Here is a 128,897-nt window from a genome sequence, read left to right on the forward strand (position 1 = left end):
AACCATGTGTAGTTAACTAGTGATTATGATTGATTGTTTTTTATGAAGTTTACCAATGAACATCTGAATGATTCAGAGGACAACTGGGTGAAAGTGTTGTGGTCAGATGAGACCAAAATGGAGCTCTTTGGCATCAACTCAACTCGCTGTGTTTGGAGGAGGAGGAATGCTGCCTATGACCCCAAGAAAAACATCCCCACCGTCAATCATGGAGGTGGAAACATTATGCTTTGGGGGTGTTTTTCTGCTAAGGGGACAGGACAACTTCACCGCATCAAAGGGACGATGGACAGGGCCATGTACCGTCAAATCTTGGGTGAGAACCTCCTTCCCTCAGCCAGGGCATTGAAAATGGGTCGTGGATGGGTATTCCAGCATGACAATGACCCAAAACACACGGCCAAAGCAACAAAGGAGTGGCTCAAGAAGAAGCACATTAAGGTCCTGGAGTGGCCTAGCCAGTCTCCAGACCTTAATCCCATAGAAAATCTGTGGAGGGAGCTGAAGGTTCGAGTTGGCAAACGTCAGCCTCGAAACATTAATGACTTGGAGAAGATCTGCAAAGAGGAGTGGGACAAAATTCCTCCTGAGATGTGTGCAAACCTGGTGGCCAACTACAAGAACCGTCTGACCTCTGTGATTGCCAACAAGGGTTTTGCCACCAAGTACTAAGTCATGTTTTGCAGAGGGGTCAAATACTTATTTCCCTCATTAAAATGCTAATCAATTTATAACATTTTTGACATGCGGTTTTCTGGATTTTTGTTGTTGTTTTTCTCTCTCACTGTTCAAATAAACCTACCATTAAAATTATAGACTGATCATTTCTTTGTCAGTGGGCAAACGTACAAAATCAGCAGGGGATCAAATACTTTTTTCCCTCACTGTATGTATGTATGTACGTATGTATGTATGTATGTGTAACGGTTGTCCAAAGGAGTAGACCAAGGTGCAGCGTGGTATGTGTTCATCTTGATATTTATTTTAACTCTGAACACCTAAACAAAATAATAAACAATGGAAAAACGACTGTCACATTTTGCAGGCTTTACAAAGCATTACAAAAATAAGATCCCACAACTCAAAGGGGGAAAAAAGGGCTGCCTAAGTATGGTTCCCAATCAGAGACAATGAACGGCAGCTGCCTCTGATTGGAAACCATACCTGGCCAAAACACAGAAATATAACACACAGACTGCCCACCCCACACCCTGACCTAACAAAATAGAGAAATAAACCGTCTCTCTCAGGTCAGGGCGTGACAGTATGTGTGTGTGTGTGTGTGTGCGTGCGTGCGTGCGTGTATGTATTTATGTATGTAATATAGTAGAATGTTATGAACCGACACTGAAACGTAGGAGCTAACTACTAGCTATGTAGAAGTTGTACGGAAGAACCCCCAGTGCTGCTTACCTGAGATGCCATCATGACACAGTCCTTGGTAGGTGTTCGAGTTGGTAGGTGTCCGCTATGACTTCCTTTATGTCGGAAAGAAAGGCTGAACAGTAGTTGGTTGTAGCCAAACTGACACTCAAAAAATGGCCAAAATGGAGGGTGGTTGATAGCGAAATTTATTTTTTGTTTTCAAATACATTTTTTGTTTTTAGATAATTTTGGGGAACAAAATGCATAAAGTTTTGAGCTCTATTACAAAATATTTGATTGCCTCGTTTTTGCTTTCGGAACAATTATTTTTGATTAAAAATAAAAAAGTTTTGCTCTCGACAAAAAGACACAAATGTACCTGCATAGTATATAACAATTTGCCTGTGAATAACCAGACCTTCATATAAATTTGCTATGCAGAATTCTTGACGTACAACCGAAGGTGCTGCCATATCCTGCCAGAACGCCCACAAGCGAGCCACTCAGGCGGAGAATGGCGTGTGGAAGAGGGCGAGGAAAGAGATGGGAGTAACAACAATTTGTTGCAAGTTGGGGAGGGGAGCTAATAGCTGAACAATAGACTATTCAACCTTTACTAAAGAATAGTCTAATAGCCAAGCTAGGTGTGAAAACTCCCCCTCCTATCACAGACCAGATTTGCCCTAATGACTGAGGGGGAGTTAGAGCACTGATTATGCTTTTGGTCCCAATGCACTACTGTATCTCTAACTGACAATGAATGGGAAATATAAACCAAATAATAAACTGATAATTGTGCACGACTTCCAATGAAACAAGCAGGGAGCAGGTTTCGAACCCTAAACATTCTTGCCCGAAGTTCAGCGCACTATCGACTGTGCACCAAAAGCATGCTCAAGCCGCAGAGTTGATAGAGCGCGTCCTCGTGGTAGCTTGCTACTCCAATTAATAAAGTAATGACTTTTCAAATAAGTTACCTTACACGTTATGTTGGCTGACATTTTGTTAGCTACGCTGTCCTTACGAACCACATAGCATATCATTACAGCAGTGTGTACCGGTATGTTAGCTATCTACCTAACGTTAGTAGTTATTCATCAAACTTGCCAGTATATTAACTATAGGCTATCTAACTACCCAACGTTTATTGACTTGATAATTCCCATCATTCTTAGCTTAGCTAAATGATATAGTCGTTGTGCATTCTCAATGGACATTCGTGTACTTTCGTAAATTCGCTCTGGCTATCTACTCCGATTTCAGAGCACTCTCGTCTGAGTGTACCAGAGCGCAGAATAATGAATTTACGAGCGCTCAACACCTGTTGAATATGGTCGATGTCAGTAAACGTCTGTAAAAAAACATAATTAAGTTGTTTCCAGCTGCACAGTTACAGTAACCAACGTTTTGGTTAACATGAAAACTGCCTAACCAGCTCTGCTAGGGTGAGTAAAATGGTCAGAGTGGTCTCATTTGTGTCTGGAAGTAGCTAACAAGCTAGCCAACGTTAGCTTGGGTGCTTGAGAATTTAAGAACACACCCAAAGTCGAAAAATGTCTAACTAATAATTTGTTATGATAACTAGCGAGCAAGAGGTTGCATAGCAACAGCATCAACTTCCGGTAGAGAATTAGAGAAGGCAAAGAGCAAGTATGCTCAACTGAAAGTTCGGTTACACTACAATTAGGGTGTGGAAATGTTATGCCCCTTAGATATTAATTTAGAGTTCTCCAATCCTCTTATGCTGTAGCCTACTCCCGACTGTAACGTTGTACAGCGCCAAATTTTCCATTCCATCCTAACGGAAACCCTGAGAGTTTCAATTTTTCTTGGAATAGAAACACCATAATATTAATCAAATTAATTAAGACAATTTTTTTTAAATCAATCCCATATACCATGTTATTTCAAAATAAAATAAAACATCTCTGGTAATGCCAATACAGAATACTATCAAATGCTTCTCAAAGATGCCTTCTGGTGGTCAAACTAGCACTAACAGAAAAAATGGCTGACAAATATATAAAGTGCCACAGAATGCTGCAGCAGCCCGCAAGGTGTGCTGCAGTATGACGCAACTTTTAAAGGAGGAACCACTGTAATTTCCCAGTACTTGGCAGAGAGAAAGTGGAGAGAGTACTCAGGGCAGTAATTGACATTGTACACTAACGTCTCCACCCTGTTTCACCCTCATTGTTCCATCGATGATTGGCAGCGACATGTAGCAATCATAACGTTTTAAACCAAAAAATGTACAGACCAAAAATGAGAACACCAGCAATTATGAAGAAAGATAATAATTCCCAGAATAAAAGCACATATGGGAAAGGAAAGTGAGAGGATGCATTGAGTTGAAGAACCATTCTAAAGCTTCCGGCCTGGAAATGTGAGTTTATTCTAATGTGATTTATGTTTGCATTTTGCTAAATGGGGTGTGAAGCCAGTCTTTCCTTTTCAATTTTAATCATTTGATGATCTCTCACTGGGGATGGCGGTGGTGGAGCGGCACTCTACTGTTAATGGGGCCCATGTGTTGGAGTGTATGGAGTATTGAGGGACAAAGGTGGGCGAGGCTTTCTGCTCTAATTGATATCCCCATTGTTCCTACTCTGTCATCCATGGCCCACTGCCTATACCGCAATAGCAACTCCATCGGATGAATGTGTTACAATTCACAAAGTATATCAGCGCAGAGCTGTATGTCTTAGTAAAATAAAATGTGACAGCGGGAACTATTGAGGAACCTGAATCAGTAAAATCATCCTCTCAAAGTCTGCCTACATTATGCTTTGTCCATTTCCCACTCTGCCCCTTGGTCAGTATGTGTCACATTGTGATGATGGGAACAATTTGCATAGTGAAGAGGAATGCAAAAAGTTGATTAACCTCAGCCAGACAGAATGTAAATCTACTGTATGTTAGGAACAGTGGGTAAGCTAAATGGTTCAGAAGATTTCCTCAGAGACGCATATGATTTATTGATTATACATTTACATACATCTTGTAAATGTATGTATATCTTTTTGACCTTGCTTTGGTTTAGTCATGGAAGCCCAGATCCCCTTTGGTCTCCCATCCAAGGTCCTAACCAAGCCCAGCCTGCTTAGTTTTGATATTTGTCAACAGTAGTGTAAAGCACTTAAGTAAAAATACTTTAAAATACTACTTAAGTCGTTTTTTGGGGTATCTGTACTTTACTTTACTATTTATATTTTTGACAACTTTTACTTCACTACATTCCTAAAGTAAATGATGTAGTTTTTACTCCATACATTTCTCTGACACCGAAAAGTACTTGTTACATTTTGAATGCTTAGCAGACCAGGAATATTGTGAAATTCACACACTTATCAAGATAACAAGTGGTCATCCCTACTGCCTATGTTCTGGCGTACTCACTAAACACAAATGCATCTTTTGTAAATAATATCTGAGTGTTGGAGTGTGACCCTGGCTATCCATACATTTTAAAAACAAGAAAATGGTGCATTCTGGTTTGCTTAATATAAGGAATTTGAAGTGATTTATACTTTTTACTTTTGATACTTAAGTATATTTTATCAAATATATGTAGTTTTGATACTTAAGTATATTTAAAACCAAATACTTTAAAACTTTTACTCAAGTAGTATTTTATTGGGTGACTTTACTTTTACTTGAGTAATTTTCTATTAAGGTATCTGTACTTTTACTCAAATATGACAATTGGGTACTTTTTCCATTACTGTTTGTCAGTGACTATTACCAATGTGCTATCGTGAGAATGATTGTTGAAAGATCTCCACTTAAGAACTACTTACTATTGCTGTCGAAGTCATTCCAAAGAGTAGGTTTAACAGAGCAAATGAACTGTGACCATACTTTATTACTCATATCAGGGGCGTCATTTCAGCTAAATGTAGGGTATGGCAAAGTGACAATTGTCACGTCCTGACCAGTATAGGGGTTATTTGTTATGGTAGTTTGGTCAGGACGTGGCAGGGGGTGTTTGTTTTATGTGGGTCAGGGTGTGTTTTGTGTATGTGTTTAGGTAGAGGGGTATTTGATTTATTCGTCCGGGGTTTGTTAGTCATTGTTCTATGTTAGTATATTTCTATGTTCTATCTAGTCTTTTGTATTTCTATGTTTAGTTTATTGGGGTTGGACCTTCAATTGGAGGCAGCTGGTTATTGTTGCCTCTGATTGAGTGTCTTATAATTAGGAGTTTGTTTTTCATGGGTTTTGTGGGAGATTGTTCTTGTTTAGCTGTTTGCAGGACAAGACTGTCCTGTGCGTTTGTGGTTTTGTATACGTTATATGTGTTTTCCTTCTTCACCATAATAAAAGAAGATGAGTATACATTTTCCCGCTGCGTCTTGGTCTCTACCCTACGACACCTGTGACAACAATCTTCCAAGGATTTATTTTTAAATTGAAGCTCATTTACTGCATTTCTACACAGTTTAAAACTATTAAATGCAATTTGGAGAACAGCAAAAACAAGCAAAATTGACCCAAGTCATTATCACCTTGTAACTGTAGCTTCATTCACCTCAATTAATAGGTGACTTAAAGTGAAACTGACAGCATTATAACAACATGAAATGTTATAAAAAATCTGTTCATATACACCACCAAGAAGAATATGACACCATTTTCTGACAAGCCAGCATTTTGATATGGTCATTTTCATGTTTTCATAAATTCATAGAATACTTGTGAATGATGTATAGTAAGGAATTTGTGAAAATTCTACAGCAATACAGATTGGGAAAGCGACCCTGCGTTTGGACAAGTAGTAGACACTGCAATAAATAAAACCTAATAAAAACATCTGTCTTGTCCAGGACCGGATTTTACGCAGACCAGTAGTCAATCAGAGCTACAGCAGGCCTTTATGCAAATAAGCCATTTGCCACATGGGCCTACCATCATACACTTTGAACTGGACTGTGTGTTTACAGGCAGTAGCAACAGCACGACTTTAGATAATTAGAATGCATTCACAAAAAGCCACAAAATACACCAGAATGGATTTAGGCAAATATGTAAATACCAGAGGTGTGGACTCGAGTCACATGACTTGGACTCGAGTCAGACTTGAGTCACAAATATGATGACTTGCAACTCGACTTTGACTTTAACACCAATGACTCGTGACTTAACTTGGACTTGAGCCTTTTGACTCAAACTGACTTGATACCCTCCCCGAGCCCAATATTAAAAATGATGCTATTAAAAAAAGTATGAACTCTTCATTTAACGAATTACAGTTTGAATCGGACAGCACCCAATCAAATTGTGCCAGCTGGGAAAAAGTTGTGCATGGTAGTGCAGAGGAACGTCAGGGGGTGAATTCAGATGGAGCTCTTGGAAAGATGATACCCCAAATTATTATTTTTGGTTATAAAGACTACGGTTGTATCAACAAAAAACGGATTAGAACTTGCAAAACATGTGGGAAGAAAATTACAGATGGAGGCGCAACAACTTCCAACTTTGTTCGACATTTGAAGCTGCACAAAGAACGGTAAGTCGTTGCTAATATAGCCGACAACTAACGTTATGTCATTTATAACTTTGCTATTGTAGCATGTAGGTTAACTTAACGTTAAATCAATGAGCCTCCACACAGTCAGTCAGTGCGGGAAAGTGATCATTGCACCCAAGATTGAGCTACAACTGGCTAGGCAGTTGGTAGCCTAAATCCTGCCTGATGTTACTGCTGTTCCTTAAACCATTGACATACGTTAGCCTGCTGTAACCACACACAGAGAGGGTGTGTGTGTGTGTGTGTTAAGGTTGGGCGATTGTGTACAAGCCTACATTGCCCAATTGGCCCCATAGTGATCCTTGATAGTTGATCGCTAAGGGGGGGTCTTTTATTTGGTAATAAATATATATATATATTTTTAAAACATTCATGATTTGCATGAATGTAATATACTAACTACTGTATTACTCTTGTTAAAAATATAAAATGGTATTACATTTGGTGAAGAGCACATTATGACTTGTTTAGAACTCAAAACTCAAAGTTTAGGACTTGAGACTTGACTTGAGACTTGTCGGTCTTGACTTGACACTTGACTCGGACTTGCCTGTCTTGACTTGGGACTTGAGTACTAAGACTTGAGACTTGTGACTTGTAAAATTATAACTTGGTCCCACCGCTGGTAGAATACCACAGGAGTCCTCTTACACTTGGGAACTTCACGGTCCTATTGATAAAAAAACATGAAAAGGTAGGCTCTCTCTCCCTCAGTTATCCTCATCAACAACAAGATCGACAACTAATGCTAGCCAGAACGAAATGAGCAAAGAAACGAACGAGGGAACATTAGATAAACCCTTTCAAATTTGTTCAGCTAGTTGGCTGTCAAAAGTGGCACTGAAAGCGTGATGGGGAATAATAACCTGCTCGTCCTTCTACAGCTTACCAGCCAGTGCATGCTTGTCCCAACCCACGTTTTGACAACTGAATGGGAACTTCCCTGCCTGCCCTCCCATTTGATCGATGCCAAAATACATTTGATTAACAACTAAGGGTGCGGTTGTAAATTGCTTCCAGTGTGTCAGAGTGCACTCTGGGTCATTCCTAAATTCAGAGCATTGTCAGACAATCTGTTCGTAAATTCAGAGCGCACACTGCACTATTGACACTGGACACTCTGGCCGAGGAGTAGGGTTGATCCAAGAATTCCTCACAACTGCAGTCAAGCACCCAAGTGGCTAAAGTTGGCAAGATTGCTAGCTACTTCCAGACACAAATGAGAGAACACCTCACTGGCCATTTTACTCACGCTAGCAGAGCAAGTTAGGCTGTTTACATGTTAACTAGAGCATTAGTTACTAACTGTGCTTCTGACTACAAGTTACAGTGCCTTCGGAAAGTATTCAGACACCTTGACCTTTTTCACATTTTGTTAAATTACAGCCTTATTCTAAAATGGATTAAATACATAAAAATACTCACCGATCTACACACAATACCCCATAATGACAAAGCTAAAAATGTTTTAGGGAAATTTTTGCAAATATAACAGAAATACCTTATTTAAATACAGTATTCAGACCTTTTGAAATGAGACTCGAAATTGAGCTCAGGTGTATCCTGTTTCCATTGATCATACTTGAGATGTTTTTACAACATTTCTACAACTTGATTGGAGTCCACCTGTGGTAAATTCACTTGATTGGACATGATTTGGAAAGGCACACCTGTCTACAGTATATAAGGTTCCACAGTTGACAGTGCATGTCACAGAAAAAAACCAAGCCATGAGGTCGAAGGAATTTTCCGTAGAGCTTCAAAACAGGACTTTGTCAAGGCACAGATCTGGGGAAGGGTACCAAAAAATGTCTGCAGCATTGAAGATCCCCAAAAACACAGTGGCCTCCATCATTCTTAAATGGAAGAAGTTTGGAACCACCAAGACTCTTCCTAGAGATTGCTGCCAATCCAAACTGAGCAATCGGGGGAAAAGGGCCTTGGTCAGGGAGGTGACTTTGCCAAAAGGCACCTAAAGAGGACCATGAGAAACAAGATTCTTTGGTCTGGTGAAACCAAGGTTGAAATATTTAGCCTGAATGCTAAGCACCACGACTGGAGGAAACCTGGCACCATCACTACGGTGAAGCATGGTGGTGGCAGCATCATGCTGTGGGGATGTATTTCAGCGGCAGAGACTGGGAGACTAGTCAGTATTGAGGCAAAGATGAACAGAGCAAAGTACAGGGAGATCCATGATGAAAACCTGCTCCAGAGCGCTCAGGACCTCAGACTGGGGCGAAGGTTCCCCTTCCAACAGGACAATGACCCTAAGCACACAGCCAAGACAACGCAGGAGTGGCTTCGGGACAAGTCTCTGAATATCCATGAGTGGCCCAGCCAGAGCCCGGACTTGAACTGGAGAGACCCAGCCAGTGGCCCAGCCAGAGCCCGGACTTGAATTTTCAAGTCTCTCTGGAGAGACTTGAAAATAACTCTGCATCAACGCTCCCTATCTAACCTTGAGAGGATCTGCAGAGAAGAATGGGACAAACTCCCCAAATACAGGTGTGCCAAGTTGGTAGTGTCATACCCAAGAAGACTCGAGGCTGCAATCGCTGCCAAAGGTGCTTCAACAAAGTACTGAGTAAATGGTCTGAATACTTATGTAAATGTGATATTTCCATTTTTTATTTTTAATACATTTGCTAAAATAAAAAAAACTGTTTTTGCTTTGTCATTATGGGGTATTGTGTGTAGATTGATGAGGGGGGAAAAAACTATTTAATCCATTTCAGAATAAGGTTGTAACGTAACAAAATGTGGAAAAAGTCACGGGGTCTGAATACTTTCTGAATGCACAGTAATCACTTTTTGCATACGTTTCCTGACACCAGTCATATTCAGTGGTTGTTGTGCGTTTGTAAATTCATCAGGTATTCTGCGCTCTGGCACACTCACACAAGAGTGCTCTGACATTGGATAGACAGAATGAATTTACAAACGCATCCTGGATAACATTTCTTCAAGTTAAGCATAGCTAGCTAACTAGCTAGCAAAGCAATTCCTATTTCTTACTAGATAACCAAATGTCATTGAGACTAAAACAGTGAATTACATGAATCATGCATTGAACTGGCCTCCCGAGTGGCGCAGTGCTCTAAGGCACTGCAGTGCTTGAGGCGTCACTACAGATCTGGGTTTGATCCCGGGCTGTGTTGCAGCTGGCTGAACCGGGAGACCCATGAGGTGATGCACAATTGGCCCAGAGTTGTCTGGGATAGGGGAGGGTTTGGCCGGTCGGGATGTCTTTTTCCCATCGTGATCTAGCGACTCTTGTGGCGGGCCGTGCACATGCATGCTGACACGGTCACCAATTATATGGTGTTTCCTCAGACAATTTGGTGGGGCTGGCTTCCGGGTTAAGTGAGCAGTGTGGCTTGGCAGGGTTGTGTTTTGGAGGACGCATGGCTCTCGACCTTCGCCTCTCCCATGTCCGTATGGGAGTTGCAGCAATGGGACAAGACTGTAATTACCAATTGGGGAGAAAAAGGGCTAAAAAAAATGTTTAAATCATGCAATGAACTGCATCCATCTATTCTGCCTTAATGTACATCATGGAATTTTTAGTCAAATATCATCTATTTTTGAAACTTCTTATGAAGTTGGTTTTGTATTATAAACTGTGAGTTTGACATTTTTTACTGATATTATGATTGTCTGTTTCATATCTGCAAAGTAGTTAAAACACTGTCAGATACACTTTAACGTTCTACAAACATGTCATACAAGAATTACCTGCCCGCTACACACTAGCTCAGAACCGGGATCAAAACTCTAGCTTAGTTTCATGTTGAGTCAAACAGCAGTTACCATCTACTACAGACATCTTTACTTCTGCAATGTGTTGAGAAAAAGTCCCGCTGTTCCCTGCAGCTGCATCCATGCACTCTCCACAGAGAGGAAAAAGCAAAGCGAGAAGTTTCACTCTCGACAACATCTGTCTAAAATAAGCGCAATGATTTTTGGGGGTTTATTTTGGACCTTAAACTTGCCTCCTGCTTCCCGCCTTTAGAACAACGACTCTCATAGGTCGTCTCAGGTTTGTGGAGATCTTTACAATTGCTGTAATAATCTCGAACTTGCACCATGTAATCTCAACTGCAATCCAGGTCATTTGGTTATGCTATTGGATGAAGCACAGTGATAACATTAATCTGTTGTATAAACAAAAACAAAATATCTGACATTGTTTTCCTGTTTGATTTTTGCTTTACATTTAAATGGTTGAAAGCATAGACATTTGCGTGACTAAACCAAAAATCAGAAATTGTTTTTCCTTTGGAATATTGTTTTGCTATTAGGTGGTTGAATGTTTAGTGATAACACATTGTAAATTCAAATAATTTTGGGCAGTTTTTTTGAGTGGGTGAATATAAATTGTAATCTCATTTATCAATGTCTCAACCAAATATTACCCAGTTATCCACGTTGAAATGACGTGGTGTGCCCAGTGGGCTAATTCTTCTGAGCCTATCAGAATGCATCTCTGAAAGCTACTTTGCTGCTTAGGGCCGATACAAACTAAACATACATAGTTGTACGCACGTGCGTGCGCTTAGGTAGAGTCAGTGCATACTACAAGGACGAAAAACGACACTCACGTGCTACTGCATTTAGATTTGTTGCTTGAAGCTTGTATCGGCTTTTGGGCCACCCTACTGAAGAGCTATAGAGCATTTACCCTGAATCACCTGTCAGCCCACAAATTATTCAGTCTGTATGTTGCCGAGCACATTCACACATTGGTGTTATGGAGAGTTCATAACCCAAGTGCTCTGCACAGGTGGACTCCCAACCCCCACGGGTTGGCTAGAGAAGCAGTTGGCACCTCATTTGAATACTAGTGTGTGGGTGTTGCATGTGGAAAAACTGACTGTGAACACTGTTTGGTAAAGCATGTGCTCTTCTGATGAGCCTCTGAAAGGTTTGGATAAATCAAATCAAATTGTATTGGTCACATGCACATGGTTAGCAGATGTTATTGCGAGTGTATCGGAATGCTTGTGCTTCTAGTTCTGACAGTGCAGCAAAATCTAACAGGTAATCTAACAATTCCCCAACAACTACCTAATACACACAAATCTAAGTGTATGTAGGAAACAGCCTCTCTGTGTTAGTGATGGCTGTTTAACAGTCTGATGGCCTTGAGAAGATATTTTTCAGTCTCTCAGTCCCAGCTTTGATGCACCTGTACTGACCTCGTCTTCTGGATGGTAGCGGGGTGAACAGGGAGTGGCTCGGGTGGTTGTTGTCCTTGATGATCTTTTTGGCCTTCCTGTGACATCGGGTGCTGTAGGTGTCCTGGAGGGCAGGTAGTTTGCATGGATGGTTTGCATTGTGTTTATGTGTATCGGGGAATTGGGCACATATGCATACATGTTGTTTGCTATTGTACTTTGTTACATTTCCATTAACCATATGGGGATGCAGAGATTGTGGTTTATCATGGTTGATCATGTTAAATTACCTTCTAAAACAGTGAAAAGAAGCCATCTTTAATCACACCAGCGCTCTCCTTTGTCTTGTTGCATATTGTGCACTGGGATGAACCCAGTTTCTGTCAATATTCTGATTCAGCTCATTTCTTAAAATTGCATTGGAACACTAACAAAGATCTGGCCTTGTTGAATCCATTAGAGTTTAGATGCCGTAGGAAAGAGCTATATAAAAGCAGAGTTCCCTTTGTATCAATCAATGACATACAACCACTTTTGATTACAGAGGTCAGATGTCAATTTATTGTGTTGATGCAGGCTAACTGCCATACATCAGGGTCTTTACAGGCATGGCTCACTTAAAGCAGAGCAGAGATAGTTTCCAAGAAAGTACAAACATCCTCAGAAAAAGATCTACTATATACCAGCGATCACTAACTTCGATTTGGATGAAGTTTTCTACTTTAACGAGTCGGCAGCTGTGGATGTACTGCTCATCCCGGACAAGGACCTAATCCCCCTGACTCGAAAGAGGAAGAGACAGAGCAAGAGAGGCAGATGAGTGGGCTCCATGATGAGACTATGTTGATGAGTAAATAAACCACGTACACAATCCGTTCTATTGGGGAACGTACACTCACTAGAGAACAAGCTGGAAGAGCTCTGTTCGAGACTTTCCTATCAACGGGACCTGAAGAACTGTAATATCCTATGTTTCTTGGTGTCGTGGCTAAACAAGGACATGGATAATATACATCTAGCTGGTTTTCCTATGCATCGTCAAGATCGAATGGAAGCTTTGGGTAAGGTTAAAGGGGATGTGTGTCTTTGTTAACAACAGCTGGTGCGAGATCTCTAAGGAAGTCTCATGGTTTTGCTTGCCTAAGTTAGAATACCTCATGATAAACTGCAGACCATACTATTTACCAAAACAGTTTATTCCTATATTTTTCATAGCTGTCTATTTACCAACTGACGCTGGAACTAACACCACACTCATAAGCAAACAAGTAAATGCACATCCAGAGGCGGCACTCCTAGTGGCCAGTGATTTTAATGCAGGAAAACTGTGCAACGAGAGGTAAAAAAACTCTAGGTCAACTTAACTCCACACATATAAAGTTATCTCTCACCCTCCATTTGGAAAATCTGACCATAACTCCATCCTCCTGATTCCTGCTAACAAGCAAAACCTCAAACAGGAAGTACGAGTGACAAGATCAATCTGGAAGTGGTCCGATGAAGTGGATGCTAAGCTACAGGACTGTTTCGCTAGCACAAACTGGAATATGTTCTGGGATTCATCTGATAACATCAGTCACCGGCTTCATTAATAACTACATCGACAATGTTGTCCCCACAGTGACCATAAGCACATATCCCAACCAGAAGCGGGACACTAATAACAAATCCTGCTATGACCTCCAATGAGCCATCAAACATTTAAAACGTCAATACAGGACGAAGATTGAATCATGCTATGCCGGCTCTGACGCATGTTGGATGTGGCAGGGCTTGCAAACTATCACAGATTACGAAGGGAAACCCAGCTATGAGCTGCCCAGCAACGCAAGCCTATCAGATGAGTTAAATTCATTCTTTGCTCGCTTAGAGGCAAGCAAAACTGAACCATGCATGACAGCACCAGCTGTTCTAGATAACTGTGTGATCTCGCTCTCTGTTACCGATTTAAGACCTTTAAGCTACAGGGCCAGAAGGATTACCAGGACACGTACTCAGAGCATGTGCTGACCATCTGGCAAGTGTATTCACTGACATTTTCAACCTCTCCAAGACCCAGTCTGTAATACCTACATGTTTCAAGCAGACCACCAAGGTAACCTGTCTAAATGACTATCGCCCCGTAGCAATCACATCTGTAGACATGAAATACTTTGAAAGGCTGGTCATGGCTCACATCAACACCATCACCCCAGACACCCTGGCCCCACTCCACTTCGCATACCGTTCGGATTAGTCATGCGCGGCACGCACCCTGTGTTGAGGGTCAGCATGGCGGATGTGTTGTTGCCTACTCTCGTCATCTGGGGGCAGCCCATCAGGAAGTCCAGGATCCAGCTGCAGAGGGAGATGTAAAGTCCCGGGAGTTCTGAGCTTAGTGATGAGTTTGGAGGGAACTATGCTGTTGAATGTTGAGTTATAGTCAATGAACAGCATTCTCATGTAGGTGTTTCTCTTGTCCAAGTGGGAGATGGCAGTGTGGAGTGCAAAATTATTATACCTTTATTTCAACAAGGAACACAGACTGAGATCAAGGTCTCTTTTACAGGTGGGCCCTGCGTATACATGTTTACACATACAGTTTAGGTACAATGTGTCACGGATATGTAGGGCAGGAGGAAGGAGCAGAGTCAAATGCAGGATGTGATAGTTCAGTAGGCCGAAGTTTAATGGCACTCAACACGCTACGTGTATCAACAACACAGAGATCGCCGAAAACCCCAAAAGGGAAACAGGTAATCCAGATGAAGAGGCGAAAATACGCACGGGGCGCAGCCCGGCTTGAATCAATACTCCAAATAATAATAAACGCTGGAGCAAAATACAAAGTACAACCACACTGCCCGCTGACAATCAAAATAATCCCGCACAACACACAACCCCCACAGGAACAAACTAAATACCCCCCCCCCCAGTAATGACAGAAACGAAAACAGGTGCGGACTTAGACAGACAAAACACAACGAACACAGAAACATAGATCGGTGGCAGCTAGTAGACCGGTGACGACGACCGCCGAGCACCGCCCGGCCGAGGAGGGGCACCATTTTCTGTGGATACTGTGACACAATGATTAAGAAACTACACAAGACAAACAAAACAATCACAGATAACACAAAAAATACAGCAGCAGATTGTTACATTTACACACAGGTTATTACAAGCAATACACAAATAAAAATCCTCCAATAAATGTTTAAAATGGGCAAGGGGGACAAGAGCCTCAAGTTTAAGTTTAGTCTGCAGGCTATTCCATAAGCAAGGAGCGTAACAGGAAAAGGCAGCCATATCCAACTCTGTACAGATCGCATGGGCCTCAAGTGTAATCCATGCTTGAGACCTGGTTTCAGGAATTATAATTATAATATTGATGAGTCATAATAAATATGAAGGTAGTTTTTCAGAAGTGCTTTATAGACAAACACGAGAGCATGTTGTTCTCGTCTCATGGGCAGCGAAGTTCAACCAAATGTTGATATAAAACACAGTGGTGAGTTCTGTAGCTAGCACCCATAATAAACCTAAGTGTGCAATGATAAGTAGCATCCAGCAATTTAAGTGTGGATGCCGTAGCATGCATGTAGATTATATCCCCATAATCTATAACAGACATAAAAGTAGCTTGCACAATTTGTCTTCTATTTGTAGAGGACAAACATGTCCTGTTTCTATAGAGGAAGCCTAGATTGATTTTTTTGCCATTTACAAAGTTCGTCAACATACATATTAAAAGACAGTTTATCATCCAACCATATCCCTAAGTATTTATATGCAGAGAACTGATTAATTCGAGAGCCATCTAAGCTCATAAGTGCAAGTGTATTTTCAACGAACTTTTTGAACCTATTAAAAATCATAAAATGTATTTTCTTTGCATTTAAAACAAGTTTCAGTTGAATAAAAGACCCTTGTAATATCTTAGAATCTGTCTCCAATTGTGATAATGCTTGGTCAGCCATTGAAGCAATAGAGTACATGACAGTGTCATCAGCGTATAGATGAATATTACACTTTCTTATCTCATCACCGATATTGTTTATGTAGAGAGTGAACAGTAACGGACCAAGTGTAGAACCTTGTGGGACCCCTTTAACCAATTCCAATGGCTCCGACTGGATGCCGTCGACTCTAACAGCCTGACTTCTATCCTTTAGATAGTCATGAAACCAACGACAGGCATCCGATCCCAGTCCTATTAACGACAGCTTACCCAAAAGTATCGCATGGTCTACAGTGTCAAAAGCTTTAGACAAATCTATGAACAAGGCGGCACAGTACTTTCTATATTATCTAGGGCATTAGTAATATAATTTACAACACGTACAGTGGCCGTAGGGGTACTGTGTTTAGGTCTGAAGACAGATTGATTGCTAGAAAGAGTATTGTTAACAGTTAAAAATGATTGAAGTTGCCTATTCACCAATGACTCTAGAATTTTAGCCAAACAAGAGAGCTTAGAGATGGGCCGATAATTATCCAATTCACTACCATCACCTCCCTTGAGGAGTGGTAAAACAAAAGCTGTTTTACGACTAATGTTTTTCTACGACTAATGTTTGATTAAAGATATGCGTCACTGCACTAGCAATAATAGGTGCCGCACACTTGAGTAAATGTGGATCCAGATTGCCAGCACCTAACGATTTCTTAGAATCTTTAGCATAGTGCAGATAAGACCTCATCTTCTGTGACTTTTTGAAAATTAAAAACCGGCTTACTGTTTTCCACATCAGCTGAAGGCCGAGGGGCTGAAACAATAGACCAGATCATGTTGGCCATTATTTCTTTCAAAAAGAAAACCAGCAGAAATAAAATGCTTATTAATAAAAACATCACAAATTTAAGTTCGGTCACTGATGATCCCAGATTCTGATGTAATTTGCTTCAGCAGGGAAGTCGGAGTTTCCTCGTTTAAGTGAGTTAACAGTTTTCCAGAATTTAGAGAGATCACCAGCAGACTTTGTCATAGCATCAATAAAATACCTAGACTTTGCCTTTTTTATTCCTCCGGTCCATTTATTTCTAAATTGCCTAAAAGCAGCCAATAGGGCAGTGGTCACTAGCTATGTATTTGTAAGGAATATTTGTTAAGATAAGGTCTATTATTGTAGATTTTTTCGGGTCTTTTGGATTAGGACAGGTAAGTATTGTTATTAGATGAGTAAGATTTAGCTCGTTACAAATGTATTTTAATTTAAACAACGCTGGCATCAGCCAATTCAGATTGAGATCTCCGATAATCAATAATTCAGAGTTTGAATAATTAGACATTTACTTAAACAATTTGCATAGAGCAGATACCGGAGCTGAGAGAGGGTGATAAACTCCCGCTAGCGTTAATAGTACATTATGGCCAAGGACCACATTTAGAACTAAGCATTCATACTGTTCCGGAACAGAAGTGGAAATGGACACAGTGACATCTAGGTTGCATTTAACATATATGGCAATACCTCCACCTCTACCCACTCTGTCTGCTCTGTAGATATTATACCCAGCTAACAGAACATCTGAGCCTGGAACAGACACAGAGCCAGGATTTAGATGTAATCAATATGTCAGCATGTGATTGTGAGACCAGTATTTCAATAAAATCAAACTTTTGGATCAAGTTTCTAGCATTCAAATGAATAATTCCAAGGCCACTGTTTCGAGAGCTCATATCAGATGGAACATTCAAGGTAATATTAGATGAGCGACGCTTCCTTGTGTAGCTACTGACAGGCCTGAGTTGAATGGAGATGAGATTACTTCTAACAATACCCTCTGCCTGTGCAAGGAAGTGGCAACATGGTACCTTGACAATTGTGTACCAATAACATTAAGTCCATCAAAAGTTTCATCCATGTTAGCTGCACCTGTTGAGCTATATAAAGTGGGGGAGCAATGAGTATAGTCTGATGGGGAATCGACCAATTCCGAGTATCAACCCCCATGGCTATATATTGTCAATTCTCACATGCTCTGTATGAGGCTATAGTGAGAGCCAGGTTTGAGGAGAGAATGCTTGTACCATACCTATTCACTAATCCATCAATTCGGTCGATGTAGAAAAGCTGTAAAATTGTCCACATATTGTATGCTTATTGAACAACAATAACCTTTAAGCCAGATGTGTAGCTGGCGTATACGACTGCAATTATTATCTGTAGAGCGTGGAAACGGGAGTGGACCTGAAATAATGCATTGTTTACCTGATTTAAGTAGAGTATGAATCAGTGATTTAAAGTCCTTTAGAAGTTGCTCAGATTGCTGTAGGTTAATATCATTTGACCCTACATGGACAGTGATAGCTGAAGCAGTCGGGTGTTCACTAATGAGTAGCGGAATCATACAGTCAGTGTTCTGGATCCAGGCACCCGTGTAACAGATGGTCTCTGCTTTTCTAATAGAAACATTTTGGATCATGGATGAGCCCACAATAAGGACAATGGGACTGCTGCTTGGTAAATTTTTTAAGTTGCGTCTCTTTTGAGTTATCTTCCTCCTAGAAAGTTGTTTGGGGCTAGTTGTAGGGCTGTTTCGTTGTAAATTGTTTAGATGGCAGGGGTCCACTTGCTTCTGGGCAGAGTTGTTTGTTCCTTTGGGGCCAGCAGCAGAAACCTCCGACTCTTCCAATACCCTGTATCTGTTTCCCAGTTCCAAGGCATCACTTTGCCTTGGCGTTTTCCTGCCAAGATTTTTTGGTTTTCGTACAGTAATCCATGGCTCCTGAGGCGGAGCAGTAATCCATGGCTTTGTTCACCACGTTTTTGGTGGAATCAAGCAAAGAGTCAATCAGCTGTTCATCTTCTTTAATCTGATGAAGAATAGACACTCTACCCTCCAATTCAGTGATTTTCTGTGTCAGTTGTTGGCAAATGGCACATCCAGGGGTGAGTATGGTCATTATTCTGAGTCGTTAGCTAGCAACGCTAACTAGTTTGGTGTGGGGGTAGGCCCAAATCGAGCTAATACGCTAGCCAGCGTTACGGGGCTACCGAGAGTCCAATACGATTTTCTTTGCAGATAGTCTGTTTGTAACTCCACTCACTACTTGTATAGTCTGTGTGTAACTCCACAATAGGGGCTTAGTGTTTTGAGATTACCTCTGTAAGGCAGGGCTGAATAAGGCTTGAACACTATTATTGCAGACAGTGAGCCCGTGCAATTTATGTGACTTGTTAAGTAAATCTTTACTCCTGAACTGTATATTGCATCAAATCATCATCTGTTGATTTGTTGGGGCGGTAGAGGAATTGGAGTGGGTTCAATATGTCTGGGGTGATGGTGTTGATGTGAGCCATGACCAGCCTTTCAAAGCATTCCATGGCTATAGTCATTTAGACAGGTTACATTGGCGTTCTTGGGCACAGGGATTAGGTTGGCTGTAGTGGAACGGGTTAAGAGCTTCAAGTTCCTCAGTGTTAATCAAACTCTATGTTAAATATGCAACCAGAGGGAAAAAACTCTGGACCACCTTTACTCCACACACAGAGATGCGCACAAAGCTCTCCAAATCTGACCATAACTCTATCCTCCTGATTCCTTTTTACAAGCAAAAACTAAAGCAGGAAGCACAAGTGACTCAGTTAACCTGTTGGGGCTAGGGGGCAGTATTTGCACGGCTGGATAAAAAACGTAACCAATTTAATCTGGTTACTACTTCTGCCCAGAAACTAGAATATGCATATAATTAGTAGATTTGGATAGAAAACACTCTAAAGTTTCTAAAACTGTTTGAATGGTGTCTGTGATTATAACAGAACTCATATGGCAGGCCAAAACCTGAGAAGATTCCATACAGGAAGTGCCCTGTCTGACAATTTGTTGTCCTTCTGTTGCATCTCTATCGAAAATACAGCATCTGTGCTGTAACGTGACATTTTCTAATGCTCCCATTGGCTCTTTAAAGCCGCCAGAAAGTGGAATGGGGTGTCTGCTGTCTCTGGGCAAAGTACAACAGCTCTGTTTATGAGTGGTCAGCCTGGGGACAGTGAGACTGAGATGCGCTTTCATGAGAATTCTCAATTTTTTTCTTTCAGCTTTTGAATGAATACAACGTTGCCCGGTTGGAATATTATCACTATTTTACGAGAAAAATAGCACAAAATTGATTTTAAACAGCGTTTGACATGCTTCTAAGTACGGTAATGGAATATTTTGAAATTTTTTGTCACGAAATGCGCTCGCGCGTCACCCTTCGGATAGTGACCTGAACACACGAACAAAACGGAGCTATTTGAATATAACTATGGATTATTTGGAACCAAAACAACATTTGTTGTTGAAGTAGAAGTCCTGGGAGTGCATTCTGACGAAGAACAGCAAAGGTAATCCAATTTTTCTAATAGTAATTCTGAGTTTAGTGAGTCCCAAACTTGGTGGGTGTCTAAATAGCTAGCCGTGATGGCCGAGCTATGTACTCAGAATATTGCAAAATGTGCTTTCGCCGAAAAGCTATTTTAAAATCTGACACCGCGATTGCATAAAGGAGTTCTGTATCTATAATTCTTAAAATAATTTATGTATTTTGTGAACGTTTATCATGAGTAATTTAGTAAATTCACCGGAAGTTTTTGGTGGGTATGCTAGTTCTGAACATCACATGCTAATGTAAAAAGCTGGATTTTGATATAAATATGAACTTGATTGAACAAAACATGCATGTATTGTATAACATAATGTCCTAGGAGTGTCATCTGATGAAGATCATCAAAGGTTAGTGCTGCATTTAGCTGTGGTTTTGGTTTTTGTGATATATGCTTGCTTTGAAAATGGCTGTGTGATTATTTTTGTCAGGGTACTCTCCTGACATAATCTAATGTTTTGCTTTCGCTGTAAAGCCTTTTTGAAATCGGACAATGTGGTTAGATTAACGAGAGTCTTGTCTTTAAAATGGTGTAAAATAGACATATGTTTGAGAAATTGAAGTTATAGCATTTTTGAGGTATTTGTATTTCACGCAACGCGATTCCACTGGCTGTCGACTAGGGTGGGACGCTAGCCCATAGAAGTTAATAAAATAGTGGTCAGATATGGCAGATGCTAAGCTATAGGACTGTTTTGCTAGCACAGACTGGAATATGTTCCGGGATTCTTCGGATGGCATTGAGGAGTACCCCACATCAGTTACTGGCTTCATCAATAAGTGCATCGATGACGTTGTCCCCACAGTGACTGTACGTACATACCCCAACCAGAAGCCATGGATTACATGCAACATCCGCACTGAGCAAAAGCTGCCGCTTTCAAGGAGCGGGAATCTAACCTACGTTAGAGTCTAAGTTTATAAGAAATCCCACTATGCCCTCCGACGAACCATCAAACAGGCAAAGTGTCAATACAGGACTAAGATTGAATTGTACTACATTGGCTCCGATGCTCGTCGGATGTGGCAGGGCTTGCAAACTATTAAAGACTGCAAAGGGAAGCACAGCCGAGAGCTGCCCAGTGACACAAGCCTACAAGACGAGCTGAATTACTTCTTTGCTCACTTCGATGCAAGTCACACTGAAACATTCATGAGAGCATCAGCTGTTCCGGACGACTGTGTGATCACACTCTCTGTAGCCAATGTGATTAAGACCTTTAAACAAGTCAAAATTCACAAGAACGCAGGGCCAGACGGATTACCAGGACATGTACTCTGAGTGTACTCTTCGCTGACATTTTCAACCTGTCCCTGACTGATTCTGTAATACCAACATGTTTCAAGCAGACCACCATAGTCCCTGTGCCCAAGAACACCAAGGTAACCTGCCTAAATGACTACCGACCTGTAGCACTCACGTCTGTAGCCATGAAGGGCTTTGAAAGGCTGGTCATGGCTCACATCAACATCATTATCCCAGAAACCCTAGAACCACTCCAATTTGCATACCACCCCAACAGATCCACAGATGATGCAATCTCTGTTGCACTCCACACTGCCCTTATCCCCCTGGGCAAAAGGAACACCTATGTGAGAATGCTATTCATTGACCACAGCTCAGCATTCAACACCATAGTGCCCTCAAAGCTCTTCAATAAGCTAAGGACCGTGGGACTAAACACCTCCCTCTGCAACTGGATCGTGGACTTTCTGACCGGCCACCCCCAGGTGGTAAGGGTAGGTAACAACACATCCGCCACGCTGATCCTCAACACAGAGGCCCCTCAGGGGTGTGTGCTCAGTCCCCTCCTGTACTCCCTGTTCACGCATGACCACACGGCCATGCACGACTTCAACACCATCATTATGGTTGCCAATGACACAACAGTGGTAGGCCTGATCACCAATAACAATGAGACAGCCTATAGGGAGGAGGTTAGAGACCTGGCCATGTGGTGCCAGGACAACAACCTCTCCCTCAACGTGATCAAGACAAAGGAGATGATTGTGGACTACAGGAAAAGGAGGACCGAGCACGCCCCCATTCTCATCGATGAGGCTGTAGTGGAGCAGGTTGAAAGCTTCAAGTTCCTTGGTGTCCACATCACCAGCAAACTAACATGGTCCAAGCACACCAAGACAGTCGTGAAGAGGGCACGACAAAACGCATTCCCTCTCAGGAGACTGAAAAGATTTGGCATGGGTCCTCTGATCCTCAAAAGGTTCTACAGCTGCACCATCGAGAGCATCCTGACTGGTTGCATCACTGCCTGGTATGGCAACTGCTCGGCCTCCGACCGCAAGGCACTACAGAGGGTAGTGCGTACGGCCCAGTACATCACTTGGGCCAAGCTTCCTGCCATCCAGGACCTCTATGCCAGGCGATGTCAGAGGAACGCCCTAAAAATTGTCAAAGACTCCAGCCACCCTAGTCATAGACTGTTCTCTATGCCACCACATGGCAAGCGGTACCGGTGCGCCAAGTCTAGGTCCAAGAGGCTTTTGAACAGCTTCTACCCCCAAGCCATAAGACTCCTGATCATCTAATCAAATGGCTATCCAGACTATTTGCATTGCCCCCCCCCCCCCCCCCCTCCTTTACGTTGCTGCTACTCTCTGTTATTATCTATGCATAGTCACTTTAATAACTCTACCTACATGTACAAATTACCTTAATTACCTCGACTAACCGGTGCCCCCACACATTGACTCTGTACCGGTACCCCCTGTATATAATCTCGCTATTGTTATTTTACTGCTGCTTTTTAATGACTTGTTCCTTTTATTTCTTATTCTTTTCATATTTTTTTAACTGCATTGTTGGTTAGAGGCTTGTAAGTAAGCATTTAACTGTACATACCTGTTGTATTCGGCGCATGTGACTAATACAATTTGATATGGCTATTTCTCCAAAACTCAGTTTTCCTGTTTCTGCAAATAACTGCCAGTATCTCTCGAATTTTCACAAAAATAGTAATGGCCTCTAAAACCTCCAGCTGTCTACTGGAATCTTTTCCAACTAAACGACTGAATGTGCTACTTCCTGTGCTTGGTCCTCCTATGTTGAACATAAAAACGTCTCCTTATCCTCCGGATGTGTACCAAACTCACTAAAAGTCACCCCCTGATCTGTTTAACCTGTCCTTGTGACTGTCTCCACCCCCTCAAGGTGTCGCTGATTTGCCCCAGTGTATTTATCCCTTGTTTCCTGTCTCTCTGCCAGTTCGTCTTGTATGTTTTTCAAGTCAACCAGCGGTTATCCTGTTTTCCCGCTATTTGCTATTCTCCTTTTTCTAGACCTTCCGGTTTTAACCCTTGCCTGTTTCTGGACTCTGTACCCGCCTGCCTGACCATTCTGCCTGCCTTGACCACGAGCCTGTCTGCCACTCTGTACCTCCTGGATTCGGATCTGGTTTTGACCTTTTGCCTGTCCACGACCATTCTCTTGCCTACTCCTTTTGGATTAATAAACATTGTAAGACTCCAACCATCTGCCTCCTGTGTCTGCATCTGGGTCTTGCCTTGTGTCATGATAAAAAGTGGCAGTAATAAAGCCTCCTGAAAAAGCCAAACCTAGTTCTAGGTTCCAAGAAACAAAGAGATTTGCTGTCAGATCTGAAAATGAATCTCTGTGACTGTACAGTTGTCTCAAATAAAACTGTAAAGGACTTTGGCGTTACTCTGGACCCTGATCTCTCCTTGGACGAACATAAAAAATACTTCAAGAGCAGCTTTTTTCATCTTCGTACCATTGCAAAAAATCTTTAACCTTATGTCCAAATTTGATGAAGAAAAGCTAATCTATGTTTTTTTGTCACTTCAAGATGAGACTACTGCAATGCTCTACTCTCCGGCTACCCAGATAAAGCACTAAATAAACAGCTAGTGCTAAATACGGCTGCTAGAATCTTGACTAGAACCCCCCCAAAATGTATCATATTACCCCAGTGTTACCCTCCCTACACTGGCTTCCTGTGAAGGCTAGGGCTGATTTCAAGGTTTTACTACTAACCTACAAAACATTACATGGACATGCTCCTAACTATCTCGCCGATTTGGTTCTGCCGCACATACGTACATGTACCCTACGGTCACAAGACGCAGGCCTCGTTACTGTTCCTAGAATTTCTAAGGAAACAGGTGGAGGCAGGGCTTTCTCCTGTAGAGCTACATTTTTATGTAATGGTCTGCCGATCCATGTGAGAGACGCAGACTCGTTCTCAACCTTTACTGATGACTCATCTCTTCAGTTGGTCCTTTGACTGAGCGTAGTCTGGCCCAGGGTTGCAAGGCACTTGCTGTCTCTACCTATCCGGCTCCCCTATTGCCACTGGGATTCTCTGTCTCTAACCCTATGACGGGGGTTGAGTCACTGCTTGCTAGCGCTCTTCCATCCTTCCTGTCCTCTGGCTCGTGCAGTGGGGAGATCTTTGTGATCTATACTCGGCCTCATCTCAGCATAGTAACTTAGTGGCCTGTTGATATCCCTTTAGTATGTGGGGGCTCTGCTTTGCCAAAGTAGGTGTGGTTATATCCTGCCTTGTTGTCCCTGTCTCAGTCTCCTATATCAATGCTGCAATAGTCTATGTGCCATGGGGCTATATCTGGTGTACTTCTCCTGCCTTATTTGATGTCCTGTGTGATTTTAGATATGCTTCCTCTAATTCTCCCATCTCTCTCTCTCTCTCTCCTCCCAGAGGACCATGCCACAGGACTACCTGGCCTGATCACTCCTGGCTGTACCTAGACCACTTGTTCGTGCTGCTGACCCAGTTTCTGCTGTTCTGCCTGAGGCCATGGAACCCGGAACTTTTCGAGCTCTAAGTGCTGGGCTATGAAAAGCCAACTGACATTAACTCCTGAGGTGCTGACCTCTTGCACCCTTTACAACCACTGTGATTATTATTTTACCCTGCTGGTCTTCTATGAACATTTGAACATCTTAAAGAACGTTCTGGAATTATCATGGTCCACACACACCAACACAGTCTGGAAAAAGGCACGACAATGCCTCTTCTCCCTCGGGAGTCTGAAAGGATTCGGCATGGGCCCTCAGATCCTCAAGAAGTTCGACAAATGCACCATTGATATCCATCTTGACTGGCTGCATCACAGTTTGGTATGGCAACTGCTTGGCATCTGACCGCAAGGCGCAACAGAGGGTAGTGCGTACAGCCCAGTACATCACTGGGGCCGAGCTTCCTGCCATCCAGAACCTCTATACCAGGCGATGTCAGAGGAAGGCCCTAAAAATTGGAACCAACAGGACCCTGAACAGCTTCTACCCCTAGCAATAAGACTGCTAAATAGTTAGTTAAATTGTTAACCAATAGCTACCCATACTATCCGCATTGACTCTTAACTCAACACATACGCTGCTTCTACTGTTTTTTTGTCTATCTAAAGCTATAGTCTTTAATTACCTACGCAGAGAAATGTTTGCAAGAATTGTTTTGCATACCAGCAGCAATATTTTATTTTGTTAAGACATTTAAAAGCGACCCCTTTTGGGGGCCCTAAGCAAGATTTGGCTGGGGAGCCTACCCACCAAGCGGGCAACAGTTTTAGTAAGGAGTTCCTGACTAATTAGTGACCTTAATTCGTCAATCAATTACAAGGGTGGAGCGAATCGCCGCAGACACTCGGCTCTCCGTGGAATGAGGTTGACACATCCTACAGGATACCCACAGTGTGAAAAGGCCATGTTTTAATGGTAATTGCATTTGCACTGATGCATTTCTGTGTTGGGCGGCAGGTAGCCTAGTGGTTAGAGCATTGGGCCAATAACTGAAAGTTTGCTGGTTTGAATCCCCGAGCCGACAAGGCTCTGTCGATCTGAGCATGAACAAGGCACTTAACCCTAATTGCTCCTGTAAATCGCTCTGGATAAGAATGTATGTAAAAAATGTGTGTGATTGTTTGATGACTGGAGGCTATGAAAGTGCTCTGTTTGAAGGAGGTACTCAAAGAACATCACAACAAAAGTATCCAGCAAGAGAGAGGAGCAAAATGGTTGGGGGATATTCCGGAGGGGGGCTGGGCCCCCCATACATAAATTGGAGAATTTTCCTACTGGGCTCAGACGTCAATTCAACGTCTATGGGTTTAACGTAATTTAATTGAAATGAAGTGGAAAAAGCATTTATTCAACCAAAAACTTTTTCTGGCAATCTAGAGCCATAATCATTATGCTGAATGTCAAAAATATGTTTATTATTCTGCACATCCAAGCATACCTCTTGAGCTGTCTGTATCCTCTTGACTGGTGATTCTTTTTTTTAAAGAAACTAAATAAGTTTCTCTGTATCTCTGCTAAAATCTGGGTAAAATATTGAAAGGAATATTGAAAGGAATGTGAGTCTTAATGGTACATTTTGTAATTGCTTGCTTTTCTCAAGTCTACCAACCTTACCAGCAGGCATGCCAGCTAAGATAGTTAGACAAGCTAGCTACTCTAACTTAATTGATAGCCTAAAATGGCTTTTTGGTAACTAGTTATGAGGTTAGCTAAAGCCAACTTCATAAAATTGCTGGGTGTCTAGTAGTATTACAGACAAACAAAATAACAAAAAATGAACACTTTTTTATTGTATTATTATAATGATTTTTAAACAGGACAAATCTGAGGGGGCACGTGCCCCTGTACCCCTTATGAGCATGACACCTCTGCCCCCCATGATTCTATCATGAAGTGGTATATTATGTGTGTGCGTGTGCATGGGCACATACATGCATGTGTGTGGCTCTGGCTAAAGGGGAGGGATTGTGCACTCTGCAGATGAAGTCACATTAATATGTGAAGCAGGGAAATGGAATGCTATTTTAGAAGTATCCTAAGGGTAAACACAAATGATTCTGTAAGTAACCGTACACCTAGACAATGTCAATGAAACTGATGCTAACTGAAGTCTGATGTCAGAGTGTAATAACAGCTTCACATTGCATCCACGTCAGTTCAAATATAGGAGTATTGACAGCAAGTTTAGGGAAATACAGTTTGAAGGCTTTAAGTTTTGTTCTTATTTGGTTCTGTTTTTATCTCTGAACGTGTTCTCGTGCTGCTTAAATGTCTTCACTTATTGGAGTATTTGCATAAAACTGTACTATAAAACCAAGAGTTGAGACAGGCATCAGCTTACTTTGAACTAATGATCAGATTGTTTGTGATGAATTAATAGATTAACCAGAAAACATGTGTTAATTAATTGGCAGTTATCTTAAAGTGGCAGAGAGGTGAAAACAGAGATAGGAAAAGGTGCTAATTGGCCACGGTAAAATAGAAGGCAAGTAGGGTCATTCTACGAATAGAGTGCCTTTTAGGTAGTGTGATTTTGTAAAAAACAACTATTTATTTCACCTAAATGAAACATTCTGCCATGAAGAGCACATGTTCAACTTCATAACAAGCATGTTTCCCAATCTCAAGGTTAAATTAAGAACAATTACTATAAAAGTGACTCTAAAAGTGAAAGTGTTAACCATAACAGGACTGCAGGAATGTCCACCAGAACTGCTGCCAGAGAATTGAATGTTCATTTAATTTCTCTAAAACGTTGTTTTAGAGAATTTGGCAGTACGTCCAACCGGCCTCACAACCACAGACCACGATTAACCACGTCAGCCCAGGACCTCCACATTCAGCTTCTTCATGTGCGGGATCGTCTGAGACCAGCCACCTGGATAGCTGATGAAACTGTGGGTTTGCACAAAAGAAGACTTTCTGCACAATCTGTCAGAAACCGTCTCATGGATGCTCATCTGCGTGCTTGTCATCCTCACCAGGGTCTTGGCCTGACTACAGTTCGGCGTCATAACTGACTTCAGTGGGCAAATGCTCACCTTCGATGGCAACTGGCATGCTGGAGAAGTGTGCTCTTCACAGATGAATCCCAGTTTAAACTGTACTGGGCAGATGGCAGACAGCGTGTGTGGGTGAGTGGTTTGCTGATGTCAATGTTGTGAATAGACTGCCCCATGGTGGCGGTGGGGTTGTGGTATGGGCAGGCATAAGCTATGGACAACAAACACAATTGCATTTTATCGCTGGCAATTTGAATGCACAGAGACACTGTGATGAGATCCTGAGGCCCATTGTTGTGCCTTTCATTCGCCGCAATCACCTCATGTTTCGGCATGATAATGCACTGCCCCATGTCGCAAGGATCTGTACACAATTCCTGGAAGCTGAAAATGTCCCAGTTCTTTCATGGCTTGCATACTCACTAGTCATGTCACCCATTGGGCATGTTTGGGATGCCCCAGATCGACGTGTACGACAGCGTGTTCCAGTTCCCGCCAATATCCAGCAACTTCGCACAGCCATTGAAGAGTAGTGGGAAAACATTCCACAGGCCATAGTCAACAGCCTGATCAACTCTATGCGAAGGAGAAGTGTCATGCTGCATGAGGCAAATGGTGGTCACAGAAGATACTAACTGGTTTTCTGATCCATTTCCCTACCTTTTTTAAGGTATCTGTGACCAACAGATGCATATCTGTATTCCCAGTCATATGAAATCCATAGATTAGGACCTAATGATTTGATTTGAATTGACTGATTACCTTATAGGAATTGTAACTCAGTAATATTGTTGAAATTGTTGCATGTTGCGTTTATATCTTTGTTCAGTGTATTAGTATAAAATAACATAATTTCCTCTAAAAATGTGGCATACAATATAGCTCAGTATTTTAATTATTTATTTTATGCAATCATTATTGCTCATCTTTATCAAGGGTCTCAATACTTTTGGACCCCACTGTATGTGATCCTACTTTTAAATTTAGTGTTTTATCAAAATGTACACACAGAGAGTGAAAAATGAATGCTAGTGGGCAGAACAATAGAGGAAGTGGGCAGAGCCAAGCACGAGCTAGTGAGATCCTATTGGCGCATTCTAGCATTATTTACATATTTTCGTTAGGGAACGCCTACTCTGTGAAGTGCGCAATATCTACATTCACCACTGCACTCCTTCTAAACAACACAATCTTTTGAAACTTTGTCAAAGGGTAAAGTCTACAAATCACAGTCCACTCTGATAGATGCAGATTCTAGTTTTGGAGAAAGAAAACTGTATGGAGATCAAATATTTCATCAATGAGAAAATTAGCAGAATGTCAGCCAAAATCCATCTCGCTCCATCTTCTCCCACTGCCAGCCACTGGGCTGAAAATTGGGTCCCAGTGTCAAGGTGTGGGTGTAGCTGGTGCGTTGGAAGTCAGGCGAAGGAGAGCAGAGATGAGTGGACAAGGCACTTTACTGAGGCAATATACGAATAGAACGCAACCACGTCACAAAAACAAATGCCCTCAGAACAAGTGAGGTAGCACTAAGTACAAAACAATAAGGTACAAAGTACAAGCTGTCAAAAAGCACGGGTGTAAAATATAACCTGGTGCAAACCAGCCGGAAGAGTGCCAACCTGACAATAAACAATTACACACACAGACATGGGGGGAACAGAGGGTTAAATACACAACATGTAATGAGGGAATGAATACCAGGTGTGTGGGAAAACAAGACAAAACAAATGGAAAATGAAAAGTGGATCGGCGATGGCTAGAAGACCGGCGACGTCGACCACTGAATGCCGCCCGAACAAGGAGAGGGACCGACTTCGGCGGAAGTCATGACACCCAGCCAAAACATGAAGTGTTGTTTTGTTAGTTAAACCTGTTAGGGATAGGGGGCAGTATTTTCACGTTCGGATGAAAAGAGTGCCCAGAGTAAACTGCCTGCTACTCGGGCCCAGAGTCAAATATTTGCATATTATTAGTAGATTTGGATAGAAAACACTCTGAAGTTTCTAAACCTGTTTGAATGATGTCTGTGAGTATAACAGAACTCATATGGCAGGCAAAGACCTGAGACGAATCCAACCAGGAAGTGGGAAATCTGAGGGTTATAGTTTTTAAGTGATTGCCTATCCAAACTACAGTGTCTGTGGGGTCATTTTGCACTTCCTAAGGCTTCCACTAGATGTCAACAGTCTTTAGAACCTTGTTTCATGCTTCTACTGTTACTGGGGAGAGAATAAGAGACCATTCAATCAGTGGACTGCCTGAGGACAATGACTTGTTTACTGCGCAGGCACGCCGTTCCTTCTTTTTCCTCTGTAATGAATACGCTATAGTCCGGTTGGAATATTATCAAATATGTATGATAAAAAGTCCCTAAGGATTGATTGTAAACATCGTTTGACATGTTTCTACGAACGGTAGTGGAACATTTTGACGTTTCATCTCTGGTTTTGCGCTCGCGCATTTTGCCTTTGGATAGTGATCTGAACGCGCGAACAAAAGGAGCTATTTGGACATAAGTATGGAGTTTATCGAACAAAACAAAAATGTATTGTAAAAGTGGGAGTCCTGGGAGTGCATTCCGACGAAGATCAGCAAAGGTAAGTGAAGATTTATAATACTATTTCTGAGTTTTGTTGACTCCAGAACTTGGCGGGTAACTGTATAGCTTGCTTTGATGGCTGAGCTCTGTACTCAGAATATTGAACAATGTTCTTTCGCCATAAAGCTATTTTGAAATCTGATACAGCGGTTACATTAAGGAGAAGTCTATCTATAATTCTTTCAATAACTATTGTAAAGTTTATCAATGTTTATGATGAGTATTTTTGTAAATTGATGTGCTCATTCACCGGCAGTTTTGGAGGCAATACATTTTCTGAACATCACGCACCAATGTAAAATGGGGTTTGTGGATATAAATATGAACTTTATCGAACAAAACATACATGTATTGTGTAACATTGAGTCCTGGGAGTGTCATCTGATGAAGATCGTCAAATGTTAGTGATTCATTTTAGCTCTATTTCTGGTTTTTGTGATGCCTCTCCTTGCTTGGAAAATGGCTGTGTGGTTTTTCTTGTCAAGTTGATGTCCTAACATAATCTAATGTTATGCTTTCACCGTAAAGCCTTTTTGAAATCGGACAATGTGGTTGAATTAACGAGAAGTTTATCCTTAAAATGGTGTAAAATAGTTGATTGTTTGAGGAAGTTGAATTATAAGATTTTTGTTGTTTTGTTTTCGCGCCCTGCTATTCCATTGGCTGTTGGCGAGGGGTTCCGCTAGCGGAACGTCTGTCCATAACAGGATAAAATCCTTCATTATATCCCAAAAGGTCTGTTTACTTGGCGCCATTGATTTGAATAATCCACTCGTTCAACATGCAGAGAAAGGAATCCGAAAATCTACCCCTAAACTTTTTTTCAACAAGTCAAAATACGTTTCTATTTACTCCTCAGATACCCTAAAATGTAATCAAACTATAATATTTCTTATGGAAAGAAGTATGTTCAATAGGAAACTGATTTTAGCAGGTGCGTCTTCATCACGCGCAAAAACACATATTTCAAAGACTGTGTCCCTGTACTAAAACTGATATTTCTTTTTTTTTTTAAGTTACAAGCCTGAAACCTTGAAAATAGACTGCTGACACCCTGTGGAAGCCATAGGAATTGCATCCAGGGAGCTAATTCTCAGTATGACCTTATATTTGCCATTCTAAGAGGCTGGTCTCTCTCTCCAAAAAAATTCTGGTTGCTTTTGCTTTGGATTTTCTCCTACCATATCTATTGTGTTATATTCTCCTACATTATTTTAACATTCCTAGAAACTTCAACGTGTTTTCTTTCCAATGGTACCAATTATATGCATATCCCGGCTTCAGGGCCTGAGCAACAGACAGTTTACTTTGGGCACATCATTCAGGTGGAAATTGAGAAAAAAGGGGCCTAGACCTAAGAATTATTAAGATGAATGCACTAACTGTAAGTCGATCTGGATAAGAGCGTCTGCTAAATTACTAAAATGTCAAATTATACACATGGCCACTATCAACAGGGGGTGTGGTTTACAAATCCACAATAGACCAGACTACATGCAACCAAATAGGCCTACCCCATGTGGTTCCTGGGGCCATGTATATCAAGCAAGGCTATACAGCTGCTAAAAGCATGAAATGTTGTAATGCAAAAAAAACATGGCTAGACAAATTATGATTATGAAAAAAAGTGAGTAGACCCAGTCCTAAATAATAAAAATGCAACAACACCATTCATTTTTAGTTTGTCTGTTCTGCAATGTAATATAACACAATTACTGTATGTTACAATGTAAGGTGACACAATTACTGTCTATTATCTCCTGAACCACCTTGTCAAAAAGATATGGCACATATGCTAACCGGTAGAGCACCTAGGCTATGTCTACATGATATGGTGCAATCTATACCTCCGCATGCTCGCTTTTACACTTTCTCTCCTCAAAAGCGCCTCTCTATTTTGGCACGGCACCAGATCCAAACCATTGGAATACAGAAGGAACAGCTGTGACTTTGAGTTTAGTAGTCATCATCTATGAAGTGCTTACTACACACCCATAGATTTGTAAGATTGGCTACAGGAGTGTTTACATCGTATTTGCTGTTTTTTATCGCTACTAGCCATCTTCTGCATCTCTCTGTATCTTTCAATGGAAAACAGTGACATTTTGTGCCTTCTGCCCTAGATTTCTTATATAAAGTGCAGTCACGCACCGAACACCAGCTTGCACTTGCTGCCATCTCTTTGGATTTCCACTTTTCAGAACTAACTTTAGGCTACCAGTGATAAGTCTTTCCACGTCAAGCTCCAATTAAGTGCATATACGCCATAGAGTTTGCCCCACGAGAGCGCAAATGCACAGTTGTTACCCATCTCCGCTGTTGTTGCAGTTGGCCAGATAAAATAATGATATAATCTGACTCAAAATTGAGAGTTTTAACTAATTCAGCAGTACGCTTTCAATAAAACAAAGAATTTGTCAACAATTCAAGTATTTCGCTTTCGCTTGTTGTGGCTGACAATGGAGCAGAGCTAGCAGTGCACAATATCAAGTCACGAGTCACGTGAACTATTCCCGGCAACATGTTCATTTGGCCTAGCTACTTTTCTTGTACATTCCACCTTGGCATTCAGTTAATGAATACATTTCTATATAGTTGTCCAACAAATAGCTGGAAATAATGATTGAAAGGTGCATAATTGTGGTATTCATGCACGTAGCCTACTTGTTTGTCTCTATCTTTTATAAACAATTTCCCATGTTTCTTCAACATTCATTCAGCCAATTTATTAACATTATTCAATGTACTTTCTATGGGAGAACAAAAAGAAAAGGATAATAGAAACATGATGATATCATGTTGCACACATTGACAACACATATTTTTCTATTCATATATACATTTCCCATACATTAGTACATTACATTTTTTTTAAAGAAGGAAGGGAGAGAGAGCAACAGAAATAAAAGTACTGTTTGTTTACAATTTCTGCATCCTTAAGCTGTATCACATCCCAGTCTTTTTTTCACAGAAGGGCCATTTAAATTCTTCCCACACACTTTATAGTGTATTGGTTAGGGAGCATTTAAAAAGAATGATGCAGATCATAGCAATCATCATGTTGTCTTGTTCACTTGTCAGTTTGTTACTTAAACAAATAGATCATGGCTATAGCCTACCAATTAATGGGTTGCCATTTAGGCTGCTTAGTCAATAGTAATCAAAGTGTTATTTATTTATTTGGGGTCGTAACCAGTTGTAGACCCTGGCTGCAGCGTGTGTCATCTAGTCTGAATTGTTATTTCTTAACTCACATGTTTTATAACCCCGGGGTAGAAATGGGCGTTTCCGTCTTCATGGCAAGTTCTCTGGGGCGTATCTAGTTACGAGGCAAGGTGTCAAGATTTTCTCTGATCCAGTTTAGACAATTAAATTCACAGTTCACTTTTACAAAAACATTCTCTTTGATCTGGACACTTTCCACACAATGAACAGTATGTAAACATCATGTAAATATTATGAAAACTCTTCAAGTTACAATGTTTTCGTTATAACGTCATCATTTAACTTTTAATAACATAACAGAAACGACATTCATCCCCCCACACACACCAATCCTCTATAACTCTCCCTCTATGGTGGGAGTAAGAGATGTCTCTGTAGGACTGTGATCTACAGTAACCAGACCCGAACAGGACAGTCATGACAGTCCCCCTCTGGTGGGTTCAACTTGGAAGGATTCTGCATTTTGCCAACTTTGCGAAAATTTGGATTGCTTCCGTCCCATGGGTGATCCTAGTATAAGACCTCATTAGGTCTTCCATTGCATGTGTGCGCCTTCATACGTAGTAGGTGCACACGCCAAGGGAAATAAGACCAAGGATCATGGTAACAGTCATGATACTGTCCGGCACCGTCCAAGAGCAGGTGACAGACCAATCCTTTGGCTTGTAGTCAGTAGGGTCAACTAAAAGTGCCTCATCCAGTACGCTAAGATCAGCAGTCATTGGTCCCTCATACTGGATTTGGTTTTGAATGGCTTGTGGCAGCTCAAGGGAACGTTTAGCAAAAGCGTCAGGCATTTCAATCTCTGTGTCTATCCTGTCGTCGGGAAGTTGGTATAGAGCGAGTTCGTTTATGTAGATAATCGCCCCCCTGGTACCTTAACAAAAACAGTCTGATTGGGGAGATTCAGTTGGGTGATTGAGTCATGGCATCCGTAAGTCATAGTGGTGGACGCAAACGGGGTGTTAACCAACCATTGATTCCCCACAACCTCCATTTGTGTGGTGGTGGCCCCATCCCTTGCTTTTAGGCTTAAGGGCCCCATCCCTTCGCTGGTGATAGGCTTAAGACCACAAAGACGCTCAGTGTTATCCCTGACGAATGGTTTGCTAGGACAGAGGTAGTGGACATCTTTGGTTAGAGTACACATTAACAGGTTAGGGGTGAGATAGAAATCTGGATTGTTTTCCTGATAAGCTATGACTGGGGGTGTGGTAATTTTCACGTGGGTACTGTTGCACCAAAATCCTACATTTAGAACCGTTTTCAATCTATAGATATTCTCCAGTTCAACAACCGGCAGCGTCAGTAAAAATCCCACTTCATTACGATCAACATCAACGTGTCTTGGGATTGCCGATCCCAGACTATAGGCCAAATGTGACTGTAATGGCCTTGTGGTTGTCGTCGTTGTCGTAGCTGAGGTCGTAGCTGAGGTCAATATGTCATGCACCATTGAGAGGGGCATTAGATATGTGAGGATTCTATTCATGTCCAAGTGGTCCATAGAAGAACTAACTTCAGAGAGTAAATCCTCCAATAACAATCGAACCAATTGGACATGGGCATAGTCATGGTTCATGACCTTTACTAACTTTCCTACAGACAGGATGGTTTTGTTCAGGAGAGTAGCGTGTGTGTTTATCACCGGAATAGTGTCCTGGAGAGACTTTCCCACATATTGCAACCTGAGTGCCTGTGCTTTCATCTGTTGCTGGATAAGTGGCATCTCTTCAGTAATCCCCCTAACATTTATCTTGATTGTGGCTAGACTGACTGCGTTGACGACAGTGGTACCTAGGGCAAATAGTGACCCTACGGCTGCACCTATCAAGAGTAGCGCCCCGACAAATAGTTTTTCTCGCCTGGGCTCTGCTAGTTCTGACTGTGTGACTGTGAACTTTTGGAGTTGGGCCAACACATGGGTAGTGTCTAGCTGGGCGTGCTTAACTGCCTGGGTGGTCCAGTCAGCCCCGGTCCAACTCCAATGCACCGCAGGTGGAATGTTTTTGGCGGTACACGTTCTCTGCATCTAGGCGGATGTACACCCTCTGCGTGTGTACTCTGCAGTAAGTTATAAGGAGTCTTGGATCAATGTGGAGAACGATTCCCGTAGGGGTCCGCTCATGATTACATCTGCTGGGTTGGTTTTGACCAGGGCGCAGAGTGTCAGGATCAGGTTAACCTCTTACATCTGCTCCAATATCCAATGATGGGCGTGGCGCGAAATACAAATTCCTCTAAAATCCAAAAACGTCCATTTTTCAAACATATGACTATTTTACAGCATTTTAAAGACAAGACTCTCGTTAATCTAACCACACTGTCCGATTTCAAAAAGGCTTTACAGCGAAAGCAAAACATTAGATTATGTCAGCAGAGTACCCAGCCAGAAATAATCAGACACCCATTTTTCAAGCTAGCATATAATGTCACAAAAACCCAGAAGACAGCTAAATGCAGCACTAACCTTTGATGATCTTCATCAGATGACACACCTAGGACATTATGTTATACAATACATGCATGTTTTGTTCAATCAAGTTCATATTTATATCAAAAAACAGCTTTTTACATTAGCATGTGACGTTCAGAACTAGCATACCCCCCGCAAACTTCCGGGGAATTTACTAACAATTTACTAAATTACTCACGATAAACGTTCACAAAAAGCATAACAATTATTTTAAGAATTATAGATACAGAACTCCTCTATGCACTCGATATGTCCGATTTTAAAATAGCTTTTCGGATGAAGCACATTTTGCAATATTCTAAGTACATAGCCCAGCCATCATGGGCTAGCTATTTAGACACCCGGCAAGTTTAGCCTTCACCAAAATCACATTTACTAATTGAAAAATGGTCTTACCTTTCCTGTTCTTCGTCAGAATGCACTCCCAGGACTTCTACTTCAATAACAAATGTTGGTTTGGTCCCAAATAATCCATCGTTATATCCAAACAGCGGCGTTTTGTTCGTGCGTTCTAGACACTATCCCAATGGTAAATCAGGGTCGTGCACATGGCGCATTTCGTGACAAAAAATGTCTAAATATTCCATTACCGTACTTCGAAGCATGTCAACCGCTCTTTAAAATCCATTTTTATGCAATTTATCTCGTAACAAAGCGATAATATTCCGAACGGGAATCTACGTTTCAGTAAAAAGAGGGAAAAACAGAAAGGCGGGGGCGGCCAGTGCATGCGCCTAAGCCTTTTGTCTGCTGATAGACCACTTAGCAAAAGCGCTCGTGTGTTTCAGCCAGGGCTTTGAATTACGTCATTCAGGTTTTTCCCGGGCTCTGAGAGCCCATTGGAGCCGTAGGAAGTGTCACGTAACAGCAGAGATCCTTTGTAATGAATAGAGATGACAAAGAAGGGCAAGAAATGGTCAGACAGGGTACTTCCTGTACAGAATCTTCTCACGTTTTGGCCTGCCAAATGAGTTCTGTTATACTCACAGACATCATTCAAACAGTTTTAGAAACTTTGGAGTGTTTTCTATCCAAAGCTAATAATTATATGCATATTCTAGTTTCTGGGCAGGACTAATAATCAGATTAAATCGGGTACATTTTTTATCCAGCCGTGAAAATACTGCCCCCTAGCCATAAGAGGTTAAGGAACCCCATCCTACAGAAATGCATAATCAGAGATATTGTTTGATTATTTCAGTTATTTGCTTTTGTAAATGAAAATGTTTTGACACAACAAATTTGGCTGATTTTCCTAGGACAACATCAACAGTGACAACTAACGTATAGAGAAGAAAATACGTTAGGTGCAACGTACTGATCTCCTGGAAGGGATACTTAAGAATTTTCTTAGTACCTCTGATTTGCTAGGTTTCTATCTAGTTGGTGCTGGCTTGCACTCCTTTTATTGCCATGGGGGGAATGTACAACTTGATTTGGTTCCTGTGGACCCACTTTAACGTAGTGTTTTGTCGACCTTTGTTGTTTCTGATTTAATAAGCTACAGGTGACAGTTTCACCACAATCTCATGTGGCCCTGTCCAATGGGGCAGGAACTTTGGCGCGACACCCGCAGGTTTGGTGTATATATAGTACCACAACTTATCCCTGACTTCAAACACCTGGTGTGAGGCCTTTTGTCGTAATAGGTCTTGTCACCTTCTGCACTTCTTTCCAACTTTCCTTGAGCGTACGCAAAGGTAGTCTGGAGGTGGGTTCGCAAGTCTGTCACATATTGATGAGCCGTGTAGGCGGTGGCTTCGGCGACATCTCCCGGTTGGTACAAGAGATGCAGTGGAAGTGTCATTTTCCGGCCTGTCATCATCTTTAATGGTGTTATTCCCATAGACCTGTTGCATGTGGCTCTGATCGCCATTAGTACCAGTGGGAGTTTGAGGTCCCAATCTTTGTGGTTGGCTGCCACATATTTCCTCAGGATTCTGACAATTATCTGGTTGCTCCTTTCTACCCTGCCGGAGCTCCTAGGGTGGTACGCGATCTGGAGTTTAGCTTTAACTTCCAGGTGCCGCCACAGTTAGGTCATTACAGCTGTCGAAAGGTGGGTTCCTCTGTCGCTGTCCACGGTTTCTCCTGGCATGCCGAAACAACTGAAAACGTGGTTGAGCAAAACAACAGCCGTGGTCTCCGCTGTGTCATTGGTTGCAGGCAGGCACTCCATCCACTTTGTGAATGCGCAAGTCACTGTGAGGAGATACTTGTTGCCTATGGCCGACCTGGCAACTGGGCCGACACAGTCGATCTGGATCAAGCTCCAGGGGTAAGACACACCCTTGCATTGCAGGGGTGCTCTGTGAAGTGGCTTGGAGGGTTGAAACTGGCAGAAAACTAAACAACCCCTCATGTATTGTGCCATGTCTTGTTTCATGTGAGGCCATGTGAGGCCACCTGTCGCAATGTTTCACATGTAGCCTTGACCCCCCTATGGCCTCCACATGACTCGTCGTGGCCATGAGCTATCATTATTCCCCTCTGTGTTTTAGGAACCACCCACCTTCGTGTGGCGTCGGTTTCTGAAACATAAACCAGTAGGTCATCTACAAGTGTGAGGTGCTGTTTAGTTGCATACAGTGAAAGCAAGTCGTGTGAACCTGCCAAAGCCAGTTCTGACACTGGGTGATTGACAGGATCAGACAGGAAAGCCATCAAAGTGGCGAGGGACTCATCTTGGTGTTGCATTACTACCAGGTCACCATTTCAGGAATGAATGAGTTAGCAACATATTATGTTCGTGCGAAGACATTTCCTGCAGTGCTACATGGCTACGCATTAATGCACACACCATGGCCCCCTCGGGGATCATTGCGTCTTGAGCATCAAACACCCAAGGGGTGCCGTGAATTGCACCAAATTTCGCCATGCTGTCGGCATGGTCGTTGCCAAGTTTGTCACGACTAGGTGATTTAGAGTGTCCCTTGGCTTTCTTCCAATACACCTGTATGTCGTGTTTGGTTATGAGGTCATCACAAGCTAGAATGCGCTCTTTGTTTTTAACTTCTTTGCCACTAAAAGTAGTCATGTGCTTTTGTTTCCAAAATGGCAAGTGGCATAAGAAGGTGAGTCTGGCGTAGTTTGAGTCGTTGCAGACCGCCAGCTCTGACAATTCGTGTTTCACCACCGTTTGTAGTGTGAACTGGCTGGTCTTGTTGCCTTGCTGAGATTGAAGAGGTTTGCACGGAATGTCGTTGTGCCATACCAATCCCACACCAGCTTGCAAGTGGTCTAGATGACAGTAAGAACAGCCATCAACAAATGCCATCGGCATGCTAAGACACACGTTCTCTTCTAAGTAGTGATGTTTCTAAGGCAATGGCGGAGCTATGTCACGCGGGGGTGGTGCGAAATCGGTTTCATCGTCACCACAGCGTTGACACACTGCCAAAGCCCTGTCCAAAGGCAGGTTTTTGGCTTTTACGTAGTTGATTACTACATCATGGATCTGCAGCGTCATCAGCCAAGCCTCTATTCTGCTGTTGTGTACAGCACCCTCAGGTATTCGTTGGCTTTTCAGAAAAGTCACAGGCTGGTGACATGTTTCTATGATCACCTTTTGTCCACCGACATAACTGGTGAAGTGTTTCACCGCCCAGACTGTCGACAGCAGAGCTTTTTCACAGTCTGAGTATTTGTGTTTGGCAGGGTTGAGTGTTTTGCTCGCGTAAGCAACCACACGTTTGTCTTGCTTGTATTTTTGGTACATCCCAGCACTAAGGCAGTGCTCTGAGAAACCGACTTCCAAAAATAACGTCTTTGTTGGGGTATACCCCAACAATGAGTGCCATCCCAAACTAATGGGGTGTCTTTCTGAAGAAGACAGGTCAAAGGCTTTGACAAGTCGATGTAGTTTTTGAGGAATTGACGGGAGTAATTACATACTCCCAAGAAACTGCGCACCTCATGAAGGTTTGTAGGTGTTTTGATGTTGCGGACCGCTTGGATTTTGTTAGACTGTGGCAGGATGCCCTCAGCACCCACCAAAAGCTCAACGTAGTTTAACTTGGTCCTGCACCATTGTCCTTTCATGGTGGCCAACATAGCCCCTGCTGCCCCGAATTGGGTAAGAACATGGTCCATCTCGTTGAGGTGATGTAACCAAGTCTCACTTCTCATGAGAACGTCGTCCACATAGATTATCGTCCCTCTGGAGGCTGTAAGACGCCATTTACCCGTTGGTTTCAGAACAGGCCACACGGGAGCGCTGTACGTACTGTTACATTCCCTGATATCCGTTTAGCTAATAGGAAATTGATAATCTCTTGTACCGCTGCATACGCTGCAAGCTGAATTTTGTATTGTCTCACAAATGTATGAGCTGCTCCGGGTGGCGTAGAAATACACACCACATGAATACCCATAACACCGCAATCCAGCGAGTCTGTCGACCAGATCTCACTGTGTTTGTGTTAAACAACTCTCTCAACTGATGTGTCATTGATAAGTGTGTCAGCCTCCGACAGTAGTTGTACTACCTGTGAATGGAAACCAGGAATCGTTTGGCAACATCGTACAGGTCTTCATCAGGTGGTGACGGCATGTCAATGGTGGGAGCATCATTGGCTGTTGCCTCACAAGAGTGTACCTCACATGGAGGAGGAGATGCGGTATCGTCCTCTGTGACGATGGAGTATATTAACAGGTTGTTGTCAGAATCGCATCCAGCCTGAACGTCGATGTGTCATCAAGTGGCAATACGGGAGTTATTGCGATTGCTTTTGACGGGCAAGTAAAAAGCATACCTCCCTTGCTACTTAGGTCAAGGGAGGATGGAAGAGGCCCAATCATGGGAACATCAAGTTCAAAATCATGGAAGGAGTAATCGATGAATGTTCATAGCTGAGAGTGCCAAGGAATGGGAATATCCACTTGAGTCAGATTCTGTACCAGGAGGTAAGTGGATCTAGCGATGAGTTCCAACAGCGGGTTGACATTGATAGTTAGTCCCAAGTCGAATAGTCGCAGAGAGGGTTGGAAGAACGCAGTGGTGCCTTCCAGCCTGTAGCCGGGCGCCAGGTTCAGTCTTACAGAAACCTTTGTGGTTCTTGCCGGAATCACAATGGCGGACTCAGTTATCACCTTGCAAGCTTCAGGAATAGTCTGCTTGGATGCCATTCGCCTGGGTCGAAAGACAAGGCATGTTGATTTGGCTGCGCCAAAGACCAAAGAACTTGGTGTATGGTGTCGGGTTTAACACCAAATCTTATCAACATGTACAGTCATGGCCAAAAGTTTTGAGAATGACACAAATATTAATTTTCACAAAGTCTGCTGCCTCAGTTTGTATGATGGCAATTTCCATATACTCCAGAATGTTATGAAGATTGATCTGATGAATTGCAATTAATTGCAAATGAACTGAATCCCCAAAAAACATTTCCACTGCATTTCAGCCCTGCCACAAAGGACCAGCTGACATCACGTCAGTGATTCTCTCGTTAACACAGGTGTGAGTGTTGACGAGGACAAGGCTGGAGATCACTCTGTCATGCTGATTGAGTTTGAATACAGACTGTAAGATTCAAAAGGAGGGTGATGCTTGGAATCATGGAATCATTGTTCTTCCTCTGTCAACCATGGTTACCTGGAAAGAAACACGTGCCGTCATCATTGCTTTGCACAAAAAGGGCTTCACAGGCTTGGATATTGCTGCCAGTAAGATTGCACCTAAATCAACCATTTATCGGATCATCAAGAACTTCAAGGAGAGCGGTTCAATTGTTGTGAAGAAGGATTCAGGGCGCCCAAGAAAGTTCAGCAAGCCACAGGACCGTCTCCTAAAGTTGATTCAGCTGCGGGATCGGGGCACCACCAGTACAGAGCTTGCTCAGGAATGGCAACAGGGAGGTGTGAGTGCATCTACATGCACAGTGAAGCGAAGACTTTTGGAGGATGTCCTGGTGTCAAGAAGAGCAGCAAAGAAGCCACTTCTCTCCAGGAAAAACATCAGGGACAGACTGATATTCTGCAAAAGGTACAGGGATTGGACTGCTGAGGACTGGGGTAAAGTAATTTTCTCTGATGAATCCCCTTTCCGATTGTTTGGGGCATCCAGAAAAAAGCTTGTCTGGAAAAGACAAGGTGAGCGCTACCATCAGTCCTGTGTCATGCCAACAGTAAAGCATCCTGAGACCATTCATGTGTGGGGTTGCTTCTCAGCCAAGGGAGTGGGCTCACTCATAATTTTGCCTAAGAACACATCCATGAATAAAGAATGGTACCAACACATCCTCCAAGAGGAACTTTTCCCAACCATCCAGGAAAAGTTTGGTGACAAACAATGCCTTTTCCAGCATGATGGAGCACCTTGCCATAAGAAAAAAGTGATAACTAAGTGGCTCGGGGAACAAAACATTGATATTTTGGGTCCATGGCCAGGAAACTCCCCAGACCTTAATCCCATTGAGAACTTGTGGGCAATCCTCAAGAGGCGGGTGGACAAACAAAAACCCACAAATTCTGACAAACTCCAAGCATTGATTATGCAATAATGGGCTGCCATTGGTCAGGATGTGGCCCAGAAGTTAATTGACAGCATGCCAGGGTGGATTGCAGAGGTCTTGAAAAAGAAGGTTCAACACTGCAAATATTGACTCTGCATCAACTTCAGTAAAAGCCTTTGACACTTATGAAATGCTTGTAATTAATACTTCAGTATTCCATAGTAACATCTGACAAAAATATCCAAAGACACTGAAGCAGCAAACTTTGTGAAATTTTATATTTGTGTCATTCTCAGAAGTTTTAGCCACGACTTTATTTTATGTGGGAGGTCTGCGACAATCAGTTGGTAGTGAGATTCTTCCTTGGTTCCAATGCGGATTGATAGCGCACACACGCCTATAGCGGTGTGTCGTCTGGGGAGTCGTTACCAGTGGCAATTTGAACGTTTACGAAACAAGGGATGGCAGTTAGCCATTATCGAAATTGAGTTGAACATTTCCAAACTGAATGCGGATTTTTCTGACCAGGTTGCCAGTATGGCATCCTCAACCATAGTGCCATTTAGGTACACGCCACCTATCAGAGGAGGGCAGTATGTGTCGGCTGGTGAATCACCCAAGCCACATAGGAAAACCTCATGTAAGGTTAAGTTCCGAGTTGAACTTGTCACCTTGTCATTTGCCACCAATGGCGGACTCATAACGAAGTTCACCGGGTTGCGTCAGTTGCTGACGTCGAACCCACGTCATTGCACAATGTATGGCATGTAGCCTTGGATGAATGCGGTGAAGTCAACGGAGTTGGCATAGTTATTTGTGACCAGACTTGGTTGGTTTTCCAATCCATTAGTGGTACCAAACGGTCAATTAAATCTATCCCAATCGGCATCCGTTCGGTGTCAATGCTAGTCATGTACACAGGGTGGATCAGTGATACGCTTCGAAGTTGAGTTTAATTAGGAGACACTTGGTTAGAGGCGGGGTAGCTTGAGTGAAACCTCAAAGTTTTGTGTTGCAATGTTCTGTATTCAACCAACGTTTTTCTGGGTCCACTGCCCTTTTGAGTTCATTCAGCAAAGTTTCAGATATGAGGGAAATTGTCAAACCCGAATCTATCAGAGCATCACAGTCCTCCAAGACTGCTTTAAGGTATGGCCTGTTTGAGTTGGTTTTTCTCATCATATCCCCAACAAAGTGCAGTGGTTTGGAAGAACAGAGCGGTTTATTATCTGTGTCGATTTTCAAGTCAGAAAACCCAACTTCGTGGCCCAGTGGGTCCTCTATCGGAACGGGAGAGGAATAATCGGTTGCAACACTGCTTACCTTCTGCGCCTCCACACCCATATCAAAGTCTGTAGACAAAACCTGCGGGCTTCTGTCTAACAAGTCCTGTCCCTGGACAGGGGTTTGAGTGAGGGTGGGGGTAATGGGAATGTTGATGTCCTCGCAAATGGTGTGAATTTCGGCGAACTCGGGCTCCAACAATTTTACGCCTAGTCATGATGACTTATCCTTGTCCTCTTTCTCAAATTTATTCCGCTGCAGTACATCTCTTATCATAGCTTCTATATCGTTTCGGTTAAGGTTTAGATCTTTGTTGAACACTTTGTTGCCCTTGTTACGCTTGTTACCCTTGTGTCCTAACCCTTTGTGAGGGTTAGTTGCAGGGACGTAGCGGCCAGGTTGATCTCTACGGGACCTGTTAGGTTGGGGACGTTCATCATAGCTATTGTTACTGCGGTGGTTATCGGTGTAGTGGTTACTTGGTAGCCACACCCTTTGTGCGTCATCTTTTAATGCACCTTTCCCTGATGCCGCACCTTCCAATTGGAGTGATTGTTCCCACCCAAGCTCGAAAACCAAGCTGTCCGGGCTAAGAGCCCAGCTTGCTTTCGATGCTTCAAAAGTTGTGCTTGCAAGCTCTCTGAGTGTCGAGATCGGCAAACCAACGTGGGCAGTAAGGCCCAAGTAGTTCATGAAGTTGGGAGACATGTTTGACAGAATGGTAATAGCTCATCCATTCCTGTTTCAGTGAACATGCCAAAGTAAGCTGAACGAAGCCTATGATAGTAGACTTGTGGGTGTTCATTTCGAGCTTGTTTGATATTGTTAGCCAATGAGCTGTCGTGTTTGCGAGCTGCAGAACAACTGAATTCTATTTTCAAAACCGTTGCAAGTTTAGCGTAGTCGTTTTGCACACGTTGCTCTTGTAGACGGATGAACCTTGTCACGTGTCTGTTGGACGTTTGCTTCAACAGGTAGAGCCTGTCAGCATTCGTAGCATTTGGTTAGCCATCCAAGGCATCCTCAATGTCTGCTAAGAACATCTCGGTGTCGTTTGGCTTTCCTGGAACGGGGTCAAAGATGCGGAAGGTTTTGACAAGGTTTTGTCAAGTTGATCCCCCGCCAAGTGCGCGGGGAGCATCTGCTTCATCCTGTGGGGACTTGTGGGCCGAAAAGGCCTAGAGGAAAAGCCACGCTTTGGTTGTGTTGCCAAGGAGAGGCTATGTCACTGTGGGCCAAATAGGCCAAGAAGAAGAGACTGAGGGACCCCTAAGAGAGGTGAAGTCTGAAATCTTCTGTCCTCTACATTCCCCGGTTCCCTGAGCTCCGGATGTGAGCTAGGTTGCTTGGTTCGGTAGTCCCACGATAGCGTGTGACTGTTCTGGAGTTCCTCCAGATGATACCTAAGGGTGGTATTCTGCTGCATCGCAGAGTCCACCTGGGAGTGGAGGGTGTTTCTTTTTGACATGTAGGTGTTGCACTTGCTCCGCTCGGCCTCATACTTATCTGTCATGGTTTGCAGGGAGATGTCTCGAGTGTGGAGCGAGAGATCTGGTGATGAGATGTTCTCCTTATACTTAGAGGTCACGTTTTCCAACTTTCTCACCTGGTCTTTCTCATCCTTCATTAAATCAGCAACTTCAGGGAGTTCTGCTGTTTTGTCATCCAAGTTGGTCATTGTGTTCATTAACTGATCATCTTTAGTCTGCAGCTTTTGGAATAGAACATTATTGCTTTGAGTGGTTTCATTCAAAACCGTTTGCAGGGCATCAAATTGTTCGTCCCTGTTTTTAGCTAGCTTGTCAGATTCATCTAGTTTTGCGTGGACTTCATCGTATTTATTTTTGGCTAAAACGAGTTGTTCCTGTAGAATACGGACTTGGTCAAGAGTTTGTTCGCGTTCTTTGTCATAAGTGTTAGCCAGATCTTTCAACTGATCTGTCACACGCAGTTCCTCGGCTAGCAGTAGCTTGTCTTTGTCAGCTCTTATCGCCAACTTCCTGGTTCTCTCCACCTGTCCCTTGAACTCCACAGCTTCCTGCTCGTGCCTCTGCTGGACACTGAGGTATTGGACCACTATCCATCTCTGCTGTTGGGCATAGTTTAGGGATAAACTGGAGAGAACCTTCACAAGGCCTGCGCCTGATGGTCTATTTCTTTAACCTCGTGTTGCGTTTTGAGGTTGTGACTAATTGTAGACCTTGGCTGCAGCACATGGTCATCTAGTCTGAATTGTAAATTCTTAACTCGCATGTTTTATACCCCAGGGTAGAAATGGGTGTTTCCATCTTCATGGCATATTCTCTGGGGCGTATCTAGTTACGAGGCAAGGCATCAAGATTTTACTCTGATCCAGTTTAGACAACTAAATTCACAGTTCACTTTTACAAAAACATTCTCTTTGATCTGGACAGTTACAATGTTTTTGTTATAATGTCGTCATTTAACTTTTAATAACATAACAAAAACAACATTCATTTTCATATTCCATCTATTGTTATTACCACCATTTTGGCTGATTAAATATATTGTCCCAAAGTCCATTTATTGCATGTTCCTGTTCTGAGTAGATTCTCCGTAGGCCCATCATACATTCCATTCCTCCACACTGAGAGGACAAAGGATTTTGTCTGCTGCTTTAAGATTTACAATGGGCGTGAGGTGTCATACCCCCCCCCCCCCCCCCCCATCAATCCTCTATACCTCTCCCTCTCCGGTGGGAGTAAGAGATATCTCACTCAGTAGGACAATGATCCACAGTAACCTGACCCGAACAGGCCAGTCATGACAGGGGTCAGTGGTCAAGTTGTTGTAGTGTGTCTGCAGACTGTCAATGAACCCAGATTAATTCACAGCCATCGCTATGAAACTGATAATCCTCATCACCATATACCCACTTGTTGACATTTACGGATGTGTGACAATGTAACGTTTGCCATGGTGTCAGTAGCGTTACGTAGCCATGTCACAACCAAAATAACTGTTCAGGAAATCAGAGTCCACCTAAAAGCCTAAACACTGACCTGAAGAGGTTCCTTCAGCCGTAAGGACATCTTTACCTTTTCATACCGTATTTTGATGGAACCGTATTAACACAAGCGGATGTATTCCTACAAGTATTCTGAAACTCTGGCTGACTTTGTCTGCTTAATGAAAAATGCATCAGCTGGAGTCTTCACCATCCCAGGACAATGCTCCTGTTGTCGCCCTGCTAGGGACGGAGATGACAGAAGCACCAGCACACAACAGAGACACTTACAACCTCATCCAATCAAATAACACAATGATTAGACTACAGCCAACTTTGATAAATTCCATGACTACAAGTGATTCCTCAAAATAATATATCATTATTAATATCAATATATTATTGATGATGCATTTTTGGTAATCACTCAAAGCTGACATATTTGGAAATCAATATTATTCCTTTGATGGTCACTTAGAAATATGTCACTATGGGACTGAGCAGGAATGAAAGATTGCAATAAATATTTTTCAAAGTGTCACCTCTTTAAATCATACACTTAGAATAAAAGGTGCTATCAAGAACCTTAAAAGGTTCTTTGGCTGTCCCCATAGGAGAACCCTTTGAAGAACCATTTTTGGTTGCAGCTAGAACCCTTTTGGTTCCAGCTAGAACCCTTTTGGGTTCCATGTACAACCCTTTCTACAGAGGGTTCTACATGGAACTCAAAATGGTTCTACCTGGAACCAAAAAGGGTTCTACTTGGAACTAAAAATAGTTATCCTATGGGTACAGCCAAAGAACCCTTTTGGAAGCCATATTTTCAGCTGAATGAATCCCCTGGACCCAGAGAGGTGTCTGTGCAAATCAACACTGCTCAAAATAACATTTCACTTGATGTCTTTATCATAGTCTGCACATAGCTTTACAGCTCTCACTATCAACCAGTGTCAGAGCTGAGAGAAGTCTGTCTGGCACTCCTGTCTTTAGCTTTACAAACCATGCAATTTTAACAAATCAAATACTTACGTGGATGTTTTTTTTTCTGTCTCTCTCCTTCTGTCGGCACAGAGCTGCTGAAATATAGATGTGCCCCCTGTTTGCCCTCTCTTTGACTCTCAGAAGAGGCAGCAGGGCTAGCCAAGTATTATGACACATATGTTTTAGTAGGTTCAAGTTAGTAGGCCTATAGTGAAAGTAGATGTGCCCCCTGTTTGCCCTCTCTTTGTCTCTCAGAGGAGGCTGCAGGGCTAGCCAAGTATAGTGACACATTTTTTACTAGGTTCAAGTTAGCAGGCCTATATTGAACATGAATGTAGTAGGCCGTGTCTGTGGTGAATGTGTCGTCAAGCTGGAAGTCGTTGTTACACTTGAGGAAAGGACAGCATAACAGCAGGCGATAGATTCCAGGCGTGTTTGACTCCCTCTATTGAAATAGCTTACAGGTGTTTTCAAAAGAGATGTTTTCGCTATCAACTGAGAAGGGATACCATCTCAGCACTTAAATGTATGCTTGATGACTCATTCAACGTTTTTCACAGAATCACATTTTGCACAAACACTTGTCTCTAACAACAAACACCTGAGATGAACGGAAGACAGACCAAAACATCTGTCACTGCCGGATGTTTTAATAGACAGCACTATATGACTTAAAAGAAAGCCAGAATAATCATAGGCTACTCTGAATGAAACAGACTCATCACATTAGAGTTGAAATGACTAACACCTTACATACATCTTGACCATAGTGTAAAATATGTTTATCAGAGATGCAATTCGATCAATGAAGCTCCGGGCATTGGCCTACTGTCCTGCAATGTATACTGTAAAATATCCAATATGCATATTCACTTAATTAAATTGGGATGCCAATGACTTCTATCATGGCTTTGGCTAGCCCTTGATCATGACTGTCAGTTCCATTACGTTACACATAAGAGTCATTGGACGAAGGCGTCTTCTGTACGGGGGAGTTTTGTTAAGAGCCCTGACGCTTGGTCTGAACATTAACATGCGTCATTTGCGGTAATGTTTTAGAAGCATAAGGACCTTATCTTTCGTATCAGCGAGAAACAATTAAAACAATTTAAAAATGTTAAATTGATACACACCTTCATAGGGTTAGGGTTAGAGTTCCCACACGGCCATATCTACATGTTACAGCGCATGTTTACGGGAGACAGATGGAAAACAGAGGGACCACCTGTGCTAATTAGCTATCTAGCATGCTCTGAACCCCCTATGTGTAAGGAAGAAGACAGCCAGAAACGTATTGTCACTGAAAAATACTGTCTGCTGCAACTGTGATAAAGCCGGTTAAAACGATGTACAGTAAGTGCATATTTTGCATTTGTGAAATTATTTACACTGAACAAAAATATAAAAGCAACATGTAAAGTGTTGGTCTCATGTTTCATGAGCTAAAATAAACAATCCCAGAAATGTTCCATACGCACAAAAAGCTTATTTCTCTCAAATTGGTTTACATCCCTGTTAATGAGCATTTCTCCTTGCCAAGATAATCCATCCACCTGACAGGTGTGGCATATCAAGAAGCTGATTAAACAACATTATCATTACACAGGTGCACCTTGTGCTGGGGACAATAAAAGGCCACTCTAAAATGTGCAGTTTTGTCACACAGCACAATACCACCACCGTCAAAAGTGTTGATGGAGCGTGTAATTCGCATATTGACTGCGCAAATGTCCACCAGAGCTATGAGACGCCTCCAATGTCGGTTTAGAGAATTTGGCAGTACGTCCAACCGGCCTCACAACCGCAGACCACGTGTATGGCATCATATGGGCAAGCGGTTTGCTGATGTTAACGTTGTGAACAGAGCGTCCCATGGTGGCGGTGGGGTTTTGGTATGGGCAGGCATAAACTACGGACAACAAACACAATTTCATTTTATCGGTGGCAATTTGAATGCAAAGAGGTATTGTGATGAGATCCTGAGGCCCATTGTCGTGCCATTCATCCGCCGCAATCACCTCATGTTGCAGCATGATAATGCACGGCCCCATGTCGCAAGGATCTGTACACAATTCCTGGAAGCTGAAAATGTCCCAGTTCTTCCATGGTCTGCGTGCTCACCAGGCATGTCACCCATTGAGCATGTTTGGTATGTTCTGGATGGACGTGTACGACAGCGTGTTCCAGTTCCCACTAATATCCAGCAACTTTGCACAACCATTGAAGAGGAGTTAGACAACATTCCACAGGCCACAATCAACAGCCTGATCAACTCTATGTGAAGGAGATGTGTCATGCATCATGAGGCAAATTGTGGTCACACCAGATACTGACTGGTTTTCTGATCCACACCCCTACCTTTTTTAAAGATACCTGTGACCAACAGAAGCATATCTGTATTCTCATTCATGTGAAATCCATAGATTTGGGCCTAATGAATTGATTTCAATTGACTGATTTCCTTATATGAACTGTAACTCAGTGAAATCTTTGAAATTGTTTCATGTTGTACTTATATTTTTGTTCAGTATAGATGTTATATGAAAGTAAAGGGCTTTATATTTCTATAACCATGTCACAATTGAGAATCGATTCACGTTTAGATGGAGTATTTGGCTGTTTTGGCTGCCAGCGCCAGTCTACCTCTGAAAATAACATACTGTATAAGGTCCTTGGACTTTAAAGAGTAACGGTAACATTAGGCTCCTTAAGAGTACATATTGGGCTACGCTTTGGCTAGAGTGAAAAATGTAACCTAAAATCTGTAGATTCCCATTATTAAGTAGCCTACAATAATATATGAGTTCACATTCAGAGCTCCTAATAGTAGACTAAAGGTTTACATTTATGAAGATAGAGGAATGGCTGGTGGGAGGAGCTATAGGAGGACGGGCTCATTGTAATGGCTGGAATGGAGTTAATGGAATGTATCAAACATATGGAAACGACATGTTTGACTCCACTCCATTATTACATTCCAGCCATTACAATGAGCCCGTCCTCCTATAGCTCACCATACCAGCCTCCTCTGAAAGATATCAACTTTGAATTGGTAGGCTACAACAGCGATTTACCTGGTCACCTGACAAGACTCCTCCTTCCACAGTGCTACTCAAGGCAGCGCTAGGCACAAATCTTAGCACGTTCCGATAGAGTCGTGTGTTTGTGGCTGCTAAGCAGAGGGAATGTAGTCAAACCAAGCTCTGAAAAAAAATCTGGGCTCTGTTTGCACCATGTCTGGCTTCAAATCAATTAGTGATGAGAGTGGCTGATGCTCCGGGTGCGCTTCAATAAGAGATTCGACTGCTGGGCTTAAAAGTGCGATCCTTTGGTTCATCTGCGACTGAACTCAAGCCAGACCGATGACTCCCGGAGATTCCATAACTATCACCGACCTCAAGCAAGGTAACCAGATTTTGTCTCCCAGGACGTAGTCTACTTCTCCGTAGATTGTAGTCGAATATCTTTCTCTCTCAATTCTCTTCATTTGCGACGCTGGCTTATTGCTCTGTGATTGCATTCTGAAATAGTGTTCTTTCTTGTTTTTGGATCAGCCAGGAGAAGTTCCAGCTCAATGTATGTCCGAGTTATTTGTGAAATATGTAAAGTCATATTCTGGTAATCTACCATTGTTTCTCGTTGGACAATTCGAATGGCTTTCGATACTTTACCAATCTAACGTTTATATTGAAACCAGATAAATGTTATCTTCTATCATGTTCAAAGATAAGAACATGTTTGCACACTTAATATTCCATATTAATTATATTAATAGGAAAGCTCTACATCATTTATGGACATCAACTATTTTATATCCATGCCTAATTCTCTATTTATTTAATCCCAGCCTTTCTGGAGTGCACATACACTGTATCATAGGCTAACTTTAATCATATACAGTAGATATTGGCTCCATGGAAATGATTTAATACATGCTGACGTAAACTGAGGCCTTTTTTCATGTGCGTCTTAACAATGTAGTTCAACTTTGAAGACCCCAGATCTGATTTTGCACTGCCGCTGATTTTTCACTTACATCGATAATGAGGCATTAAGTGGTAAATAGTCATGTCTGTATCAGCGATTTGAGCCTTGAATCACAGAAATCTATCAGCAATTTTTCTGGGGCAGAAGTAATTCTCATTCCCCCGAGAGGGGGGGCCTCTTGTGTTCTCAATTGCAACCTGGGCTCAGGGGTCAACGTAACATATTAAAATTGAATTTCTATCCCTCCATTGTTTATGATATAGTTATTCGTTTGATATGTATTTATTGTCCTGAAATTCGTGTGATGCATTACATGGCCAAAAGTATGGGGCCAACTGCTCGTCGAACATCTCATTACAAAAATCATGGGCATTAATATGGAGTTGGTCCCCTCACCCCCTTTGCTCCTATAACAGGAACCACTAGATGTTGGAACATTGCTGCAGGGACTTGCTTCCATTAAGCCACAAGCATTAGTGAGGTCGGGCACTGATATTGGGCGATTAGACCTGGCTTGCAGTCTGCATTCCAATTGATACCTAAGGTGTTAGATGGGGTGGAAGTCAGGGCTCTGTGCAGGCCAGTCAAGTTCTTCCACACCGATCTCAACAAACCATTTCTGTTTGGACCTCGCTTTGTGCAGGGGGGCATTGTCATGCTGAAACAGGAAAGGGCCTTCCCTAAACTGTTGCCCTAAAGTTGGAAACACAGAATCATCTAGAATGTCATTGTATGCTCTAGCGTTATTTCGCGTCACTGGAACTAAATGGCCTAGGCCGAACCATGAAAAACAGCCCCAGGTCATTATTCCTCCTCCACCAAACTTTACAGTTGGCACTATGCATTCGGGCAGATAGCGTTCTCATGACATCCGCCGGACTGCCAGATTTTGGAGCATGATTTATCACTCCAGAGAACCCGTTTCCACTGCTCCAGAGTCCAATGGCGGCGAGCTTTACACCACTCCAGCCGACACTTGGCATTGCGCATGGTAATCTTAGGCTTGTGTGCAGCCATGTGGTGCATGTTACGAATTCCAATTCATAAAATATGTTAAACATTTGTAATATGTATGATATGTTACAAATTCCAATTTGCTGTAGCTAACGTTAGCTAGGTGGTTATCATTAGCTAAGCTAGGGTTTAGGGTTAGTGGCGGTGTAAGCCGGTCTGTGAAAGTAAGCTGGTCCGGTACGGCGTACTGACAAAATAAAGAGTGGAGGTACGCCATACTGGTTCAAACATGAGCCAACACAATATATTAAACAAAATGCCAAGAAAACTGTATGCTATTACACTATTATTTGTCATTACTGCATGTCCGTTGCGTGAAAAATTAGCAAATGGACTTGAAAACGGGTGGTATACGCTCCAAAATTATGTGTGGATCAACGAGAACACTGACATTTTTTACCAGAAATGAGGCGGAGATGAGCGGCTGAGACCGACGTGCGTAGACACAGGCTACACTCGCTGAATGTCATTAGACTTTTTGGTGTTTTGTAACCATTGGCAATTTTAGCATATAAAACTTGGTAGGGCAAACTCACCAATGTTTTGGATGCATTCCACCGAAGCCACTACACAGCACTAAACAATACATTATCTGTACTTATAATAGTGCTGGAGGAGATGACTGCCGTTTTATAGTCCCGTAATCAATTGTGCTATTATTATTTGTAACTTATTTTGTACGTAATGTTTCTGCCACCGTCTCTTATGACCGAAAAATTGATTCTACATATCAGGACAGCGATTACTCACCCCATACTGGAAATGTTTTTTGCTTTAATGAGTCGGATGCGAAGGATTTACTCCAGACACCTGACAAGGCCCTCATCCCCGTCAGTCGCAGGAGAAAGAGATGGAGATATCGGGGACATAGGCATGGGTGCCTTGTAAGGATCCGACGGCAAATGGGTAATCTGTCTTTACCATCGGTCCTATTAGCCAACGTACAATCATTGGATAATAAAATAGACAAACTACCAGCACGTATATCCTACCATTGGGACATTAAACTGTAATATCTTATGTTTCATCAAGTCAGGGCTGAACGATAAAATGAATAACATACAGTTTGCGGCTGGGGACAATAATGCAGGGAAACTTAAATCCGTTTCACCTCATTTCTACCAGCATGTTAAATGTGCAACCAGAGGGGAAAAAACTCTAGACCACCTTTACTCCACACACAGAGACACGTACAAAGCTCTGCCCCCATTTGGCAAATCTGACCATAATTCTATCCTCCCGATTCCTGCTTACTAGCAAAAACTAAAGCAGGAAGCACCAGTGATTCGGTCAATAAAAAAAAAAAGTGGTCAGATGAAGTAGATGCTAAGCTACAGGACTGTTTTGCTAGCACAGACTGGAATATGTTTTGGAATTTTTCCAATTGCATTGAGTACACCACATCAGTCACTGGCTTTGTTAATAAATTCATCAATGACGTCGTCCCCACAGTGACTATATGTACATACCAGAAGCCATGGATTGCAGGCAGCATCCGCACTGAGCTAAAGGCTTGAGCTGCAGCTTTCAAGGAGCGGGACTCTAACCCAGAAGCTTATAAGGGCTTGCAAACCATTACACACTACGAAGGGAAGCACAGCCGAGAGCTGCCCAGTGACCCAAACCTACCAGACGAGCTAAATTACTTCTATGCTCGCTTCGAGGAAAGTAACACTGAAACATGCATGAGAGCATCAGCTGTTCCGGACAACTGTGTGATCACACGTAGCCGATTGTAAGACCTTTTAAACGGGTCAAAATTCACAAGGCCACAGGGCCAGACGGATTACCAGCACGTGTACTCTTAGCATGCGCTGACCAACTGGCAAGTGTCTTCACTGACATTTTCAACCTGTCCCTGACTGAGTGAGAATGCTATTCATTGAAAACAACTGTGTTTAACACCATAGTTCCCTCAATGCTCATCATTAAGGACCCTGTGACTAAACACCTCCCTCTGCAACTGGATCCTGGACTTCCTGATGGGCCACCCCCAGGTGGTAAGGGCAGGTACCAACACATCTCCCACACTGATCCTGAACACGGGGGCCCCTCGGGTGCTCTGTCCCCTCCTGTACTCCCTGTTCACTCATGACTGCATGGCCAGGCACGACTCCAACACCATCAAGTTTGCCGCTGACACAACAGTGGTAAGCCTGATCGCCAAAAACGATGAGACACCATGTAGGGAGGAGGTCAGAGACCTGGTCATGTGGTGTCAGGACTACAACCTCTCCCTCAACATGATCAAGACAAAGGAGATGATTGTGGACTACAGGAAAAGGAGGACCAAGCACACCCCCATTCTCATCGACGGGGCTGTAGTGGAGCAGGTTGGAGCTTGATGTGGACACCAAGGAACTTCAACAACAAACTATCATGATACAAACTTACCAAGACAGTTGTGAAGAGGGCACAACAAAGCCTTTCCCTCCTTAGGAGACTGAAAAGATTTGCCATGGGTCCTCAGATCCTCAAAAGGTTCTACAGCTGCACCATCGAGAGCATCCTGACTGGTTGCATCATTGCCTGGTATGGCAACTTCTCGGCCTCCGACCACAAGGCACTACAGAGCGTAGTGCTTACGGCCACGTAAATCACTGGGGCCAAGCTTCCTGCTATCCAGGACCTCTATACCAGGCGGTATCAGAAGAAGGCCCAAAAAGACTCCAGCCACCCTAGTCAGACTGTTCTCTCTGCTAGCGGTACTGGAATGCCAAGTCTAGGTCCAAAAGGCTTCTTAACAGCTTCTAGGCATAAGTCTCCTGAACAGCTAATCAAATGGCTACCCAAACTATTTGCATTGCCCCCCCCCCCCACACACCTCTTTTAAGCCTCTGCTACTCTCCGTTAAATATCTATGCATAGTCACTTTAATGACTCTACCTACATGTGCAAATTACCTCAACTAACCAGTGCCCCCGCACATTGACTATGTTCCGGTACCAGCTGTATATAGCCCCACTGTTATTTTACTTCTGCTCTTTAATTATTCGTTTTTAATTTTAACTTCGTTTTTTACTTAACACTTATTTTTCTTAACTGGATTGTTAAGTGCTTGTAAGTAAGCACCTGTTGTATTCGGCGCATGTAACAAATCAAATTTGATTTGACTATAACTGTGACACACGTTGCCCCCAAACTGTTAGGGCCTACATGAAGCTGTCCCAACAGCAGAGCTTTCCTTTCAGCACCATGGAGGGATTCCTTACCAATTCTGACTTCTTGTGGATTTGTTTACAGTAAGTCGATAAGAACCGCATTCTCTTTCAATAATAACGAACGCCAAAATATGAGAGAGGGACTCGGTTAGCCCACCATTTGAAGTATTTTATTAGGCCTATGTGGTCTAAAAAGGAAAATACAATCATGAGGATCCACTTTTATATACACAACTGTTCAAAAGTTTGGGGTCACTTAAAAATGTCCTTGTTTTTGAAAGAAAAGCAAAAAATGTTGTCCCTTAAAATAACATCAAATTGATCAGAAATACAGTGTAGACATTTAATGTTGTAAATGACTGTTGTAGCTGGAAACGACAGATTTCTTTTTTTTAATGGAATATCTACATGGGCGTGGAGGCCCATTATCAGCAACCGTCACTCCTGCGTTCCAATGGCACGTTGTGTTAGCTAATCCAAGTTTATTATTTTAAAAGGCTAATTGGTCATTAGAAACCCCTTTTGCAATTATGTTAGCACAGCTGAACACTGTTGTCCTGATTTTAAAGAAGAAATATAACTGGCCGCCTTTAGACTAGTTGAGTACCTGGAGCATCAGCATTTGTGGGTTCGATTACAGGCTCAAAATGGCCAAAAACCAAGAACTTTCTTCTGAAACTCGTCAGTCTATTCTTGTTCGGAGCAATGAAGGCTATTCCATGCGAGAGATTGCCAAGAAACTGACGACCTCGTACAACGCTGTGTACTACTCCCTTCACAGAACAGGGCAAACTGGCTCTAAGCAGAATAGAAAGAGGAGTGCGAGGCCCCGGTGCACAACTGAGCGAGAGGACAAGTACATTAGAGTGTCTAGTTTGAGAAACAGACGCCTCACAAGTCCTCAACTGGCAGCTTCATTAAATAGTACCTGCAAAACACCAGTCTCAACGTCAACAGTGAAGCAGCGACTCTGGGATGCTGGCCTTCTAGGCAGAGTTCCTCTGGCCAGTGTCTGTGTTCTTTTGACCATCTTAATCTTTTCTTCTTATTAGCCAGTCTGAGATATGGCTTTTTCTTTACAACTAGAAGGCCAGCATCCCGGAGTCGGCTCTTCACTGTTGACGTTGAGACTACTGTATTGCGGGTACTATTTAATGATGCTGCCAGACAGCGCATTGCGCAAACAAAACAACCCTCGCTATATTAACTGGAATAACATGGGTCCATTAGTGAACTTTTTGTCGACAACAAATATTTGCATGGGAAGAGACTGTCTCTGGCAATCATGTTTACAGAACAAGATTATATAGTATCCCCTCCTCCCTACAACAAAATAATTCCAAGATTGTGTCAAATGATGATTAAGATACTGAGATACCTACAGTAGTGTGTGTGTGTGTGTATAAGCAATAGGCCTATAACAATTGATGTACAAACTATGGCATAAGGGAACGATGAGCGGATAAGAGGCAATCCGTAATTTCGATTAAGACATTAATGAGCGAGCTAAGATGGACTTAGTTATATTGACTATTAGTTCAGCACCTTTTGAAATATATAGTGGCAGAATTCAGAACATGGGCCTTCTTACAGTATTCTCCCTGTACAAGTCAGGACCGTAGGATAAATAAAGGGGGCATATAAGCAGACAAATCTTTTACAATATTCAATGATGAAATTTCTATAAAACAGGCTATAGGCTACATGTGCACCACCAAGTCAGAACAGTAGGCTAAGTTCTGAGGGGGGAAAGGGACCAACTTATTAGGGTGAGACACATGGGCTACTAACAGCTTACTACACAACATACACGTAGTATTACTTTCTTAGCTACAGTATACATATCTCCCTGGCATAGTACATAATTTATGCAGCAGCATACTAGACATTTTTGGACTCACCTTGTTCTGCTGTGCTCAATTGAACAGGAATGTGGTGCGGCGGTCCTTGTGTGCAAATTTTGTCATCAGGGGCCTCCCGAGTGGTGCAGTGGTCTAAGGCACTGCATCGCAGTGCTAGCTGTGCAACTAGAGATCCTGGTTCGAGTCCAGGCTCTGTTGCAGCCTGCCGCGACTGTAAGACCCATGGGGCGGTGCACAATTGGCCCAGCGTCCTCAAGGGTTAGGGGAGGGTTTGGCCAGCAGGGATGTTCTTGTCCCATCGTGCACTCCTGTGACGGGCCTGGCGGAATGCACGCTGACACGGTCGCCAGGTGTTGGGTGTTTCCTCCGACCCAATGGTGCAGCTGGCTTCCGGGTTAAGCGGGCATTGTGGCTGGGTTGTGTTTCTGAGGACGGACGGCTCTCGACTTTCGCCTCTCCCGAGTCCCATCGCTGCAACTCCCGTTCGGCCAAGACTGCAACTACCAATTGGATACCACATAAATTGGGGAGGAAAAGGGGTAAAAAACAATTACTATTTGGTTATCAGAATCTGGCGTTCTCTGGATTTATGGTGCTTTCAAGACAACTGGGAACTTGGGAAAAAACAAGGTTGAATCAAGACGTCAGTGATCTTAAGGTCGGAGCTATAGAAAGAGGTCCGAGTTCCCAACTTCGAGTTGGATGAACGTTCAAAACGTATTTCCCCAGTCGACGCTCGTTTCCCCCCCCCCCCCCCCAGAGTTCCCAGTTGTCTTGAACTCACTGAAGTCTGCGATTTCCCCAGTTCTGAGTTTCCAGTTGTATTGAACACAGCAGAAGTCATGCTGGATTGACAGCATGGCCAGGATATTCAACCTTTTCTGGCCCAGGGTGACTGTGTGTGAGAGAGAATGTTTATCCTTTTAAGCTTGGAAAAGAGACCTTTTCAGACAGATGTTTTAAATCCTTAAACCCAGACTTCACACCCTTTCCACCGAATAGCAGGCAGGGGAAGCAAAATAGTGATTGCTTTGCAACGCTTGAATTTGCGATTTCCAACTTGTTGTGTAATGTTAAAGTCCAATCGCCGATGAACACAGATACTGTTTATCTATAATTTCTCTTAATATGACAAGGATTTGCAAGGAGATTGTCGACTTGAGTCATGATGATGACTGCTTGTCTAGCTTGATAGCTAAGATTTTGAAAGTATGATGTTTACATGATCAGTCCAATCAAACCTACGGTAGATATGTGATTTGACATTTATCTGTGGCCAATGACCTTGAACCTTCTTGGATGGGCACTTCTAATGTAAATCTATGGCAGCACCCAAGGGAGGTTGAACTGCCTAGCTCTTCCTGTAGATTCTGTGGTAACGTAGTGTCCCCATGAGTGACGGAACACTATTTTTATATTGTTTGGCAACTGATATGTGACTGGAATTAATGCCAAAATAACATGTAAAACAGGCAACAACAAAATAATTACGCATCGCCACCGTTCGTAATAGATGTATCTTTACATTAATCAAATGGCAGGTGCACAGTGCATTGTTTGGATGCTGGAATTATTTTGTGAGTTGACGAACATGCAAAAGTAGGCTTTTGATTGGCCGTGTCCGAAATCTTTCTTGCCTACTACTTAGTAAAACTGTGTACTAATCGTACTACACACTACAGTCAAAGTTGAAAGTTTACATACGCTTAGGTTGGAGTCATTGAAACTCATTTTTCAACCACTCCACATATTTCTTGTTAACAAAATATAGTTTTGGCAAGTCGGTTAGGACATCTGCTTTGTGCATGACACAAGTAATTTTTCCAGCAATTGTTTACAGACAGATTATTTCACTTATTCACAATTCCAGTGGATCAGAAGTTTACATACACGAAGTTGACTGTGCCTTTTAAATAGCTTGGAAAATTCTTGAAAATGATGTCATGTCTTTAGAAGCTTCTGATAGGCTAATTGACATCATTTGAGTTAATTGGAGGTGTACCTGTGGATGTATTTCAAGACCTACCTTCAAACTCAGTGCCTCCTTGCTTGACATCATGGGAAAATCAAAATAAATCAGCCAAGACCTCAGAAAACAAATTGTAGACCTCCATATGTCTGGTTCATCCTTGGGAGCAATTTCCATACACCTGAAGGTACCACGTTCATCTGTATAAAAAAAATAGTATGCAAGTATTAACACCATGGGACCACACAGCCGTCATACCGCTCAGCAAGGAGATGCGTTCTGTCTCCTAGAGATGAACGTACTTTGGTGCGAAAAGTGCAAATCAATCCCAGAACAACAGAAATTGACCTTGTGAAGACGCTGGAGGAAACGGGTACAAAAGTATCTATATCCACAGTAAAATGAGTCCTATATCGACATAACCTGAAAGGCCGCTCAGAAAGGAAGAAGCCACTGCTCCAAAACTGCCATTTAAAAAAAGCCAGACTACGGTTTGCAACTGCACATGGGGACAAAGATTGTACTTTTTGGAGCAATGTGGTCTGGTCTGATGAAACTAAAATAGAACTGTTTGGCCATAATGACCATTGTTATGTTTGGAGGAAAAAGGTGGAGGCTTGCAAGCCGAAGAACACCATCCCAACAGAAGCACGGGGGTGGCAGCATGTTGTGGGGTGCTTTGCTGCAGGAGGGACTGGTGAACTTCACAATTTTAAATCTTTATTTTAACAGGGAAAACAGACTGAGACCTGGATCTCTTTTACGGCTGTGCCCTGTGTAAACATGTTGACTTATACAGTTTTAGGCATACAGACAAGAACATTTCAAACATACAAAACAAAGACACAATTCAACAGAAACAATCACAGATAACATCATATTGATCCTCCATAACATTTTTAAAATGGGCAAGGGACACCAGAGTGTCTAACTTAAGTTGGATCTGCAGTTTGTTCCATAAATAAGGCACAAAGGAACTAAAGGCAGTCCTACCCAACTCTGTGGAGACCGCAGGAGTCTCTAATGTAATCCACATCTGATCTGGTTTTAAAATTTGTATATCTAGTGGAAATTAATGGTGATATATATGGAGGTAGTTTTAAAAGAAGCGCTTTATAAATAAACAAGAGAGCATGTTGCTCTCGCCTCACAGAGAGGCCCAACCCACATGTTGATAAAGGATACAGTGATGAGTTTTGTAACTATCACCCGTGATAAACCTGAGTGCACAATGGTAAATAGCATCCAGTGGTTTTAATGTGTTTGCCGATGCATGCATATAGATAATATCACCATAATCTAAAACGGACATAAAAGTAGCCTGCACAATTTGTTTTCTATTTACAAAGGACAGACAAGCCCTGTTTCTATAAAGGAACCCTATCTTGAATTTGAGCTTTTTTCCCAATTCAGTAACATGTTTTTTAAAAGAAAGCCTATCATCTAACCATACCCCTAAATATTTATATGCAGAGACCTGTTTGATTTGAGTACCATCCAAGCTAGTGATTACAAAAGTGTTTCTAACTGAGAGTTTAGACCTAGAAAAAAACATGACATTTGTTTTCTTAGCGTTTAAAACAAGTTTAAGCTGTAAAAGAGACCCCTGTAGTATCCTAAAATCAGACTCCAACTGCATTAAAGCTTGGTCCGCTGTTGGAGCAATAGAGTACATCACTGTGTCATCTGCATATAAATGGAATTTACAATATCTGACATCATCACCAATGTTGTTTATATAAAGTGAGAACAATAGTGGGCCAATTATTGAACCCTGAGGGACCCCTTTAAGTAACTGTAAGGAGTCAGACTTGACCATGACGGCCTGAGTTCTATCTTTTAAGATAGTCATAAAACCATCGGCAGGCATCCGTGCCCACTCCTATAGATGACAGCTTACTCAAAAGGATAGCATGGTATACAGTGTCAAAAGCTTTTGACAAATCTACAAACAACGCAGCACAGTGCTTTCTATCATCTAAGGCATTTGCAATATCATTTACAACAAGCATAGTGGCCGATGTGGTACTGTGTTTAGATTCAAAACCAGATTGATTGGTGCTAAGAATACTGTTAGCAGAAAGAAAAGACTGTAACTGTTTGTTGACTATAGATTCTAGGATCTTTGCCAGACAAGGGAGCCTAGAGATGGGTCGATAGTTATCCAAATCACTACCGTCACCTCCCTTATGTAATGGCAGAACAAAAGCTGCTTTCCACACCTTAGGGATAATTCCTGTGCTTAATGTTAGATTAAAAATGTGTGTCACTGAACCAGCAATGATAGGTGCAGCACACTTAAGTAAGAACGGGTCTAAATTGTCAGCGCCTAAGGATTTCTTAGTATCAATGGCACACAGGGCAGCTAGAACCTCTGCTTCCGGTTATTTTCTGGAAACTAAAAACAGGGTTACCATTTTTCAGAGTAACGGTTGAAAAGCAAGACGAAAAATCAACTAACTGGCCAGTGCCACAATGGCCACTTTTCCTTTCAAATAAAAAACCAGCAGAGATGAAATGCTTATTAAAAGCATCACAAATATCATTTTTTTCACTTAGGATACAGGAATCTGAGGTTATTTGCTTAGGAAGAGAAACAGCAGGATTCCCCCGTTTCAGTGAATTAACGGTTTTCCAGAATTTTGCAGGATCTCCTGCAGAATCTGTCATAGCATTAAGGAAGTAATTTGATTTTGCCTTTTTGACAGCTGCAGTACATTTATTTCTCAATTGCCTAAAAAATAGCCAATCAGCTGAAGTACCTGTTTTCCTCGCCAAGGCCAGATTCTTTTGCAGGAAAAGACCTGACAATTCAGGAGAGAACCAAGAACTGGTTCGGTTTCTTACTCTGTGATTCTTAAGCGGGGCATGTTTATCAGACATAGAGGTAACAATAGAAGAGAAAAAAAGCAAGGGCTAAAACCGGGTCCAGAAAGCAGCAAGTGGATAAAAACTCAGAGTGATATAAGTCAAGGGTAAAAGCTTGCTGTGAGAAATGTTAATAATTTCTCTTAGAGATTATACAGGGATCAGAGTGTTTCAGCCTGGTATCTCTAATACAAGCAATAGGGCAGTGGTCACTGATATCATTTGCAACAACCCCACTGGCTGTGTATTTATGGGGGGTATTTGTTAGAATAATGTCTAGTAGAGTAGATTTTACTGGGTTCTTAAAGTTGGGACGGGTTGGTTTAGTTATCAGCTGAGTTAGATTTAGCTCAGTACAAATGTCTTTTAATTTATCGGATACTGGTGAAAGCCAATCCAGGTTAAAATCTCCCAAAATCAGTAATTCAGAGTTTGCATAATTAGACAGTATATCAGATAATTTGCATAGAGTACAAGGAGGAGCGGGGGGGGGGGGCGATATACCCCTCCTAGAGTTAAACGAGCATTATTACCAAGTACCAAATTCAAAACTAGACATTCATATTGCTTTGGGACAGAGGTTGATATGGACACAGAAACATTTAAGTAGCATTTTACATAAATCGCGATACCACCACCTCTACCAACTCTATCAGCTCTATAAATATTGAACCCAATCAACTGAACATCTGAATCAGGCACAGAATCACACAGCCACGATTCAGATACAACCAATACGTCAACATTTGATTGTGAGACCAAAATTTCAATAAAGTCCAACTTTTGTATCAGGCTTCTAGCATTCAAATGAATTATTCCAATGCCATTGCTACAGGAATTCATATCAGATGGAGTATCCAAGGTAGCACCTGAAGCTGCACTGGATGAGCAATAAACCATTTTCAAGCTATCGACAGAGCTCAATTTTATGGGGACAAGATTACTTCTAACAATACCTCTCTGCATGTGAGTAGTATTCGCAATACGGTGATTGGACAATAATCTAGGAATTGCAGAAAGGTTGTTAACTGTAGTTTGTTCCATATTTGTAATTGAGGGACTAATTATTGAGACTGGGAGAGGAGCATTGAACGTAGTCTGATAGGGGAGCGTACAATCCCAAAAGTCAACCCCCGAAAATACACAACGTCAGGTATCAAAGGCTCTACATGAGGCAAGGGTAAGAGACATGTTGGTGGAGAGGATGCTGGAGCCATACCTGTTAAGATGTAAATTGTCCCGAAGAAATAGACCTGGTCGGTCTGTAAAAGCTGCAAAGTTATCCACAAATGGAATTCCCATCGTGCAGCAGTATCCCTTAAGCCAGGTGTGTAATTGGCGTCTACGACTAAAAACCATATCTGTGTAGCGTGGGGATGGAAATGGACCGGAAACAACGCACTGCTTCCCAGATTCCAGCAGCGTATTTATCAATGTTTTAAAATCGTCTCTCAATTTCTCTGACTGCTGGAGTTTAATGTCATTAGACCCAACATGGACAATGACAGTTGAAGCGGCGGAGTGCTTGCTAATAAGTAGCGGTAGCATGGAATTTAGGTCAGGGATCCTAGCGCCAGGGTAGCAGAAGGTCTCAGCTTTCCGGATGGAAACGTTTCGGACCATGGATGAACCCACCACGAGAACGGAAGGACTACAGATGGGTTTACTGGGTAAATGACAGGGCCTCTCCCGGGTGATCTGCCTCCTAGCAGGTTGATGGCATCATGAGGAAGGACAGTTGTGGATATATTGAAGCAACATCTCAAGACATCAGTCAGGAAGTTAAAGCTTGGTCACAAATGGGTCTTCCAAATGGACAATGACCCCAAGCATACTTCCGAAGTTGTGGAAAATGGCTTAAGGACAACAAAGTCAAGGTATTGGAGTGGCCATCACAAACCCCTGACCTCAATCCTATGGAAAATGTGTGGACAGAACTGAAAAAGCGTGTGTGAGCAAGGAGGCCTACAAACCTGACTCAGTTACACCAGCTCTGTCAGGAGGAATGGGCCAAAATTCATCCAACTTACTGTGGGAAGCTTGTGTAAGGCTACCTGAAACGTTTGACCCAAGTTAAACAATTTAAAAACAATGCTACCAAATACTAATTGAGTGTGTGCACACTTCTTACCCACTGGGAATGTGATGAAAGAAATAAAAGCTAAAAGAAATCATTCGCTCAATTATTCTGACATTTCACATTCTTAAAATAAAGTGGTGATCCTAACTGACCTAAGACAGGGAATTTTTACTAGGATTAAATGTCAGGAATTGTGAAACTAAGTTTAAATGTATTTGGCTAAGGTGTATGTAAACTTCCGACTTCAACTGTATGTGGAAACCTGCTTCTCCAAGAGAAATCCATGATCACGCTTGTAAGCGATGTCATGCACAGAAACAAAATATCAGTACTGACGGTCGTCCCGTGCCGAACTGAGCATGTGTAGGCCGTCAAATCAAAGGCAATCCTTCGACATGAAGTTGTCTTTGACCAAAATGACTTTGTCACAAGGTTGGAGTAAGTAACATGTTCAGCTACTTAAACCATTGGCTCGAATCTAGGTTGTGCCTTTAGATTTAGGGAAAATTTAACAACTAATTTGTTTACTTCTCTCATTGGCTTTTCATACCCCACACCCTGGTCTGGTATGTGGAGTCTGATTCATAGGCATTCCCGGAAGTCTCGTAATGTTGGGTCTCTGGGTTTAGAAACTCTCTCTGACGATTCTCTTCCTCAATAGTGTGCAGCGAATTCTACTAAATGAAAAGCCAAAATGAGTATGACATCCTAGAATTTAAAGCACCCATGCAATGTTTTCAATTGTATTTTTAAATCATCACTGTATGTCTAAACACTTTTTTTTTATTTCATGAAAATAACTCATTTCCCTGAGCCTGCTTTTGTCATTGAAATGTTCAGTCTCATCGTGTGGGCATGTTGATGCAAATGTTTATGTATTTACATACACAGCCCTGATTGCTGGATAGGATTGTCTATACTCTAGAGCCTCTTCCATTTTTACTGGATCATGTACTGGTGGAGGAGAGGCAGGTTTGCTGAAAGACAAATTCCAGAAAAATTGGTTAGAGAGAACGTTTATTAATTTGTGTCCTATAGCTTGTTGTTGACTGTGTTCATGCAGCACAAGTCAGATTAAAAGGTAATATATATTAACTTAAATGTCATCTTTACTACTACACCTATAGAGATCCTATGTAAGTTAATAGGAATTCTATATGTAATTCTATGATTGGGCCCATGAAATGTTTTCATGCAAGCGTGTGCACACATAGAAGGTCCCATACCCAGAAGAAATCTACTTTCCCCCCTGGCTAAAGTTAGGTTTCGGGAAAGAGGTTAGGGAAAGGGTTAAGACCGATTTATACCCTACGGAAGGGGACCCTACGGCGCATAGTGCCGTGATGTAATATAGTTTTTATTCACAAAACGGCCATGCGTCTCCTTGTAATACGTTCCGGCATTTGAATCAGATTTTTTTTTTTCTACCTGGAAAGTGAGTTTTGCAACAGAAGTCCCACATTTTATGTTTACATCGCATATTTTCCGGTTTCTCTTCTGGTATAAACACGCAAACAATGTGGGACATGCTACTACTTGCAAGCTTTATTTCAAGATTTGCTATGAGCGCACTTATGTCTATGTACAGTTTTGAGGAGCGTCTGTGCGAGCTTGTAGGATTAAACAATACCTTGGATGTGGTTGTATTCGGAAAAGCACGCAAAAGACAACAGCTGGAGAGATATTATGAAATTTGAACACCCATAGTGAGATCAAGGAAATATGGAGAAAGATTCGGGACTGATATGTTTGCATTCTGAAAAGGGTGAAGGAGATGATAGGGATGCCGCTGGTGTGAGTCCCGCAGATTTTTTCCGACAACTTGATTGGCTTCGTGTTTACGTGAAACATCGTCAGACACCAATATGCCAGATACAGTATGTACTCTTGTCATGCAGCCAAGTTCTTTTGTGTGTGTGTGTGTGTGTGTGTGTGTGTGTGTGTGTGTGTGATAAGTAGACCTAGTTAGAACATGTGAAATCAGTTGTTTTCTGGATGAAAGAAATTGTGAGTGGGAAATATTCAGTGCCTATATTATCATAATGATTAGCAGGGCTAGTTCAAACATCTGAAAACTGTGTGTGCAAGTGGAGGCTGCTGAGGGGAGGATGGCTAATAATAATAATAATAGCTGGAACGGAGCAAATAGAAGGGAATTAAACCATGTGTTTGCTGTATTTGATACTATTCCGCTCCAGCCATTAACACAAGCCCCAATTAAGGTGACACCAACCTCCTGTAGTGTGTGCTAATTAGATTGTGATGTTTACGAAATCAGTTCTATTGAGTAAGCATTTTAACTTAAAGGAGCCCATGGATATGGTGTAAGATTGCTTGCAATGTATTCGCCATCGGGAGGGGGGGGTTGTGGTTTTTGGACAGCCCAGAGACAGAGCTGAGCGAGTGCCCGTCTACTGGTGGTTCATTATTTTCCCCGGCCTGGTTCAGCACCTCCCCGGACCCTCTCCCCAACACCCAAGCCCTTCTCACCAACACCCAACGCACCGTCCAGGCGCACCCTTGCTCGCTGCCCTGCAACTTCATCAACCTCCGCCCCATCTCCCAGACCCAGCTCCAGTGGCTGAAAGAGGAAGACAGTTGAGAATCCATTGGTGTGACTGTAATTATGGTAGTCTTGTGATTTTGTAAAGTGTGAATAAGAAAAACAGCAAAATCCAGCGTTCATCAAGGCAAAGGGTGGCTATTTGAGATAGATATCTATCAAACTTTTTTGCTTACTACATGATTCCATATGTGTTCCATATTTAATAGTTTGGATTTCTTCACTATTATTCTACAATGTAGAAAATAGTAAAAATAAAGACAAACCCTTAAATGAGGTGTTCTAAATCTTTTGACTGGTAATGGTATATAAAAAAATATTGATCCACGGGCATACAAAAGGGAGCTGCCAGTTGCTCATCCCTGGTGTAAAAGCAAGTCTTCATTAAGATCCAACGCTTCAGCCAGATGATACAAAACTGCAATCCAGTCCTGTATGACTTAAAAAGACAGTGTCCATTGACCATTTATAACACAAGGTATTGTAATATAACTACTATGAGAGGATTGTTAGTAGCTCCCTGAAACTCTAGCAGGTCAGAGAAGACAAGGCTTCGCCACATGGACAATCACTCAGGACGGAGGGTCGACGGGGCCGTAGGGGGAGGGCTCAGATCATTATCTTCATACTTCACTGATTTACCACAAATGGTTCATTGTTGAATCATTGTTGTCACGTTTATTTGTTTGCTTTCTTTTTTCTATAGTAGCCAAGGACAGGGTAGGCAGAGGGAATGGTAAGTGGGGAGAATAGCTGGAGGGTGACTGATTCAGATGCTGAATTCCAAATCGGATGGGCTAGGGTCTATTTGGAATTCAGTTATTACCAACAATATGTTACTGTGATCTGGCCTACAACACACGAGGGACAGCCTAAAGCCCACTGTGTCAGGATGTCACATTAACACATGGTTGGCCAAATGCAGTCTACAGAGACTTGGCTAATGCACAAGCGAGCAATGCCAAAATAGGCCATTGGAGAAAATACTCCTACCAAATAACCAGCAATGCAGAGAGGGGGATATTGGGAGTGAAGGCATCTCTGGTGTACTAAAATTAATCTCAGGGTTTGAGTGTTTTCCATGTTACTGTATTCCGTTTCACTAGATCTAAAGTATGGTAATTTCCATGTAAAAGGACCCATGAGCACCAACATGTGAAGTTAATAGGAGCATGTCAAATTGGTTTTTAAATTAATTTCTGAAAAATGGAAAGATGGAAAATGGTTTAAAAGTGGATATATATATATATATATATATATATATATATATCCACTTTTAAACCATTTTCCATCCAAAAAATTTGGAATAAGCGAAGGCTTTGATTTCTTGTCAAACAGATGGAAAAGGATCTTAGAAAGTCTGTATTTTAAAGGTGTTAAAAATACATAAACACAATGTTAAAGACCCCTGCCAACTAATATCAACCCTTAAATGTAGTTTATGATAATTTTCTGCCTAAGGTTTTAATAAACCTTGCCTTGTGCCTTCAAATTCCGTTATCAAAAACCCATGTACATTTTATATATACAAGAGTATGTGGACACCGCTTCAAATTAGTGGATTTGGCTATTTCAGCCTCACCTGTTCCTGAAAGGTGTATAAAATCAAGCACACAGCCATGCAATCTCCATAGACAAACATTGGCAGTAGAATGGCTTTACCGAAGGGCTCCGTGACTTTCAATGTGGCATCGTCAAAGGATGCCATCTTTCCAACAAGTCAACTGAGTGGTGAAGCTCATAGTGTGTCAAAATAGTCTGTCCTCGGTTGCAACACTCAGTTCCAACTGCCTTTGGAAGCAACGTCAGCATAAGAACTGTTCGTCGGGAGCTTCATTGAAACATCTTAAGGATCTGACCCTTTTTTAAAAAAAATGTGCCTAAAATGTCATACCTAAATCTAACTGCCTGTAGCAGAATATGCATATTCTTGATACCATTTGAAAGGAAACACTGAAGTTTGGAAATGTGAAATTAATGTAGGAGAATATAACAAATTAGATCTGGTAAAAGATAATATAAAGGGGGAAAAAACACTTTGTACCCTCTATGAAATGCAAGAGAAAGGCCATAATGTATTATTACAGCCCAGCCGCAATTTAGATTTGGGCCCCTAGATGGCAGCAGTGTATGTGCAAAGTTTTAGACTGATCTAATGAACCATTGCATATCCGTTCAAAATGTTGTATCAAGACTGCCCAAATGTGCATAATTGGTTTATTAATACATTTTCAAGTTCATAATTGTGCACTCTCCACAAACAATAGCATGGTATTATTTCACTAATAGCTACTGTAAATTGGACAGTGCAGTTAGATTAACAACAATTTCAGCTTTCTGCCCATATCATATGTCTATGTCCTGTGATTAAAAAAAAGAAAAGAAATTGTACTTACAACCTCATGCTAATCACATTAGCCTACGTTAGCTCAAACATCCCGTGGGGGGACACCAATCCTGTAGAGGCTAAAGTCTGTTAAGGTTACTCAAAAGATTACCACAATTTGCACATAGCATGTTTGCTATCGTAAAGGTGTAAGAAATTATAGCTAGCTAAGTTACTTACTGCAGAGTAGGGCTAGCCATGATCTAACTAGTAATTTACAGTAGGCTGGTAGTTGATTTTAAGGTACAGTTATGATAATGGGGATTTGTAATTAAGATTGAGATTAGACTAAAATGTGGGTAATTGGATGCTTAGATGCAAAAATAAGACCGTTTATGGTCTTAGGGTCAATTAAACATGAAAAGGGAGGGATATCAGACTTCTGTTCCAAAAGGACCCAATGGAAGGCCAGGCCTATACTTTAAACTACATTTTAGTTAGCAGCTGTTAGTATCTAATCTTCTGGATACCTTAATTATACATTTCCATAGAGATAAGACACATTATTTCATGTTTATTTCAGACATTTCAAGATCCAGAGAAGAGGGTCCTGTACAGCCGTGTGAAAACATTTCCAAAAACTCAGCATGGTACTACGAAAAGTCAGATCCAAGATGGCGTAGCTGTCGGACGTGTGTTTTCTTTGTCTTGTCCCGTCCCGTGTCTTTATTATTTTCTCCGTTTTTTGTATTTCAATCTCACTTTCCATCTATGGACGGAATATACTCTCCTGCAACCTGCCTTACCCAATGTGGTACGGATCTGCTATTTTTATACTTTAGAACCGGAACCCCCATCAGGAGCTAACTAGTTACTAGCTAGTTGTCAGTTTCACTGCTAGCCTTCCTCACCGTTAACGCTGACATCAGCCAGCCTCAACCCGGTTAATTCCTGCCAGTCTGCACAGCGCGACATCAACCCAGAGCATATTGGACTGCTTTTTCTCTACCACATCTCCGGATTCCTACCGCAAGCTCCGAACCTTTACATCGGATCATTGCAGCTAGCTAGCTGCTATCCGAGTGCCTACTCCTGGCTAACAGCTGGGCTAGACAATCTGGACCCTTTCTAAAATTATGCGCTGAAATTTTTGCAATCCATACTACTAGCCTGTCCAACCTCTTTTTCGTATCGTCTGCGATCCCCAAAGATTGGAAAGCTGCCACGGTCATCCCCTTCTTCAAAAGGGGGAGACACTCTAGACCCAAACTGTAATAGACCTACATCCATCCCGCCTTTCTAAAATCTTTAAAAGCCAAGTTAACAAACAGATCACCGACCATTTCGAATCCCACAGTACCTTCTCCACATATACAATCTGGTTTCCGAGCTGGTCATGGGTGCACCTCAGCCACGCCCAAGGTCCCGATATCATAACCGCCATCGATAAAAGACAGTACTGAGCAGCCTTCTTCATCAACCTGGCCAAGGCTTTCGACTCTGTCAATCAAATCAAATGTATTTATATAGCCCTTCTTACATCAGCTGATATCTCAAAGTGCTGTACAGAAACCCAGCCTGAAACCCCAAACAGCGAGCAATGCAGGTGTAGAAGCACCGCATTCTTATCGGCAGACTCAACAGCCTTGGTTTCTCAAATCACTGCCTCGCCTGGTTCACCAATTACTTCTCAGACAGAGTTCAGTGTGTCAAATCGGAAGGCCTGTTGTCCGGACCTCTGGCAGTCTCTATGGGGCTGCCGCAGGGTTCAATTTTCGGGCCGACTCCTTTCTCTCTGTGTATATGTATGTATATATGTGTGTATCCTATCTATCTATTCTGATCCACCTCTACACAGACGACACCATTCTGTATACATCTGGCCCTTCTTTGGACACTGTGTTAACAAACTTCCAAACGAGCTTCAATGCATACAACACTCTTTCCGTGGCCTCCAACTGCTTTTAAATGCTAGTAAAACTAATTGGATGCTCTTCACAACCGATTACTGCCTGCCTCCGCCCGCCCAGCATCACTACTTTGGACGGTTTTGACTTAGAATATGTGGACAACTACAAATGCCTAGTTGTCTGGTTAGACTGTAAACTCTCCTTCCAGACTCACATTAAGCATCTCCAATCCAAAATTAAATCTAGAATCGACTTCCTATTTCGCAACAAAGCCTCCTTCACTCATGCTGCCAAACATACCCTTGCAAAACTGACTATCCTACCGATCCTTGACTTCGGCGATGTCATTTACAAAATAGCCAACACTCTACTCAGCAAATTGGATGTAGTCTATCACAGTGCCATCCGTTTTGTCACGAAAGCCCCATATACTACCCACCACTGCCACCTGTATGCCCTCGTTGGCTGGCCCTCACTACATATTCGTCGCCAAACCTAATGCCTCCAGGTCATCTATAAGTCTTTGCTAGGTAAAGCCCCGCCTTATCTCAGCTCACTGGTCACCATAGCAGCACCCACCCGTAGCACACGCTCCAGCAGGTATATTTCACTGGTCATCCCCCAAAGCCAACACTTCCTTTGGCCACATTTTTTTACATTTGTCATTTAGCAGACGCTCTTATCCAGAGCGACTTACAGTCGTGAATGCATACATTTCATACAATTTCATATATTTTTTTTTTTCTGTCACCCTTCCTTCCAGTTCTGCTGCCAATGACTGGAACAAATTGCAAAAACAAACAATGAAATTATTCGTTGGAGTCTTATATCCCCCTCTCGAACTTTAAGCATGAGCTGTCAGAGCAGCTTACCGATGGCTGTGTACAGGTACAGTGAATCTGTAAATAGCACACCCAACTACCTCATCCCCATATTGTTATTTATTCTCTTTTGCACCCCAGTATCTCTACTTGCACGTCGTCATCATCTGCACATCTATCACTCCAGTATTAAATGCTAAATTGTAATTATTATTTAGCCTCTATGGTCTATTTATTGCCGTACCTCCCTACTATTCTACATTTGCACACACTACATAGATTTTTCTATTGTATTATTGACTGTACGTTTGTTTATCCCATGTGTAACTCTGTTTTTTTTTTGTCGCACTGCTTTGCTTTATCTTGGCCAGGTCGCAGTTGTAAAATGAGAACTTGTTCTCAACTGGCCTAACTGGTTAAATAAAGGCAAAAAATGCCTTTCAACAGCTCCTGGTATGATGACAATTCATGGCTTGAATTTTCTGTAAGTCAAGATTAAATTTGTTTCGCCTGTAGGCATTTTTCTCTGCCCAATACCCCTGAATCTGCCTTCACATCACAGTCAGGTTTTTGTAATTGGAAAAAGGTTGTCACGTCCTGACCAGTAGAGGGTGTAGTTGGGTCAGGACGTGGCATAAGAGTCTGTGTGTTTGTGTTGTTTCATTAATTTTTGGCCGTGTGACTTCCAATCAGGCACAGCTGTAGAGGGTTGTGGCTGATTGGGAGTCACACATAAGTGGCCTACTTTGCCTTTTGGGGTTGTGGGGAATTGTTGTGTGCACTGCTGCGTTTTGTTTGATCCTGCCACGCTGTTGCTGTTGTGAGTATTGTTTGTTGTTTTGTTTGTTTCAAGTGGATGCTCTACTCCTTTTTTTTGAACATTAAAAAATATGAGTATCCATACTTCCGCTGCGCCTTGGTCCTATTTCACTGAAGACAACTGTGACAGAATTCCCCACCAACACACGACCAAGCAGCGGAAGAAGGCTGGCGAGGTAAGGGAGACCGAGAGGCACCCCCAATAATTTTTTTAGGGGGGGGCACAAGGGGAGTGTTGCGGGGCAAGAATGGAGCCCCAGGCCAGCTCCCCGCACTAGCATGGAGGTGCGTGGTCACAATCGGGTACGCCCAGTACCAGCACCACGCACCAGGCTTCAAGTGCGTGAACCCAGCCTCGCCAGTCAACAGTCGTCAGTGCGGCCCGCCAGTCAACAGTCGTCAGAGCTTCCCGCCAGTCAACCATCACCAGAGCTGCCCGCCAGTCAACAGTCGTCAGAGCTGCCCGCCAGTCAACCATTACCAGAGCTGCCCGCCAGTCAACCGTCGTCAGAGCTGCCCGCCAGTCAACCGTCGTCAGAGCTGCCCGCCAGTCAACCGTCGTCAGAGCTGCCCGCCAGTCAACCGTCGTCAGAGCTGCCCGCCAGTCAACCGTCGTCAGAGCTGCCCGTCAGTCAACCGTCGCCAGAGAGGCCAGACTGCGCTGAACCGCCGGAGTGGCCAGACTGCGCTGAACCGCCAGTCAACAGTCGCCAGAGAGGCCAGACTGCGCTGAACCGCCCCCAGCGGCCAGACTGCCCTGAACCCCCCCCCCAGCGGCCAGACTGCCCCGAGCGGCCAGAGCGGCCCGACTGCCGGGAAAGGCCAGAACCGGAGCCACCTCCTGATATAGGTGGGTTGGGGAGGGGGGGTGTAGCACAGTGCTGTCGTTGACGGCAGCCACCCTCCCTTCCCTCCCTTTAGTAGAGGGGAATTTTTGTTTTGTTGTTTGGGGTTGTTTGTCTTTTTGGGTTTTGTTTTAAAGGTGCTTCCGGGGTTAGCACCTTTAAGGGGGGGGTACTGTCACGTCCTGACCAGTAGAGGGTGTAGTTGGGTCAGGACGTGGCATAAGAGTCTGTGTTTGTGTTGTTTCATTAATTTTTGGCCGTGTGACTTCCAATCAGGCACAGCTGTAGAGGGTTGTGGCTGATTGGGAGTCACACATAAGTGGCCTACTTTGCCTTTTGGGGTTGTGGGGAATTGTTGTGTGCACTGCTGCGTTTTGTTTGAGCCTGCCACGCTGTTGCTGTTGTGAGTATTGTTTGTTGTTTTGTTTGTTTCAAGTGGATGCTCTACTCCTTTTTTTTGAACATTAAAAAATATGAGTATCCACACTTCCGCTGCGCCTTGGTCCTATTTCACTGAAGACAACTGTGACAAAGGTGCCGTTTAAAGATTCTGGATTTAAGCTCCATTTGAAGGCAGAGCATCATATCAATGCTTGGAATCACCATAAAAGGGCTATTGACAGCAACTCATCAATGTTAGATGTCATAAATGAGGACCGGAAAAAGAAAGGAGGAAAACTGTACTTATATTAAAACAATTACAGATGTGCTCCTATTAACTGCCACTCAACATATAGCGCAGAGGAGGTGATCGAGAGTCTAATGACTCTCACAACCAGGGTCATTTTTTTGACAATATTAGAAGAAATAGCAAAGCATGACCCTCTCATAGAGAAAAGGATGAATGCATGTGGCAATGCTACAGTGGCTTGCAAAAGTATTCACCCCCCCTTGGCTTTTTTTCAATTTTGTTGCCTTACAACCTGGAATTAGTAATAACAACAATTGTTTGTTTTGAGTTCCAATTACTCAGATCTTCGTAATTTATTTCAAATTGCTGAATGTTAACTTGCTGAACACTGACAGCTGTAGCCTACTAGTTGCCCCACATTAGCTAAACAATTGTATACTGTAACTTACGACACTGCACTGTATATGCGTGCATTACTAGCACAGATGTAAACACAATGTTAGGCTAAATTGGGAACCGATCTCATCTGATTTAACTGTCTGTTAATGGAGCCTAAGGTCTAACGTTAACTTGCACAGCGACTCAACTTTCGTAAAAGTTGTACAGGAAACCTAAACCTGAGAACTTACTTGAAATATGATTATTTTTCCAATTGCGAAAAGAGCTTGTGGAGCTGTGGAAATGTTCTCCTTCTGTATGTTCTTATTCATCTATCTCGCAACCACCGTTAATATTCTCTCGTCCTCACTTTGAATGTCAAAATAAATGTTTCTTTCAACGAGGTGAAATGAGATGTCAATCAGCATCAAACTGCCAGTAGCGAAATACATTTTGGGTTGGCACCCGGGGTGGCCAATCAGATGTCAGGGGTGTCCAGTGCCACCCCAGACACCCCTCTGGCTCTGCCCCTGCCTCCAGAGCCCTGACCTCAACCCCATTGAACACATTTGGGATGAATTGTAACGCCAACTGCGAGCCAGGTCTATTCGCCCAACGTCAGTGCCCGACCTAACTAGTGCTCTTGTGGCTGAATGGAAGAAACTCCCCACAGCAATGTTCAAACATCTAGTGGAAAGCCTTCCCAGAATAGTGGAGGCTGTTATCGCAGCAAAGGAGGGACCAATTCCATATTAATGCTCATGATTTTGGAATGAGATGTTCGACGAGCAGGTGTCCACATCTTTAAGATCAGTTGAGGCTCCTCAGAGGAGGAAGGAGAGGACCATTCTCTTAATTTAACTTCATAAAAATTGTGAAACTAAAAAGGATGACTTTAATGTTAACTAATACAGTATGTCACCAAATAATTGATTAAAACGCACTGTTTTGCAATTAAGGTCTACTGTAGCCTCAACAGCCCTCTGTAGGGTAGCACCATGGTATAGCCAGAGAACAGGTCGTTTCCATCCTCCTCTGGGTACATTGACTTCAATATAAAACCTAGGAGGCTCATGGTTTTCACCCCATTCCATAGACTTACACTGTAATAATGACAGGTTGGAGGATGTCCTCCAGAAGTTCTCAGAGCTCTTGCAGCATGAACTGACATTGTCCTCCCAATCAAAGGGTCGGAGAATGAATCTAGTACCGAAATCATAAGCTATAGCTAGCTAGCACTGCAGAGAACAAAATGTGTTGCACTGGTGTAAAAATACTTTGACTTACCCCAAAACAACTACTTAAGTAGTATCTTTAGGTTACTACTATGTTTTTTACAACTTTTACTCTACTACATCCCTGATGAAAATAATGTACTTTTTACTACATATATTTTGCCTGACCCTGAAAAGTACTCGTTACATATTGACTGCTTAGCGGGACAGGAAAATGGTCCAACTCACACACCAGGTCGAAGTTGTAAATGAGAACTTGTTCTCAACTGGCCTACCTGGTTAAATAAAGGTGAAATAAATGTATCAAAAGAACCTCTCTGGTCATCCCTACAGCCTCTGATCTGGCGGACTCTCTAAACGCATACTTCATTTGTAAATGATGTTGGAGCCCCTGGCTATCCGTAAATAATAAGAAAACCGTGCTGTCTGGTTTTCCTAATATAAGGAATGTGAATTGATTTATACTTTTAGTTTTGATACTTAAGTGTTGCAGTAATTGTGAAAAATATACTTAAGTATTTGGTTTTAAATATACTTTGGGACTTTTTACTCAAGTAGTATTTTGCTGGGTGACTCACCTAATTTTCTATTAAGGTATCTTTTCTTTTACTCAAGTATGACAATTGGGTACTTTTTTCCATCACTTAGTAGTTGACTCAAAAGAGAAAATAGTTGAACAGTTTACAACAAAATGAGAGCGAGACTTAATGTATTGCCACCAGGGCCTGCCAGTGTAACTGCTAAACTGCTTGCTGACTGTACTGCATGACTGTAGCGGGTTTACTAACGGGTTAGTTTTAATAGCTATGTTGACTATGATGTTATTTAATATGGTGACAATGTAGGCTGTGTATAGCGGTCATGATAGGAAGGTTTGGTTTGGAAACGTTTTTCGTCTGGTCACAGACAGCTGATGTTGTCCACAAGTGAAGAAGAGAGCGCGTAGATGGGAGAAGGAATTATACAAGAAGCAAAGTGAACATGCTGTTTGTATGTGGCTGCTATAAAAGTGAACTGTGTTTGCGTGTGATGACGGGTGTATTCATTCTGCCAATTCTGTTGAAAAACATTTTTTAAACGAAAGCAAAGGGAATGAAACAAACACACAATTGAATTCGGAAGTTTACTTACACTTAGGTTGGAGTCATTAAAACTCGTTTTTCAACCACTCCACAAATTTCTTGTTAACGAACTATAGTTTTGGCAAGACTGCTAGTACATCTACTTTGCATGACACAAGTCATTGTTCCTTAAAAAATAAAGGAGAGCCGCACACTCTAGGAGCTCAGATGCAAAAATATTTATGTCCATCGTTTCGACAGACAAGCTGTCTTCATCAGGCTCTCCTTTATTTTTTTTAAGTGTTCTACTCCGCTAGCCAGCACCTAGCCTACATATGTGTGCATTTCTTTCGACACAAGTCATTTTTCCAACAATTGTTTTACGGACAGATTATTTCACTTGTAATTCACTATCACAATTCCAGTGGGTCAGAAGTTTACATACACTAAGTTGACTGTGCCTTTTTTAAACCGCTTGGAAAATTCCAGAAAATGTCATGGCTTTAGAAGCTTCTGATAGGCTAATTGACATAATTTGAGTCAATTGGATGTGTACCTGTGGATGTATTTCAAGGCTTACCTTCAAACTCAGCGCCTCTTTGCTTGACATCATGGGAAAATCAAAAGAAATCAGCCAAGACTTCAGAAAATCATTATAGACCTCCACATGTCTGGTTCATCCTTGGGAGCAATTTCCAAATGCCTGAAGGTACCACGTCCATTTGTACAAGCAATAGTATGCAAGTATAAACACCACAGGACCACGCAGCTGTCACACCGCTCAGGATGGAGACGCGTTCTGTCTCCTAGAGATGAACATACTATAGTGTGAAAAGTGCAAATCAATCCCAGAACAACAGCAAAGGACCTTGTGAAGACGCTGAAGAAAACAGGTACAAAAGTATCTATATCGACAGTAAAACGAGTCCTATGTCGACATGTCCTGAAAGGCCGCTCAGCAAGGAAGAAGCCATTGCTCCAAAACCGCCATTAAAAAAAGCCAGACTACGGTTTGCAACTGCACATGGGGACAAAGATCGTACTTTTTGGAGAAATGTCCTCTGGTCTGATGAAACTAAAATAGAACTGTTTGGCCATAATGACCATCGTTATGTTTGGAGGGAAAAGGGGGAGGCTTGCAAGCCGAGGAACACCATCCCAACTGTGAAGCACGGGGGTTGCAGCATCATGTTGTGGGGGTGCTTTGCTGCAGGAGGGACTGGTGCACTTCACAAAATAGATGGTATCATGAGGGAGGAAAATGTGGATATATTGAAGCAACATCTCAAGACATCAGTCAGGAAGTTAAAGCTTGGTCGCAAATGGGTCTTCCAAATGGACATTGACCCCAAGCATATTTCCAAAGTTGTGACAAAATGGCTTAAGGACAACAAAGTCAAGGTATTGGAGTGGCCATCACAAAGCCCTGACCTCAATCCTATAGAAATTTTGTGGGCAGAACTGACAGCGTGTGTGAGCAAGGAGGCCTACAAACCTGACTCAGTTACACCAGCTCTGTCAGGAGGAATGGGCCAAAATTCACCCAACCTATTATGGGAAGCTTGTGTAAGGCTACCTGAAACGTTTGACCCAAGTTAAACAATTTAAGGGCAATGCTACCAAATATTAATTGAGTGTATGTAAACTTCTGACCCACTGGGAATGTGATGAAAGAAATAAAATCTGAAATAAATCATTCTTTCTACTATTATTCTGACATTTCACGTTCTTAAAGTAGTGGTGATCCTAACTGACCTAAAACTGAATTTGTAGTAGGATTAAAATGTCAGGAATTGTGAAACTGATTTTACATGTATTTGGCTAAGGTGTATGTAAACTTCTGACTTCAACTGTACCTGAATGTGTCCAATATAAACCTTTTAGAGTAATGATTACACCCTAGACTAGCTAGATGCAGGCAAGAGTGTGTCACCTTTTTATTAAGCACATTTTTCTCTCACCTTTGTAGACTTTAATTCATTCGCAAGGTTGTAGCAACCTCATGCTGGGTATAGGGAACATTTTATGTAATAGCCTAAACTTCTCGATGTTACATTGGGCTGGGTGAATTGAATATGAATGACGGTCATTCAGTATGCTGTAATAGAAATAAGGCCATGCTCATAGCAAAAAGTCCCCCCACCAACTGCCCAAAAAAGAATTGAGTGCAAAGTGTACACTGCCCTAACCTGACTTTAAGACATTTTCTAATTTCTATTCATGAATTTACAGAAGTAATAAGTAAAGGTAGACCAATTTAGTTTATGAATTAAGTGATTTTAAAACTCAAATTTGTTACCAAATCGTCCGGACCAAATCTGAACCAATCAATGACGTTTATGTTTAACAAGTTTGGACAGTACGTTACATTTCAGTAGAGTACAATACAGTGGAAGTACAGAAGCTATAGGCTATATAGGGTCAGTTCCAATACCATATTTACAATGTGCAGGGATACTGGAGTGCAAGGTAGATGTGTATAGGGGTACGGTGACTAGGCATCAGGATATATGATCAACAGAGTAGCAGCAGTGTATATGATGATAATGTGTGTGCATTAGTGATGCGTGGGTTGACTCATAACCTGCGGTTATATCCACGGGGCGGCTGGGCTTAGGGTAAATAAATATTGTGTGGATGAAGGGCGGGTTGAATAAAGAGAAAACAATACCTTACATTCATGGATTTATCATTCATGTGCAATTTATCATTTATATCTGTCAGCTACATTGAGGTTTTTCTTTCATTATTTTAGGCTAAGCTTTAGGGCCTAACTGTGCGCTTGCCAAATGGCCTACACGGCAATCGCCAAATGCTTTCGGGAACGGGCAGAAAGTTACCCTAGTCAAAAAAGTCTAATATAAAAATCCTATCAGATTTCGTAATCCTATCCTATAAGATTTTATCATATAGGAGTCCAAAAGGACTGGTTCTAAAATGTGATAGGATTTTTATATTAACCATACTGCAAATTAACTTGCAGCCTTGAATCACTCTCATATTGTGATGGTATTTGGAAGAGGTTGAAAACCTCAGGGAATTATCACTGGTGTGAGTAGGCAAACATATGGAGATTGTGCTCCGGAGGATGTTCCTCAGTTTACTGGTCTTTACGTTTGAACATAAATGTTCAGGTTTCTGTGCCATATTTAGCTGTGAAATTTGGCCAATAAAGCTGTATTTATCCAATTGTAGTGTCCATATTTATTTAGAATTCAAGGCACATTTAACCAGCATGGCTACCACAGCATTCTGCAGCGATACACCATCCCATCTGGCTTGTGCTTAGTGAGACTATCATTTGTTTTTCAACAGAACAATGACCCAACTCCCCTCCAGGCTGTGTAAGGGCTATTTGACCAAGGAGGAGAGTGATGGAGTGCTGCATTAGATGACCTGGCCTCCACCATCACCTGACCTCAACCCAGTTGAGATGGTTTGGGATGAGTTGGACTGCAGAGTGAAAGAAAATAAGTCAATAAGTGCTCAGCATATGTGGGAACTCCTTCAAGACAGTTGGAAAAGCATTCCATATGAGCTGGTTGAGCGAATGCCAAGAGTGTGCAAAGCTGTCATCAAGGCAAATATGTTTTGATTTGTGTAACACTTTTTTTTTTTTTTTGGTTACTACATGATTCCATATGTGTTATTTCATAGTTCTGATGTCTTCGCTATTATTCTACAATGTAGAAAATAGTCCAAATAAAGAAAAACCCTTGAATGAGTAGGTGTGTCCAAACTTTTGACTGGTACTGTATGTGTACTTAATCAGCCTAAATTGAAATTTTGATTTTTACATATTCAATCATTTTATATTGCAGTAATTTCCTGTACGTCGACAGTGTGTTACTACATTACACATCGTCATGATTTTGACTACATCAAATTGAGGGTAATTGCACATGCTTTTTACCTCAGATTAGTGATGTTAGTATAAATGTTTTATAGGAATTACAAAATCGATTGCTTAAATCAGATCAATATCATTGGTGTTGTACTGTTGATTTTGTCATACTTGCTGTCGGACTTAGAATTCTATCATTTTCAAACTCAAATGGCAGGGGTGCTCTCTGCATAAACGTCGCTGGCCTCACACCTATAGAGTCGAACTATCACTCAAATAACAGCCATCCTTTGTCACTATTGATATGCTATAGCGGGTTGTGATTTGTTGGAGTTAAATATCAAAGCAACTGATTTTGTTTCCTTCCCCGTTTCGGCAGCCTCAACTTCCATCCGACATTCTAGAATTTAGATGAATGTCTTCAGCAAATTGTCTTTTAACCATAGATTATAAAAATGATCAGTTTCAGTGTTGCCTTTGATTAGAATTAGTTTAAATAGTGTATACACCCCAAACGTTTGCCCCTGTTCTGATTTCAAATGTATGAGTAAATAACAAAATAGTGTTTAACTTTCTGTGATGGTGACCCACTTGAAGCACAATGCAACAATCCAAAGTGTACCTGGCTGTCTGCTACAAGTTGTCAACTAACCAGTGATATACATTGAGTATAACAAACACTAGGAACACCTTCCTAATATTCTGAATATTTGCCTTCAGAACAGCCTCAATTTGTTGGGGCATGGACTCTACAAGGTGTCAAGCATTCCACATGGATGATGGCCCATGTTGACTCCAATGCTTCCCACCGTTGTCAAGTTGGCTGAATATCCTTTGGGTGGTGAACCATTCTTGATACTCAGGAAACTGTTGAACATGAAAAACCCCGGCAGCGTTGCAGTTCTTAACAAACTGGTGCACCTGGCACATACTACCATGCCCCATTCAAAGGCACATACATATTTTGTCTTGCCCATGGCACACACAAACAATCCTTGTCTCAAGGCTTAACAATCATTCTTTAACCTGTCTCCTCCCCTTCAACACTGGTTGCAGTGGATTTAACAAGTGACATCAATAAGGGAGAATAGCTTTCACCTGGTTAGTCTGTCATGGAAAGAGGTTTTCTTAATGTTTTGGATACTCAGTGTATATTAAGCAATAACAAAGAATAAAACATATTTATAAACTGCCTAAACAATACAGTGACTCAAAGGACATACAAATGGCTACAACTTAGTCAGCTGACAGGAAAAATGTGGCTAACAATAGTCATAAATAGTCTACCTGGTTAAATAAAGGTGAAATAAAAAAATAAAAACGAGTGCATAAAATGCTGTGTAATGATGAAAATATTACTAAAACAGTGACAATTTCGTCGGCAAACATAAGGAAACAAATACTGTTCTTGAGTTCACGAGCAGTGAAGGATAAAACAGTTTGAATAATAATGTTGGAAAACCGGAGATTCTCTGCACAGCCACAGGTGGCGAGCTGAACTTGGGAGTTAGAATAATTAACACTGAGCTCGTGCTAGCTGTGACGTCTTCAGTCAGTTTTTAAGGGACAAGCTTTCTTAGGTGACTAAAACAGAAATTAATATTGAACGGTTTCCGATCAAGTTTTAATTGATGTTTTATTGTACTGGAACTAATGACGGCAGACTATAATTTAATGGTTTCAAATTGGGGTGACAAAATCCTACAAAACGTATTACAAACAGATTACTTTTGATTTCCAATAGGAAAAAAGTATTCCAATAGGATTCTGTAGAGATTACACAAAATCCTATAGGACTACGAGAATCCGATACAATTCAATTGGAAATATTGCTAATCCTATAGGAGTTTTTGACTAGGGTAATGTCAATCCACGTAGGCAAAAAGGACAATGTTGGAGTTTAATACAATAAGAGAAAAGCAGTGAAAGGTGAGTTGAAAAAAATAGAATGGAGAGCCAGAAAAGTAATGTTTGGGAAAGATTTGGTGAAGTGATAAGAGGATGATGGCCTATAGCCTGCTATGAAGTGCATGCTCGGAGAAGCACAGGACAAAGTTATATTTCTAAGATGGCTGCTGGGATGGTGTAAATAAAACTAGGCTGTACTACACACAACAATGAATATTCCAACCCTGAGCCTCGGCCTCCTTTGCTCTTGCAGATCAAAAAAGTTTTTGTTTGCTGCCTAACCAATGGCTGTGCTGTGTAGGCCCACTGTGGCAGTTCAGGTGGAGTCTTCCAAAAATAATTTTTGATTACGTCAAGTACAGAAAATGCTGAAATCTTGCGCGCAGACCAGTGGCGTGTATTCATGGATGCCAAGGGAAGACATGCTTCCCAAAAAAAAAAAAATTCCTTCAATTTGCAAGAGGCTGAATGTATCTCACAGGAGAAAGCATCCAAGCGAGCGACACAGCGCCCCTTTCTCTGTGCAGGCCATCCTGTCTGGTCCAAACAAGTCTGACATTTTTGCCACCCCTAACATTGAAGGCAACGGAAGCCATCTGGCCTGCCTTGATTATAAAAAAAAAAGTATAAAACATTAGCCAATCAGCGTTGAGCTAAAGTGAGCGGTCCTTGCGTACCAAAACAAAGGGTCAAGGGAAGCCGTCTTGGATTTGGCGTCACTCCTATCAAATCCCATTGAGGGCATACGCCATTGACAGAAACTTGAATTGTTACATCTCGTTGTGTTGTCCTCCGGTGGTTAGCTAGCTAAAATTGTTTGGGAGGGGCTTGGCTTCCCCAGTAATTTTACCCACGCACCGCTACTGGTGCAGACTAACCTATGTTCAGTTTGATAAGGGACACACAAAGATGGGAAGGAGGACCGGAGGTCAACTTTCATAGCTTGCTACTACTATTATTGATTATATTAAAAACAATATGTTTCTTGCACATGATGTATTTAAGTTATTGATCTTACTTTAAGCCAGATTTTAGTAACTCACATTGTGCCGTAGGTGCTGCCTTAAGTTTCAGCAACACAATCAATTGGAAATGTACAGCTGATGGGCATAATTCATTTAAACCGTCTTCATTTTTATTAGACTTTACTAACAACAAGAGGGCTTTGTTGGAGCTTATTTCTTCCTATTTAAGAAAGAGAGGCCTACCTGTTTGACAGATGAAATTAGGCTATTGGCTGCTATATCCTTAGATTTGTTGGTTAATTCCTCTACCCACCATAGCCTACCTCTGTGTCAGTGAAGAGTTAAGTTGAAACCAAGACTCAAATTGAGCAACCTGGTCTCAGAACATTTAGAATTATTCTGTACTTAAATCTGTGACACTCTTTTTAGTTTGAATTACAAATCATATTAGTGTTACAAATTAGCAAAATGTACAATATCTTCCTAATCTGCAAAACGTACGATATGTTACGAATACTAGTTAATGTTAGCTAGGCTAGGGGTTGGGGTTAAGTTTAGGATATAGGTTAAAGGGTTAGTGTTAGGGGAAGGGTTAGCTAACATGCTAAGTAGCTAAAAAGTAGTTGGAAAGTTGCTAAAATGCTAAAGTTGTGCGTGATGAGATTCAAACTCACAACCTTTTGGGTTGCTAGATGTTCACATTATACGCCCATTCTCAGATTGTATTATTTGCAAATGGGGACCGTTTCATTTCAAGACACACTGATTTGGCATTTGAGAAAATATATAAGATGAACACAAGCCTAGCCTGTAATTTGTGTGGTATAATTTTGTTTTTCTTTTTTAGAGTGACATACAATTGCATGAAATGTTTATGAAAGGCAATTTTTCTTGGACCTGCAAATATGATAAGTTCATGCAATGCTTTTACTATAAAGGAGATCTTTCCACCCCTACTCTTGTCCACGGTGGTCTGCGAACACACAATCTTCTAGCCCGCAGCCTTATGGGCTATCAAAATTAATCTGTATTGCCATGTACTGCTTACAGGATGAAGAACAGTTTCTAAAACTGCATATAAAAAGCACTAGTCTGTCCAAGAAGTGAGGGTTAACAGTAGACATGTTCTCTATCTACTTTTTTTTAAAGCTTTTATGGAGGGGTTAGGTAAAATATATTTTGCTGAAAGGAGGGCTATGCATTTTCATTTCAGAGATCCAAATTATTATATATATTTTTTCTCTCCATGTAACCATTTATTATAAATAACGTTCACTCCCTAAGAGTGTAACATCAGGCAATCATGGGCAGCTGAATAGCATGTCTCTAGGGAAATCCAGTCTCAGTGAGAACTCATGATGAGAAAAAACATTAATGATCATCAGCATAGCTAGTACAAACCTAGCTCTTACAAAGCTGGCTAGTTGGAATCAATACACATTGAAGATCAGAGTATCAAACAGAAGAAGAAAAAAAATTGCACACAACTTGAATATGGATTTCAGGAGTGTTGATTCTGCTCTCTCACTGGTAACTGAGTGGGTGGCCAAGCATTGATGTAGAGGCCATGCATCAGGTCATTGACATGTTTCAGGAACTGTATAGACAGAAACGACTCATGATTAACCTTTACCTAAGGTCTTCACTAAGTTGGACTTAGCCTAGCAAGTACATTTGACTATATTGCCCCCTCAGCAATCTGGCAGTCAGGCAGACACATACAGAGAGGGATAGAGAGAGAGCCTATGTTTTGCTGTCTATTTACATTTCTTAGTCAGCAGGCTGGATAACTGTTGTACTCCTTCCTTCCTTCCAAGCTAGAAGATTCCTGCAAAAAAAGAATCAAGATTTGAAAAAGGCAGCTGAGAGTTAGAATAATTGTTGAGGGGGAGCAGGGATAGGCAAAAATGTATAATCAAATACAAAATACAATTATCCCTGATGAATCAAGAAACACTTCACATCCATATTGGGGTGTACACGTTTCAAGAATTAGGCTAGCTTAAGATGTCACGCACACAGACACAGCATGACACAATGATGACAATCTTTTCTATAAATGATTGTGATTATCATCTCTCTCACACAGAACACACACACACACACACAGCTAGCATGACAATGGTGAAATGACAATGTTTTCACAAAGTTATTGTGATCATCTCTCGGTCTCTCTCACAAAAACACACAGCATAGATTGGTGTCTATTAATTGAGTAGCATTTGGACAACTGGTCAGTCGATTTCAACCATAACCAGATTTCAACCAAAATAAGAGGGTATTTTTCATGATGTCAAAAAGACGTCTTAATCTGGTTATAAACCGTCCCGGCCAGACATCAACTGGGAAGCTGTGTGTGTCTGTCGATTAACAAATAGTCTACCAAACTGTCGGAAATTATAAGAAGAAACATATTTAAATCGGGCCCCATGAATAATGCACACCTGTCAAAAAATCTCCTGGTCACGGCCGTCTGCGACACAGCCTGGGATGGAACCTGGGTCTGTAGTGACGATGCAGTGCCTTAGACCGATGCGCTACTCCGGAGGCCCTAGTTCCGCCGTCTTTGACTGAAGACTATAGCGCATTTTCTGTATTTGAAGGTTAGGGTCAGGGTGCGGGCCTTTCTCTTTTTCCACATATAGTCGGGAAGTTTCTGATGGGTTATTAGCAATTGCGGGTGCGTGTGAACAAATAGCTGACCCGCGCACCACTAGTGTGGCTTGGCTTGGGGATAGAAGCTGTTCAGGAGCCTGTTGATGTCTGACTTTTTTTTCTTTCTATTTGGTCCGGTCCAGACAACCAAATTTTGTCTTGTTCGGTGGCGGAGCTCATTAAAATAATAGCCAGTGTGTAGAATAATACAGAAATTTGCAATGGAGGATATTGCATTTGTCTATCTTTTGTGTACCCATTTAGAATACATCACCGTAAAGAGAACGACATTCATATCCATAATTATTAAACATGGTCACAAAATTAGGGAGATTTTACTGAAATTCGGTTACCAAACTTTGCATCTGCACAGTTCTTCCAGTAAATGTGTTTTAGTAAAATGTTAACTGTTAAAAGTAGTACTTGTGCATAGAGTTGTAAATCAATTTTGTTTTTTTTGGCATACATTTTAAGTGAAAAAATCGGCGTCATAACGTAATTCCGTTACCGTGGAAATTGGCAGTATTTTTTTCAAGTTTTCTTCATCAACACCAATAAGACAGCACAAGAATGATATTAATATTATGAGGTTATGTTTGCTCAATTAAAAGAAGCATACCAGCGGATGGAACATTTTTAAACATGTAAATGTATTCCACATTTCTTTTATGGGAAAACATTTTTGGATTCTCCCTCAGGAGGTGGAGTAGCTATCATGAAAGCAGCAGCATTTTCAGCCGTAATGTGTGCCAGATTCTATTTCCAAACCCTAATATCTTGAGTTAATTCATATTCTCCAGTTAAAAGCAGGCCTATCGTCCTAATTTGGCCATTTAGAGATAGATGGAGTGGGGGCGTGGCCTGTTCTGTTGCCATGGCAGGAGGACAGGTATCCTATGTCAGGTTCCCTCTCGAATCTAAGCTGTCATATGTCTTCAACGATTTACTTTTGATTGAAGCTAATGATTGTGTTGCTCATCATGGGGCCATGGTGACTCATTCATTGTGCTTTTGGCCTGTGCTGCATATGGCAGTAGCCGCATGTGGCCTGTGATTTCAACCTCTCGTAGACCAAGTAACATCCTGTAGTACCTTGTTGTGCTGATTGTGGCTCTACATACAGTACATACTGTACCAATCATTATAGGGCTATTAGTCAACAGGAAGCTTTAATCATCGGCCTACATTATGATGGTCTTATGCAGTACAGAGACCTATTTTCTGCATGCATATAGAACCTTAATTTCTGTCCCCTGTGGGCTGATTACTGATCACTAACACTTCATATTAGCCTTTGGGGAGAATCAGGGGGTTAGCAACTACTTCATGCTCATTCCCGCTATCATATAGGCTTCCAAATCCTACCGATGCCATTGTTATTTTAAGTAGCTTGAGATTTTTGGGCTCCCGGGTGGAGCAGCGGTCTAAGGCACTGCATCTCAGTGCTACAGGCGTCACTAGAGACCCTGGTTCGATTCCAGGCTCTATCACAACTGGCTGTGATTTGGAGCCCCAAAGGGCGGTGCACAATTGGCCCAGCGTCATCCAGGTTAGGGTTTGGCCATGGTAGGTGTGACCGATGTGAAATGGCTAGTTAGTTAGCGGTGGTACACGCTAATAGCGTTTCAATCAGTGACGTCACTCGCTCTGGGACTTGAAGTAGGGTTTCCCCTTGCGTTGCAAGGGCCGCGGCTCTTGTGGCGCGATGGGTAACGGTGCTTCGTGGGTGTCAGTTGTTGATGTGTGCAAGGGTCCCTGGTTCGAGCCCGGGTTGGGGCGAAGAGAGGGACGGAACCTACACTCTTACATAGGCCGTCATTGCAAATAAGAATTTGTTCTTAACTGACTTGCCTAGTTAAATAAAAAAAATTATGTGAAGCTTGGCAATTGAGCCTGGTGGTGGAACCCAATGCTAATACCGCACGTCTTCAGCGATCTAGTGCAGCGTAACCGACTGTGGAGCCACCTCCCCTTTTATTCGGCCCCCTTCCATGACGCGAGTTAGCTAGTGACTGTGTGGAGACTACTGTATGAAGTTAGCTGCCAGGCCTTCTTTCTTCCTATCGGGGGCTCATAAATAATAGATGCGTTACAGTACAGGGGCATAACTAGGCTAATTTCATGTTTGCATATTTGTACAGAATTCATTATTCATGAGTACAGCAGGGCTTTGTGGATCGTAAAGCTGCCTAGCCTACTGTAAATCTCACTGGCTGATCCCACACTGCCTTCCTGCCTGCCTTTGCATCAGTAACCAGGAAACACCGTATGAAAAAGCAGTATTTAAGCTGCGATGCTATTGCATCAAAAGCCCAGAGTCTAAACTATTGCCTGAGCAAAGCCTTATTAAAGGCACGGGAATTTGATGAGGTTTCCTAGATACATTCTACCATCCATGCTACCAGACGATGAGCTTTGTTCTGCTCAATTTGCTGTCATTTTAGAATAATGGGATAGAAGGAGTGGGTGGGAGCGCAGTAGACAGGAAGAGACTCTGACACCTAATTCAGAATAGATTTTATGGGGCATTTTTTAATCGGGTTCAGAGGAGAGAGGCAGACGCCATAATTTCCATGTGTTATGAAGTAGATTTATCCTTCCCCTTGTTGATGACAAGCATATTTTTTTTATTCATTACCTTTTGTTCCCTCCCTACCTTCCTCTGTCAGGTGAGTAGGCACATGTTAACAGATCCCTCATTAAAGGGTATTGTGTTGCATACATACCTATTTATGTTGCAGCCATACCTTGTGATTTCTGTCACATTAAATGGGAGGGATCAAGTTTTGAGCGATCTTAGACCTGTCATGTGGAGGGAGGGGGTGTGTGTTTGGATTTCAGCAGGCTTGGGGTCTTAAGTTTAAGTGTTATTTGTTCATGTGCATTTTTGTTGTGTGTTTAGGGTGGTGGTAGGTGTCTCATACGGAAAAATTATATATTGGAATATATTTCAATTAAATATACAGTACCAGTCAAAAGTTAGCTATGAGTTGGACCAAAGAGTGAAGGAAAAGCAGCCAACAACTGCTCAGCATATGTGGGAACTCCTTCAAAACTGTTGGAAAAGCATTCCAGGTGAAGCTGGTTAAGAGAATGCCAAGAGTGTGCAAAGCTGTCATCAAGCCAAAGGGTGGCTACTTTGAAGAATCTAAAATATATTTTGATTTGTTTAACACTTTTCTGGTTACTACATGATTCTATTCGTGTTATTTCATAGTTTTGATGTCTTCACTATTATTATACAACGTAGAAAATAATAAATGTAGAATAACCCCTGAATGAGTAGGTGTGTCAACTTTTGACTGCTACGGTATATATTGGAATGTTTTACTAGCTACCGCAGCATACTGTAAAGTCAAAATATATTTTTTCATATTTCTATACATTTAAATATGTCCATATATTTTTTTAATATAAGTACATATAAGGCTTAAACATACATTTTGATATTTTGTAATTTACATATGTGAATACATGTACATACATGATAAAATATACACTCACGGCCGAGTTTATTAGGTCCACCCATCTAGTACTGGGTCGGACCCCCTTTCCCTCCAGGACAGCCTGAATTCTTCAGGACATTCTGCAAGATGTCAGAAACGTTCCACAGGGATGTTGGTCCATGCTGATGCGATGGCATCAGATCTGGGGACTACGCAGGCCACTCAAGTAAACTGAACTCGCTGTCATTTTCCGAGCAATGTTTTTCCAATCCTCAACTGTCAATTGTTGTTGATAGTGTGCCCTCTGGAGCCGCTTCATCTTGTTTTTAGCTGATAGGAGTGGAAGCCGGTGTGGTCGTCTGCTGCAATTGCCAACCGTGACAAGGATTGACGTGTTGTGCCTTCCGAGATGCCGTTCTGCACACCACAGTTTTACTGCTCTGTTTGTGGCCAGCCTGTTAGCTTGCACAATTCTTGCCATTCTCCTTCGACCTCTTATCAACTAGCTGTTTTCGCCCACAGGACTGCCACTGACTAATGTTTTTTGTTTGTCATGCCATTCTAAACACTGTCGTGCGTGAAAAGCCCAGGAGGGCGCCCATTTCTGAGATACCGGATCCGGCGCCTGGCACCGACGATCATATCACTCACAAAGTCACACAGGTCGCTAGTTGTGCCCGTTCCAACATTCAATTGAACAGTAGCTGAATGCCTCGATGCCCGTCTCCCTGCTTTATATACAAGCCACGGCCACATGATGAACGGGGTGGTGTACCTAATAAACTGGCCTGTGTGTGTGTGTGTGTGTGTGTGTGTGTGTGTGTGTGTGTGTGTGTGTGTGTGTGTGTGTGTGTTAGAGTAGATTCTAGACATATACTCTACCCTTGTGCTGGAGGCTGTAAGATAATATTTTTTATTTAGTGATCTCTGACTGTTCTCATGTTTATAAAATATGCCCCTATTGTGTGTCTGCCTCAGAGTAGAATATTTTAAGAAATAATTTAGCGACGTTATTTTAATTTAAATATGTAAATAGGCTCGGCACAGAGGCATTTCTTTTTTTTTACTCTAAGGAGATTTTAAGATGAGTGCATTAATTTTTCTTGGCACTTTGACAAGGTGATGAGGGACTCCATTTGAGGGTCACTTTATGCACATATTATGCATTTTGTTAGACCGAGTCATAGCAACTGGTGGGTTTGGGCTTCAAGCTGTTGTCAATCATTTCTACTGGTTCACACGAGTGGCATTTGACACTTGAATGAAAGATTTGAGTTTGACTGAAAATTACTATTTCTAGGCATTTTATTGAGGTTGATGTAGGTGAAAAGGTCAGTCAACTAAAGGGCAATCCAGACCACATACATGCAGTGCTCTTATGAATGGCTTGTAGTTCAGAGTGTGTGTGCGCCTTGTCATTGAAGTCCGAATTGTGGCACAGTATGGGGTAGTGACAGTGCAATTGGGATAGGGGCAGAAAAAAGCAGGACAATGACATTGCTGAAGCCATATTGGGCAATCCTTCTGTATATAAAGGCCTCAAATTAAAATGAATGGATAATTGAAAGTTGTATGTAGAGTGTGTTGGAAGTATGCCTTTTACACAGCCTTCTACACTAAGAGAGACCAGTTGATAGAGGTGCACAGGGTGAGAAAGTATCTAACTAGGCTTTGTGGCTTCAAACTGTTTACCCTTTGCCAGAGTGAATCTAAAAAATACTGACTTGGTGCTCTCCCTGGTCCTGAAAGATTTGTCACTTTCTGCGGTTCTGTATGGACATCTCCGTCTTAGCCTTGGGCTATGCCTTTCTCTCCCCACCACTTGTGCTCCCGGCATCACTGCTATATTTGATCATTGCACATTCAATGCCAGAGCTGTACCTTGTTGACGCAGACTTCAACATGTGTCCTGCGGTTGAGAGAAGTGTATACAGCATGTAGTCCAGTAAATTGTATTCAAGAGGATGCAGATTGTAACTGTGGCAGGCAAAGCAAACGCCACAGGGAGAGACTCATTGCCCAGCAAATTAAACTATCACTTCCCCAATCTGAGTTACAGTAAATATGAAGAAATTACTATTTTTATGGCCGATTTTTAGTCACTGATGCAGCCGTATAAACAATGGCAGGCATTCATTACCTGATGTTAATTACGCTCATTGGTGAGATAAGGGGCGCAATTTCTGTCAAGGGATGTAGTAGAAGTTTTATTAAAAGATAGACAATGCTAGACAAAAAATAAACTATTCTGTTCTTATTCATTATGAGAAAACTCTCCATGCTGAAGATTCGTCTTCATTATCCACCGGAGCGGAATTTACAGATAACGCTACTGCGTCATTTGCTTGCTGAGCCTCAATTTTCCCAGAACGATCATGCAGCTCCTTTAGTGTAGGCTCTTGTAAACGACAAGCGGAGCTATTCTCCATGTGCACACAGGATTACAAAGGTTAATCATCAATGTGAAGCTAATCTTCGTTAAATACCGATATAGATTTGGTGCCTGCTTGTGATAGATATAATCAGGTGAACCAGGAAGAATCCTCTGAGCCTGAAGTAACTGCAGAATGGCTCATTTGGGTTTTATAAGAGTCTGTGAAGAAGAGAACTGCATTAAAAATCCTTTCCCCAGTTCCCACCAGGTTATTATTGTCTTTCCTATTGTTTTAGACCTGTGGCATCTGAACTTGTTTGAGTTTGAACATTAGGCAGTTCTATGGGGCATAGGCCTGCTTGATATTTTTTCTTGCCACGGTGTATTAGTAAATTATGTGAACCTTTTGGAATTATCTGGATTTTGGCAAAAATTGGTCAACAGACAGTCTGCTTAAACTAATAACACAAATTATTGTGTTTTTCTTGTCTATGTTGAATACATCATTTAAACATTCACAGTGTAGGTTGGGAAAAGTATGTGAACCCCTAGGCTAATGATTTTTTTCAAAAGCTAATTGGAGTCAGGAGTCAGCTAACCTGGAGTACAATCAATGAGATTGGAGATGTTGGTTGGAGCTGCCCTGCCCTATAAAACACACACAAAAATTGAGTTTGCTATTCACACGAAGCATTGCCTGATGTGAACCATGCCTCGAACAAAAGATCTCAGAAGCCCCAAGATTAAAAAATTGTTGACTTGCATAAAGCTGCAAAGGGTTACAAAAGTATCTCTAAAAGCCTTGTCTATAAATGGAGAAAGTTCAGCACTGTTGCTACTCTCCCTAGGAGTGGCCATCCTGCAAATATGACTGCGAGAGCACAGTGCAGAATTCTCAATGAGGTTAAGAAGAATCCTAGTGTTAGCATGTTCCAGAGATTTCTGTAAGTCTTTAGCTAACATCTCTGTCTACGATACATAAAACACTAAACAAGAATGATGTTCATGGGAGGACACCACGGAAGAAGCCACTGCTGTCCAAAAAAACCCATTGCTGCACGTCTGAAGTTTGCAAAAGAGCATCTGGATGTTCCATAGCGCTACTGGCAAAATATTCTGTGGACAGATGAAACTACAGTTGAGTTGTTTGGAAGGAACACACAACACTGTGTGGAGAAAAAAAGGCACAGCACACCAAACCTCATCCCCACTGTAAAGTACGGTGAAGGGAGCATCATGGTTTGGAGCTGCTTTGCTGCCTCAGGGCCTGGACAGCTTGCTCTCATTGATGGAAAAATGAATTCCCAAGTTTATCAAGACATTTTGCAGGAGAATGTAAGGCTATCTGTCTGCCAATTGAAGTAAATCAACAACAGAATGGCTTCAACAGAAGAAAATACGTCTTCTGGAGTGGCCCAGTCAGAGTCCTGACCTCAACCCGATTTGAGATGCTGTGGCATGACCTCGAGCAGTTCACACCAGACATCCCAAGAATATTGCTGAACTGGAACAGTTTTGTAAAGAGGAATGGGCCAAAATTCCTCCTGACCGTTGTGCAGGTCTGATCCGCAACTACAGAAAACATTTGGTTGAGGTTATTGCTGCCAAAGTAGGGTCAACCAGTTATTAAATCCAAGGGTTCACATACTTTTTCCACCCTGCACTGTGAATGTTTACACGGTGTGTTCAATAAAGACACATGAAAACGTATAATTGTTTGTGTGTTATTAGTTTAATCAGACTGTCTTGTTGTGACTTAGATGAAGGTCAGATCAAATTGTATGACCAATTTATACCGAAGTCCAGGTAATTCGAAAAGGGTTCTCTTGCCACTGTAGGTGTTCAAAAAGAACATTGGGATGGTTGTGATTAATATCAAAGCCAATTAGTCCTTCATGACATGTTTTTTTTTGTCATGAAGTCTTCTACAGATGATGATCATGCTTTTGAACAGTCAAAGGGATGAACACGAACCATATACGAGTCCCCTTGACTACTACATATTCGCTGTGGAGTGGAGATAATTATGGAGTTTGGTAAATTATGCAATCAAGGCCACAATCGCTCTTCCTCAGTCTGGTAGAGTAAGTAATGAATTCAATTTTTTTCGACAGTGATTATTCAGACAACTGGGAATAGGAGCGCCAGTCATTATTTTAGTGTGGTGAAACTTCGCAAATTATAACTTTTAACTAACTCCTAGTCAGATGTCTGAAAGGTAACATTTGTATGGAGTAGCAATAGAACGGCCTATGATTCCAGCCTTTTAACATTTCTGTTGAATATCATCAAACGTTAAGTATTATAGGATGTCAAGAGGGATGACTTGGTGCAGTGTGGCTAGAAGTAGAGGATGTTTGTGCTAGATGTTTTGGAGTCTGTCTGTTTGGTCATGTATGGTGGTGACATTTTTTTTTATGGAATCCTAGGCTTGGCTGTTATGTTGGTGGTGATCCAAGGCTTGGTAAATGTTTTTGTTTGCATGAAATCTGAGTAGTTGTCATGGCATTAGTTGTCATCTCATCTGTGTCCTCAGTATGGTCACCATGACCAACAAGGCACATTCATGTCAAGACTAACCTTAAAATATACAGTATGTGTTTTTTTTCCTCCATTGGTAAGCCTTTTCTGCTCTATAGGTAGTGTTAAGACATGCGGGAAATGAGAGCAGACTAAATTAATGCCATTGTCACTAATTTGACAGACATGTAGAATGACTTGAGCAGATAAAGCTAAAGAAAATCGATTAACTGAACTCATTCCGAGACGATTCTGAAGTCTAGACAACCATGACATTCAGGCGTTGCAGAAAAGCTTACCATGCTTCTCCCCAAAAATGTTTTTTTTTTTTTTTTTTTACAGATATTGCTTTGAGGTTACAGAGCTTCTATCTCTCCATTGAGGCTGGCAGACACAGCACAGCGCCAGACCAGGCCAACGAGATCCGGCAGATGCTGCCCTTTTCAATGGCTGTTTTTATTCTCCTGTTATGCCTCTTATGTTGGGTCCAGAAACTTCTCTAATTAAAGATTCATCTTCAGTATGGGCTCTCAAGTAAAATGTCTCTCGCAGTAGAACGTGGAAGTGATAAAAAGGTGTTATTGGGCGTGCGACCTTCATCGCCTCTTATCTCCCATAAACACTTCTTCAGTTGGTTTTACAGGGCCACGGAGGCGGCGGAACGATGAGCAATAAGCCAAAGGCCCTGATGACTTATTCATGGGCAGAGCAGAACAAGAGGCACAGATGAAAGTGACAGAGAAGTTAGGAAGATAAGTCATTACAGTTATGATAAGGCATCTCAAAAATACTTGTGTGCTGATTAAACTTTGACTCCGGGCCAACTTTTGTGTCTTCACATGTACTTTATGGTAAAGTTTACAGATGATGCGCTTTTGCACTGTTCTGAAGCAATATTATGGACATGTTTGCAAATGTATTGCTTTGGGTTGCTCAAATAACAGAGAGAGTAAAGTGAGAGTTCTGGGGCTTGGATAACTATGACATGGACTTGGAGCTCTGGCCTAATAGACAACCAGCAACAGAAGGCTATTGATATTGTAAAAGATAACCCGCCCCAAGCAATTCCTGATTACACAGTTATAACGTGATTCTGTCAGACAGTAAAAACTATACAAACAGAATCACTGTAATTTCCTCTACGACTGCCTTTTATGTTTTAAAATCACATCAGACAGCTAATTCCCTCCTTGGGTATTAAGTTTACTTTGATTCAGAAGTAATTACCATGAGTTTTCACCCCTTCAGCTGTTTTCCTGCGGCTCACCCTGCACTGATTTCAACTGATGACATGGCCACCTCTAGATAGATACCCTCTAAGTAAAGTGCTAGATTGTTTTTCACACTCCCAAAACCTCCCTTAAAACAGTGTCCCAACAGAGAACGAACGAGGAAGTATTAGGAGCTGAGAAAGTGAGAGAGCCAATAGATCTGCCATGCATCTTGGCCAATGTCTCGCTGAGGTTAAACGCTGGTCGAGCGCTCTGCTGAAGGCAGATTCTGGAGCAACGTTGCCATTCGGTGGAGATGGGCACTGGGGTGCAGCATAGTGGGCATCGCAGGGGGAGTGCATGCTGGGAATAATCTAGCCCTGCTCACTACCAAGAATACGAAGCTCAGATGCTGTTTACATCTGCCCAATCAGATATCTCTAGCACTCCTCTCCTCTGCTGGAGAGCCAGAGCTGTGATGTAGGGAAATGGAGCTAGAGATTGTCATTATAGATAAACATTTCCCCTCCGATCTATTCCGTTTACGAGTGGGAAATTACAAGGATACCGCAGAAAGTTTAGCTTCCGAAGGGTTACAAAGTGTGTTCAGACAGCAGCTGAACAAACGCATACAGTACCAGTCAAAAGTTTGGACACCTACTCATTCAAGGCTTTTTATTTATTTTGACTATTTTCTACATTGTAGAATAATAGTGAAGACATCAAAACTATGAAATAACACATGGAATCATGTAGTAACCAAAAAAGTGTTAAACAAATCCAAATATATTTTAGATTTTAAAGTACCCAACTTTATTGATCCAGTTTTGCACACTTTTGGCATTCTCTCAACCAGCTTCACCTAGAATGCTTTTCCAACTGTCTTGATGGAGTTCCCACATATTCTGGGCACTTGTTGGCTGCTTTTCCTTCACTCTGCGGTTCAACTATGTCCCGTGTGGCTCAGTTGGTAGAGCATGGTGTTTGCAACGCCAGGGTTGTGGGTTCGATTCCCACGGGGGACCAGTACGGGGGGGAAAAATATGTATGCATTGGATAAGAGCTCTGGATAAGATCGTCTGCTAAATGACTAAAATGTAAAACTAATCCCAAACCATCTCAATTGGGTTGAGGTCAGGTGATTTGTGGAGGCCAGGTTATCTGATGCAGCCCTCATCCCTCCTTCTTGGTCAAATAGCCCTTACACAGCCTGGAGGTGCATTTGGTCATTGTCCTGTTGAAAAACAAATGATAGTCCCACTAAGCGCAAACCAGATGGGATGGCGTTTCGCTGCAGAATGCTGTAGTAGCCATGCTGGTTAAGTGTGCCTTGAATTCTAAATAAATCCCTGGCAGTGTCACCAGCAAAGCACCAACACACCACCTCATCCATGCTTCACATTGGGAACAAAACATTCAGACATCATCCATTCACCTACTCTGCGTCTCACAGACACATCAGTTGGAACCAAAAATCTCCAAATTTGGACTAATCAGACCAAATGACCGATTTCCACCAGTCTAATGTCCATTGCTTGTGTTTCCTTGCCCAAGCAAGTCTCTTCTTATTATTGATGTCCTTTAGTAGTGGTTTCTTTGCAGAAATTCGACCATCGCCTGATTCACGCAGTCTCCTCTAAACAGTTGATGTTGAGATGTGTCTGTTTTCTTGAACTCTGAAGCATTTATTTGGTCTGCAATTTCTGAGGCTGGTAACTCTAATGAACTTGGGTCTTCCTTTCCTGAGGCGGTCCTCATGAGAGCCAGTTTCATCATAGCGCTTCATGGTTTTTTGCGACTGCACTTGAAGAAACGTTCAAAGTTCTTGAAATTTCCGGATTGACTGACCTTCATGTCTTAAAGTAATGATGGACTGTCGTTTCTCTCTGCTTATTTGAGTTGTTCTTGCCATGATATGGACTTTGGGCTATCTTCTGTGTACCACCCCCACCTTGTCACTACACAACTGATTGGCTCAAACGCATTAAGGACATAAATTCCACAAATTTAACAAGGCACACCTGTTAATTGAAATGGATTCCAGGTGACTACCTCATGAAGCTGGTTGAGAGAATGCCAAGAGTGTGCAAAGCTGTCATCAAGGCAAAGGGTGGCTACTTTGAAGAATCTCAAATATAAAATATATTTTGATTTAACACTTTTTTTTGGTTACTCCGTGTTTCCATATGTTATTTCATAGTTTTGATGTCTTCACTATTATTCTACAGTATAGAAAAACCCTGCAGTGAGTTGGTGTGTCAACTTTTGACTGGTACTGTACATTATGCACAGACTAGCCTCTGCCGTGTCCCCAACAACCGGATGTTCTGGTTTTCAAGGGAAATGGAAAGAGAGCCGCTTTTAAACGTTAACAAGGTGACACTCCATCTTAACTCCTCCACATTTCCTGGATTGACTGAACAGCGCTGAAAAGAACCTCTCCCGACCAGTTGTTTTTCTTCTTCTCAAGACCAATAGTCGAGGATCTAGTTTCATGCATTTATTTTACGCCTGCTACGTTAGGTTATGCACAGACAGACTTGACCTTATCCACCTTGACCTACATCATTGGAGCTGAGTAATTAGGTTACAATCAATGTTTTATTTTTACTTAACCTTAAATTTAACTTGGCAAGTCAGTTAAGAACAAATTCTTACTTACAATGACGGCCTACCAAAAGGCAAAAGGCCTCCTGCGGGGACGGGGGCCTGGGATAATTTTTTTTTTTTAATTAAAAATACAATATAAAGAGGACAAAAGGCAGCATGCATGTAGTAGTGCAACAGATATTACTTCTGGGAACTCGGCACTGGGATCGTCTTGTGAACATTTTGTTTTTGCATGAGATCAAGGTCACGCGCTGTGTGCAAATGTGCTTCCAGTGCTGATGTCCATACCAATCCATACCACTTTTGATCTGCATATCTCAATCTAGGCTAGAATGGTTTACAGATAGGACACACTGCACTAGATACCTAACACTCTGTGAAAAAATGGATCCAATGGAGTTCCCAGCTGCAGCAGCAGTCGAAGTGATTTAGTGCTTGGCATTCGGCATCGGATCACAGAAGGGCCAGCTCCAAACCCAAGAAATGTTTGTCTGCATTGCCTGCTATGTACATATTTGTCATGACGAAAACTCTGGCGGGACTGCACTGTGTATGTCGTCCAATAGAATGCTATTGTGCCAGAGCAGGGAACAGAGTCTAATATGTGGAGAACACAGACATAGACCAGCTGTAAAGTTGTAGAGGATCAGAAGTTATGGCTGTCTGTGGTTACTGGATGCCCCTCTACAGAATTTGGTAGGCCTACTTTCCAGAATGGTACATGCGAGCTGTGTTGAGGAAGAAGCAACTCCAAAACATCCACGGAGTTGGGGAGTTCAGGGCCTGTATTCATAAAGCTTGTCAAAGTAGGAGGGCTGATCTAGGATCAGTATTTAATTTGAATCCTAATGAACAAGTATATGGACAGGAGAGAAGGGCCCTTGTCACAGAGTAGGAGTGCTCCCTGTCCATATAATCTTAGGCATTATGATCTACAAGGCAAACCAGATTCTAGATCAGCACTCCTACTCTAAGAGCATGTATAGATACTGGCCCAGATCCTACATCAGCACTCCTACTCTGAGAGCATTTATAGCCTACATCAGCACTCCTACTCTGAGATCGACACAGAATTGCTCCACATACTCCTGCTCTGTGCAGCTTATGAACAGAGTCCGTTGGATGGAGGATAAACAAAAAACTAAACGCATTCCCTAAATGATTATCTTACACTTTTCTGCGATTTCCTGCTGCTTTGAAATCTGTCAACACTTAACAGGCCCTGCTATAGTCCCCTCATTAAACTATTCATCAAAGATGAAGAGTATCCCTGAAGTTCATCACAAGATGCCCTGCTTTTTATTTGATGAAGTAATTCATCCAGAATGAATGTGCGTATTGCAGCTTGTGGGAGGCCTGTAGCACAGGAGATTGGTGGCACCTTAATTGGGGAGGATGGGCTCGGGGTAATGGCTGGAGTGGAATAAGTGGAATAGTATCAAATGCGTCAAACACATGGTTTGATGCCATTCCATTTGCTTCGTTCCAGCCATTATTATGAGCCATCCTCCCCTCAGCAGCCTCCAGTGGTCTGGAGAGAAAGCCTGGCTCAGCCTTCCAGAGAATGAACAGGGGAAGGAGAGATTAAGCTGAAATGTATGTTTTAATTAAGTAGGGAGAGCGAGTACATGTCTGCGACTCAGATTTTTTTATTAACTTTTAGAAAACTTTGGACCAATTACTATATGATAACCTCAAATTGGAGATCAGACTCTTTTGAAAAGACCTAAAGATGCATGATGCGATAATGTGTGTTTGTTTAAATGCTTGTGTCTCCGTCTTTGTCTCTGTGTGCCTTCTTGTATCTTTGTGCATGCTTGCGTCTTCGTCTTACCTAAATGTTTTATCAGAACTGTCAGGTAGAATGAAGCTCATCTGGCCACTATTATTGGAGTCTTTCCTCAGTGTCACTATTATGTCTGATCAACTGTAGACAGATTCCATGAGTGCGTCCGCGTGGGTTCTGATAGCTGCCTCTACCAGTCCAGGGGTGATGAGTAAATCGGCCTGTTTTTGACTGCCAGAATGCCTCTGGGGAATTTAGACAATAGTTAGGTTTCCATCCAATTGGCGACAGATTTTCATGCAAATATTCTAATTCTAAATGTACCTTTTCACTTACAATTTCATGTACCGAATAAAAGTCTAAAGTTCAAAGTGTTTCCATCGCATTTTCAACTCTACCGATTTAGTTTTGTCCCAAACCGTTGTGTTCAATTGCAAATGTGCCTACTCTGGTCTTGGCATGGGTGCTCTAACCAACAGCTCGCAGATACAAGTGGGGGTAGGCTAATCTACATAATGAGATTATTATGGATAAGAGCGAGGAATTATTATTTTTTTTTTTCTCACACTGTAGTCAAGCATCGATCATTATGTCACCAGAATAAGATCCTCGTTTCCAAAATGACTTTCACCACCCTGTGAAGTTCATCATAATTTATTTCATCTGTAGCCTAATAAACTGCATGGTTTCACGAGTTGTAGTGGGAGAACCACACACCGTATCATAGCGTGACTCCAAGTTGTCTTCGATATGATGATTATTATTATATCAATATTTGCGCATAAAGATTTTCCACTGCCATTTCTCACATAAGTAATTTTACCGACCCAACACAAGATCCCATCGTGTTGAACGAACAAAGTAAGTCGCATTTTCTAAAATTGTACTGAAACTTCCTGTTTCCATCACAACTGTCGTGATTTGTTTTTATATGGTATGACGTTGCTCGCGTAAAAACTGTGGATGGAAATGTGGGTTATGTCAGTTGATGATGTTAAATGTAAATCGTCAGACATTTGACAAATGTCGTAGCAACTTTGGGAGTATATGGTACAGAATGCATATTCTATGTGATGCAGGGTAGACCTATCATCCATTTCCGTGTCTGTTTATCCTATATATCCATTGTTTTAGAGTAAGGGACAGTGGTGGAAAAAGTACCCCATTTCCCTACCTGAGTAAAAGTAAAGAAACCTTAATAGAAAATGACTCAAGTGAAAGTCACCCACTAAAATACTACTTGAGTGAAGTCTAAAAGTATTTGGTTTTTAAATATACTGCAGTATCAAAAGTTAATGTAATTTCTAAAATATACTTAAGTATCAACTAGAAGTATAAATAATTTCAGATTCCTTATATGAAGCATACCGGGCGGTACGGTTTTCTTGTTTTTTAAATTTACAGATAACCAGGGGTATACTCCAACACTCAGACATCATTTACAAACAAAGCATTTGTTTTTAGTGAGTCTGCCAGATCAGATGCAGTAGGGATGACCAGGTTTTTTCTCTTGATAAGTCTGTGAATTGGGCCAGTTTCTTGTCCTGCTAAGCATTCAAAATGTAACAAGTACATTAGGGTGTCAGGGAAAATGTATGGAGTAGAAATTACATTATTTTCTTTAGGAATGTAATGGAGTAAAAGTTGTCCAATATAAATAGTAGTACTTTATTTTTACTTAAGTACTTTACACCACTGGTAAGGGGTGATTCGATGGCATGGATATGTTGGGTCATATTGGCTGCCAGGTTATCTAGTCAGTTTCCAAACCCACAAAAGGTTAGTGCTTGCTAGGGGCATACTCATTGGGAATACTGTACACCTTAAAGTGCTGTAGACTATCCCTACAACTGCCTTCTGGCATTTAGATGGATCATCATGGATCTATGTTGTGTGCAAACACATGCATGCACACACACACATACTGAGAACCAGCCAAGTGCTGCTAGCTACACATGGTGGTGGGTAGACAGGTGTCTAATTGGGAGATGTTGCTCTCAACAGTAAAGTCCATTGCAGTGAACTGAACAAAGATCAGAGCAAAAGATTAGTTAAAATGCCACAATTAGTGTCTGCGCTGAGGACGTGTATCTGAGTGTACCAGTTAATGGCAGATTACCCACTCTCGGCATCACATAATGAATGCCTCGGCTGACAAGTGGGTTTGGATTAGGTCATTGCCTTACTCACGCGCTCCAGAAATAGCCAAATAGTTTTTTCCAAGCTAGCGCTGCCAACAGTTCGCCAATTTCAGCCCAAAGAAGATTTTCTTCCATCGCCATTATCATTCAGAATTCAGCATATGGTGTGGGAAGTCTGATGTATGTGGTGCCATAGAAATATAATCTATTAATGTGTGTTCTGTGGTGCAATCTTCATCAAGAGATGGACATCTTAAGATACTGGTTGCTTCAGAGGGGTGAAACTTGAAGACTGGGATCAAGTTAGTTGTTTGTCGGTTTGAGTTGCAGCAAGGCATGCATCGATTTTTGGGTCTTTCTGAATTAATGCTAGTCTGACAAGCCAGGTTTCACATAATGGTGAGTGACAGGGTGGGTAGAAATGGCCAAAGGTTTATTTGTTGACCACCAGGGGGCCCTGTAGGTATACATTGTCCAACTCCAACGTGATGATGTTGATGAGAGAGCAGCAGTCTCCTACCTACCTCCCTTATCTCTTAAGCCCCTTCTTGTGACCTTTTGAATATATGCTGCTTGCAAATAATGTATTCAAGGAATGTCTCAAGTACCTGGCCTGTTGAACAGGTTGTCTGTACTTCCTATGAAAATGTACTCTTTCTCTGGCGCTTAATCATTTTCTTAAAAATAGAGAGCTATTATGGGAGGAATGGTGGAGTGACACCAAAGCCTTTTTAAACATTGAAATTAATGTGGCCTTGTTTACACAGAACTCTTGTGTTAATTTGGTTTTACTGTATTCTTAAACATTCATCATTACTGGCAAATGTCAATGTAGCAATATCAAGTAAACAGAGTTGTGGACTCGAGTCTGACTCAAGTCACACATTTAATGACCTGGGACTCGACAGAATATAAATAAATTCACTTGACTTGGGGACTTTGACTTGAGACTGACTCGAAATTATCTGGCCAGGTTTTGTCACTAATTTTGTGGCACTCAGTCTACTTGGATTACCTTACATGCCGCCAGAGACCGTAGCCACAGCATCGCCCAAACCGGCAACAGATTGGCTAGTGAAACGCACACTCTGCACTCTGATTGGACAAGCAAACTGTCAATCAACACAGGTCAGGTGAGCTAGGGAACAGATTGCTGATTTGCTGTACAGCTATAGGATGGTGTGCAGCGCAAACATCACATTTTAGGGGGAGAGGATTGCCATAATAAATAAATATGCGTCTCCAAAGAAAATTGGTGCTCGAGAATATTAACTGTTTACTTTGCAAGCTCGCCAGCGATGGGGTAACAAATACTAGCATAGGGCTACTGGTCTTTTGGTATGTAACAATTTCTTGAAATGTATAATTTACTTTGGAATTTGTTGTTAAAATGACTTATTACTGTGGTGATGACATACCATAGGGGCGGAGAGTAAAACATTTTCTCATGTTGAAATGTTTTCTGTTCCTTTAACACATTTAAATTCATAGACCCTATGTGGTAAATCTATATTCCATCTATTACTACAATAATTGTTAGCCTTTTGTCATTCCATCCTGTACCGTTTATCGGACCACGAAGACATTTCCATTTAGTGTTTGATAGGCCTACGATACATTTTCATTTTATAGCAAACCATTTTCTTAAATGCTGACTAGCCCGGGTGTGCGCATGCGTCTTGCGTGCGATATCGCATGCATGTTGATTTTGTCCATCCAGACATGATCAGGACATGCAGATTGAAATATCAAAACTAACTCTGAACCAACTATATTCATTTGGGGACAGGTCAAAAGTATTAAATATTTTTAAGCCAATTTAGCTAGCTAGCTTGCTGTTGCTAACTAATTTGTTCTGGGATATAAACATTGGGTTTTTATTTTACCTGAAATGTACATGGTCCTCTACTTCGACAATTAATTCACAGATAAAAGGGTAAACGTAGTTAGTTTCTAGTAATCTCTCCTCCTTTAGTCTCTTTCTTCTTTGGACTTTATTTGGTGGTTGGGAACCAACTTTAAGGTGCATTACCACCACCAACTGGACTGGAGTGTGGACCTCAGTTCATCTTTCAATCACCCATGTGGGTATATGTTCCTTAAAACCAATGAGGAGATGGGAGAGGCGGGACTTGCAACGCAGACACTCCTACGCAGACACTCGTTGATGCATGAGAGCAGTTAGATGTTATTCAACAATTTAATCCTATGTGTACATTTTATTTTGCAGCGCACGTAACGAGAACGGTGTGGTCAATATGCTACCCTCTGAGTGGGTGCGATGTTTATAGTGCACATGAACGTTTACAAAGACTCATGAGGTAGAAGTTCTGTTAATTTAATTCAATGTATGGTTTCCTTCATATTTCTCTTTCCTGGGTTATGTCGTAGTTCACTGTCTGTTGCCGTGTTCAAAACAACTGCAAACTGGGAACTCAGAAATCTCTGACTTTAGTGTGTTCGTAACAACCAGGAACTTGGGCAAAATCACTTTTGAATGGTCATCCAACTCAATTCTAACTCGGGCCACTTTCTAAAGCTCCGACCTGAAGATCACTGACGTCATGATTTGATCTCGTATTTTTCAGAGTTCCCAGTTGTTTTGAACGCGGCATAATTCCTGTCTGTCATTTTTGTTGTGCATAATAGGAGCGTGCGCACCTCCAGTACACACAGAAATAGGCTACGTGGCCTACGCTTCATGCTTTGGAGTCAATGTTAAATAGCAGAAAATGATAGTTCTACTTGAATATTTTGTATGATATGGCGCTTTCACCTTTTGGATCACCAAGACCTGTGAATAAATCGACTCCGAGTACGTCAACCTGCCTTGCCTTCTGCTGATTTCATGCCCTTATGAATGCTACAAGTCCATATTTTAGAATTACAAAGGCTAACAAAGATACAGTGCATTCGGAAAGTATTCAGACCCCTTGTCTTTTTCCACATTTTTTTTAAGTTACAGCCTTATTAAAAAAAATTATAATAATTCCCTCATCAATCTACATGCAATACCTCATAACGACAAAGCAAAAACAGGCTTTTAGAAATGTTTGCAAATGTTTAAAAAAAGAAACAAATCACATTTACGTAAGTATTCAGACCCTTTACTCAGTACTTTGTTGAAGCACCTTTGGCAGTGATTACATTCTCGAGTCTTCTTGGGTATGACGCTACAAGCTTGGCACACCTGTATTTGGGGAGGTTCTCCCATTGTTATCTGCAGATCCTCTCAAGTTCTGTCAGGTTGGATGGGGATTTTCAGGTCTCTCCAGAGATGTTTGGGTTCAAGTCCGGACTCTGGCTGGGCCACTCAAGGACATTCAGAGACCGAAGCCACTCCTGCGTTGTCTTGGCTGTGTGCTTAGGGTCGTTGTCCTGTTGGAAGGGGAACCTTTGCCCCAGTCTGAGGTTCTGAGCGCTCTGGAGCAGGTTTTCATCAAGGATCTCTCTGTACTTCGCTCTGTTCATCTTTCCCTCGATCCTGACTAGTCTCCCAGTCCCTGCCACTGAAAAACATCCCCACAGCATGATGCTGCCACCACCATGCTTCACCATAGGGATGGTGCCAGGTTTCTTCCAGACATGACACTTGGCATTCAGGCCAAATAGTTCAATCTTTGTTTTATCAGACCAGCGAGTCCTTTGGGTGCCTTTTGGCAAACTCCAAGTGGGCTCTCATGTGCCTTTTACTGAGGAGTAACTTCTGTCTGGCCACTCTACCATAAAGGCCTGATTGGTGGAGTGCTGCAGAGATGGTTCTCCTTCTGGAAGATTCTCCCATCTCCTCAGAGGAACTCTGGAGCTCTCTCAAGAGTGACCATCAGGTTCTTGGTCACCTCCCTGACAATGGCCCTTCTCCCCCGATTTCTCAGTTTGGACGGGTGGCCAGCTCTAGGAAGAGTCTTGGTGGTTCCAAACGTCTTCCATTTAAGAATGATGGAGGCCACTGTGTTCTTGGGGACCTTCAATGCTGCAGAAATGTTTTGGTACCCTTCCCCAGATCTGTGCCTCGACACAATCCTGTCTCGGAGCTCTACAGACAATTCCTTCGGCCTCATGGCTTGGTTTTTGCTCTGACATGCACTGTCAACTGTGGGACCTTATATAGACAGGTCTGTGCCTTTCCAAATCATGTCCCATCAATTGAATTTACCACAGGTGGACTCCAAGTTGTAGAAACATCTTAAGGATGATGAATGGAAACAGGATGCACCGGAACTTAATTTCGAGTTTCATAGCAAAGGGTCTGAATACTTATGCAAGTAAGTTATTTCTGTTTTTTTATTTTTGACTTGCATAAAAAATTCTCATGGAGAATTGTATGTAGGTTGAGGATTAAAAAAACAACAACATTTAATCCATTTTAGAGTAACATAAGATGTGGAGAAAGGTAAGGTGTCTGAATACTTTCTGAATACGCTGTTCATTAGGAACCAAACGGAAGAAAACAGAGCTGCTTACATTCTTCTACTCGGAGGGAGGTAAATCTGGAGGTAGGCTATTCTCGTACGCTACCTACGCACAGTAGGTGGTATGAGAAAGCGGTACGAGATGTGTGAAATTTGCAGCTTAACACTTCGGTAATATCCTATTTGGTCACACGCATCATTTGAATAAAATTGCATTGAACCAATGTGGAATAGACGTTGAATTGATGTCTGTGCTCAGTGAGATTTGTATCCGCAGGTATTTTTTTTGATAACTCTTGTAAATGTTCTGTAGTGTTAACTGTCTTCGTGTGGAGAGGAGGGACCTACATAGGAGTAAGTCCTATGTTTCATGAAGTGCTTTTTAAGTCCTGCCTTACAATACCATATCCAAATGAAAATGTCATAAACCTGGAAAATAAAACAACTGAATTATTCATTGTGCTTTGAATAATGTTTTGTACCCAGTTTAGGGGGAATTTGTGACATCACTGGCAGAACAAAGTAGATTTGCCTGCCAATGTAAGTTTTTTTTTTTTTTTTTTTTTTTTTTTTATTATATATATTTTAATATATCATTCATATAAAGGAACACATTCGGTGAGTGTGAGAAAATATATGATTCGTTCTACATCATACAATTTAAGCTAGGGAGGTCATAGAGAATTTGTTTATTATACCCAGTGATCGCTCTGCAAATAATGTATCCATTATTTAAAAGCCATACTGTTGATATGGTCTCAGAGTTTGTGAAAGAGTGTGGGAGGGATAACTGGAGTGGAGTCAAATTTGTTCCACCCTGTTTATGCAGTTAAAGTATGGGATAGACGGAGAGAAGAGGGGAGACAGAGGGAGCGACGGCAATTGAAAATAGACAGTTAGGGTCAAGGACTGCATTTTATCTCTCAGATAAAGGCATTGCGTGTTTGTGGGATTTCCATATGTGTTTGAACTGGCCATCAGGCAATTGAGAGGGAGAACAAGAGGGTGTTTGAAATATAGAGAAAGCTGAGGATGAGTCTCTTTTACTCTAGGTAAAGGGACAGTGGGTTTGAGGTCTAATACTCCCTAATACTAATGCTCCCTATGCAGGCGACAGAGTGACAACAAAATGAACGAGATAAAGAGGGGGAGAAAGATGGCGTTATGAAGAAGGATAGCTCCATGGCCTTACCTCACTGTGTGTGAGCTGCAGTTGGTTTCCTCAGCAGGAGGAGCAGTGGTGCGCTTGATTGGACTTCAGTCCCACCTATTTATAATCAGTTGGTGTCCACTCCGCTAGGCTACTGCTCACCACGGCAACACTGTAACAAGCCCCCGGAGCCAGGCCGAGGGCTAGTAAAGTAAAATGTACAGCGTAAGTCAGTCTAGCAGTGTGTTACAGAGCGTTTCCCCATATCACTCTCTGTTCAGCCACTGTATGTCCAACACAGGATCATCTGCCCTAATAAGACTTTGCTTTGCTGCAGACTTAACAATACAAGTCCACAAACTTTACTATTCAGTGAAGGTATCCGTATCTCTGCTCCAAGACGGCTCCGGAACCACAACAATGAGGTCCTTGATCCCATTCTAGTCAGATTCCACTGTTTGATTAGTCTTTGCATTGAAAAGGGTATATCTGCATACCTACATATGAATAGTAATACCCCAGAGATACTTCGGGATTTTGATGGCTGTTTCTAACTAGCGTTAGTGCAATTGCTAACTAGCATTAGCGCAATGACGAAGTCTATGGGTATTTGCTAGTAGATACCATAGACTTCCAGTCATTGCGCTAGTTAGCATTGGCTCACGAAACTACCTCTAACTTACATCATACTGGACACAGAGACGTAAAAATTGTATCCACTAGTTCATCTGACTCTAGGGAAGTAGATAAAGGGCCTCTGCCGAAATCCCAAAGTATCCCTTTAGTTAGCTAGCATTAGAGATTTCTGGCTAGCCTGTATCTAGTGGTTCTTATGTTGTGTAACAGCGCAATAGGTCTAGCTATGTACATGTCATTTGGTTGAGACAAATTAGTTTAGAAAATAATTGTTTTCTCTGTGTATATGTGGTGTGTAGTTGGTTGGCCTAGCTAGTTAGCAAGCTGAGATCTGTGCTCAAGATAGCTAATGTTATCTAGGTTGCTAATAATGTTTTTGAGGAAAACAGGCTAGCTCCCTGTAGCAGATGGGGAAGAACATTAAATGTGCAGTTGCTTCATCTGGCTGATGCAGTGCCCAGACGAGATAAGCTGCTACAGAAATAGAATCTGAGAAATCTCTTCTTTTTTTTTTTTTTTTAAATCTTGAATGGCCCCGAGATGTCAATGTCAAACCAATGCTATTCATTTTATTGGCTTGCTATATGAGCTGCTTTTGAAAATGTCTGTCTGCTACAGCTAGCTTGTTGTTTTTCTAGTGTCTGTTAAATGCTACAGCCACAACATCATGATCATTGGGTGAGCTAGCTAGAACAACATCAATTAGCTAGCTATAATATCAGAAACATTTTCAGGTAAAGCATGGATAGAGCTACAGTGGTTCTTCCTTCAAAAGTTACGAGCTTATGCCGCGACCGTTTGTGGTAGTATGTAATGTAATGAAATGTAAATATGGCATTCTGTCATTGCACCACACTATCACAAGGGGGAGTTAGATCAGCATTCTATCGGTAGTTTAAAATGTGGCAATTAATGGAGGAGTTCAGTCTGAGTCTCTCCTCTGGCGCTAGAGTCCTGCATCAGGCATCAACAACAAAAACTGTCAGTGGTCCTGGAGTTAAGAGAGAACTTGGGTAAATGCAATAGGGTATCTCACTTGACATGTGGACTGACAAATATTATTTTTTTAAATAGGCACGGAGGACTTTTGGTTTTTCTCCCTCTTAAAAACATAAATAATTCTAAATAACCAACTGGCTTTATCTACAAATTAATAAGAATGTCTCACCCCATGTTCAAGAATGGCCTTTTTCCCTTTATTCAGATTCCAACGCTCACATTCGGTTATTTGAAACAAACTTCTCCAAAATATAGTTATTTTTTTATCAAGTTAATCTGCTCATCTTGTGTGTTCAATTATTTGTGACATTGTGTAATTTAAAGCATATTGAAGATAGTTCCGAGGGCCGATCTGTTATCCAGTGATTAGTTTAATAGTCCGGCTACTATAGGGGTGAAAATCCCCCCCCCCCGACTTGCAATGTATTCGATGCTTAAGTACTCAAGTTTTACACAGTATCTGTTCATCAACATCTTTATGCTTTCGTTAATAAAATAATGATAAATACTTTCAAAATGCAGATGTTTATTTCAACTCCTGAACAGTACACCTCAGCTACATTTAAGTTGCACTTTCCCTCAGATCAATGTATTTGTTGCGTTGTTGTATCGTCAGTTTCTCAAGTTACAGATGATTTTTTTCAGAGTAAAGTAGGCTAATCCAAATGTTATAGGATTTTAAGCAATAGCCTACATGCGTGTGGTCAACTATTTCAGCACCGTTTCGGACTGGTCTTGATAAATCAATTAGATTTTTATTTTCAATTCATCTCTGTTTGGGTATTGGTTAGCCTACAATCAGGGTGTGGTAATGTTAGTATTATTTTGCTCTTAGTAGCCTACTCCCGAACAGTCACGTTGTACAGCCCTTAATGGTTTCGTTTTTCTTGGAATAGAAACACCATAATATTAATAAAATTAATTACATTTCTTAAAATCAATCCCATATACTATGTTCTTACAAAAAAGGTTTTAAATTCTCTAGTACAGCCAATATTAAAAACTGTCAAATGGTTCTCAAAGATGCCCTCCGGTGGTCAAACTAGCATTAATGGCAACAATGGCTGACACTTAAATAACGTGCCATAGAATTCTGCAGTATGATGCAACTTTTTAAGGAAGAACCACTGTAACTATCTGTAATTTTATTATTTTAAACCACCTCATGCACATCTATCTGTTACATTGCAAAGCTTGTTTTAATGTATTTGTACTGTATTGTTTTCTGTCTCAAATTTTACAAATCATCAGCATGAAGGATACCTAATTCTGTTTGAATTGTCAAGTGAACTGAATTGTCATTCAAATAACGTTGTGCCTCTATCAGATCTGCTAAGCAGACGTCTGGCTCTGCTAGCCACACAGCCACTACCTCAGTGGTTGGGTAAGCTCCTTCCTGGCTGGCCCTGTCCAGGGGTGACATTGGACAGGGCACAGTGTCTCCCAACTCCCCTGTTTCAGTCCCCAGTAATTATTCTGCAATAGTTTGTGCCAGGGTTCTAGGGTCAACTTGTCTTATCTAGACCAGTATTCACAAAGAGTTCACACAGTGTGCTGATCTAGGATCCGTTTTTAATTTTAGATCATAAAAGATCAAATTATTTTTCCTGATGCGACCTGACCCTGGATCAGCACTTCTACTTATGTGGCCTATTTCCATACAGGATTTACCTCAGTGTGTTACCCAAAAGGCTCAGACTTTTCTCTTTCCATCTACGCGGTCTGGTACCCGTGTCTCACTAAAGCATGGCTCCGGCAGGACCTGCTCTCACTTGCAGTCAGTCAGGCCGCTGGTACTTTTCAGCCTGCATTTACATAACAATGGCTAACTGTGAACTTGAATATCTTCTCACAAAGCAGCTGTTTTGATTTATGCAGAGGTTGTTGATTCTGCTCTTCACAAGTCCTCACTGCCAGCACGAGCTATGGAAACGATTTCCCTAGTATAACATAAGGGTGTATACACTGGTGTAACACTGTTAGTCAAAAAGCAGCATTGGATGCTTTGTGTGTCTCACTAATTGCAATGAAAATCAGTGGTCAGCCAGCTAGAAGGGTGTCTTTAGTCGCAAAACTTACCGTTATTTTCCAGTCCATTTAAATGTTGAGCTCGAGGTGATTTAAACCTCTAACCGCTAGAGAGTGTCCGAAGTTAGTCCGATGTTGGGGGAAAATTAGCTAGCTTAATTAGAACGTGTGACTTAAAGGAGTGTGGCAAGCATTTGCCTGCATAAATATTTTCAGTCATCAACACGTTATTTGAAGATGCACTGTTATTCAATACAAAATGTATTGTCTATACATTTTAATGTACAGTACACATGGGTTCTGTAAGAAAACATTGCCGTAATAAACCGCTAGCTTGTCATAGCATACTCTCATGGTCTGTGCTATGCAGAATCCTTGGGACGTTCCTAACGGTACTCGTTAAGTTGGCTTTTTAAATAGTTAAGGTTAGGGTTAGGTAAGGGTTAAGTTTAGAGTAAGGGTTTAGGGTACTTCCCAAGGACCCCGCATAGCACTGACCCTCTCATTGCAAGGTTGCATAAAGTCTTTGTTTACACAGTGGCGGTGCGTGGGTAAAATCACTGGGGAAGCCAAGCCAGAAAAAAAGCCATAGTACAAGCTATGTGTTCATATGCCTTGACACCGTGATATACAGGCCTAAGGTGGAGACAATAAGAAGACAGTGGCAGAATAAATTCATTCACACATTTGTTTCATTACAAAACTGGAGAGAAACATCTGTCCGGTGAAGTCCACAAAACATTTTACATGTAACAAACAGTTACTTGTCCTACAGCATGGTCAAGCAAGGTAATGTTTCCAACACTTTCGGACTACTAAACAACTATTGCTTAGTCTAATAGTGACAACTAAAAGATACCAAAAACAATTTAGTCCAGTCAACATAAGTTCAATATGTGTGTCATGTTGCCTAAATGGTCTAGGACTACAGGCTTTAAAGGCTTTACATTTTTGTTGTACTAGGCTACCTGGCTAAAATGCTTGCTCACAAGCCTAACTTCCTTTCATGGGCAACGATGCGCCAGGCCAGCTAGTTAAAATTAGCATGCTACATGTTGCACTTCCATCCTCTCAGGTTAGGAAAACAGTGTATGAATGTAATGGTTGGTTCAGAATCGCCATTATAATCATTGGCCAGTATGGAGAATTAAGTAAAACCACAAGTCCAAATCCCTATCTCCATCCATGGCTAATTTAGGAAGGGGACAATTTTAGCTAGCTGGCCACCGGTGGACAACAACACAACGAGATGCAACAATTCACGTTTTTTTTTCTGTTAATGACGTTTGACTTCTGATATGTCGTCAATGGTCTGAATCCAAACTGGCTTCCCTTGAGTTTTTTGTGCGCCAGGATCATTCACAGCTGAATTCACACTCAGTTTGCCCCAACGCTGATGTTATTTTATTTCTTTTTTTATCAAGGGAGGCCAAATGCCCGCTGGCTTCCCTTGAATTCAATGCTATGGACGGCAGCAATGTCATCCTCTTTTTGGCCGGACAGCATCAGATACGCTACACATACTGAGACAGAGGGGTGCTGTTTCGTTAGCCTGGATGTTATCTCAGTGGTGTACATTCAGCCTCTTGCGAATTGAAGGAAATGTATGAAACACAGATAGACGAAAGACATTGTTTTTTGTTTTTTTCTTGGTCAATTTTTTTGGAGAAGCCTGGCTTCCCTTGGCATTCATGAATACACGCCACTGTGTTTACATGACCTTTGGCTGTTTTGAAAACTGTAGTAGATCTACTCGAAGCAAATGCTGATGCTGACACCTATTATGAATGCCATGTTACTGCATTTCAATGCTTATGCTTATTTGTGAGCAGTGCAGATTTACTTTGAGACAAAGTTTAATTAAATCAGCCAACCAACCCTTGTGGTGGTTTAGCACAAAGACTTTTGGATACTTCTTATCCACTACCATAGAAAGACACATCTTTAAGTTGTACCTAAGAAGGTGCACTAAACTTTTACTGTCGTATTTATAGAGGATATAGTTTCTTTTTGGTGTATATCCTGTAAACCACAAATAAAATGTTCTTAAATAATGTTACTATTGAAATCATAATTTAGTGTACACTATACTGTATATGCAGAAGTATGTGGACAACCCTTCAAATTTGTGACATTCAATGACATTCTAGACGGTTCTGTGTTTCCAACTTTGTGGCAACAGTTTGGGGAAGGCCCTTGCCTGTTTCAGCTTGACAATGCCCCCGTGCAGAGGTCCATACAGAAATGTTTTGTAGAGATCGGTGTGGAAGAACTCAACTGGCCTGCACAGAGCCCTGACCTCAACCCCATCCAACACCTTTGGGATGAACTGGAAGGCCAACTGTGAGCCAGGCCTAATCACCCAACATCATTGCCCAACGTCACTAAGGCTCTTGTTTCTGAATGGTGTCAAGTCCCCACAGCAATGTTCCAACATCTAGTGGAAAGCCTTCCCAGAAGAGTGGAGGCTGTTACAGCAGCAAAGGGGGGACCAACTCCATATTAATGCCCATGATTTTGGAATGAGATGTTCGACAAGCAGGTGTCCACATACTTTTGGTGATGTAATATACATTTTAATCCTTTAGAGCTCAATTGATAGAGGTTTTTCATTCCACCTCTAAAAAACAGTATATCAGGAGATACATTGGTCATCGGTGACTTTTGCCTCCCTAAAATTGGTATCGGACCCAAAAATTGCATATCGGTCGGGATCTATTCTAGACCGTGCCTTAGATATAGATGACTGACTGGTTTGAGTAATTAGTGGGAGTTGGCTTCCTGTGGAGCAGGAAACCTGTGGCTTCTCCCTCTGTGCCTCCTAGGATGATGAATAATAGGGTCCAACCATGACCTACACTAGCTCAGGCTCTCCGTGATAATGCTATGAGGCAATAAGCCTGAGATTACAGAAGATCAGCGCCGCGTGTGTGATAGACGTAGGTAGGCATAGCTAAATGATTGCAGATGTAAAGCATGTAGGTGTTTAATGGGCATTTTGATTTCCTTTTTTTTTTTTTTTTACAATGGCAAGTATATTCAATATCTTGTTTTATTCAGCCAACTGCAATGTGACCTACTTAGTTCTGTACTAAGTATATCGCCAGTCTCTTGTCTGTAATCTGCCGGTATTCCGTTTCTATCTCCAATAGTCCAATATTTTTAGTTAAAGGCTCTGCCAGATGCTGACAGTGTGCCGGGCCGGCTGTATGATGAATGAAAACCTGAAGATATGCATCAAGTCTTGAATAAAGCAATGCGGCTCAGCGGGATGTGAAACAATGGCTCATTCCAGGTGGCGGTGTGCTGAGGGAGTGAGGGGAATTGGATAAGACAGGAAGGTCGCCTGACTGCCTGGCTGTTAGCATTGGACTTGGCAGCTCTCCGCCATGGAAGCGCTGACAGGCAGTCGTGCCTGTCACAGCGCGTAAGTGGCTCCCTGCGCTGACATTCAGAGTAGAGCACCTTTTCTGTATCCACAGTGCTTCTGGGAAGGTCCAGTTCCCAGGGCTGCATCCCCTATAGCCCTAGCCCCCATACCTAGTCCATGCCCCAGCCCTCATTCTTAACCCCAGCCCCAGACCTTATACCTAGCCCAAGCCCTCAACTCCACATCTTGGCCGAACCCCCAGCCTTATTCCCATACCCACAGCTACCTAGCCCCAGCTCTATCTCCATCCATAACCCCATACCCAGCTCCATACTTAACATCCACAACCCCCTGGCCAGAGATTAGCGCTTTATGGCGGTCCAGGTATCACTCCCTTCAGTCTGCAATGGGAAGAGCTGATTAGAGAGAGGGGGAGGCTGGTAGTGGCTCTGTGGGAACAGACAACCCTCTGGGAAGTGGGGAACAGATTTGTCCTCTGCTGTTTAGGGAGTGGGAGGCTTCATCCAGAGTGAACTGTGACTGTTGTTGTTCCTTAGCAATAGCTTTCTGTTTATTCAATCATAGCCATGGTAGTGGTTGATTTTAATATTGGGAAACAGCAAAGTGGAAATAATAAAGTAATATTTATAGAGCCTTACCATGACCTTTTGGTTGGATGTTTATGCATCAGAGCAGATATTTTGATGGTCATGGTGAAATGTTTTCCTCATGAAAGAATTTGGGAAGACTATTAATGTCCGAAGGATTCAACAGTTCAGTATATACAGTATTTTAAATCCTAGTCCTCCCGTCCTAGTCTTACCTTTGTATCTTGACTCTTCAGATTAAGTTTAGACTCACGCAGGAATGAGGATGGAGAAATCGTTTTAGATGCAACGAGTGCATGTACTGGAAAGTTGTGCATCTTACATTACTTCAGGAAGTCTACTCTCAACAACCCACTTCAATGCCCATGACACTTAGCGTTAGAACTAAGGCTACGGAAACCCACTAGAACATAAATACTTTGTCCCAATACATAACATCCTTCACTTGGCCTTGCTTTTGATCTTGCTTCACGTGTATGGAAAGTCTAAGTTATCCAGAACTGAAAACTCCTCTTATTTCTACAGCCACAATTTGTCCTTAAAACCTACCTCTGCTGTCTGAATTGAAATGTTCCAGGGCGGATATTAACTGTATTGATTTGAGTGAGGATTATGACCCGGTAAAACAAGATGAAGTAGTGTGACCTCTGTGTTTTGACCCCGAGTCACGCTCTCACATATCTGGCCCACATTTTGTAATGAGCAAAAAAATTATATTCCTGTGAAATTACAGCATAGAATTAAACGTAAGTGACTCTTGATATGGGAAGGAGAGATCTGAGAGGGAGATAGAAGGACAAAATGAGAGACGCAAAGGGAGATGAATAATGATAACCGAAGGAGAGGAAACACTTGAGTCAGACATACATTCTATGAATTACTAGAAAGCTTTGTCAGGTAAAATAAGAAAGTGCTTTGGGCCTATGCTAGCTATTCAGATGGGAAGATCTAAGTGCATTTCTTTTCTTCTTGTCTTCTGTCTCTCCAGATGTGCTTCGGACTGGCTGTGGTTTCTCCTCCTCCTCATCCTCCTTCTGATGTTCAATGGCAGATGAAAACCGCTCCCTTCTCCTTTCCTGTCATCTTTGATCTCAGAGAGATGGCTCTGATCCACAGCTAAACAACAGGACATCCTTCTCTGATCTCCTCTCTCTCTCTGACCATCTTCTCATCACCCTCCCTCACCATGGCCTGCTTGCTGGTGGCAGTGTTCCTCCTGGTTCTCCAGGCATATGCTGCCCCACCAGATTTTGTTCAGAGTTTGGATCTAGGCCCTGGACTCGCAGCTAATGACACTCTGTCTCCACCACTGGGGACTAGTAAATGTGCCCCCCACAGCATCATCATTGGGGTGCGCAAGGGGGGCACACGCGCCCTGCTGGAAATGCTGGACATCCACCCTGATGTCGCTGCCGCTGCCACAGAGGTGCACTTTTTCGACTGGGACGAGAACTACGCTAAGGGCTTTGACTGGTACCGTGAGCTGATGCCATATTCCTACACACACCAGATCACAGTGGAGAAGACGCCAGGCTACTTCACCTCTGCCTCGGCGCCAGAACGCATCCGTGCCATGAACTCCTCCATCAAGCTGCTGCTGATCTTGCGGGACCCAACTGAACGTGTCATCTCAGACTACACCCAGGTCTACTTCAACCGCCTGGAGAACCACAAGCCAGTGCAGGCCATTGAGAACCTGCTGGTGCGCAGCGGAGCCCTCAATATCCGCTATAAGGCCATCCAGCGGAGCCTCTACGACATGCACATGAGCAACTGGTTGCGCTATTTCCCCCTAGAGCAGATCCACATCGTGGATGGGGATACTTTGATCCGGGACCCGTTGCCTGAGCTACAGAAGGTGGAGCGTTTTCTCAACCTGGCCCCCAGGATAATGTCCTCCAACTTCTACTTCAACCAGACCAAGGGGTTCTACTGCATCCGGAGTGAAGGGCGAGAGCGCTGCCTGCACGAGTCCAAAGGGCGTCCCCACCCAGCCGTCAACGGTACCGTGCTGCAGCAGCTACGCTCCTTCCTACGGGAGCACAACCATAACTTCTACCGGCTGGTGAAGCGCTCCTTTGACTGGCAGTAAGGCAGTTCACCCGTCTACCTATGAGGACTAGTTCCCCCTAGCCCACATATGACTGTTCAAGGACTGACTGACCAGTGTTATAGGGGGAGAAGCACTTTACGAACTCTGACACCCAAACACCCCTGTCAATCGCCTTTTACTCTGCTCTGGTGTCAGCAGAGCAGTTCCACATTTACGAAGCAAGAACTTACAAACTAACATGGAAAAATCCCCAAGATTGAAGTCATTCTCTGTACTGTACCTGCCAAAAGTGAAGTGATGCAGATTGTGGAAAAACTCATTTGTGAACCTGATTTAAGTTTCGTTTGATATTACTGTACTTGATAATAAATTGTTTTGCTTTAAAAATGTAACGGTGGAATGGGATCTTTTTCACCCTTGGTTCTTTGTGCTGCTCTCCAGCACCTAACCTGAGTTATTTAGAGAGCATGCTAAGGTAGACTGAGGCATTAGGCAAAGCGTTTGATTCGCTGCGGTGGAAGGACATGAATGCAGGGAAATGGTTTCCCTCAAGCGCCACTTTAGTAGTACAGAAATCACTAATGGATTTGGACGTTGAAGGTAGTGCCTGCAGCAAAAGGGGCCGAAATCACAAGAGTCAGCAAGCTGAAGTCAAAGAGCTCTTCCTGTATTTTACCACTGTTCAGTGTTCAACGGTTTGATTAGGCTGTAGTGGCAGCCAGTAAATCATATGCTTATCGTAGCAGTTCTCACAGGAGTTGTGCTGTATGTAAGATGCAGTTTCACAAGTGTGATTATTCAACATAAACAGCAGAGAAACATATTACTATGTTCATCATGGTTATTATGGATGGATACTTTGTGTTTTCTTAGAACCATTCTGTCAGATCACTTGCCATTCCATGCCACAGAGAATCGGCACATTTCAGATTGTCACGGGTCATGTTTCCTCATTGATCAGTCTTTAAACAGCAGCCAAAGCTGCCTGTCTGGAGAGACACCACTGGTGCTTATGTGATCTCCCTTCTGTCTGGTGGCTCTGTCAGATGCTAAAAGAGTGCACCCGTTCTCCAAGGGGGTCAGACATCAATGCTGCCGGCTCTATCCCTTGCCAGCAGGAGGGGTGTGTTGGTCTGTCCACACTAAAATATGAAGTTCGATACAAGCAATGTTTTTCACACTCCGTCTTGCCATATCCTATTTACTGATGCTGTATTATGTTTTATTGATGTGTCATATTAGTTTATGCAACCATACTTTTGTTCTATGGCTCCATCCAGCACATCAGAATACTCTATAAACTCAGCGGTAGCACTTTACTTTAATTATAGTGTCATAACATCTAATACGGTCATAACCATGTCATAAGAGCTGACATAACTTGTCATAACAATGTCATGACGCCTACATTTAGACCTGTTACATGCATTCTTTTATGGCTAGTTATGACACCTACATAAGGGTGTCAAAACCTACCACTCAAGGCAAACCATTAGCCATATTATTACCATTGCAATTGCACACACATTGGTGTCCGAATTGTACCTACCCAATGCTGTGTTGCTGATGATTGGAATGAATGCAGGATAAGTATTTGGGAGCAGGAGCAGGACAAGACACCCTCTTTGTGACTGACGATGACTGACATAATAGTCCAAGGGCCACCCACCAAAACTCTGTTCCGTGACCCAGAAAACGGATCTGCAAAATGTAAACATTATGTAGATAATGTTATGAACAGTAACACTGTCTGATTCCAAACTTGTAAAAGTTGCACGTACATTTTTTATCTTTAATCAAAGTCATGATATTAAGCATCGAAATTACAGCGCATTTTAGGTAGTTTCACCTTGGTTACTTCTGTTGTACACTGACGTACAGAACACAAAACGATTTGTGCGTTTTGATGTTCGTCCTTGCATTTTTATCGGTCCTTCACTGATCCAGATGAGCCCCTAAACGAGGAAATATGTTTGAACCATTTGCAGTGGGTTTCTCAGTTAATAGAAGACGTTTTGGCAGATGTATTTAGCCTATAGGGCCATCCTTGTTTTTGCCTGCTAGCCAAACTAAAGACCAGCACAATTTTGCCAGCTAACACAGCGCTCAAAACATTCAAGGTCCCGACAGCTACATAAAGCGCTGTTCTGGCATCTGAGAAATCTATTTAGCACGTTTCAATAGCTTCTTATCTCCTATTATTTCAGGATTTGTCCAGTACATACAGTGGGCTCCAAGTATTTGGACAGTGCAAATGTTTTGTTGTTTTGGCACTACTACACCACTTTGGATTTGAAATTATACAATGATTATGAGGTTAAAGTGCAGACTGTCAGCTTTAATTTGAGTGTATTTTTTTATCCATATCTGGTGAACCGTTTAGAAATTACAGCATTTTTTTGTACACAGTCCCCCCATTTTAGAGTATCAAAAGTATTGGGACTGTCACGGAAGTCGTCGGTGAATGAGGACCAAAATGCAGCAGGTACGTGTATGCTCATTTTGACTTTTATTTTTACTATCAAAAGAACACTCCAAAACAACAAAACACGAAAACGTACGAACAACAAACAGTCTGGCAAAGCCTAGGGCTGAACACAGAACAATCACCCACAAATCACAAACACACCCTCATATATGAGACTCTCAATCAAAGGCAGATAGACAACACCTGCCTTCAACTGAGAGTCCCAACCCCAATTCACCAGACATAGAAACAGACATACTAGACTCCACATAGAAATACCTAAACATAAACCAACACCCGGAATTACTAAAACCAACACCCTTAAATCAAACACACCACCCTGAACCACATCAAACAAATACCCTCTGTCACGCCCTGACCAAACTACAAAACAATTAACCTTATATACTGGCCAGGACGTGACAGGGACAAGTTCACTTATGTGTATTAAAGTACTAAAGTGTAATATTTGGTCCCATATTCATAGCACACAATGACTACATCAAGTTTGTGACTCTACACGTCTGTTGGATGCATTTGCTGTTTGTTTTGGTTGTTTCAGATTATTTTGTGCATAATAGAAATCCATGGTAAATAATGTACTGTCATTTTGGAGTCACTTATTTTTTCTAAAGAATCAAGTATGTTTCTAAAAAGTTCTATATTTATGTGAATGCTATCATGATTACGTATTGTCCTGAATGAATCATGAATAGTGAGAAAGTTAGACGCACAAATATCATACCTTCAAGACATGCTAACCTCTCACCATTACAATAACAGAGGAGGTTAGCATTTTTGGGGTGTATGATATTTGTGCGTCTAACTTCCTCACTCATCATTATTCACAGTTCATTCAGGAGTATCCGTAGTCATGGTAAAATCCACATTAAACGTAGAAGTATTTTGAAACATATTCTACTCTTATTTACAATAAGAATAGAATGTCATTTCAAATCCAAAGTGCAGAGCCAAAACAACAAATGTCACTGTCCCAATACTTTTGGAGCTCACTATACTTTCCTTTCTGCACTCATAGAGAATGGAATCTGTGTAAAAATTGTAACGAAGATGTAACCTAGCAACCTCAATGTTGCTAGGGGAATTACCCAAAATGCGCTATGATATAGAAATGTTACCTTTGATTTATAATATTTAATTAATGTGCAACTTTTTTTACAAGTTTTGAATCTGTGTTCATGTTCATAAAATGATGTTGAAACTTTGCGGATCTATGTCCTGAAACACCTTTTCTGAAGCCTTTTTTAGTGGGTGGTGCGCTTGTGGGTTTTGACCATAGAGATCCTATTAAATAAATAAAAAATTATTTAACTAGGCAAGTCAGTTAAGAACAAATTCTTATTTACAACGACGGCCTAGGAACAGTGGGTTAACTGCCTTGTTCAGGGGAAGAACGACAGATTTTTAACTTGTCAGCTCAGGGATTCGTTCTAGCAACCTTTCGGTTACTGGCCCAACGCGCTAAACATTAGGCTACCTGCCCCCCCCCCCCCCCAAACTAGAGGGGCTATGTCATCAACATAAACCCTCAAAGTTCCAGACTGGAGTGAAAAATGTCAGCCACATTGGTCAGAGAATTCCAAACCAGTCTAATTGGAATGAATGGCAGTAGAGGCAGAATCCTGATTTGACTTATGCAGGAAAATAAAAGTAAGCTATGTGATGCATCAGAAATGGTGTAATATAATTATTGTCAACCTAAAATATTGTCATATAATTATAAATATAGTTTATACAGGTTTTAAACACATTCTGTGTAAATGGTCTCTAAAATATATGTAAACCGACCATAAATATCAAAGTGTTTTCTTGTAAAGCTGTAAGTGCTATTATATGATACAATATCAGAACTTGTTGCATTTACAACTTGTCTATGTCCTATCTATCATCAACTGATTTCAGCCAGTGTATGGCTGTGGATTGACTGCATTGTTTGAGTGGAATGTTGGCATATTTGCAGTTCATTTGAAAAATGTATGGAACTGGCTGGCTTGCTAGCTGGCTGGCTGGCTGGCTTGCTAGCTAACAAACATACAGTGCAGATAAATTCTTCAAATTCATTATTTTACACTATCTTATCACAGCACGGGCAAACCATGGTTGATCTTTATCCCATCATAAGAAGGTTCATGTCCATTCTAATATTCTAACTCCTAATTCTATGGTTTTACACTCTTATGTAGGTGTCATAACAGTCATAAAATAATACAAATGTCACAATTCTAAATGTGTCATAGTATTATGACAATATTGACAACTTATGTCAGCTGTTATGACTGTCTTATAAGCTGTTATGATGCTATGCTTCAACTAAAGAGTTGCCAACTCAGCATGCTCTTTTGTCTTCGAGGAGATGGTAGTGTTACAAATGTAATTTGTTATTACAGTAATGGGCCTTAGCTATTTAACTCAACTGATTTTCTACAAAAACAAATAACACAATACAAAATAAATCATATCTAGTTAGCGAGCTAAATAAAGAGATTTGGAAAAGTGGTTTTACCTCACAATAGTGTTTGCATCCAACGTTTGCAGCATGCTCATACTACCTATATGAAGGTTTGTGAGGTAGACCACTTTTCCAAACATCAATGACCACGCATGGATCATGTTTAGTACTTTATTCAACAATAATCGGTAAGATTAAAAGCTAAAACACCTCGTAAATAACCTGTAACTTCGATCGCATTTTACCGCTGTCTTTTGACTGCATGTGCCTCTCTCTCCATGCACCTCAGAACATAGCAACGAATACGATAGATTTTTTTCTGTCATTACATAGCCTAGGCAGAATTTGCTAGGGGGCATATAGGTCCTTCAAGAATAGCATGAGGCGATGTGTCTGGACATGCTCTTTTGAGGGTTCTACCTTTTATAAGTATGTGCAGGTTAAGAGGCTGCGACAGGGATCTGACCATTGCCAAGTCCTGCCCCATCCTGTGCGTGTCTGGTCACTTGCCAGAAAATCCCCATCCTTCCTTACAGGGATGTGCTGTCCAGGTCACAGAGCCATCTCAGCCGTGTGTACATGCTTCCAGACCATCCAGCACCCGCCCAGCAACCCCATTTCTGACTGTAGACCCACACTCACTGTGTCCCACTTAGGGAATACACTGGTTCCACAGTGTGAAGATCACTTTTAACAGACCTTTTTTGTGTGATGTTTCACAGCAAAAAGGTACTGTACGAGGTCTGTAGTCGTCCAGATATACTACGTGTCTGTTTTTTTGGAAGGGATTTAACACCTAAACAAATCTTAAACATAAAACTATATTTATTTACATGTTACCTAATGTAGTATTCTTTATTCTAACTTTAAAGTACTTTTTTTTTTTCTTAATTTTGTTATAAACTTTTTACCTGTTGCAAATGCTTGGTAAATCCGGGTGACATGAAAAGGTACAAAAGTTATTGATGCAAATGAATTAGCACTGGATGTTTAAAATAAATCTATACCACCCACTGTCCACCTCCAGTGTAATTAGAGGTTTATAGAGTATTTGATAAGATAATCATTATTTATTGGGTGTAACTGCCTTGGCCTATTTAATCATTTCAGAGGCCTCTAATGATCAATCCTGAATTGTGATGTATGTATAGTACTTACCATTGAATCAACGGCAAGGTAGCGTTCACTGCTAGCTAAGCTGTTTGCACACCAACCACCACACTGTAAATGCATGATACAAGTCTAATACTGACGTGTCCTTCATGTGAATTAATGACCTCCATATCAATCAAATCAAACTTTATTTGTCACATGTGCCAAATACAACAGGTGTAGACTTTACAGTGAAATGCTTACTTACAAGCCCTTAACCAACAGTGCAGTTCAAGAAGAGTTAAGAAAAGATTTACCAAGTAGACTAAAATAAAAAGTAACACAATAGGAATAACAATAACGAGGCTATATACAGGGAGCACCGGTTAGTTGAGGTAATTTGTACATGTAGGTGGGGGTGAAGTGAATATGCATAGATGATAATAAACAGTGAGTAATGTAAAAAATGATGGGGGGGGGTGTCAGTCAATGTAAAATGTCCAGTGGCGATTTTATTAATTGTTCAGCCGTCTTACAGTGGGGAGAAAAAGTATTTGATCCCCTGCTGATTTTGTATGTTTGCCCACTTTCAAAGAAATGATCAGTCTATAATTTTAATAGTAGGTTTATTTGAACAGTGAGAGACAGAATAACAACAAAAAAATCCAGAAAAACGCATGTCAAAAAAGTTATAAAATTATTTGCATTTTAATGAGGGAAATAAGTATTTGACCCCTCTGCAAAACATGACTTAGTACTTGGTGGCAAAACCCTTGTTGGCAATCACAGAGGTCAGACGTTTCTTGTAGTTGGCCACCAGGTTTGCACACATCTCAGGAGGGATTTTGTCCCACTCCTCTTTGCAGATCTTCTCCAAGTCATTAAGGTTTCGAGGCTGACGTTTGGCAACTCGAACCTTCAGCTCCCTCCACAGATTTTCTATGGGATTAAGGTCTGGAGACTGGCTAGGCCACTCCAGGACCTTAATGTGCTTCTTCTTGAGCCACTCCTTTGTTGCCTTGGCCGTGTGTTTTGGGTCATTGTCTTGCTGGAATACTCATCCACGACCCATTTTCAATGCCCTGGCTGAGGGAAGGAGGTTTTCACCCAAGATTTGATGGTACATGGCCCCGTCCATCGTCTCTTTGATGCGGTGAAGTTATCCTGTCCCCTTAGCAGAACCCCCCCCCCAAAGCATAATGTTTCCACCTCCATGTTTGATGGTGGAGATGGTGTTCTTGGGGTCATAGGCAGCATTCCTCCTCCTCCAAACACGGCGAGATGAGTTTGATGTCAAAGAGCTCCATTTTGGTCACATCTGACCACAACACTTTCACCAGTTGCCCTCTGAGTCATTCAGATGTTCACTGGCAGACTTCAGACGGGCCTGTATATGTATTCTTGAGCAGGGGGACCTTGCGGGCTCTGCAGGATTTCAGTCCTTCACGGCGTAGTGTGTTTACCAATTGTTTTCTTGGTGACTATGGTCCCAGCTGCCTTGAGATCATTGACAAGATCCTCCCGTGTAGTTCTGGGCTGATTCGTCACCGTTCTCATGATCATTGCAACTCCACGGGGTGAGATCTTGCATGGTGCCCCAGGCCGAGGGATATTGACAGTTATTTTGTGTTTCTTCCATTTGCGAATAATCGCACCAACTGTTGTCACCTTCTCACCAAGCTGCTTGGCAATGGTCTTGTAGCCCATTCCAGCCTTGTGTAGTTCTACAATCTTGTCCCTGACATCCTTGGAGAGCTCTTTGGTCTTGGCCATGGTGAAGAGTTTGGAATCTGATTGATTGCTTCTGTGGACAGGTGTCTTTTTTTACAGGTAACAAGCTGCGGATAGGAGCACTCGCTTTAAGAGTGTGCTCCTAATCTCAGCTGGTTACCTGTATAAAAGACACCTGGGAGCCAGAAATCTTTCTGATTTGAGAGAGGGTCAAATACTTATTTCCCTCATTAAAATGCAAATCAATTTATAACATTTTTGACATGCGTTTTTCTGGATATTTTTGTTGTTATTCTGTCTCACTGTTCAAATAAACCTGCCATTAAAATTATAGACTGATCCTTTCTTTATCAGTGGGCAAACGTACAAAATCAGCAGGGGATCAAATACTTTTTCCCCCCACTGTATGGCTTGGTGGTAGAAGCTGTTGAGGAGCCTTTTGGTCCTAGACATGGCGCTCCGGTACTGCTTGCCGTGCGGCAGCAGAGAAAACAGTCTATAACTTGGGTGACTGGAGTCTGACAATTTTATGGGCTTTCCTCTGACACCGCCTATTATATAGGTCCTGGATGGCAGGAAGCTTGGCCCCAGTGATTTACTGGTGACATTGTTGCCGGTGATGTCTGCCTTACAACAGGCCTACAAGCCCTTAGTCCAGCCTCTCTCAGCCTATTGCGAACATTCTGAGCACGGATGGAGGGATTGTGCGTTCCTGGTGTAACTCGGGCAGTTGACGTTGCCATCCTGTACCTGTCCCACATGTGATGTTCGGATGTTCCGATCCTGTGCAGGTGTTACACGTGGTCTGCCACTGCGAGGACGATCAGCTGTCCATCCTGTGTCCCTGTAGCGCTGTCTTAGGCGTCTCACAATACGGACATTGCAATTCATTGCCCTGGCCACATCTGCAGTCCGCATGCCTCCTTGCAGCAAGCCTATGGCAAGTTCACGCAGATGAGCAGGGACCCTGGGCATCTTTCTTTTGGTGTTTTTGAGTCAGTAGAAAGGCCTCTTTAGTGTCCTAAGTTTTCATATCTGTCCTTAATTGCCTACCGTCTGCAAACTGTTAGTGTCTTAACGACTGTTCCACAGGTGCATGTTCATTAATTTTTTATGGTCCATTGAACAAACATGGGAAACAGTGTTTAAACCCTTTAGAATGATGATCTGCGAAGTTATTTGGATATTTTACGAATTATGTTTGAAAGATAGTGTCCTGAGTTTATATGAGCACAGTGGATGAACTGGCATTGACATGACATAATAGTTCTGCAGCAATATGGTCTAATTAAACCTTTGAAATTGTTTGGAATAAATTATAGCTTTACAGATGTTATAAAATTATTAGAGATTTACAGTCACCATGTTTTTCATTTAATGAAATACCCTTTAGCATACCCGCTGGAATTAGGGATGCTGAGGGTGCTGCAGCAACCCCTGAAACATTTGAATATTTGTTTTACAAATAAATACATCTTTACAACTCCTGTATTAGCGGACCGATATAGCCGTCTGCATGTATGTAAATATTGCTACCCCCGCAAAACTGGAATAGTCTCAGTAAGCAAAATGTAGTTGAAAAGATGTATAAAAATACACATTTTCCGAATGTTGAAGTAAGGTTCAATTTAGGTTCTGAATGAAAGGTGAAAATACGTATTTTCCAGACATTGAAATCAGGTACATTTTCGGTTCTGAGTGAAAGTTGAAAAGACAAAATTTATACACATCTATGTTTGGACCAAATCAAGGCTGTTCCAGACTGGACCAAAAACCAATGTTCGTGGAAATCAAGGACAGTCTGGACTACACCAAAAAAAAACTGCTGGTCCGGACAGGACCAAAAAAAGATGTCCAAAAGACATCGCCGTCATTCCGTGTGTGCTTACTGGGGTGTTGCCTACCATGTCTGCCTACAATGGAATTCCCATCCATGTTAGGCCCACTGTTTGTAAAACAGGCTGTTGCATTGACTTTATTAGTCAATTCCTGTGACTAATCAATTTGGCTATTTAAGCTCTGAATATCAGCAACCCAACTTTATCAGGAGTTATCCTGAGCCTATTTGCGATGTGTTTACACAGCGGGAAATGCATAAGTATTTTATTTTTAGCTATGATTTAGCTCGTCAAGCACTTATGGATTCAAACTTGAAACTACTCATTATGACAATTTAGCCCATGGGGTGAAACTCCTGGACAGCAGTTGTGAGTAGCTTGATTATCCATTCCATATTGTCCATTTTACATTGACCTATCCTGCTTTTTGGATATGTTGTTTAACATGTCAGCACATTTTTTATTTGATTATGCGCCATTTATGTTTGGCTATTTGATCGGCAAAACCTGCGTGATGTAAAGTGTCTCTCATTACATTGTCATACATTTTATCTCCAGCCTGTAGGCTACAGAAAAGGCCACATAGTATATGGTAGAAAGACTATCTGCTACATGATTTATGTTAGATGATTCTTTGACGGAACTTTGGTGGAGCGTGGCAGCGATGTGTCTCTCCAAAAGCACCCTTGTAAGGCACGCTGGGAATGGACAAGCGAAATACCCTACATGAGCATTTGTGAAGTCGGGCACTGATCTGGGCTATTAGGCCTGGCTCAAAGTCGGCGTTCCAATTCATCCCAAAGCCGTTCGATGGGGTTGAGGTCAGGGCTC

General features: G+C 41.9%; 1 protein-coding gene across 1 annotated transcript; it reads left to right on the forward strand.

Moving 5' to 3' along the window:
• The first annotated feature begins 51,308 nt into the window (after positions 1-51,308).
• LOC115153049 (heparan sulfate glucosamine 3-O-sulfotransferase 1-like) lies at positions 51,309-118,860 on the forward strand. The gene is made up of 2 exons (XM_029698079.1): positions 51,309-51,627; positions 117,404-118,860. The coding sequence occupies exon 2, from the start codon at positions 117,602-117,604 to the stop codon at positions 118,505-118,507; it is 906 nt and encodes a 301-aa protein (XP_029553939.1). The 5' UTR covers positions 51,309-51,627; positions 117,404-117,601; the 3' UTR covers positions 118,508-118,860.
• Positions 118,861-128,897: the final 10,037 nt, after the last annotated feature.

This window comes from Salmo trutta, chromosome 18 (genome assembly GCF_901001165.1).
Source record: "Salmo trutta chromosome 18, fSalTru1.1, whole genome shotgun sequence".
Classification (NCBI taxonomy): domain Eukaryota; kingdom Metazoa; phylum Chordata; class Actinopteri; order Salmoniformes; family Salmonidae; genus Salmo; species Salmo trutta.

Coding starts and splice junctions, on each gene's coding strand:
- LOC115153049 (XM_029698079.1), top strand. CDS start 117,602: ATGGCCTGCTTGCTGGTGGCAGTGTTCCTCCTGGTTCTCCAGGCATAT.